At 37.9% G+C, this 144,179-nt stretch overlaps 1 protein-coding gene and 3 long non-coding RNA genes across 9 annotated transcripts; 2 read left to right on the top strand and 2 right to left on the bottom strand.

Moving 5' to 3' along the window:
* Window positions 1-31,373: 31,373 nt before the first annotated feature.
* LOC310895908 lies at window positions 31,374-35,152 on the bottom strand. The gene is made up of 3 exons (XR_014581044.1): window positions 34,912-35,152; window positions 34,050-34,284; window positions 31,374-33,017 (listed from the first exon to the last, which is right to left on the bottom strand). It is a non-coding gene; the product is annotated as an uncharacterized lncRNA (long non-coding RNA).
* A 16,137-nt stretch (window positions 35,153-51,289) lies between these two features.
* On the bottom strand, window positions 51,290-135,287 carry MYOM2 (myomesin 2). Of its 6 annotated transcripts, none has more exons than XM_083831296.1 (39): window positions 134,443-135,287; window positions 126,124-126,203; window positions 123,385-123,518; window positions 122,247-122,366; window positions 120,948-121,086; window positions 120,590-120,747; window positions 119,618-119,710; window positions 110,323-110,411; window positions 110,193-110,243; window positions 109,739-109,903; window positions 105,334-105,495; window positions 102,979-103,120; window positions 101,204-101,403; window positions 99,981-100,034; window positions 97,102-97,229; window positions 93,593-93,776; window positions 90,597-90,771; window positions 89,347-89,468; window positions 88,565-88,585; window positions 87,113-87,300; window positions 84,456-84,582; window positions 79,911-80,089; window positions 79,633-79,747; window positions 78,879-79,035; window positions 78,666-78,772; window positions 76,751-76,795; window positions 76,117-76,253; window positions 71,704-71,848; window positions 71,528-71,587; window positions 70,223-70,290; window positions 65,634-65,747; window positions 64,183-64,270; window positions 62,629-62,667; window positions 61,846-61,951; window positions 59,152-59,315; window positions 58,784-58,820; window positions 58,639-58,661; window positions 57,736-57,791; window positions 51,290-53,780 (listed from the first exon to the last, which is right to left on the bottom strand). In XM_083831296.1, the coding sequence occupies exons 3-39, from the start codon at window positions 123,489-123,491 to the stop codon at window positions 53,469-53,471; spliced, it is 4,377 nt and encodes a 1,458-aa protein (XP_083687422.1). In that variant the 5' UTR covers window positions 123,492-123,518; window positions 126,124-126,203; window positions 134,443-135,287; the 3' UTR covers window positions 51,290-53,468. The 6 variants fall into 6 exon arrangements, with proteins under 6 accessions (XP_083687422.1, XP_083687423.1, XP_083687421.1 ...); XM_083831297.1 differs by lacking the exon at window positions 134,443-135,287 and adding an exon at window positions 133,091-133,223; XM_083831295.1 differs by lacking the exon at window positions 134,443-135,287 and adding an exon at window positions 132,047-133,056.
* Window positions 82,967-87,904, top strand: LOC310897565. Its single transcript, XR_014582385.1, has 3 exons — window positions 82,967-84,339; window positions 86,637-86,722; window positions 87,393-87,904. It is a non-coding gene; the product is annotated as an uncharacterized lncRNA (long non-coding RNA).
* LOC310897564 lies at window positions 133,248-139,261 on the top strand. The gene is made up of 4 exons (XR_014582384.1): window positions 133,248-133,389; window positions 136,737-136,815; window positions 136,995-137,090; window positions 138,154-139,261. It is a non-coding gene; the product is annotated as an uncharacterized lncRNA (long non-coding RNA).
* The last annotated feature ends 4,918 nt before the right edge of the window (window positions 139,262-144,179 follow it).

Here is a 144,179-nt window from a genome sequence, read left to right as displayed (position 1 = left end):
TGCTAAGTACAATCTAGCCTTATTTTGTTCCCTGACTTTCATTAAATTATAATACACCTTTTAAAATAATAGCAATGGGGAAGGAGACATCGCCTGAGGTAAGGCAACCTAAATAAATGCTTTTAGACAACTCAGTGAGAACCTGTGCTTACCTCTGTGCTAGTAAATTGATATGACAAGGGCACAGGCTTGATCACTGGTCCAGAATTATCACAAAATCACATAGTGGTTAATGTTGGAAGGGGCCTCTGGAGATCATCTAGTCCAATGCCTCTTCTCAAAAGTGTCAGCCAGAGCAGGTTGCTCAGGGCTGTGTCACACCACATTGTTGAATAACTCAGAGAATGGAGACTCCAGAATCAGTCCGGCCAATCTGTTCTACTGCTTGGCCACACTCACAGTAAAAAAAAAAAAAGTGTTGCATAACGTTCAGAGGGAACCTTTTGTTTTCCAGTTTCTGCCAATTGCCTCTTGTCCAGCCACTGGGCAACGCTAAAAAGGGCCTGGCTCCATTTCCTTTACACTCTCCCTTCAGCTATTTCTGTACATTGACAAGATTCCCTCTGAGCATTTTCTTCTCTAGGCTCAACAGTCCCAGCTCTCTTAGCCTTTCCTCATAGGAGAGGTGCTCCACTCCTTTAATCATTTTAGCAGCCCTGCAATGTAATCTCTCCATGAGCAACATGTCTCTCTTGCACTGGGGAGCACAGACCTGGACACAGTACTCCAAGTGTGACTTTGCCAGTCCTGAGTAGAGGGGAAAGGTCACCTCCCTTGACCTGCTGGCAACACTTCTCCTAGTGCAGCCCAGGATACTCTTAGTCTTCTTTGCCACAACGGCACATTCCTGGCTCATGTCCAATTTGGTGTCTGCCAGGACTCTCCAGGTCCTCCCCTGAAAAGCTGCTTTCCAGCTGGGTAGCACAGATTTTATTTCTTCTCAGGTGCAGGAGTTTGCATTTCTCCTTGTTGAACTTTATGAGCTTCCTGTCAGCCCAGTTCTCTAGCCTGTCCAGGTAAAAAGCAGTACAACCACCTAATCTATCAGCCACACCTCCCAGTTTTGTATCAGTCACAAACTTGCTCATAGTTCACTCCGTTCTGTTGACCAGATAGTTACCGAAGATGTTAAAAAGGAATGGACCCAGTATTGACCCCTAAGGTCCATCGCTAGTTACCAACCTCCAACTAGACTTTGTTCCACTGATAGATACTCTCTGAGCCTGGCCATTCAGGCAATTTTCAATCCACTTCACCCTCTGCTCATCTAGGCAATAATTAATCAGCTTCTCTAAGCAGGTCTTAGGGCAGACAGTGTCAAAATACTTAGTGAAGTCCAAGGAGGCAATACCCATGGCTCACCCCTAAACTACTAGGCAAGTCATCATAGAAGGTTACCAGACTGGTCGAGCATTGCTTCCCCTTTTTGAAACTATGCTGACTACTCCTTATCATCTTGCTGTCCTTCATGTGCCTAGAAATGGTTTCCAAGATTAGCTGCTCCATCACACTCCCAGAGATGGAGGTGTGGTTGACTAGCCCTTGGTCCCCCTTCTTGTCTTTCTGGAAAATAGAAGCAAATTTGCTTTCCTTTGGTCTTTGGGCACATCTCCCAAATGACATGATTGATCAAAAATAATAGAGAGTGGCCTTACAATTACATCAGCCAGCTCCATCAGCACTCATGGGTGCATCCCATCAAGGCCCCTAGACTTGTGTATGTCCAGCTTGCGTAAGTATTGCCTGACCTGAACCTCTTCCAACAAGGGTACATCTTCCTTGCTCCAGACTTTCCCTCTGGTTTCTGGGACCCGGAGGCCAGTCTTGCTAGTACACACTGGGTCAAAGAAGTCATACAGCCTTTTCCATGTCCTGTGCTGCCAGAGCACTGTCCCATCCACCAATGGGCCCACATTTTCTCTAGTCTTCTTTTTGCCAGTTATGTACTTGCAGAAGTCTTTCTTCTGTTTGTTGACATCCCTTTCTAAATTTAACTCCATGTGGGCTATGGCTTTCATAACTGTCTCTGCATGCTCAGACAGAGTTTATATTTCTTCCAGGTTACCAGTCCTTGCTTCCAGCATTTGTAAACTTTTTATGTTTGAGTTTTGGCAGGAGCTCCTTGTTTATTCAAGCAATCCCCATAGCATTTTTGTCTGATTTCCTGCTCACTGGGATGGACCACTCTTGAACTTGGAGGACATGATCCTTGAATATCAATCAGCTTTCCTGGGCCCTCTTCCCCCACCCCACCCCCCCACGCCCCACCCTGCCCAGGGCTTTCTCCCAGGGGACTCTACCAAGCAGATGCCTGAAGAGGCCAAGGTCTGCCCTCCTGAAGTCCAGTGCTATGATCTTGCTTCTTGCTTTACTCCTTCGTAGATGGTCAAACACTGGAACAGACTTCCTAGAGTTGATGACCCTAGACTTCCTGGTTGATGCCCCAGGCCTGTCAGTGTTCAAGGGGCTTTTGAATAATGCCCTCAGTAATATGCTTTAGCTTTTGGTTAGCCCAGAAGTGGTCAGGCAGTCAGACTTGATGATCTTTGTAGGTCTCTTTGCAGATCCCAAACTGAACTATTCCATTCTATTCAAATCCCTTCACCAAAGGATAACCTTGGTCAGCTCATTCTAACAAAGAAGCCAAAAGTTGCCAAAGAGGCAACTCCCTTTCAAATGAATTATTCTATTCTATTCTATTCTATTCTATTCTATTCTATTCTATTCTATTCTATTCTATTCTATTCTATTCTATTCTATTCTTCCACATAAAAGTAGAGAAGGAGAAATTGCCAGTGTCAAATATGAGGAAAATAAGGAAAGATGGGGAAATAAATAATTTGGCACACATTTGGTTTGTAAATCTTGATACAAAGACCCGAGAATAACAACTTTAATATAAGCCACAAGGTATGATATTGAATTGAACAGGTCATATACTGAAACAATTTGAACAGAGGATGACTCTTTGTTAGTGGACTGCTTTAAATATATATATATATAATAATGTTTTAAAAGTAGAACAGAGCACAAAAAGGCAAGCAAAGGAATGTAAAGCAGAGGAAGAAATATGTTGGGAGAGAGGTTGATAGAGGTTTATAGAAAGATATTACTAAATTGTGCACTGAAGGTACAAATGCACTAAATAGATCACATTTAGATGTATGGAGACTAATAAAGATGGACATAAGGTCATTAATAGAGGATTATTAAAGTCAATGTATCCAAGTACAAGGAACACAGAAAAGAAATGAGGAAATCTTCAGCTGTCTGCATACAGATAAACGTGTGATATTATGAACCTAACTGGAACTTCACTACAAGATAACAATAAAAATATATGAGTATCATGGGACATCAATTGTTTTTAGAATGAACAGCCAGTTTAATGTTGCTCAGGCATTTAAGACAGAGAGTGGGCATTGTAACTGTAATATATAGGTAGGTAAATTTTGATTTTGCTGATATATCTCTTGTGTATTCTTCAGCTAAAAATATTTGAGAAGAGTTGTAGCTGAACAGATCAGCATGCAGGCTATATTCAGAGAGTAAGAACATGTATTCTTTTGGCAACCACAGGTGTATGTTCCAGATTTGGGGGGATCTTAAGATATAGTGAAATTTATTAAAGTGCTTATCCCAGCTGGGAGACAACTTATTATGCTATTTTCTTTTATATTTGCTCATGTATGTGTAGGTCATGTGGGGAATGTCATCCCAACTAAATTCTTAGCTGCAGTTTAACATGCCTCTACAAAACTATATCCTCTGTCTGAAATAATCCTGTGGGTTGTGATTTCCTTCCACATTTTTTTTTGACTATGCTTATTTCTCTTTAGTTCCTAGACATTAACACAATATTTTCAGTGAAGGCAATGGAACATGATTAAACAGTTGTCAGTGCCCATGTGCATGACTTACAAAAAGGCACAACATTAATCGTTCCGGACATATGATCACCTTATCACTTGTTGTATTGGACTTATACAGCAATGCTTTGGTAACAGGGGGGCTGCAGGGGTGGCCTCTGTGAGCAGAGCCCAGCAGCTGCCCTGTGTCAGATCAGAGCCAGCTCCCGCCAGCTCCAAAAGGGTCCCGCCACTGGCCAGAGCCAAGCCAGGGAGCGATGCTGGGTGGGCCTCTGGGAGAGCACACTGAAGAAAGGGAAAAAATGTTGTGCTACAGCAGCTGGGAGAAAGGAGTGAGAAAATATGGAGGGAAGCAGCCCTGCAGCCCCCAAGGTCAGTGCAGCAGGAGGGCAGGAGGTGCTCCAGGCACGCAGCAGCAGTTCCCCTGCGGGCTGTGGAGAGGCCCCTAGTGGAGCAGGCTGTCCCCCTGCAGCCCACGGGTCCCACACGGAGCAGATCTCCACGCTGCAGCCCGTGGAGGAGCCCCCGGTGGAGCAGGTGGATGTGGCCTGGAGGAGGCTGCGGCCCATGGAGAGCCCCCGCAGGAGCAGGCCCCGGGCCGGAGCTGCAGCCCGTGGAGAGGAGCCCACGCAGGAGCAGGGGGTCTGGGGGGAGCTGCCGCCCACATGTGGGGGACCCGTGCTGGAGCAGTTTGCTCCTGGGGGATGGACCCCGTGGTACGGAGCCATGTGGGAGCAGTTCTTGAAGAGCTGCTGCCTGTGGGCAGCCCCCGCAGGCTCAGTTCGGGAAGGACGGCATCCCGTGGGAGGGACCCCACGTGGAGCAGGGGCAGAGAGTGACCGTGAAGGAGTGGCGGAGACAAAGCGTCAGGGACTGACCGCAGCCCCCATTCCCTGTTCCCATGTGTTGCTTGGGGGAAGGAGGTAGAAGAGGGTGGATGGGGAGAAGGTGTTTTTAGTTTGCTCAACCCTTGAGCCCTTTTCATTATATTTTCTCCCCCTTTTCCTTTGAGGAGAGGGAGTGAGGGAGTGGTTGTGGTGGATTTCAGCTGTCCAGCTGGGTAAAACCAACCCACTTGTGGATAAAAGAGCCAGTATTTTAAGGAGACATTTATAAACTCTTTCAGGAACTACGAGGTAATAGATATTATCCTGTGGAATGATTTTAAATAAAATAAAAGGAGAACACATAACTTAATGCAACAGAAGGTCAGATAAGAAAGAAAATTATGTTTTGGTTGCATCACCATTTCTCTGATGGAAAGATACTCTGACTCAAGTTTTTTTTTTACCACGAAAAAATACATACACTCCTTCCACAATATGCTTCTAGTGGAAGACAGAAGTTTGATAGAAAGTTACAAAATGGTTGACATCAACTTGATAAAATACTGTCAGCTTATTATCTGATACTGAAGAATTATACCTTTCAATAAAATTATGCTGTCAGTCTGTGCATTCCAGTGGGGACTTGGCTAACCCACTGGTTACTTTAATATATATATATATAATAAATCAGAGGCTCTTGTTCGATTAAAATGCATAAAAAATGCCAAAGAGGAGAACAGAAAATCCCACATACTTACTTTTTGAATTATGAAAGTTATTTATTAGGAAACTTAAAATAAAAATTTGACGGTACAATCAAAGGCATCATTTGAATTTGTCATCAGTAAATTTACTCATATATTAAATTTATATCCAGATTTGATTCCTGCAGTACTTGAGGAAATATATTTCCATGAAGAAACTAAGGACTGGACCTGCCAGAGGAGAAGCCAGTCTGTCAAGGCAAATGCAGACCTTCATCAAAAGGTGGTGAAGAAAGTTTTTATGCATTTCACGTAAACATTGAAAATAGAAAATAGAATAGGTAAAAATAGAAACAGAAGTAAAGAAATAGAAATAGAAATAGAAATAGAAATAGAAATAGAAATAGAAATAGAAATAGAAATAGAAATAGAAATAGAAATAGAAATAGAAATAAATAGAAATAATGGTGGAGAAAAAAAAAAACAGGTAAAACCTCAACATGTCCAATTTCACAAGTGAATAACATGTTCTTAAAAAAATATTGAAATGTTGTCTACAAGCAAAAATTCCAGAAAAGCTGTCTAAAATAAATGCTAAAGTATCCTGTGTAGGCAGCTGGACTTATCCTACCTTCATGGATTTTGATGCAAGAATAACAAATTGAATCAAATAGTTTATCACAAAGTATTCACTTTTATATTGATTAAATTAAATGTAGTTTAATGATATTACAACAAAAATTTTCCATCACTGTGAACTTATAGGGAGCTTACTGAGACCAAGCCACCTTAATAATACTTATGATATAGAATAACCAGTTTGGTGAGAGACAAACAAAAAAAGGCAGCCCTCCGCAGACATACATGCAGTCACCTTCTTTCAGACCTCCTTGAGCTTCCTTCTCAGCACCTGGTCTATTGAATGGTCAGGCTACTAGAGCAAAGCAAGACATGGCAATCTCTTTTTCCCTTAGGAACTTCACCAACAACTGGAGACAGTGCAGAGGGGAGATGAAAACCAATGCATTAAGGCAGAGCTAAAACATTATATGTTGAGGTTAGTGGAGAGATTCATATTATCCCCAAGGGGGAAGGAATAGAAAGGATTAGTAGCTTCATAAACTCTGAAGGCAAAAACATCCAGCCTAACTTGTTGTATGTAAGCAGAACTACCGATAAAGAACACCCACCTGAAAAACTCACCTCATGATATCTCCAAGAGATTATCACCGTTACAGTAATAACTAACTATAATATGTAGTATGTTTTATCTAACTGAACAAGCTTTCAAAACAAATTTCTCCATTGCCTTTACTTACTATAGTTTCATTCTCGGAGATGTCCTGGTGCATGCAAACTCAATTACTTCTGGATGAAAGTAAACTTAACAATTGCGTATAACATCTAGTTGTTAATTCAGTACACAGGAGCAGTCTTGAGATGCTCCAAAAGAAAACTCTCAAAAGAGAGTTTGGATATCAGATCCTCAGCACCAGTCACTTGATTATATCTGTCCTCTCCAAATGCATCACATAACTTGCTTATGTAGACACAGCTTTCTTCAAATCAGTGCTGGTATCAAGGTCCAAGATCATGAAGGCATTAAAAAAAATATATTCTTAAATCAACAGGTACCTGAGAGCACCTGATTGTGCAGGAGTGATCTGATGTAAAAGATTAAAAGCAGAGGAACATCAGATATGTACAGTCAATGCAAAGTATTAAAAACAACCCAGGTATATTCATCACAAACAGTATACTGCTTCGTTATGTTTCTAATTTGGTGTTTCTTCAGGCTAATGTTTTGACTACCATTAACTGGAAAAAAAAAAAAATGCAATTCTTGTAAATAAAAGCTTGGTCTATTAATTTCAGCTTAATAAGACTATGCTGTTAACCAAACTGGATATGTTATTTGATTTGGATCTATTTTTAATTCCAGTTCAATAGCTTTTAAATCAGGTCACTGACCAGTACATTTACCCATCTTCAGTTAAAGCAAATATATCCACATTATGCTTTGTGGATCATTTCAATATAGTAGCAAGCTCAAAGATTGCATTAGAAAATCTTGGATAAAACTGCACAGAATTTTATATGAACAGCAAAACTATGTCAGTACATACACTTATTATGACTGTTCTTTACTTTTTGTATTTAACACAAAAAAATCCTAATTAGCAGTCAAAACAGTACTAAAATCAACTGAGATCTGACGAGTTGCATAACTGAATAATCAAGGCCAAAGTTTTAAAAAATCTTGAAGAAAGGAAACTGCAATGTTCTGAAGCTTTTTTTCTGTTTGCTATATATGATTATCTTTCAGTTCCTATGAATAGTAATGATACAAGTTGCTATACGTAATCTTAAATAAGTTTATTATTAAAGTTTGTTTTATTTACACTGTGCCACATGGTATTAGGGTGAATTCTACAGTGCTAGACTTTTTAAGATAAAGTTGTGGTTTTTTGTTTTTGTTTTTTTTTTTTTAATTTGTAAAGGTTTCTTTACATTTTATTTATTACTGTTTGTTTATTCACCCACTTATAAGTCCAGCCAGAAACTTTCCTAGTGTTTTATATCCTATGTGAGACCTCAAAGGAGAAAAACATTGAAAGTCAAATTTTAATAACCTTTAAAATTAGATGATAGTTTAAACATAAGCTTCCTACAGTGACTAAAGAAGCACAAATGGAAACATCATTAAATGATTGTCAAAAGAAAAAAAAAATAGGTGTTTTATGGTAATATAAAGTAAGTCTTTGATACCACAGTATAGGAAAAGATATTAAAGTCATGCAAAGGGAAATGTTTCCCTCATAAAATGATGAGAGCAGAATTGAAATTTAGGAGAAGCAATCTTGATGAAAAATTGACTCTGATGAAAAAGTATCTGATCTAGAACGAAAGCTCTCAAGTACTATAAACTGATACTGTAATTCAAAAGTTACTATAAACATGTTAAGCTATACTATAAACTGTACTATAAACTTCAGTTGAATAGCTGAAAGAAAAATCCGAGGGCTTCAATTTAAAAATTTAAGAACATTGTTTCCAGCATCGTAGGTATCAATGAGTACCAGCATGCCAGCTATCTGTTTTAGAAGAATTTGTTGTTAAATATATGCTCTATGAAATAAAATATTTTGCATTTCTTCTCAGTCTACTTTGAATAAAATGAATATTTATTTAGGCTTTTTTGTTTGATTGTTTTAATTCTGCACTGTAGCTTCATTAGGTTTCATATGTTATCTAATCTTTTAACCTTAATCTAAGACATTTGTCAAAAGTTCTGGCCATCATTGGGGTCTTCCACACCAACCTGTTCTCTGTTTTGGTAATCCACAGATCTCAACCTCTTGGTGACATGAAGGATGTCTGCTGCATATACTCTGCCAGATTGTTAAACACCCTCACAACAGGTGAAGGTGCCTTACTGGCAGGACAAAGAACTCCATCCCCACACATGTAGGAGTGTTGGTTTTGATGTACTGGCTCAATATTTGCAATTAAGTATGCCCAAACCAAGACAATAATAAAAGTAAGTTTTTCCCTTTTAGAAGTGTTTGTTCAACTGTTAGAAATCTTTCTAACTAGGAGAATCCAATCCATGAAGGACCACAAGGAACACATGATGAAGTTTTTAAGCCTTCCTTTTTATCCCATCATAGTATGCCACAATAAAAGACCTTGTTAAGAAAAAAAAAAAAAAGAGGGCTCTTATCATAGACATAGTTGATATAAGCAAATTCAGCAGTAGCAGTAGGATGGTGAACACCTATTATAACTCTAATGTGTGAAATCTCTTTCAAAGCATCATGTCTGAGAAAAAAAAAAAAAAGGAGAAGCAAAATTTAAGGTAAAATAATAGAGCAGTAAGTAGGAAGTAACAGTAAGTACAGCATAAAAAGCCTTTTTATCTTTCTAAGCATCCTTAGATTCTGGGGAAAAAAACATAGTATGCACATGTTATGCAATAATATAACAGTTAAAATAACTCATATGCAAAGTGCTTGGTACTTAAAAACAGTCTTCATAATTTACCAATAGAAACACCTTAAGGGGAAAATGAATGCAATTATAAAAATAATATATTTTCTCACATATTAATCTATTTTCTTCTATCACGCTGATAGAGGTGGACAAAGAATAAAGGAATCATCTGGTTGCAAAAGAATATTAAAATTTGAAACTAGTCTTATAGTTCATTAAGGATTTTTTTAAAAGTGTAACCTAATCAAAATTCAACTTTTATATTCTAATTAGGTGATAATCAGTAATCACTATTGTCTCTGACCACATGAGCTAATAAAAATCTCTCCCAAGTGCACAATAAAGTGCCACAACTTTAACTGAATTGCATAGCAAGCAATTTTTGCTTTTAACATCCTTTAGCAGATTTGGTTGTATTGTTCTGATTTTTTTTTTTGGTTGTTGGGTTTGGGGTTTTTTAATTATAGTGAATAGGCAGAAATTAGGCTAGATGAGAGATCCTTTTCAAAATTAAAAACTAATAATCAAACTGATTCACAAATCTCCTATAATGAGCTTTAGTCAGTTTCTATTCTACTGCAGTGTGTTTCAGTACAGTCTCCAGCAGAATTCTGCAGTGGGGTATGGGCTACAGCCTGTACATTGACTTGGAGGAAATTTCCACTTCTCTCTCAGATAGCTTTGATAGCAAGTTTTGAATTGAAATGCTGCTGAATTAGTAAAGTCCCAATCTATCAAATCTGTAGATGATTCATTTCTTTCTCTTCTCTCCTTATTGAATAAGTTATATAGAAATTATTGATGAAATGGTCATATGCTACTACATCATACTGAGCATACCAGCTCACTCTGTAATTTATGATTTCTGCTCAAAAAAAAAAAAATCTATTTCCAGAGAGTGACAAATGTCAACATTCAGTACCTTGTGATCAATTTTAATTTCTGTATGGTATAAACACATACGTTAATTTCCTGTCATTACAGTAATCTTTCAGTAATTATAATTAAAATAAATATGTATCTGCAGTTCCTCTAGAGTTATACCTTGAGCTATTACTGCTATTTCTGCTTCTAACTGTAAACATCACATAGAAATTGAACAGCTAGTTTTTAGTATAGCAAACACTGAAACAACAAACATTAGCTGTTCCTACAGTCTGGGACTGGAACTGAATACACTCATGGATTTAATGAACTGATGAAGTGAGCAGAAAGATTTCAAAAGCAATATATTTTCTTATGAAATCAGATTATTTACATTCTCAATGTCTGCAGGGATTTGTATTACTTTGGTAGATCTTTACTAAAGCTTAGGACAAAATTCAGAAATTGGTTTCTAATAGTTATAAACGTATGCCATATTTAGGAAAATGAACTTTTAAAAATGCATAGCAAAAGCAACAAATGAAACCTTTTTTCTTGGTGAAAAATACATGTTTTCAATTTTTGTCTGAAAAAAGATTTTAACAACAAAATTCACCTATACCTGATTACATTTTACAAAACCCTAAAAATAGTGTAAAACAGTTTTTATTTCAGTTCAGATTAAATTCTTGGGTTTACCTATAATCAGTTTTAGATGTACTTATTCATCATTTTGTTGGAGGAATGAAAACAGCAGTCTATATAAAGTCTACACACTTTATATTCCAGCACATGACCTTGGCTGAGGGAGAGCTGCAAAGCAATGCGGAGGAGATGTAGAATCCTGCTGGCATATTCTGCAGCTTTGCAAAAGTGTTTATCGATCTTGCAGGCTGCAGCTGGACTCCCCAGTAAGGACAGCCTCTGCTGTACTCTAGGACTCTTAATTCCCTGGCTGCCATGTACTTGCCTGCTCTGAAGACTAGCATGGTAGCGTTTCCTCAGCAGGAGAGTCAAACTCAGCAATGCCTATCCTTATACTTGCATACAAACACCTTAAGCAGGAACTGGCCAATATTAATAAGATATCATAGAAAAAATAAACCACACTTCATATGTCTGCAGATCTGTGCACCAGTGTTTATTTGCCTTCATGTATAAGATGCTCAGACCTGGCCCATCTGTTCACAACAAACAGCACCTGATGTCTTGTCAGAAAGGAAGCTGCACGGCTCAAAAATAAAATAAAATAAAATAAAATAAAATAAAATAAATAAAATAAAATTAAAATAAAATAAAATAAAATAAAATAATGTTTTATTTGATGTGGCAGTTTTAAGTGTCTGCTCTGAGTTTTTGCTGGGCAAAACAAATCTTTCTAGCAATGAAACTCCTGGAAGCCACAAGTGGAGAACAAGTTGTGCTGCAAGTACTATACACATGCTAGAGTTCTTTTTGACTTACAGCACTTACTGCACCTGACCATGTCTGATGCGTGCTAGGCACATATCTTTTCCCTGTGTTCAACAGAGGGGTTGCCAGATTCTTTGCCTTTTTCTGTCCTCTGTACTGTCCATTAACAGAGCCCACAAGTCCCAGTCTAACTCTTTTTCAGCCCTTCCACAATCCCCTATCAGCAATGCCAGTCCTACAAAGAGAGGAAAGGCTGCACACAAAACCATGCAACAATAAAAACAGGATTTCAATTCTGCCCTTAGGCCACATTTTGCCTCATCTTGAGAGAGGATGCTCACAGCTTTGGGGAAGATAGGATGGTACCTTCTCAACCTTCTCCCACCTATTTTCAAGTCACTCCCTGGCTCTCCATCAAATGGGGATGGAAGTCATCTACGTGGCTCTCTTTGGGAATCCCAAGCACAGATGCCATCAGGAGTCATCTGCAGTACCTGCAGGTGGAAGAGAAGGAACATGACTTCGCCACTGGCTCTGTGCTGTGCATCTCTCTCTCTTTCACAGTGAGCAGCATGCGCCAGTGAGTGAGCCAGCAAGGACAACCCTGCTGGGCCCACTGGGGACTACACTGAAGGCTGGTGCTCCTGAAAGCATCAGGAGCCTTCTGTTCTGTCATTTCTGCATGGGGATAAGTATCAGCCACTCTCATGGCAACATTGCCAGCCTGGCCAGGACCTCTGGGATTACAGCTATGTTTGTTAAGTATGTGTTGCCAGGGCCACACAGTCGGGCAATTTGTATGCTGGCAAATCTCCTTAAAATAAAATGGCCATATCCAGATTACTTACTGGGGGTAGCCTCTGGCCTGTGCTAAGTCTATGGCATACCCAGCTGACTGGGACAGTACCAGATGGCCCAGGCCAAAACTGTGCCAGGTTGCAAAAATGTCGTGGTAAAAGCAATTCAGTTCAAGAGCCTGGCACTATTTAATTTAATAGAAATAGCCAACTATTCTAGGAGATGATAGTGTACCATAGGCTCTTAGGGAAGCGCTTGTGGATTACCAATGTTTAAGTTAGCTCTCAGTGAAAAGGCACCTGACATCCCCAAGAAACATACTACAAAACAGGTTCTTCTCTTGAGCACTCACAATTAACACACCAGGCAATGCACCTGGAAGCTGCAGGAAGTGGAGGCACAGGGAGAAAAGCACCAAGCCTTATAAATTCTTATGCAGATGATTATCTCTACCCTTCTGGCAATTTTGCTCTTTCTGAGCTTTTCTATGTCCATTCCCCCCGTTCCACAACTTCCTATTTTCATCCTTACAGAGCTTAAACTGCTCACTCACATTCCTCCGAGTATACATTTAGAGGAAATGAAAAATTCACTGAGGACATCCCTCAGTTCTGAATATTTTTCATTTCCCAGTTTCCCTGAATCACAGAATGTTTAAGGTAAGGGACCTCTGGAGGTCATCTGATCCAACTCCCCTCCTCAAACAGGGCTATCCAGAGCAGGGTGCCCAGGACCATGACCAATTGGCTTTTGAAGGTCTCTAAGGAGGGAGACTCCACAGCCTCTCTGGGCAATCAGTGTCAGTGCTCCACCCCTTCACAGTAATGAAGTGCTTCTTGAGAATTAGTTAGAACTTCTTGTGTTCCAGTTTGTGCCCATTCTCTCTTGCCCTCGCACTGGGCACCACTGAAAATAGCATGGTTCCCATAGCTCTCATTTTCTTTTATATGTATATATACTATTTATGGGTTGTGATTTCTAATTTAACATTTGCTGCAATAATCTTTCTCATGTTAGAAAGCCTATACTTAGAAACCAGCACATGTAAGAAGAGTTGTCTTCTTCCAAAGATGATGAAACCCTAATGATGCTGACAGCTGAATCGCTGCAGCCACTTAGGAGACCGGAGGAAAAAAATCCAATTGTTTAAGAACACTTTCAATTAATTGATGCTTTTGCTATTGCATTCAGAAGTCAACATCTTGGGTGTGGTGAAAGAGGAAAATACCTGAAGGAAATTAGAACACTTTCTACAGCAGGTTTTTTTTCCTAGTTTGTACATATTGATAGTCTGCAAAGAATATTTCCCCTGAGTATTGAAGTTGCACGAGGTTAAAAGGCCACAGGACTGGAAGAGATCTCCTGGATAAAATCTAGTCTCCTACTATCACAGATAACCCCACTGATAAATTGACCAAGATCCACCTTTGAGCTAACTCAGATTTCCCATACTATTTGTAGTGGAGCTTCCCAGAATCTCAGTCCTGTGGTGACAAGACTCTTTCCAATTTCTAGCATAAATTTATTCATAGCCCTTTAACACCTCTTTGTTCCTATATCAATATTGTCTAAATACACACACATTTGCTCTTTTACCTTCTTATAAAATATTTTTTCATCTCTTTTACCACCTCAGAATCCTTGGTCCATCCTTACTGAGTACTTATAACCAGAACTATCAGATTTTACCAGTGCCTTAGCTAATAATACTTCTTTATCTTTCCTGGAAAAACACATCATCCGATAGCACCCATGATCACATTTATTTTTTTCAGCTACATCACCATGATTGCTTCCAGTCATCCTGCTATTGATAAATTCACCTTTCTCTTATTGTGTTTTCAGTGGCATGAAACAGATATATGCCCCTATTGTTTAGGACTCATCTGGGTTAAGATTAACTTCAAAAGCAAAAAAAGAAAATCTCTTTGGTAAATTTACCTATTACTGAAAAAGCATTATGTAGCAACCTCAATAGCTAAGACTGCATGATTTTATGTTTGAAAATTATTTGTTTATACTTACATTAAAATTTACTGAATTTTTGACTTTCATTATGGCATTTTGTGCCTCTGCTTTTTGCCTGAGGCATTTTTGCGTGACTTGGGTGAAAGCAGTTCAGCAATTTTTTAGTACAGTGAGCAAAATGAATACTCTGTTGCCATTATTTAAACATATTAAAATAAATTTAATACCTGTGGCTTGCAATAAACCCTTGATATTTGACAAGAAAAGTCCTGGGACAATAAAGGATCATCAGCTCTCTGTAGGAAATCCACGTTTATCTGTAAACTAAGTTGAATTATTTTTAGATCCAAATATTCTACAGTTTTCTTAGCACAGATGTGTGTCTACAACAAGGAACTGAAATATGGAGGAATCCATTAAAAATCCCCTGTGAATATATTTATAGGATAAAACAGAAACCTTACCTCATATCAGCTGAACTGAGCAACCAAAAGGCCAACAGAGAGGCAATGAAGCGCCTTGAGTCTATTCTAGAGGAAAGTAGTGTAAAGATCAACAGTCCAATTTAATATGCTTACAGGAGTCTGCTGTTGTGTCCACTATCTGGACCTTCTAAACAGTTGCTAATTGTCTATCAGTCTCTTTCACTGAATCAGAATTAATCTTAGAAGATTAGATGATTTTTAAGGTCCCTTCCAACCCAACCATTTTGTGATTCTATGATTCTAAGATGAATATTGGATCTTGGAAATTTTCCTGAATATGAGTGGTGTTTGTAGACAACAGAGCTCAATTCATAAACCACACTTAAACCCTGATTTTACTAGTACAGAAGTTGTGCCAAGGAACAACTTTTAATAGAGGCCTGTCTAGGCAAAACAGCTTTCATCCATTCTACTATATCATCCTGTCTTCCAATATAAGATAGCTGACTGCAAGTTCTCTACTGAGAATGATCCATGGCCTATGTTGACCCCTGAACCACGCCAAGAAATCATTTGAGAAGTGATTTGAGAATGATTGAGCTGGTTCAAGTTAAACACATGCCACAAACTGCTCTGACAACTCATATGGTGAACTTTCAGCATGCAGAAATTTTCCTTGGCTTTATCTCATTAACTAATCAATGTGGCAAAAAGATGTCTGACTTGTAGGCCCTACAGCACAATTCAGCTTTGGTTAGATGTCTGCTGTAGACACCTACATATGCCCCTGGGCCACCACTTCTGACTGGCCACCAGCTGGATTTAACTCCATTCACCACAGATCTTTGGGCCCTGACACCCAGCCAATTTTTACCCAGTGAAGTGTATGCCTGTCCAAGCCATAAGCAGTCGTTTCTGCAGAATGGTGTGGGAAACAGTGTCAGAAACTTTACTACAGCCTAGGTAGACAGCATTCACAGCCTTTCCCTCATAGTAAGCACATTGTCTTGTCTTAGAAGCAGATCAAGCATTTGAGAGGCAAGATCAGGACTTGCCTTTCACAAACCCACGCCAACTGGGCCTGATCATGTGTTTGTCCTGTATGTGCCACACTTCTGTTTATACATGCTTTCATCACAGCTTGACAGCATAACCTTTGGCTGGAAAAAGAAAGGAAACAAATTAAAAGAAGTGATTCTTTTTTCTTAAATCCAATTACCAGTCTTACAGATAAATTCCCTTTCTAGGTGCCTGTGCTTTAAAACTCCTCTCCTTTCCCAAAACGGGTTGTATATATGCACAGAGAAGGACGGGATACAAAATAATTTCTTCCACTTACATTTTCTTTTTTTTTCTGTACAGCTTTTGTAATGTGCAAAACCATTCAAGTGAAATAGTTTCTTGGATCAAACTGAGCTGAAAAAGCATTTGTGACTGCCTAAAGCAACATAAATAAAAGAACAAAGTGATGCTTTTTTATTCAGTGTTTGACTTTTGTTCTTGTTTTCTTTTCCATTGCTGAACCACTCTTCTCAATGAAAAAGACACTGAATGTTTGCACTTATATAATTTCACCTGGGGACTGCAAGCTTTAGTTCTCAAAAATCTATTCCAAACCCAGTAGAAAACAAACTAAAAGATCAGGCACTTACAAGCACTGGGAAGTTTCCAATTTGAATTTTCTGTAAAGGAAATACAAATTTCAACACATAGACATCAAGTTAGCACCTTTGTAAATAAGTCTTGAAGACTGCCATATCCTCAGAAAACCTGCACAGAACTGCAGTAAATAGAGAGATTCAGATGCAAGGGCAGTACTGGTGAGGAGGGAGCAACCTTCTGGGAGGAGACACCTCTCAACTAAGATCTTCTTTACATTACCTATGCACGTACGTCATCTCTAGTGCTCATGAAAGACAGGGATTTACAGTTAACTTACAGGTCACCCACTGATAGTATGGTAATGATTATCTGTCACCACTTGCCAAGAAATAAACAGACCACCTTACAAAATTTGATTTTCATTTTCATCACTGTAACCTCAGGCATGCCCTAGACCTGTGTAAACGGACATTCTGTTAGGTATTATGATTCTTATTTACATGAAGCGAAAAAGTAATAATTCCACATATTGCAAAGCAAAGTTAGTGATCTTATTGTCCCATTGTGTTGCATGCGTATTTGTTTATCGGCATGAAGCAGCTTCTTATCTCTTTTCCAAGCCCAAGGCAAACAAAGTTAACATTTAATTAGAAACCTCAGTTTCTAAACTTATAGATGTTGATGCCTTACAGTGATTTCCCTGTTCACAGATGAACACCCAAACAGGGAACTTTCTAAACAATTGCATCCTACTGATGCAGGAAAAATTGTTATTGAGATCACTGATTGCATTTTCTTATGCAAACTCCTTTATTTCAATGCCATTTGAAAAGCCATTGATCAGACATGGGTTGATGGTTAAGCTTAATAAGCTAGCCACTAATGTTTTAATCTTGTGAATACATATGCAAATAGATGATGATGACTTAAATAGAAGTTTTGCTTACACTGCCCTCTAATTGTTGGGGCTTCGAAGAGAAGTGGGAGGGTAGGGGAAGAGCTACTCAGAGTTTGGATCCTGTGGTTCATACCCCTTTTAAAGGAATGGGCCTTATTTTGCTTTTATGTACTACTTCCATCACTTCATAAAATTTTAGGCTTCAGGGATCTTCAGATCATCTAGATTTCCTGGATATCACATGCCATTTATTTTCATCCAGCAACACTTTTATTAGTAGAAAAGAAAAAATAATAATAATAAAAAAAAGAAAATAAAAAATAAAAATAAAAAAATGCTTTACGTTAAAGCCTTTCATCCTCAGAAGCTGGAACTGCTATATAGCACAAGTAGAGAGGCAGGGAACCTTAGGGTACAGCAGCAGAACTTCAGGACCCCAATATAGAAGAGAACTAAATAAATGGCATACATCTTGGTAATCCTGCAGGTGCTCTTTGCTTCATGTTGCCAAGGAGAATAAAAAAAGGAGGAACTCTACAGCTCTGTGAATCTGAATGGCAAGAATATTTCTTCCTGATTCCAACACTGACAGTTGCTCAGGCTGTATTTTTCTGAATATGAATGATTGGTTTATTCCCCAGACAGGCAACCCAATCCGCCTCAGGGCACTGCCTTACACTGTCTTTGTTACCTCTGAGGTGAGAGAGAGGAAAACAAAATCAAATAAAAGATATAAACAAAATACCTGCTTGGTTGTGCCTAGAGGAAAGCCTTCCTTCCAAACCCCAAAGAAAATATTAGAAACAGTATTTTCTTATCCAGTTTGCCCTGATGCTGAATTGAACTTCTTTGGGAAATATGAATGCTCTCATAAAATGGAAAAAAAAAAAAACAACTTTTATTTATTATTATTTTTTAACTATCCAAACTTGTTTATATTTCTCTAAACAATAGTGATTCCATCATCTCCCCATTGTTTAATTACCCACACCACAGATAAAATTAGTCTTACCTGAAGACCCAAAATCATGTCTAAATTTTACTTTCAGACATTGAGTCCTCTTTTGATTTTTTCTAGGAAAGTTATAAAGTTTCTAAATATCAAAGTCATTTGTGTGAAGTGATCTTTCAGCCTGCTTTCCAATAAGTACAATAGGTTGAGTGCCTTAAGTTCCACATTGTTTTCCAACTGTTAGTTCATTTTGGGTGTTTTCCTTCAAATGGTCTCCATACATCCCCCTTATATTACAGAGGCAGATTATCATTCCAGCCTTAGCAGCCAGAGGCAAGCTCATGACTCTATTTCTACTCCTTACCTATAAAAGGACCACATTAGCTCTTCTTGCACCCAACATTATACTGTGGAGAACATGAGGAGCTGGCTATTCTTGGTATCTTGAAGCCCTGTTTTCCAAGATTTATATTCACCTCCTGTAGACCATCTGCATTTTTTACCTAAAGTAACATTTTTCAGCATTGAAGTGTCTTTTGTTGGCATTTGACCATTTAACTTGGCAATTTATATTCCTGTATGAGAACATGCAGTTCTCATTACTTACTCTTCCATCAATAGTCATGTCATGGATAATATTTTCTGTTAAATTGCTTCACTATCATCATCACAAAAATTGCTGTATAAATACATACTAAAATGGTAGTCCAAGGAGACACTTCTGTAACTTGGAACAAATAACAAGTAAATTTAGGCAGTTGCAGTAGACTAGCCTTTAATTCATCTGATACATTTCCTGTTAATTTTATAGGTCAAACTTCTTAATTAGTATGTCATTGGATATCATATTATACCACACAATTTTCAACATAAATAGACATAATCCATCCAAAAGCAGTTCTTACTATGTGTCTATAATTATATTTTAGGCACTAAAATTCTTCAGTAAGCTCTAAATCCCAATCATTTTTCTGAGGATTAATGTCCAGAAACCAGACCACAGCTTAAATTCTTTTAACTCCAAAAATCACAGCCACAGCTATCCATTTCTTCTGAAGTTCAAATATTAATAAATGAATATTTTACTTAATTAGCTAAAGAAATCTCCTTAAATAGTACTTCTAATATTCTCACATGTAATATCTATCCCTATTAATCTCTTGAAAAGAAATGATAATATCTTTTTGTTGTTACAAAATTTTAACATCTCTTTCTCCTTTTGTTGCTAATATATTTATGGAAGTACTTTTTACTGTCTTTAATGGAAGTAGCCAGATTAACTTCCAGTTGGACTTTGGCACTTCTAATTTGCTCCCTGTGTAGCCTTGCAACATCTTTGTAGTCCTGAGTGGCGCGCCTCTTCTTCCAAAATGCCTTTTTTTTCCCTGATCTCTAGTCACAGCTCTCTGTTCAGCCAGGCCAGACTTCCCCACCAGCTCATCTTTCACCACATGGGGACAGCCTGCTCCTGCACCTTTAAGATCTCCTTCTTAAGGAGTGTCCAGCCTTCCCGGACTCCTTTGCGCTTCAGGATTGCCTCCCAAGGTACCATGTCAACCAGAGCACTTTGACACTTTTTATTTAATCAGGGTTGTCTATACCTGACTAAATCATTTTAACTCATTTTAATACAAAACATTCTAAATATATAAAACTGATAACCTTTTCTGCATCAGTTTTATTATTGGCCACCAACTGAAGGTAAGTTTTTAAAAAGATTGTTCCTGAAATGTATCTAAATCCATACAGTCAATATTCAAGGATCACCTTCTACAAGCTCAAGAATGGTCCATCCCAACAAAGAGGAAATCAAGCAGAGGCAGCAGGAGACTTGCATAGATGAACAAGATGCTCCTGACTAAATGCTGATGTAAAAAGGGAGCATAAAGGATGGGGAAGCAGGGACAGCTAACCAAGGAAGACTATAAAGATGCTTTGTGACTGTTTAGGGATGGGGGTAGGAAAGAGAAGGCCCACCTGGACAAATAGACTGCAGAAATATTGAGTCCATGGGGCCTGACCGGTTGTACCCACTAGTGCTGAGGGAGATGGCTATTGCCATTGCAAGGCCACTCTCAATTATCTTTGGACAACTATGGTTCCTGAAGACTGGAAGAGAGCAAATGTCACTCCTGTCTTCAAGAAAGAAAAGAAGAAAGATCTTGGGAACCACAGGTCAGTCAGCCTCACCTCTGTCTCTTGGAAGGTGAGGGTAGAGCTGCTCCTGGAAACCATTTCAGCCACAAGAAGGACAAGTAGGTGATTAGGAGTAGTAAGCGAGGACTTGCAAACAGGAAATCATGCTTAGTCAACCTTAGTCTTTAACAATGAAGTGATTAGCTTGATGAAGCAGTGAGTGTTGTTTACCTTGACTTTAGGACTATTGATACTATCTCCCATAATATCATCATAGACAAGCTACCAAAGTATGGTATAGATAAGTAAACAGTGATGTGGACTGATACTCAGAACCCAGCTGGATATGGTCCTGGATAACCTGCTCTGACTGACCCTGCTTGAGCAGGGTAGTTGGACCAGATGATCTCCAGAGGTCCCTTCCAGTCTTAACTGATTCCATGAACCTGTCAAATAGTCATTTTTATTCTATCAGACCTTAATATTCCATTGAGTCTTTTAGCTTTTCTTTTTAGCCTTTGACAACAATAATACAAAACTCACTTGAGTTGCTATCCACTCTACTTTTTGCAGAAGCTGACACATTCATGCAGACTGACTGAATACTGGCGGGAGGAGGGGCCTGACAGCAGCAGGGTGCAACATCCAATACTCTGAAGTAATGGAAAGAATATTTCCTTAAAAATCCACAGGACACTGATTGTGATTCTTTTTAAGAAACCCACTGATAATAACTAGACTGGAGAGAAGACTAAAGGACTCAATCTGACAAAAAAAAAAAAAAAAAAAGACACAATGGGTAAGAGACATAAGTTTTCACGCTTTTTATTTAATCAGAGTTGTCCATCATATCTGATTTTCCCCTTGTTTAAATTTTTTCTTGTTCCAGTTAATCATGCTTTTAAAGCACTGATTTCAAGCTTGGAAAACACTGATGCCTTTTGATGCATTCATTCTGAAGAACAGCTCCAATCTCACTGTACCCCTATGTACTTTCACCCATAGTTGTATTATGATGATTTCAAGATGACTGGCAAACATCATTATGCAACATTCATGCATTTTTGTTTTTAAAAATGGAGCAGAAGTTCATTCATCCTGTACCCAGTATCCCAATATCCTCAAATGAAATGCAAACAGGATTATTTTACACTAGTTTTAATTTAACCGTGTATAGTGTGTCCATATCACAATGGAGAGGCCAGGGCTGCCCCATTCTGGACACAGCTGGTTCCAGCCAGCTCTAATGGCCCCACCACAGGATTTTGATATGGTGAGACCAGGCAAATTGACTACATGGGACCACTCCCACAAACCCGCCAAGGCAAGTGCTACATAGTCACCATGTTAGAAGCAACTACTGGGAGGCTAGAAACATAGCCAGTAAACCATGCCACTGTCAAAACACCATCTTGGGCCTGGAAAGGCAAGTGCTGTGGCATCACAGTACACCAGAGAGAATTGAATCTGACAATGGGAGTCACTTCCAAAACAATCTTGTAACCTCCTGGGCCAAGCAGCACAGCACTGAATGCGTGTATCACATCTCCATCACAACCCCTATCATCCACAAGCCTCTGGAAAAGTTGAGAGGTACAATGGACTGTTACAGACTATGTTACAAGCATTGGGTGCTGGGACATGGAAACACTGGGACTTCACCAGAATTTACCAGAAGCCACTTGGCTAATTAATACCAGAGGATCTGGCAACCATCCTGGTCCTACTGAAACAAAAACCCTACCCACTGTGGGAGGAGCTAAAGTCTCCTTGATATGTGTAGGGAAGTAGCTGGGGAAGGCAGTGTGGTTTGCTCCTACCTTGGGAAAAGGCAAACCCACTCGTGGGATTGTCTTCGCCCAGGGACTGGGACACACCTGGTAGGTGATGCAAAGAATGGGGATATCAGGTGCATACCTCAAGGAAATCTAAGCTGTGCGTTGTATGAAGACATTTCAGAACAAACAACAGGTCAGCTTCACAAGAAGTGGGCAAGTACAGCAATGACTTGAGCTAAGCTGATGCTGGCATCCAGAAATCCTGCTCCACCAGTCCCGAGTGACAACTTTGGCAGATGAAGCCTAAGTCATCAACAGTTCTTATGGACATTTTGGGAGAAGCGTATAGAATGAAAAGAAGTACCTGAAGATATATCTGTTAAAGGACAGGGAACAGTGGTGATGAGAATACCAATGTACTGAAGTATGTGGAACCTGAGCGTGACACAAAAGTTGTGGAATAAGGAGTGGATGTTATACTGGGTGTGGCAGGGATGGTGTTAACTTTCCCTGCAGCAGCCCATACATGGCTGAACATTGCTTGTTGATAGGAAGTAGAGAATATTTTTTTCTCTCTCTCTCTTTCTTTGTGCTTCTGTGCAGCCTTTGCTTGTTTTGTTTTTTTCCTCTTCCTTTTCCCTTTAATGAAATTATCCCTACCTCAACCCATGAGCCTTTTATTTCTTTCCGGCATACTTTCTTCTTTCCTCTCTCTTCTTTTGGGGGGGGGGGGGGGGGGGGGGGGCGGGGAGAGTGAGAGAGAGGCTGTGGTGGAGTTTGGCTGCCCAGCAGGGTAAAACCACCACAAGTAGTAAGTAAATATTTTTACTAACTGGAAAAAAAAAAAAAAAAAAGTTAATTTCTCCAAATCAAGTCAGTTTTGTTCACAAGAGTAATTGGTAAATAATCTCCCTGTCATTATCTTGACTCGTGTTTTCTCACTCTTTTTTTTTTTTTTTCCTGCTATTTTATCCCCTGCCATTTTATCCCCTGCCCCACTGAGAGGGAAGGGAGAAAAAACGGGTCCTTGGCTGCCAGCCAAAGCCAACACACCACAGACTGGGGGACTTCTGACACGCAACTAGGGCACTTGAAACCTGAAGCCTCCGAGAGGTGCAATAAAGGCACCCTTGATCAGCTATTTGAATTTGTGTAGCCACTGGAATCAGAGTGTTTAGGGGCTAGTATCAGTTATACTGTTAGGAGGGACTCGTATTTTAGGGTGAGTTAATTTTGTTTGTTTTCAGTATAGAAAATTAGCTCTAGAAAATGTAACAATTCCAGCTGATGTTGCCTTTTGGCAGCAGACTGCACATTAGCATATGGGAAAGGACTGGTGGTACATATCTAGCTTCCCCTAAAAGTAGGCACAGTGGTGGAGCACTCAATGTTCCCAGTGTACTTGAAACAGCATCCCCAAGTTACACCTTAATTTGTGGTTATGTTTGATCTATAAGCAAATGTCTTCTTCCCACAATAGCATTCTTAGGGTCAGTCTTCGTTCTACTTTCAGCTAAGCAGATAGTCATGGGAAGGAAGCCAGGAACAAGAGATCGTCTGCTCATCACTTAGTGCTGTAGTGCTTATGTAGTCTTAAGCTGAAGAAAACGAGGAAACCTTGAAGAAAACAGGGAAACTGGTAGCCTTGAGCTAGCAGAAGCAAGGGAGATGAGGGATGAAAGCTAGAAAACACGAAGGAGGAAAACAGCTGAAGGAAGATTCCCAACTGAGGTATGGTAACCTTTTGCTCATTAAGGATCATTAACATATGAAAAAACACCCATCAAAATGCAAATGTATGGAAATACGTGATTTAGTGCTGCATCCTTCTCCCCTTCCCTCCTCCCCTCCCACTAGTCCTCTCTAATGTGCATGTGCATGCTCAACAGAGTTAAGTTGGGCAAGCTAAAACAACATATCAGAAGCAGCCAGATAGATAGTTTCACAAGTTAGCTTTGTATAAATAATGGTAGTTCAAGTCAGAGGTGTGCTTGTTTTGCAAAAGATCACCAAGCACCTGATTGTGCAGAGAAGATTCCTTTCAGGTCCTTTAACTGCAGGCATGGGCCAAGCTTAGAAGTTCTTACTGGAGATTGCCAGTGGGTCTGGAGTTAAAGATGTCCTTTACTTTTAGTTCAAAAATGAGTGCACATTGAAGCTTCACTAATATTCAAGGACTCTCTGAAGAGATTATTTGAAGTATAGTCTACATGAATGGAAAAATTAGTAATTAGCCTTCTTTGTTTTGCAGTGCATTTGCAGGGAAGTCATTGTTGTTACTGTTCTTTGACTGTGTTTCATTGATTTGCAGAAGTGAAATAATCAAGTCCTCAATTTTACACAGTGTTCCTAAGGGACAGAAATATTACTGCAAAACCAGAAAGGTCTCAAAGGTCCCAAGACTTATTGTCTCCAGAAATGTTAAGGCTCCTTGCACAGAAACATTTCTTTCAAGCCTTATTGATAGCTGCTGATTCAGAAACACATTCAGTAAAACAGACAGGCAACTTGAGAAAGTGGCAATAACAAATAATGAACACTCCATTAGGAATAAGAACATCTGACCATCTGAAAATGTGGAGTAAAATCTGCAATACTTAAGGCCAAGTTCCCATTGTCTTCTGAATATTTTATCATAAGAATCCAAACTTACTCAGCTCCTTCTGTAATTAATGTCAAAGAAAGTATTTCAGAGGGCTTTATCACAAAGCAAAAGCACAAAAGTAGTATAGTCCATTAAGAACATAATATATAACTGAAGTAATGACCATCAACTAAAAGTGCTACAATCTCAACTGAGAATAAATTTTTGGTAATCAAAGCTGTCCAACATTCTTAGGTAACCTAAAAAGACAGATGCATGTTCTTTATCCAAAAGGCTTCTATAAGAACAGTACATCTTACCACAAAAATAACATTGTATTTATGACATTGCTAAGAGCAGACAATTTGAAACATAAAACATCTTCATGTATTTGAAAGCATTGTGACAATACTATGTATTTCTTTTTGTTTCTGTGATGTATAGTGACTTGGTTTACCTGTTTAATCTGCTGCAAGGGGCAGTGGTTAAACCCTAATGTAAATAAATGATTTGTTTCAACAGGTATTCCCTGCAAATTTAAGTGGCCAATATTAATGCACATTCTGTGCATTTCATCATATCTGTTTAGACTAACCAGACTGTGAGAATTTACAAACTTTTGAACTATCTACCTGTGTAAAACAAAGATATGCAAGATAAACAAAGCAACTACTGTTCTTGTCTGAACTTGATCAAAAGATTAAAAGCAGATAAGATGTGGTAGAATGAAGCTTAGATATCATTCATTGCACATACAGCATCTGTGTACTAACATACTCCATTTCTCATTTGAGTAAATTAGCCTTCATTTAGCTATGTGTTATGCTGCCAAGTTGATTCCAAGCAGTTTGTTTTATCTCTACTTAATCCTGCAATTTAGACATTCCATAGAAACTAAATATGAGTGCAGTCTTTAAAATCACAGATTTGGGAAAGGAACTGTAGAAACATGCTCTTCTGGTAGAGACATGAATGATCATAAATGGAGAAACAGAAAAAAAGAGAGGGAGTGGTGCTCTATGAGTTTATGACTGAAAGAGAAGGCACATTTAGGAAAGGGCATTCTGGAAGGCCCAGACCATATGCCAGAGGTCATTTCTAGGTATTAGATAAAATAAGCAATCTGTACAGCTGGTTTATTTCTTATGTCTGGACCAGCACATCATTTCTGCCATCAAAATTAAAGAGTAGTTGTCCTATAATCCTTTTGGCAGTCTTCTTGTTTTGTGGTTGTACTACAGATTGATCACGAACAGATTTGTTTGATGACAGACACCCACGCAGCAGCCACAGTGAGCACCGTCCCCAGGCTGTAGGGTAACTGGATCATAAAACCGAAGTGCTGTGAAGATTAAATGAGTACCTACACAGCACAACAACGAGACTGAGGAAAAGGAAAGTTATGGAACCCATTTGGGTCACAGGAATCTCAATAGTCATCCACAGGGATGTTCAAGAACAACAGATTTGTACAAGTCAGAAATCTGGGGCTTGGGACTTTTAAGCAAATCTGCCTGATTCTGTGAAGGATAAGCTCCAAGTACAAGAATGTGCTCTATGTACTAGCGTATAAACACACAGATACATCAGAAAGATCCCTATTTCAGAAATTAAAACCCCAAGAAAATCAGTACTCTGGATATACCTGGCAATTGTGATTTTGGTCCAATGGCATCAAATCCTGAGGAACACGTACAGTGTTCAGCCATGATAAGAGATCACAACCCTAGGAGAACGGAAAGTACAGTACCAAGAGCTTGCAATGACTAGCTTGTAATGACTAGTTAGAATCAGTGCAGAAAAAGATGCTGAAGTCTTCCTCATTGCTTTATTTTCTTCATTCAAGTACTCTTTGCCACAATGGCAACAAGAACATAGACTACACGGTATCTGTTGGCATGCAGGATTAGCACACCTCTCACTGCCTTCTTCCACACGTCTTTTCTTGTTCCTCTCCAGACTCCGAACTGTCAATTCTGTTGGGTAAGGACTATTATCCTGCATCATATTTGCACATAGCTCCTGTTTCATGCATCTGATTCCTTTATATTACAATATATTACAGTACAAAAGTATTGCTTTTTATAACATAGCATATTGCAAAGATTTTATTTTGTAAAAAGACTCACAAAAGTTAGACATTGCTATACTTTATGTTTTATTGTTAACATATATACATATGTTCCTATACCACTGCAAATCAACAAACTTACACTTGATATTGTTGCAATTAAACTCTGGTTTACCACCAGCTACTTTTACTGTGGAACTAGATTTATCAGACTTTGTACCAGAATCCACCCCCATATTAACAACTGAGATGGAACCAAGTTGCTTGTACATTTACTTTACCTCTTCTAATTAGGGACTAGTCTTCTCTTAGCGATTTATAAAGATGCAGAAAACCTGCCACATCAGTTTGAAGAAGTAACCCCCAGCAATGAATTGCCCTAGCCATATCCATGCAGCCAACAAAAATGCATAATCTAGTAAAGAAAAGAGGAATCAGTTTTATTTTAAAAGCAAGTTCTGCTTCACTAAACAATTTTTTTCTGAAAAATCAAAGTTGTATTCATATCTGAACTGAGCCATCGAAGAATGTTCACATACTTTCTTTGGGTTTATTTTAAACATCTTTAATGAAGTGAAGAATTCAAATAATTATAATCATCCTTTAGGAATAAAGAAGTCTGCATGTAACTTATGGTAAATTCCATTAAACTTTTAATATCTTTTGAATATGTTATTAGCTAGATGATTCAAAGACTGAAAGAAAAATAAAGTGAAAAAGCCAGTTTTATTTTTACCACGTTTATGTGCGATTGCCAGCTGTAACCCAAGGCTCTTCATAATATAGGATATTCTTTTAATTTGTCCTTCAGCCAGGCAAATGTGATTAATTGTATATACTTATTTGTGTAGCTGTGGAATTTGTAGCTGTGATAGAAATGCATGTCATGTCTTTTGGCACTTCAGCCTTTTGAGCTTTTCTAAAACCCTAGCAACAACAAGAAACTGAGGTGGTGAATTTTTGTTCAGTAGACTACTGTCACACACTTGTACATTTCTAGTAATTGAATGTGTTATCTGCACACACAGAATCACACAGAATGACTGAGATTTGAAGGGGACAGTGGAGGTCTTGTGCACATGCAGAGTCACGTAGAAGCCAGTTGTCCAGGACCTTGTCCAGGTGGCTTTTGAATATCTCTAAGCATGGAGACTCCATAACCTCTCTGGACAACCTGTGCCAGTGCCCAGTCCAAGCTTACATATAGGCTTCTTCAATAATTTTGATACATCCTCATGCCTTATTCAAACTCAGAAGACCTATAGGAAATGGGAGAGATTAGCCAAGAGATCCAAAATTCTCGAAGATAGTGGGGCACTTCATGGTGTTCCTCCCATCTAGCCTCAGGTGTTGACGTCTACATTACTTTCGAGGACACAAGCCACTTTCTTCCTTCAGAGGAGTAGTCATCAGCTTGACATTATAGTCAAAGTAAAGAAATCAGTGTTGTGTTTTGGTTTATGTACAAGTCATTTAATGCTTTTAAAAACAATGAAAGTTTATGATTAGCACATCACAGCAAAATGATACTTGTAGTAGGACTACTTATTAAATCAAAGGTGTGAGTCATAATTAAAAGGAATACATATAGAAGATTTACACAAGTTTTGTTGTTGTTTTGTTGTTGTTGTTGTGGTTTTTTTTAATATATATAGGAAAGATTTCTTAAACTAGATTGGATCTTAGTATTTTAATTTTGCAAAGCATGGCTGGATATTCTCACTACTTCACTTAAAACATCCATGCTAGAGACATTGGCACAGCCGACCACAAAGAGAAAAAAAAAAGAAAAAAAAAAAAGTTTGCCTTCCTAATGTTATTGCCAAAGAAAACTGTAAACACCTTTCTTCTGTCCCTTCTGTCCCTTTCCTCTGCTTTCACTATTTCATTTCTCATTATCTTCTTTGTCTACTTTTGTTTTTCTTGAAGAGCTCCCTTGGGGTCTCTTTCAGTATCTTTTTGCTGCATATAATTCAGTGACTCCTCTTTTTTCCTCCCTCTAGTTCCTTATGCAATGCTGTCTCTACTCCAGTCCCTAGATTCAGTATAAGAGAATTATTGCACAGTGTTTGTTATGTGTGGTACATGGTGATCCCTGAACTTCCTTGGCACCAGGAAAACAAGTTTTTTGCAACAGAAGTTAGTGTGTGGAAAATGAAGAATTAGTCAGATATAAAAAACATACTCTTAAAAGCTAGGGCAGACCCTCAACCAGAATAAATGACTGTAGTTCCATTCTCCTCAATTTACTGATGTACCTTTGAGAAGCTGCTTATTGTTTTCTGCTTTGGAAGTAAAAATATGTTGTGGTGATTTGCTTGAGCCAATAGCTTCTGAACAGTTTTTCAGTTGTGGAGAGAATTAACTGGATAGAGAAGCACTGCCCCTTTCACCTTACAGTGAGCAAAGCCCTCCTCCTTTGCAAATAGCATCTTGAGTAACATCAGCCAGGCGAGGTTTGTGTGAGTGTGATGACACACATCACTCTCTGGGAATGAAGGGGAACATCAGGAGGCAGCCTAAATGGCAGTGTATTTACTTCGGTGCTATTCATATATTCACACCAGCTGAGGATCTGGCTCCTGAAGATTCTTTTCATTCCAGGGAAGCAAAGTGCCTCATCACAGAGCAACAAACTGTTCACAGTTGGTGCCATTCAAGATGCTTTCTTTACAAAAGAAGTACTTTGGAAATACTGGAAAAATGAAAGGACATTGGTTTCCTATCCAGTTCACTCTTACTGTCACTGAAGTACTCTTCTGCCAGATTCAGGTGAATCACGAAAGCCCTATAAGTGGTCCATAAACCACTGATGAAGCAAAAACCTGAATATGTACTGATGATCATGTTTGAAAATTAGTGACTCTTCTGTTAACATGCATATTGTTCCATAAAAATCCTAGACAGTGGTTTGTGGTTATGAGCTTATCTTGTTTTAATGATTCACAAAACTCCCTTTTTCAAGCAGGCAAGCCACTCAAGTAAATGTATAAATCTAAAAGAGGCAGATCCTGTTCAGATGAGTGTAGTTCAGCAGTGCAGAAAATATGCTTTGTTACAGAAAAATATTCCTCTATCAAGGTATATGAGCAAGTAAAGTAATGATATTGGATTTTCATGTATTTCTTTATCAGGAATTGATTTAATTTACAAGCTAAGGCCAGAAAATGCTTACAGAAGTAGCACTGTTCAATTACATACTGTTCAAATTATGTTGTTTATTGCTTCTCAGGATGAGTGGATTTCTCTTGCCTTATTTTCTGAGCACTTTCAAGTATCACGGGCCTAATTCATTCTACAGAGGAGGCTGAGGTTAGATTTTGTAAAGATGCCACTGAACAGGGGACAACAGATTTGTTGTCTCAAAGAGAAGCTACATCTAAGTACCAGCCTGCCTCTGTGCTCCTTCTACATGTCGTGTACACATGGAAAAGGAAAGCATACAGAATGGGAAAGCACTCTGGCTGTGGTAAATCCACTTCTCAGCAGTCCTCTCCCTTCATAGCAGGCCAGAAGAGCAGCAGTCAGTGAGGAGCACTGCTGTGACTTGTGCCAGGGAACATTTCTGAATCACAGAAATGAAGAAAACCATCGAGGCAGGTGGCCCAGTGCTTGTGGCCCAGTCTGCAGTGGACTAGTGTTCAGTCACACTGGGAGATCTGTCTTCGTCTGCCTCCTTTAGGATATCTGTGTGTATGAATTTGCAATTGATTTCTACACAGTTCTTCAGAAAACAGTCCCCTCTCCCTCTTTCTTTTAATGAAAAAGAAAGAGAAATGGCATAGAGGACACTGATGAAATGTAGACAGCCATAGGCAGAGAGCTTATAGAAATCAACTGAAAATAGGAGGGGATGGTAGATTAAGATCAGCATTCATTCAATTAGCGAACTTGGTTGTGTATCCCTCTTGTCAGAAGTCTGCACTTTATTGCTGGTAAAGGCTCCACCACAGGCTTGAGAAAATCTAGCCCATAATGAAGACAAGAGAGCTTAAAATATGCACCTGTTCAAGCAAATCATATTTAACTTTTTCCAAAGTAATTATCACACAGTTTAGCAAACTCTTTTCCTACATCACCATCCCTCGAATGGGTGGGTTGGGGAGGCTGAAAGAGTGTTAACATTTAAATGGAGAGACTAGTAACTGATCTATGTTCTAGAAACCACAAGCTACAGCTTTTCTCCACAACTGCTTCCAGCACCCTTCCTTCCATTGGCAGGACCTTGGCTCCCAGAGCTTGACCCATTACTCTTCTCCATCATACTGCAAACCATCTTCAGCAAGTGATTTTGCTCCAAATGTTTCACTGTGGGCCTGCTTTCATACAACTGCAGGCAACCTTGCATTGCACTAGCCATGCTGTGCATGCCTGTGTGCAAGCAGTTTCTGTAGAACACATAGAAGCTATTTGAGGAAAGAGGTTGTAGCTTCCTTGGTCAAGACTGTGTCAGGATCTGCCTGTGCGTCAGAGTGGGGATTTGGGCAGGAGGCTTGTAAGAATGGGAAGAGAGCAGGAGCTGAGGGAGAGGGCAGTCTAATAGGACAGGCTGTAGGAAATTAAGACAGGCTAGTTGTGTGTGTGTTTTTGTAAACAACTATCTTGCAAAAGGTCTAGTCTCTGCATCTTACATTAAACCTGTATTTGATGTGTGCCCATTATTGTTATGTCCTCTTCTCCACACTGGAATCACCAGTCTGGATATGCTTTCAAAAGCCATCTGTAGACTGTATATGTGGTCAATATTCTTTCTGCATGGCCAAGACCTGTTGTTTAGCAGGAAAAGCATGGAAATAAAGTGATTAAATATCAAGTACTTATTTCTGCAGCCAAAATAATACACCACTGTCTGAGCATAACCCATATATTCGCACTTTAAGGTACCAGCACAAAAATGAAAGATGAAAACTTTCAATGTTCCTTGTTGCCATATGTTCAAAGGACAAAAATCTAGACAGAATCAATCATCTTCTGTATAACACAAGTATTAATTGGAGTGAGACTAATTAGTTGTCTACCTTTCGTGAGAAATGAGAAATGAGATATCTTCTTCCCCTCTTTTTTTTAAAGTGAAAAATTTACTGCTCAATTTTAATGTCATTTTAAACATTTCCTTCTCTTTTAATCTGTGATACAAATTTAGTATAGATATCTCTGCAGCAGAAAAGCTCTCTGCCAACTGATTCTGATACATAAGGTGAAGCAATATCATTTTTCAATGAAATGTAGGAGTCAACAGCAAGCTGAATATGATGTTCCGCTGTTGAGATCAATTAATAAATTTGGACTATGGATTTAAAATGTCAACAGCTGCTGTAAACTCTAATATATTATATTATAATTAGTACCTCTGACTATAGCATCTCCACTGCAATCTCTCTTAAAAGCAAACAAACTAATATACCTCTTGATTTGGTGTGTTGACCCAAGAAAGCCACACTGATTACCACACAGTAATGAATACATATATCGTGAAGAGTTTCAGTGGATTGAAAAAGATGTACTGTATGTAAACTACATATTAATGTCAAATAATCTTCTTAGATACAGTTTATTAAGATCTGCTGAATGTAAGAAAAAAATCCACTCTTTCCAGTGGCTGAGATTTGATGAATGATATAGCCACCAGGCGTTGAAAGTATAAAACATTTTTTTGGAAAGTATTCTTCTTTGCTAGGTTATTTAAATGAGAAGGCTAAGCCTTCTGAAAACTTTTATATCAATGAAATAAGTATACAAGATTTCTCTCTTAGATCTTGCTGGATTTAGTAGGTTCTAATGTTGCTAGAAGTCTGTTGGTACGTTTATTTTTTCAGTTGATAGCATGACAAGTTCAAGAGAAAAAAGTTTAACAAAAGCTTCATGGATGACCTCAAGTCTCCAGAGACTTATGAAGAATGATTATAATTTTTAATGTCATGGTTCAGTAGACTCCACTAGTTCCATGCATTTCTAGTGCACTATGATTTAACTTAAAAATGGAGCATCATTATTTTAGACAACAATGTGATAGATAGAACATTATTGGCAAAGATTTACAGGGACCCAAGTATATCCTCAGGACCTTAGCCTGAATGTTGATGTTCCGCTGAGGAATTCACTTTCCCATAATAATTCATTCAGAGGTCACCAACCCTGTGGGAGAAAGGTTTTCTTGCACATATTTATATTTACAAACAACAAAAATCAGAGCTTTTCTCAATCTGTGTCTTTTTAGTATTATATGTCTGGATTTTATATAAAAATAAGATTTTCCTTACACATTTTTATTTAATTGGAAAATTGTATAATGTTACGTATGGGATGAAAGTGCTGCACATTAAAAAATACTTTTGAAATAAAAAATGCTTTATGTTCTACAATGGGACCCATGTGCATATAATATGTTATTAGGGATTTACAATAATGATTCTTAGCATGGTAGTTTTGTCCATAATTTCCATTCTGTAATTTCTGAAATACTCCACTTTGTATGTATTATTACTAAGGGAAATATTGCAATGCTGAACTTGGTCAAGAAGTGTGATTTCAATGGAAATATATTGGTCTGTGTTAGCTCTGGATCGGGCTCTAGATTTTTTCAAAGTAGCATCAGAATTAATTCACAATCAATTATCTAGCTACTACTGTGCCACCTTTAAATATTTGTGAAGGTTTTGCAGTACACTAAACTAGTGAAGGTCTGGTTAGTGTCTTAAGTTATTTCACAAATGAGATTAATTTTTAAAGTCTCTGTATGCAGCCTCATGACAAAACATAAACAGAGGTAAAACTGGACAGTGTGAGGGCTTTAATTCTGCTGCTGTTCCTACCTTTGGTTTTCTTCACTAGTAAATCACTTAATTTTTGGTGCCCTATTTCCCCATCTCCAAATTAAAGATGATAAAACGTATCTTGTACACTTTGGAGAAAATGTGGAATTGACTCCTTATATTGACTCCATTTCACCATATGGAGGTTACGTGGCAGAGGGGATCTGTAGATCTCCCGTCTATTCCACTGAAAGCCTGGGGTCTCACGTAAGCGTTATTTTGCCCTTGTGTTATTTTGCAGCTAGAACATACCACCATGCTAAGACGCTGCAAGAAGCAACTCTCCTGCTGACCACCCTGATCATCTCCTGTCTTAAACTCCATCCTCCCCTCTTTGTCCCAAGATCCAAATTACCTGCCTCCATGCTCCGTTAAATGCCTTTCCTAATGGGGAAAAAGCAGGCATTGAGGGGAGGGAAAGGGAAGCCGGGGCAGAGGTTCCCTCAACTGCTCATATTAAGCATTGTCGAAGACACTCGAGCAAAACAAGTCCTGGTTCTCCTGTTAGTGCTTCTTGCCTCTTTGTCTTCATTGGCTTTCTTCCTGAAAGCTATTAATTAAGAGGCACATCCGAGTTCAAACATTTGTTTCTAAGAAAAACAAACAGACAAAAAAGCTTAGATGTTGAAAGAAGAGATGGAGAAAGAAAAAAAACCTGTGTGTGGATGGAAAACCACATGGAAAAAGCTAGTTCATGAACTGCTGAGAAGAAAGCTTTGCATGATTAGTTATTTGCTTAGAAAGAAAAAAAAAAAAGTGTTTTGATGTATCCCTACAAACTGAGTCTAACACGAGGCACAATATTCAACAAATCAAAGATATTTAAAATGCAATTTACACTAAGGTCAAAAACAAAAACAGAAAAGGAGATAATTAATGATGAGATGATTACACTTAACAGAGTTCTGTTTATGGCTTTGAGACAGAAGATATCTACAAATGTCAAGCATTTGCCATCTTTCTGAAATCAGAAGAGTAAGTAAAGCCCTCACATGCTTTTCCTAAAACCTAAAGCAGTGCTTGTTACATCTGTGTATTTTTACCACAGAGAATGTATTCTCAGGGAAATTTCCAACTTCACCCTTTCTTTTATAAGTTCTATTAATTACAACACAAGTGCATGCAAGCTTATGTTTAGCTCTTCATAACCCGTCGTGTACTGACAACAACAACAACAACAAAAAAGCTTTTTTCTTGCCAATAAAAAAATCACATACAGTTCTGTGTGGTGATCCAGTAACATAACTTTCTTCGGTACTGTTGAAATACTAGGCCTTTAAATGTCTATGGAAAGGTAAAGGGATGGATTTTGATCCTCATATTCATGAAGACTCCTGCCCCACACTGTAGGGAGTTGCGCTAAAGCTGACTGCAGGTATCTAAGGTACAACTTATTGAAAGGTGAGTCAGAGCCATATTTACGGTTTAATTTCCATGCAACCATTTTAAGAAAGGATAAACAAGTTCTCATAAGTATCAGATGGTCTCAGAGCTCATCAGGTGCTTTTAAATGTTAGCTGGGAGACTGAAGCAAACCAGAGGGCTGTGGTCAAGCAGACAGATTCAGAGAAAATGTTACACCTGAGTGGGCCTGCTAATACAGCAGGAGCTTAAAGCATTAGAGATGAAAAGAAATGCAGTTTGAAATGGCTGTGATTGGTAACAGAAATCAGGCAACTTCAATTAGACTTGCCCCAAGGAGATGTCTGAAGCTGCAATATGAGTACAAATTGCATTGCATTCAGAAAATACAGAAACTGTCTCTTTCAGAACCACAGAATCTACTTTGAACAGACAATAGGCCTACTAGAATATCAGCTGGAACAAATTAAAACTGTCAACATCACAGCAACTGTTTTAAATCGCTAATTTAGCATGACCCTAAAGCGGAGTAGAAATTAGATGTTCTGATAATGTCAGAAGAGTGAAGGCAGCGATCAGCAGTCTGCCCTAGTAAAGTTATAATATGCAGAGCCCTTCTAAAAAGTGTTGGCTCTCCCACAAAAAAAAAAAAAAACAGCTTTAGAAACTTTTAGTTTGTTCAATAATCTCCAATAGAATAATCATCCAAGGAAAGGAAGTCATTGCCAGTGATTAGTCATCATATGAGTGATTTATCTCTACTTGTCTAAATAATCAGTCATGGTGATTGTGAAAACTTCAACTAATATTTTGAAAAATGTTATGGAATCAATATATAATCTCTGCTCTATTGCAATATGTAATCGGTAAAAGCATGAAAGGTCTGTTAGCATCTACCACTGCTTTCTTCCTTGTGCTGTTGTTTGGTTTAAATAAAAAATAAAGTTTGTGTATGTTAGTAAATTCAAGAAAATTAAGCTCCTGCTCTTGGCATGCTTTTTCAATTTAACAAACTGACAATATGACAAATTCATTAAATAGATTTTTAAAATGTAGCTCCCAAAACACACCCCATACACAAAGCAACCAGGCAGTATAAGAACCTATGTGAACACAGGAATAAAAGTGCTAGGCAGTGCAGTGCCTAACTGTTAGGCACCCTGATGTAGGACAGCTAGATCCACAAATAAATAAGTAAATAAATAAATTAAATAAATAAATAAATAAATGGCATACCATACAGAAAGCAGCCTACAGGCATGTCCAGAAGAGTGGGTTTGTGCTGAATTAGTGCCGTAGCACGACCAGGCAGCACTGGACTTCCATTTGGGATTTGCAGCCTGGAAACTTCCTAGACTCTTTCTTCCCCAACCCACCCCACAAAAAAGAAAGAAGAAATAACTGCTTTCTTTCGGGGTACTGATTTTTGTAGGAGGAGAGGCCTGTACATGCTTTGTAAGTCAAAGACCAAGGTTCACCTCTCTGCAAACACTAGCTCAGGACGCAGGAGGAAGAGGCAGATTCAGACACATAAAAGCTAGTCCCAGGGGCATCCCAGACACATCACAGCTGTAATTTTAATGCTCTGCGCTAGGTATTTAGCAAATGTAAATGGTGAGGATTAGACAGAATAGAAGCTGAGTGAGTTTGAGGATCACAGTTTTGGTGTTAGGTGTTTCTATTCAGTCTAAATGCAGTTGGCTTCTATAGGTACATAAAAAGGAAGTCAAGGAAAACAAAGCATGGGACTGCGGCTCATTTCACGCTGGTCAGATAAATGTAATACTGTATTATTATGCTGAACTGATATGCTTGACTGGTTGCTTGCTGCCTGGCCCAGAATGTGCTGGAACTGCGGTATCTGACCTTTCAGGGGTGATAGTTGCTCCATGGCATTGACATTTACCCAGGCTTTGGGAGTTCCTGTCTCCTACCACAGTGACTGCTTTGAGATGTATTGCCCCACTCTGGTATATCCCATGGGAGGGAAGGGGAGGGGAGGGGAGGGGAGGGGAGGCCTTCAGAAGCCAGGTTACTGGGATAAGAAAACAAGAATGCAAGAAATCTAGACATGCTTTTTGTAGGCTGAACATTACCCCCAGGGAGTGGCAGCTCACTAAAACCCAACTAATTTTACAGCTATGACTAAAACTGCATGGATGTTATTGCACAGATGAATGGTGGCTGTTCCCTGCTAGGTCTGTCCTACTTTCACATGATTCAGCTGCTACCTCCAAACTTCTGTTTGTTGGTGTCCCTGGCTGCAGATGTTGCTCCCTGTTCTTCAACTAGATTAATTTCTGTTATTTTGTCTGTAACAATTATCAGCAGGTGATAAAACCTGAAATTAAGATCTTGAAATAAATTCAGAAAACGGCAAAATATACTAGGCTCTGACTAAAAGCCCCTGCAATATAATAGATAATACTTATCACCAAAAAGCAGGCAGCAGATCAGGCAGGCAGGCAGCTTTAACATGCATTAATGTGATCACACTGTGGAAACTGTAGAGAGGATGCTGTTGCATTTTGTCAATAACATCACTTTTCAGTTACTGTCTCTTACACAGATTAATAGCCTTTTGATACTACTAAAAGCATTTCCTTGGATCTAGGCTTTACAAGTAAAGCAAAATTAGTGTCCACGCTATTATGATAAAATAGGACGTAAAACAGAAACAAGTGCAAATCGAGGAAAAGTAGACTGCCTTAGCTTTTACCCTGTGTTCGAGATGATTTACAGCATTTTACTGGATTAAAAGGGCCAGCAGCAATGGAAAGATTATTCAGGGTGCAGCAATCCTCTAGTGGGGCAGAGAAAAACATAGCAGCTCCTGTGTTGCCTTCAACCCTACAAGAAGGGAAGGGGAAGGGGAAGGGGAAGGGGAAGGGGAAGGGGAAGGGGAAGGGGAAGGGGAAGGGGAAGGGGAAGGGGAAGGGGAAGGGGAAGGGGAAGGGGAAGGGGAAGGGGAAGGGGAAGGGGAAGGGGAAGGGGAAGGGGAAAGCTTCCTTGCAGGGATTCAGCACCGTGCTGGCATTGCAGAGCTGCCATAATGGCCATTCAGGACCACTCACAGCAGCAGTTTGCATACTGTAACTTATGCCACCGGTCTGGTCTGATACACAGCTGGCCCAGGGTCATGGTAACGGCATCCAAAGTAATTTACTGCATCTGTGCACCTCCCCCAAGTTACGTGGTGTGCCTCGCGGCTGCAGTGAAGAATCTGGATCATTAACTTTAGAGTCATTTAACTCATGCTTGCATTATGACTGCTGCCTGATGACATCCTACTCCTCTATCTGCTCCTAGGTTGCCGTGACAAACTAAAAGTCTTGATGCAGTGAGAAGTTAGTAAATCAGATGAATTCCATGAGAATTTAGGTGATAGCAGCTCTGCCTCCAACATCTTACCAGATAATCATTTCCATGGCCACTTGACAGTGGCAATAGTTATGACTTCTGCGCACTGCTTCATTAACATTTCCAGGACTCAGCGGTCTGCAGAGATGCTGCCACTCTGATTCATGAACACTGCAGCAGTGCATAGAGACTACACATGGCCAAATATTCATTAACTTGTACTTAAGCGCTCATGTGCGTGGCCTGCTTTTCAGCATAATCTGGAAACTTTAGCACGTCTTTTTGGCATCATTAGTGTGTTTCTACTCGTATTCTAAAATGAAGTCAGCTCCTCTTCCTCATCTTTGCCTTCACCCTTCATATAAAGTGACGTTTGTTTCATAAAGTGTAGGTAGTCATTTTAAATATTAGCAAACTGTTTATTTTACCAAAGAATGGTTGAATTATGCTTCTTTTAATGAGCCCATCAGGTACTAGGTATCTCCTAGACCTTAATTTTCCCCTCTAAACTGTAAATATTAAAGGTCTTTACCTCCTGCTTTAATGTGAATTGGGTTCAGACTAACCTTTTTACAAAAAGAGTCATAGAAGTTATTTATTTAAAAAGTGTGAAAAATAAGGGTTTGTATTTTTCTTTTAAGGAGCAGAGACAGTTATGTTAATAAGCATAAGCATATAAAAGTTGCTTTAGAGGAGAACAAGAAAATGTTGCAACATTGAAAAGGACAGAACTTTTCATTGGATAAAGATGCTTATTTATGACTTTATGGCTAAAGATAACAGTCTGTCATTAAAGCTGTACATCATATTATTGTATATTGCAGTAAGTAGACTGCAACATGAATGTGATCAAGAAGACTTGCACATTGTTTTCCCTGGAAATCAAACCCATCCATGAGTTAACCTTTGGGTTTAGGTTTTAAGCAGGTTCTTTTCTGATAAGTCTTGATCCTCACACAACTTTAATTTCAGGTGAAGGTAAAATTAATTTAATTGTGTTCATATACCACTAGCTGTCAGCCAAATGCCTTCAAGTTTATGGTGATGTTGTAAGCCAGGAATGCTCACAGCCCACAGCCTGTGGGGCTACACACGGCTCATTAGAACAACTCATTTGGTGTACCACTGCTTCCAGCATCCATCTCTCATCAGGCAGTTCAATAGCCACCAAGGCATGGTTTAAGTCTAATAAATTGATTATCCCGTTGTCATGTCATGAGGGAAGGATTACAAGTAAAAATGGTGATGAGGAGCAGGTTGCTTTGTAACAAACGCAGCTCATGCAGTCTGAGGAGAGCTTTCCCCATTTCATGCGGCCTCCAAGGAAAGAGGCTCCATAACAGCCAGTTCTGCAACATGCTCCAGTGGCACCAGTCTGCTCCTGGATCCTGGATGCTTTTGTTTAGATGTACTGGGGGAGGATACTCTTTATGTGGTTAAAATGGACAAAATAAAACCACCTCTCCTGGGAGATGTAAAATGCACCTTTTTTTTACCTTTTTTTTCATTCCTAAAGGGTACATACTCTTCTAGTTGCTATCATACTGTTTCTATTTCTCATTTTTCTAGTTCATATTCTCAATTTTTTTCTGCACCACTACAAGGTTAAAAATGCATACCTATATTTCAAATTAAAACACAGATTATCACAGCAGCCTGGGACCTGGAGTCTAAATTATGAGGCGGTACAGTAGAAATTGCAACCATTGACAACATTGCATCTCATTGATAGGTCTGGTTTATATTTGTGCAGCTTCTAGCACCATTCAGGTGTGAACTTTTTGAGAAATGTGAGTGTTATTATAATAAAAATAGTGAACTTATATTTTTAGTATGATTTTTGGACAGTTTTTTAATCTGCCCTGTATCACAAACACCGCTTGAAAGGTAAATCATCAGGCTACTGAAATGCAAAATGATTTAATGAGACACACTATTGTAAACTCTCTCTTACTCTCATCAGCCTTTTTCATTATCAGGGGAGCGCAATATCAAATTAGTTTAACTTCTTGACGCGCAAGAGAACACAAAGAGCTCACAAATTAAGATTCTCCTGCAAGAATGTTTTAGTGTCAGGATTAAATGTGAACGACCAGTTGATTGATTAGCAGAATTAGCACGGGTGAGTAAAGTCCTTGGGGGCCAAACCTTCCCTGTGCCCAAGAACATGTCACTTTGTATGACCCCATTTATTTTAATAATATGGCAAGCTTGTGACTCAGAATTTCAGCCTGAAGATATATGAGGAGTTGCACCCAACTCATGATATTTAATGATCCCCATCTCTTGATGCAAATACAGCTGTATCTCATTATGTATCTGACACAGAAAAGCTTCACTTCTCCTCCCCTGTAAGGGAAATCTCTCACAGGAACATCTAGTCAAACTTCCCATTTCGGTTATTTCTCACTGCTATTGAATTGTATATCCTTCATGACGACAGTGCCACTGATTCTTTTGTTCAGGTCTTGTCCCTAAATCCATGAGCTGAAGAAAGGAATTAGGGTTTCACTTAATACCTTAAGATCATCTGGGACTACTGCAATTGCTGTATAGATTTTTAAGGCAGGAAGAAAATAACTGCCTGGGAAAAAAAAAAAAAAAAAAAAACTAAGTTGGCAGGAAATTCTTAAATAACTTGTGATTTAACTAACGTGGAGCTATTCAGAGAGACCCTCTGTCTCCATTGCTATTGAAATCTATGCCCCACATGTTAACTGATCCTCACTGTTGAAAGTGAGCAACTTCCTCCGATGTGAATTCTGCTGGCCTCAAGGAAGGTTATTTCCTCCTAATATCTGATTTTGAATGTTTATCACTTAGTCATGTTGCAAGCAACAGAATGAGGGCTGGACTTTAGTACTGCTAATTTTCACAAAGCACTTTTTTCACCTGCTTCTGTGAATGTGAGAAGCTTTCATGAATGTGAATGTGCTTTTTCATCATACAAGACACAGAATCATCTATTTGTTTCCGGAGTTATGTTCAGTGGCCCCTATGAAGAACCTAGAAAATGGAGAGGGAAGGATACCTTTGGAGAAAAATCCAGCAAGGACTCCTAATGCAGTCTTGTATGTCAGGGCACCGGAGGAGGAGGAATGAATACAGGACAATTTTTTTCTTTTAATTTCTTCTATATTTTGTATTGTATTTTTTGTATTTATATTTTGTATTTGTATTTTAATTTTCTTCTATATATTTTTTCAGCTGGTACCAGCTATAAAATAACTATTTCTATCAGGTTGTTTACAATTGTGTTGTCAGAATATCCTACATTCCGACTTGCTAATCTTACTCCAGCTCACAACTTCAATTTTTCAAGAAAGTCTCGCTTGCCCACTTTCATGACATTTTTTATGCTTGAAGTGCACTACCTTTTCTCTGTTATCCTGTCCAGTTAATTTTTTTCTCTGAAGATTTTAAATGGTGCTTTGTTAAAGCATTTCACTTTAAAATATTCTTACGGTAAATGATAGCTAAGAAGTTGCCATTTTGGCTTGAATACGAATGTTGCAGCAGTTGTTGTCAAGCCTCTCAAATGTGATTCATACTGCAGAAGAGTTAATGCACTCAATCAAATCCTTGTTAAAAAAAAAAAAAAAGGATGTGATACTCATGCCCCATCCGGGATTAGCCACCAAAATAGAATAAAAAGGAAAATTAGATGTACTGAAGGAGCTTCCAGTTTCTCTTCTAAATTAGGTTTAGGTTCATCATTGAGGCAGTTTATTATTATTCAGGAAAATAAAGAAATCTAACAGTGCAGGGCTTAAAAATCAGAAGATTGCCGTTAAAATATATAAAATTGGATTCCTGCAAATGTAATGCTGCAACTATACCTTGAAAACAAAGTGCTTCTACAGATAAGAAAAATATATGCCAGATTCTTGGCAGTTGTTTTGTACCATGCCATAAGAGCAAGAGAAACATTACATACAAGAGAGTCATAACATTAATGCTATGGCCACAATGCATCACTGGAGCTGGGTATAGAGAACCTGGAACACATCGTTGAAACTAGCAGCCACTGTATCTCTTATTATTTTTTCTATTAAAGGTATTGTCTTTATAAAACCGAAGCAGAAAGCTGTATGCAGCTTGACAGATGAAATCACTGCAGAGAAAATAGATGTGCAATTCCTTCTCTGCCCTATCTGAGATCCATCCTATTGCCAGTCAACCAGAAAAGAACATTTAATCGGGTTGTGTAGCCCAGACATGAACTTTCTTTTGTTGGTAGTTCTGTTGTTAGTATTTGGACAGCTGGTGAGGAGAAGAAACTCCTCAAAATAAACAATTCCCTATCAGCAACCCCTCAGGAAGAAGAGAGCATCCCACTGCAAACACCGTCATATAGCCACGAGTATACCCATTATCAATCTCCTCAGCCTGCAAGCTTGTTTGTTTCATTTCTTTCTTTCTTCCCTGCATACTCTGGCTGGTGTTATTGCAAGTCTTGCTTTAGTACCGCAGAGTTAGATCCTTTCCTTATCACTCTGGCTCATGGTCTGACGTGGTCTTCTCCAGTCACAGCAGCATCTTTCTGCCAGGTTCTCACCAGTCTCTCTCTTCTTGTAAGACTTACTGCTTAGATCTTTCCAGTCTCAGACCTCTTACCCCTCTCACATATAATGCTCTGCACCCCTAGAAACTACCACAGGTGATAACACTGGGGAGTCAACAGCAGTTTTTATCAAATGTACTAATTTCAGATACACAAAGATCTCTGTGATCTCAGGCTCTGCAGAGAAATACATGTCACCCAGCCCCTGCTTCTGTGCTGGATGAGCTCCAGTCCTTGCTGCTTTTGCACCTTCCTATCCATCTGCTTTCTGCTCCACTGTTGCCTCTTCCACACACATATCTCAGCCTGACTGCCCTTCCCTTCGCTGCAGTCTCCCTCCCCTCTAGCTAGCATTCCCCATCATGGTTTCAAAACTCTCCTCTCCTCCCTGAAGCTGCCCCGTTCCCTCACTCTGTCAGTCATTTGCCTTGCCTTGGGCCCTCTTCCCCTCTCCTCCCTGGGCTCAAGGCAGTGCTAGCCTTCCCACAGCCATCTCCCGTCGCCCACCCCTCACTGGCAGCAACCAGCTCCCTTTTCCACCCTGCCTGAATCCCATGGGGAAGCAGGAGGAAGAAAAGAGCTGCTCCTCACTGTAGCATCCAGTTAGGAGGAGAGCAAGAGTTGCCTCCAGCATCCCAGAGGAGTCATCTCAGGGAAAGGGCAAGCTGCCTGTCAGCTGGAGCCTGAGCTGTGCACACAGCCATCACAGACTTTTACCTCTGGAAAATCTCTACACATGTGCTAATTACAATTTACTAGCATGGCCAAATTTAGACAGGTTTTCAGGAGGACAACAAGAGGCACATTTCTTCTGCAAACCCTCTTTCCCACTTCTCTCCATTCAATCACCTCAAGCCAGATTTTGAGGTCATGTCCAAAGCTCTGGGAGTTAGAAAAGAAAGAGTTTTGAGGGCTTTAATTTTCATAACATGGGTAATGAACACACTTTGCTGACATAATTTTGTAGATTTTTTATAATATGTAAAATATATGCATGTATGTGTATATGTAATAAACTTAACATAATTCCTCTTTAATTCAGTCACAGAAACAGCTGATAACAGCTGATATATTTACAAACAACGACAACAAAAATATCTGCCCAAAATAAAATAATAGTAAAATAAAAACAACCTGAGGCAGAGACTTGTCATAAAGAACTTCAGAAAAAAAAAAAAAAAGAAAAAAAAAACATAATAGTGAGTCACATGTAAAAGCAAATGTAAACAGGATTTTTAAAAAGGGATCACTAGAGAGCTTTCATACATGCCATCTTCAGTCCGTGGGAATGTTGATTTCAAAGAGAAATAGATTTGATTCGGTTTATTCACAAAAGTAGACCAGAGAGACAGAAATGTTCTCTTGCACAGTGTTGCTACTTAAAATCGCTTCAAAAAGTGTTAGGATTGTTAAACTTGGCTTTTAGAGTGCATTTTCTTGCACTGCACATAGGATTGGGCTGGCAGTGTTTAAACGATGAGCAACAATACTATTATCAGTTAGTACAAAGTCTGAACACACTGTATGCTTTTGTGTTTGTGTGCTTCCACATGTTTTCTAGCTGACTGTCCTTAATAAAACCACATCTTTAGTGGGAAATAAAAAATAAAAACTGCATAAAAGTGCTTTAAGGAATACATTTTAAATTAAAAAAGTTGAAGAACTGACAATAAAAATATCAGGGTTTGGGGGATTTTTTAATTTGCCTTTGCATATATTGTCATAACACCATTGATTATTGTGCATGAATAATTTAAAAAACAGATTTAATTGCCATTTTTACTTTTTTTTGACCTTTCTCTCAGTTCAGGCAATGAATATAGACCAAACAATTAATATTCTGATTGCCTGTGGTTTTAGTGAATTCTAGTTTCTTTGGCACAAACCCAGTGTTGCACTACTTCAGTTGCAAACACTGCAGAGATCTGTTTATTTGTTGATCCAAAATACTTGAATGGATTGGGTATGTTCAGAGAATAAGAATGCTACTAGTAGTCTTAGGTTCTCCAGATTTTCTAAAAATACTATAAAACTCATATTTCAAGCATATTTGATATGAACAGACTTGGAATTTATTCGGTGCTGTTTTAGACTTATTTTTCATTTCCATTTTTTTTTTTTATTAGGACTTTGAAATTAAAATATTCAGCATGTGAATTTTCTGTTTGACAGCTGTTTATACACAATAGCATGCCCTGAATGTTAATAGCACAGAGATGTTTAGGACATGAATGCAGCCACTCCCTCTACTACCCCATCCTTCCGTGTCCTTAAATGAGCAGGGAGAACGGCAAGAATTCTGTGCATATAGTTGACTATATGTAGTCAACTGCATATAGTGGCCATATTCCAGGGAAAGGAAAAAAAAAAAAAAAAAAAAAAACCAGAAAATAAGTTAGTTCTCAGTCCATAGCAAACCAGTAATTTTGTTTTCCTGAGTAGCAGTCAATAAATTGAATAGTCAACTGAAGCTTGGCAATGTATTGTAAAACCTTTCAAAGCTTAGGTGTTGCTAGCACGATGTACGCAACTTCAAGTTAAACATGCAAGAGGAATCAAATCCCTCCCACAAGTACCTATTTTTTTATTGACAATGAAGCCATGTGGTCTTTCTATTCCTTGTTTTCCTTTTTTCAGTTATCTGCTGCATAAAGGGAATAAACACAAAACAACACCCTTGTGCCAGGATTTTTTGCTGTCCCTAATCATTTTGATATACTATGAAGAAAAAAAGACTCCTGGTATAAAGTAATTCCAAAGAAGGTGTTGAGAGCAAGTGTTCTTCCCACTGTCAGCACTTCCTAACTCTACTACATCTCTGAATAGATCCTGAGGAACTGAGAGCCTTCAGGAAATGTCTAGAAAAGTACAGGTGCAGCTAGCAGTTTTTCTACATTTTGCACATTCGTATCAGCCATTCGTGAAGCTTAGGAATAGGTAAGAAGCCATAATGTAACAAGCAGACCATCAGGATACAAGATCATCTGAAAGAAGAGGGATGAATATGAATAAGCTGCCAATCCTATAATGCCTGTGGAGTATCTGTAATTACAGCCCGAGGCCTCAGGAGGAGACTTGGGAGCACAGTTGCTACAAAGTCATTGGCCCATGGCATTTTCAATTAAAGCCTGTCAGGCCCAAAGGGAATGGAAGAGGAATTGCTAGCTGTGCTCCTCAGAATGGAACTGTCCTATCAGTTCACATTTTGGCACAGGATGGACGTGAGTGCTGGCCGCAACCCACCAGGAAGCACCATGGAGGAGAGGCAGCTGAGCTCTCAAACCGATTTAAATTATGTTTCTGAGCCTTTAGTCCTGTGAGGTAAGGAGAAAGTACTGACAATAGAGATCGTGGTTAATTAAATGGGCTCCAATGCAGGTGACTTGATGTTACAGGACACCAGTGTCTGCAAGATACACTCTCTGATGCGCAATGGGACACTTCAGGCAATCGCAACAGGACGGAGCACACACTTCAGATGATTCAGCCTGAAAGGAGTAAGACCCATGGGAATTTACCCACCTGAAACAATTAAAAGGAGAGCTGTGCATGTAAAACAGGATTGTATTTAAAGAGAACACAAAAGCAGGTTTAAGACCCGACGGCAACCTAAAAAGGCTCCACATGTCACGCTTGAAGAATGAAGGCCTGTCTGAGGCAACCTGGGAGACTATTTACCTGCCATAAATGCCAACCAGATGGGAGCAGCTCAGGTAAGCACCAAGATAAGGAGAAATGTCTCATGAGAGCCCAGCCTACTCCTGAAAGGTCAGAACATAACCTTTAGCAACAAAAGCTGCTACCAGTGTTCACTGAATGTAAGTTGGAGGCCTATCCAAATTACGAAAAACAGGAAGCTCTTAGGGTCTAGGCCTGCAAAGTGCGGCGTACAGCATTACAGAGTTCAGGTACTAATATGCCAGTTTATCATAACTTTTGTTTTCCCTCATGTTACCCCAAAATTAGTGTATGACAATCAGTGGATGGTGATAAAAATGCATCATGAAGAGGAACGGGTCAGCATCTAGAAATGATGGGTTCAGGACAGTACAGAAACACAAAGATGACTGAACCAAACATTTCATTAAGGTGGGCTTTCTTGCTGAAAGTGGTTGAGAACAGCAGGCCACGTTGACTCAATTACATACTTACTAACAGGACACCAAGACTCGATGCTATCACCCAAACATTTCATACAGCTGCTGGTACTTGGACACTTCAGTCACAAACTATGCTAGTAAATTAACCAGTGCCAAGGCATCAGCACTGAGCTTAATTAACTAGTACTTTTATTTGTTCAGACTGACCTTAGCAAAGTTTTGGACTTAGGGTGGGTAAGGACTATCCCTATTGGGCAGTTCTGATGAAGTCACACTTTGGGGGCAGGACGCTAGAAGAAGTTAATGTGCACAGGAGGTTGGCCTAAGAACTAGATAATCAAGCTTGGCACTGTTTTATTTTCTGAATTAGATGCTGCCATTAAGGCAGTATCAAAAGACAGCAGACTGAATTACAGAGAAATGCAGATAATATCAAGTAACCATGAAGTCTAGAGAGTAATAGTTGAAAAGAAAGATAACAGGGAACTAACTAGAGACAAACAGAAGACAAGAGCAGACCAGGTCAAAGCCAGGACCAGGAGGATTCAGAGCTTTGACCAGTTGCTTAGCTGCCTTCAGCGCAGGGGAAGATGTTTGGCACACGAGCCCCATGGAATCATGCTTCTCCAGCCAGAAGATGTGCCTGGCCAGCTCGACAGAGAAACTGCACAAGTCACATCTTATAGGCTTAGCAGAAGGGCACTGATTGACCATGAAAGGCTCACAGCCTCTGCTGATTGAGATGTTGCCACAGAATGATGGCACTGAGAGGAACAAGGGCATAAACAAATCCCACACTAACAGCAAGAGCACAGTCACTCTGAACCTGGGTCGAAGACTTACGTATTTAAAAGAATGGAAGGCCTGACACAATGTCTTGATAAAGGCCAAATCATGAGAGCCGATGATGAATTGGGACCAAGTGGCAGCTGGAAGTCTGCAAAGGCTTGCCCAGAGATTTCAAAATAACATGAAAATCAGAGAAGGGAGTAAAGACTGCAAGATACAAGAGTCTGCTGGAGGAAGCCAGCCTGTAAACACATGACAAAAATTCCAGCTATTATGAAGCATCTCTGTAAATAGATTTTTCGACTAAAGAGCCAATTCAATTAGAGAAACATGGTGCAGAATTTATCACACCTAAATTCAAACATCAGCCATGTAGATGTCTCCCATCCAAGCTAGTTATAGTAATCTCCCTTTGCAGTCAGTGGAAATAATAGACATGATTCATCTCAATTATTTGAGACACCTACTTTAGAATTGCATGACTTGTGCCCTACTAGTACTTGTTTCTCTCCATTTTCTAAGAAGGGAGTTTCAGTGATTAGCTCAGATGGAGACATCTGCATGTGGCCTCATAACTCCCAGCCAGGGAGTCGTCTTGTGTTTTACCTCCCATTAAGCACCATGCAGGAGGCTGATTGCCATTTTCATATATGGAAGGCATTTTTTCCCAGACAGCAAAAGTGGCACACAACTATGTGGAGTTCTTTTTCACACATTATCTTGCAATCAGGAGGGCTAGCTTTGGGTTGATTTATGATTGTTGGACTGGCTTTTAGTGCACTTCATTCAAAATGGTCCAGCGGAGGTCACTAAGTCAGCAGACTAAGATTTTGATCATCCTTTTTACCATGACTTAACGTGTTAAAGAGCTACATTGGCCCCGTGTTTAACAGAAGTTGTAGCTCTTTCCATCTGCCTCTCTTCTACATGCTGTGTGCACCACCGTCATCAGATGGATAATGGCCTCCGACAGAGGCTCTTGGCTGGGTGGAGGGCAAATTCCCTGTTGGGGGACACTGGTGACAGGTGAAATCTGCATGGGACAACCCAGCTGGGTAGTTTAGGATACCATGGGAAAGGTTTCAGCTACATCTATTAAGCATATTACTACTAACTGCAGTGGGGTGTCTTTTTTTCTACCAGGTGCTCAGATGTACAATATTAATGGAAGATAGGAGCAACAATAACAGAAAGTGAAGTTACATTAACTTAAAAAATTAGACAAGTTTATTACAATTTAACAGTCCTTTAATGCACCCACACAAAGTTCAAATGTTCGTAAAGGAAATGAGGTGAGGTCAAGTGCGCTATTTTTAAAATGTAACAATCTGATAAACCTTGAGCTAATATCCAAGGACAAAGCCAGTACTGAGTTACTGCACATTCCAATGAAGGAAGAAATATTAATATGGAAGGCTACTAGTAGTTTCTTACAGGTCCTAACATCACTGAATCTTGCAGTGGCAGTGCTGGGCGCCAGATCTTGCACTGTCTGCTCCCAGTCCTTCTGCTAATTTCAAATGGAATCATCCCTCTATAAAGACTGAACAAAAAGTGTAGGGCAAAGGGCCTCACAATATTAGAAACAGTGGAGGTTGCTTTGTCCAAGAGGTTTACCTTTAGAGCTTGAATTCGTATCTCCCCATGTCAATACAGTTGATATGCTATAGTTTTCACATCTTAAGAAGGAACTTGCTGTAATACTGCAATATCTTGCAATATTTTACAAAGGCGTGCTTACCCTCTTAATGTGTATCATGTGCAGATTAAGAGGCAGCATCACCTGCTGTTTCCGGGAAACAGTCATTTGCTGGACCTGTCCTTGTCACTGGCATAAGTGTAATGCTTTTAATAATCTCCCATTCCCTAAGTGATGTATTTGCATCAAAAAGATGGATATGCTATAGCTGGCAGAATTTTTTAAGACCTGTTCATTTTTATCTTGTTCTTCTGGTGCCATCTAGAGGTTTGATTCTCATTTCTACTAAACTGAAAATAAAGTGCTTTATTATATTTCAAAGTTTCCTTTAGAAACTGTCTGTGCGTTAACAGCACTTGGGGTGCTATTATCACTGAACCTCTGTCTCCATACAAGAGCAGATTAATGTAGTATGCATAAATTTTTGAACTTTGGGATGCAAGTGAACATTATGGGCTGGGGAAAGATTTACACTGGAGGCAAATACTGTCATATAAAAAAAAATAAAAAAAATAAAATACACTTTTTCTCATAAAAAGCACCTGTAAATTGGCCTTGGGAGGAATTTTCACAGAACTTGTTTTCAAGCAAATAAACAGTAACATATCAAAGCTGATTCAAAGGAAGCAGGTGCTCAGAGAAAAGGCAGCCTTGCCAGGCTTGTAGCAGAATGCCAACATGACAGACACAGCCACGGTTTTGGGCCCATCAAGACAACTGGCTGACATCTTATCTGCCTCCCGTGACAAGCCAGCGATGCTCCACGCTAGCACTGCCTAGAAGAGTGCAACATGAAACTCAGACAACACAAAACTCACCAGAGTGACAGAAAATCATTCTAACAGAAGCATTTCTTCTTAAGGGTAACAAATAGCTAATTCACTGTAATGGGCCTCTGAATTTGTAAAAATAACAGGAGAGATTCATATTGAGTATAAATGAGATCCCCGTTTGCCTAGGTGGGGGTAGGCTCATTGACGTCAGACCCTCCCCAGAAAATCTTACTTTCTTCTCTTCCTCTTTCAAAGTGTTTATTAACTAAACTAATGCTGACACCAAGTCTGTGATGGGTGTGTGCAAATGCTAATGTGCCTCATCATGAATTCCATCTGACAATTACCAGAGCATCCTCTTTGTCCCTCTGATATCCATCCGGTTATATAGCCCCACTGGGCAGCTAGATGCACAGTCACTCTGAAAAGGTAGTCCCTTTTTTAACAGAGTTAACCTGATTAATTTCCTAGCACCAATAACAAGGTTTTTAAATGTGTACAAGCGAATCAAAGGTACATTGAACACTGGAAAATGTTGCACAGTTTATAAGAAGTCCTTAGCCTTTTGAATACACTGTTTCTGTGAATGATAATTTCTGTACTTCAGCAGAGGATTAAGTGTCATAATAAATTATTTCTTTTTGCCTGAAGGGAAATAAGTGAGGCTTGCTTAACTAAGAAGGCCATCTAAAGGTATAACTGAGATGAGGCTAACCTTGTCTCCTGTGTCCAAGGATACCTCTGAAAATCTGCCATAACATGCAATAATTTGATAGTCTCAGCTAAAATTAACCTGTGTACTGTAGAAGGAGATAAGAATAATATTAAATTCTTGCTGATACTCACTTTGTATGCTACAGAGACTGGCTCTGATGCTTTGTGAGCCTGCAATAGAAAGATTTTGAAAACCTTAAAGGCCTTAACTACTAAATTAGGATGGAAAAGAAAAAGAATTTGAAATATTTTATTGAAAGATTTGCTGAAGTTCTTATGATAGCAGGTTCATACAAAAAAAATTTTCTTGTTTTGATAGATATTTGGAAGATAATTCATCACTTTGCTTCGTGTTCTAAAATCTCTTAATTAAAATACCTTTCAGTAATGCCATGTTTTTGAGTGTTTAACCCTGCCAGACACTTGTCCGAATAAATGACTCATGTAGTGGGAGGTGTCCCTGCCCATGGTAGGGGAGTGGGAATTAAATGATCTTTAAGGTCCCTTCCAACCCAAACCATGATTGTACAACTGGTCATGTTGGTTCCATAAGCACAGTTGTTTTTTTCCACCCAAAATAAGCATATATCAATGTTTAATGTAATTCCTGTTTACCTTAGTTATACAAAGTGACAAAGAATGAATAAGTGGGAGAAGCAGCACTTCCAAATACAGGGAAGAATGGGGATTCATGCACTACCCTTGATGGTCAGAGAGAGAAGTTCAGATCCCCATGGACTGAGAAGAGTTGGAAGGGGAATGACTAAATATTGCTCTCCTGTCTCCCATATGAGTGCTCCAACCTACTAGCTCTGACAGTTTGAAAATTAGCTTCTCATTTCCTCTGCTGTTCAATCTGCCTCAACAATAATATATGTTTGAATCAAGTGAAGTATTTATTTGCCAGACAAAAAATGGAATTTCTATGTCACTCAGATGAGAAAAAAGTGGGGGGAAAAAAAAAGAAAAAAAAAAATCCCTGAGGTTAAATTTACTCTGGAATTGTGTTTTTTTTTCAGCTTGTCTGCTGGAGTAAACAAACAAAAATAAAACAAACAAACCCAGGAGAATTATTTCCATATTTTCATACCTAAGCTCTGGCATTCAGGCATGACCCCAAACAAAATTTACAGACCTAACATTTGCAACAAACACTTTCATCCAGGCTCTCCAGTGCCACTGGGGAATTTGCTGGAAGCTGTTTAGCAAATTACAAAGGTACATCTAAGCAGATAAACACACTTGTACTTAATAGAGAACATGTTCTAAAAACAAAAAACAGTGCTGTAGTCATCTGCTGTGTATGAAAGATATGTGAGTAATCTCACTGAAGCCCATTCTACTTGAAGATTTCATGAAGCGTGTATAGTTAAAGCTTTGCCTGGCAGAACATTACTCCACCAATGGAAGAGTTTTGTTCATTTTGTATAGAGGAGAATCAAAGACATAATTATCCTAAGTGACTGAGTTGTATACATGTCTTTTGGTACCAATTTGATCTTGCATCTTGACCTGTATTGTAAAGAGTGAAATTAATATTGTAAGTGCCACCCAGTGACTGTGATTAACCATAATTTGCATTCTTTATTGAAAGTCGATTGTCTGCACGCTACCAGCTGTGAAATTGTGCAATAAGCAATAATTAAACAATGAAAGAGTAAACAAAACTAGTTAGGTGTGATTTGGAGCAGTGAGTAGCAAAGGTGACTTTTAAAGTTTTATTAGCACAATGCAAGAAAAACAAAATACAACCATGTAACCTATGCTTCAAGGCGTAAACAGTGAACATCTGTAAAACTCTATTAAACTCCACTAAAGATAAATTCACACTATAAAATAACAATTTCATTACTAAATAGGGACTATCCACTAAATTTATGCAATCAGAGACTTCAAAGCCAAGGGGACTGTGTGTGTAGCAAAGCAGGAATCATTTCTGAACATGTGTCTAACTGCAGTTCACTACATTTATTGATGGGACATTTGTTGTCAATGTTCTCAAGAGTGTGCTGGATTGGTTGTTGTTTTTTTGTTGTTTTTTTTTTGGGGCAGGGGGCAGATTGTTTGATTTGTTTACTTTTCAGAGGAGTGGGGAGTGGGGGAGTGGAAATGGAGTTTTACTGTGGGTTTATGCAATCTATCATTGCACATGGAAACTTCTGGCAGGAAATTGACTTTTTGTTACTTGCAAGTCCCACCCTATTACATGGATTTATAATAAGATCATTGCACATTGCACAGCTCTGTAGCACAACTACTTCCCTAAAGCAAAACTCCTAAAAGCTCAGTTTGCCTTTGGAGAGTACCAATTAGTTATGTGGGGGAATACCTCAGCTACAGCTCATGTATGCTATTTTGGTTGTCAAATGTAGTTACGCGTGTTATTTATTGGATTTTGTCTTGCTCTCAGGTTCTAAGAACTAATTTCTGATGGTGGTATTGGTCTAGGTTTTGCAAGCTGGCCAGGTTTAACTTCAGGCATTTTTTCACCATGTCTGTACACACTTACAGTGACATCCACTGTTTCCCCACCATATTTGTTCTTGACATGAATGCTAAATTTGCCTGAGTCTTCTGAGGTCACTCCCTTGATTGTTAAACTGGCATATTTTCCTTGTTCCAGTGAAACCACATAGTGCTCATTAAGTTCAAGGGCCTTGTCATTCTTGAACCAAACCACTTCTGGGTCAGGGTTTCCAAACACAGTACAGGTCAGATTCAGAGTCTGATGGAGGGAAAAAAAAAAAAAAGAGAGAGAGAGAGAAAAAAAGAGAAAAAAAAAAAAGAAGAGAAATATTTTTAAGGATTTGGGAGATTTGTTTAACAGTATTCTCAGTATTGCTTTCAGGCATTTCTTATTCCTAGTTAATTAAAGTAAGACAGATATCATGTTTCTGAGGACTGAAAAGTAGAGTTCCTGGTTTGTTTGTTGCTTTTTTTTTTTTTTTTTTTTTTTTACTTCCTTTCAGTCTTTCTACCATCTTACCAGTGACTGTGAAGCAGTAATAGCCCCAGGGTAACAGATCCTGAAGATGGTAAGTTGGACTGTCAATGCAGTCCTGCCTGCAGGAAACTCCTGGCAACCCATTAGTTTGACATGATGTTCAGGCAATGATAGGTTTAAAAACATCCTTGAAGATTCCTTGTACGCACCAAGGAGAACTGAGCAAATCTTTTCTGACCTAGGCCTCCTGAGGTTATTGCTTGAGATGATAAAAAACATCACTTAAAAAATAGTACATAACATGAATCATTGGTCGTTGATTCCAAATGCTGCTGACTCATAAAATGGAAATATTTTATGAAGACTAAATAATTCATAAAGGTTGTAAAAGTGTTGCATGCATGTACAGTGTATTAATAGAATAGCTGAAAAGACCTAGTAGGCCATCCTGGAAGTTCATGTATTTTCCAAGGACTGAAAAAAGACTGAAGAAGCCCACAAAATTCTGATGGTCGTTCTTCCAAATTTATATGGAGTTACCGCTAAACCTATTTTTATCACTGTATGTATATGTAGGTAAATTTTATGTATTTAGGTAAAATGATGATAGAATAGGTTTAAGAATCATTTGAGAAGGTGCATTGATAACTACCTACTTTGTTCACTTTTGCTTGAATATCATTCTGCCCAGAATTCTAGCCTATATCATTTAAATCAGCATAATTTCCCATATGTGTTAAAAAATAAATACAAAAAAATGTATCAGAATGCTTCTTTATATTCCCTCCCTTCAACATTACCCTTCAGGTTCCACAGAATTCTAATCTAGAGGGAGGAGAGAAAGCCCATCTGTGCACACATGTGCATGTTTCTGTGCATTATTTTTCTTGAATTCTGAAAAGATACGATACATAACTCGGGGGGGGGGGGGGAAGAAAAGAAAAGAAGAGGAAAAAAAAAACAGGCAGAAATTTTAAGTAATCAAAAGTACCGTACATTCCCAAGTAGAAGCAGTTCTACATACTACATGCCTCCAAAATCAGAGAGGACCATTGAAGGAAGATTTACATGCTCTGGGTGCAACCTGGTGACAACCTAAGTGTGCGAGTACCCTTAAAGGAATGCCTTCATGTAGGATCTACAGTTAACTAATGACTATGGGAACTGGCTTTACTATAAAATATTTAAAGGAGTAATGATGCAAAGATGAAAATATAATGTTGGGAAATCAACTAAATCTGATGGCAAACAGCAAGTTTAAATCTTACTGTCCTTTCTGTAACTCAGGCAGCATTTCACAACTATTGCCTTCAAAAGTGATCTCATTTAAGAGCAATTAATAATTAATTCATTAATCAAGTCTTAATATGTTAATATTAAAAGCTTGCCAGAGAACAGATATTTTCCAGTCATTTTAAATCATTTGGGCCTGCTCTAATTTACTAAATTATAGATGTGACCTAAAATCATTTATACCCTCTTAAGAAGCACTAGTAAAGCTTTGTCTTGTGTTCATACATTTGCACAGATAGACCATTCCATTGTATGGGGAAAATTCTCTATTCTCTGTGTGTGTGTGTGTATATACACGGATGTGTGTAGCTACTTCTCTCTTGTACTTACATGAATCTTGCATGGTAGCTGTTCATATTTAATGTAGAGATGATTTTAAAATTTCACTTCCTTCGGGTCCATTTTGTTTTGCTTGATTTCAGGAATCAGAGGTTTTCCCTTCACACATTCAGTTATTTAATCCTCACATGGTTAGGCCTCCTTTGAACCCTTCTACTTCTGGAAACTTGCTATGTGGCATTTCCCTGATTTGAGGTCATGCTTTTTAGGGCATGATTTTGTATGAGGAAACTGCAGCTAGTATGTACATGCAGTTGGGGTGGGATGACGTTGCCAGGCTCTTTCCTAGCAGATTGTTTTAAGATGTTGGTCATCAAGTGGTTTATACCTAACCTCCTAACAGATTATCTCTCTTACTGTGAGGTGCTTTTGTCTACTACAGTAAGAAGGCACCTCATGTGAATACTCAATAGAGACAAAGGAAGGAATAGGCCAAGAAGGAAATCATGTCAGTTTTGTCCAAAGTTGGGTAGCTTTCAGTATCCAGTGCAAGGCTCACTTGATCCTCCAACCACTTTCTCTGGCAATAAGGACAATTTCCACATAGAACAACACAGCTGTAGTCTCTGAAGATGCACATCACACAAGAGACGTAAACACCCTGATCAATATGTTCTCAATAGCCAGCAGATGGTATGAGTCACATTGGCTCACAAGCTAATCTGCTACAGTCAGAATAAAAGTCCATCTAGCTCTTTTAGAAGTCAAAAGAAACTACTTGAGAAAGCATACAAAAATGAGAATGAATACTGCTCCCTTCCTACTTTCCACAATTTGGTGGGTTATAAACTAGTTATAAGCATGAGCTGTATTGAGACAAATGTGTTTAATAGTCCCTGCTAGACTTCTCTTCATGACATTGCCTGTTTTCTTTCTTTGGAACCAAATCTATTTTGACCTAAGGTACTAAGGAACAAATTAACTATGAAACACTTGAAAAACTACTTCCTTTCAATTGTAGTGACCATTAAATTAGGCACACCCTAGTTCTTGTGCTGTGAGAAGTGCTGGATAGTCATTACCTCCTCTGCACCATGCACAATGATGCAGATTTTTGTCCTTTCCCCCCATTCTCTTTCAGAGATTTTTCTGTCTAGGCTGAGGAGACCTAGTTTGTCCCCATAGGGAAGGACAGAACACACAGTAGAAACAGGCTCGTTTCAGGAGAAAGCAGTGTGGAAAGGATGAAATGGATTTTTCTGGACTGAAGACTTGGGTTTCTGAAGCCTAGAATTCACCCCCAAGGATGGAGAGACTAAACCCCAGAGCTTTCTTGTACTTGTAAGTACTGATAGCAGCTCAGACTAATAGTCTTTTCTCATCTTGCTGTCTAGAGAATTTGGGCTCAGGTTGCATGAGATCCCACTCCACCATGACAAAAACCCCAGTGAGGGACACCTCCAGATGTGAAATTTCATCTCCACCAGAAAAGCTGACCTAGGAGGGGACTTTGGGAATATTTACCCATTTTGACTTTGTATCTGGGTGTTTAGTTATTACTGATGTCAAAAAAACACGTGTTCACTGGCCTTCAATCTCATGTAATTATACATTGAAGTGGGGCTATCTGCCAAAATTTATGTAGAGGAAAGAGTTTAATCCATTGGACCAGGTAGGTTCTTTACCCTGCTTTGCTCTTACCACACATAAGGCTCTATGACTGGCCTGCTGGAGAATGGGACCTAGGTTTTCTTTGTTTTACACTGGGTCTCAGAGAGTGGCTGTCTCCTCCTCCGTCAGTTTCTACTACAGGGAAGGAGTGGGCCCTTGAACTGTTCTGATCAGCACACAGAGCTGAAATCCAGCCCAGACTGGAGTATGCAGTTAACTCAGAGTCTCTACATAATCATCACAAAAGCACCAGGAGGCTGACCTTGCCTACCTGAGAACTGAACTAGACTCTGCCTCCCCTGACTATGTAGACAGCTTATGGTACACATTCTCACTTATGACTTGCATGTGCCTCAATTAAATAACCACCATTAGGTGGTTTAAATTCTCCTCCTTTTTCTCTCAGCTTCTGCAAAATCATCTGTATTCCTCCCCTTTCCACCATTAAAGCAAATATCTCACCAGTCAACAAATTGACAAAAACAGTCCTTACCTTCCCGTCCATTATAGTAACAACATCAGGCAAGCCACCAATGACTTTACCACGATCTAGGAGTTAAAGAAAAAATATGTGGATTATGTGACGTTTAGAACTCAAAATTACTTATTTCTTCATGATTTTATAACTTAGTGACATATCAATCACAGCTGTAGTTGGGCTTATCTTAAAAACAAACATCTGTAACGCTTGGTTAATGAAATGTAAAATAATACAATTTTTGCAATATTTTGTGTTATTTCCTATTTATGTATTTTATAATCTTCTCAGATTTTTAGCAGAGGTTGTGCTATGGAGTTCTAAACTGATACACTTGACATCCCTGAAGCTGCTTCCAAGTTTGACAGCTGGAGCTTTGAGCACCAAAGCAAAGAAGATGATTTTAGCAACTTGGTGGTATGTAAGATTAGAGAAAAATCTATTTTGCCACTTTGTTTGTGGGTAGAAACATCTTTTCATTATCAGGGAACTTAATATCAATGTACCAGAATTCATGCAGTCCCTAACAGTAACAAGCTTCCCCACTATCTCTCTCTTAGCATCCATTGTACTCCACAGACATTAGCATGTTATTTTTTGCTCAGTGGGTAGATCCCAATACAATTATTTGGTTTCAGAGCCAACACCTCCTTGTGTGACACCCAGAAGCTCACACCTCACCAAAACTCTGCAGACAAAAACAGACAGAGGAGCATTACAAAATGCGTAAAATGCACATCAAGTGCAAACCCACAAATGGTTACTATTATTGCACTATTCCTCAGTAACAGGAGATTTCTGCAACTTCAGAACTCTGAAAGCTATTCCAACATATAATGATAGATGCCTTAAAGAGAATACTAGACTAGATTGTAGAACATCTTTGATCATCTTTGATAAAATGTAAAATAAACTTACTCTTCTCAGCAAAAGCAGCTGCCCTAAAATTGTTGAGGAGAGGAAGAGACATACATAATGTTATTAATAGCATTATTAATAAATATTTTTTCTGTAAATTAAGATTGTTGCTATAGCATTAAAATGCAAAAATTGTAGCACTTACTTGAGTCTCTGGAATTCTGCATAGGCATCATCAAAAGCTGTAACAAAGCAGTTGACAGAATTATTGTACGTGAACATCACTTGCATATGGGGCTCAGTATAAGCATTTAAACACATACCCATACTAAAGCTGTTTTAAAAACATTGTTACACAGTACCAAAATGGAAAACCAAACCTCTGGAACCCAACAGTGCTAGTGGTAAAAACAGATAAGAGACTAAAAAGATCATACCAGTTATGCAACTAAATTGCATCTGGTTTTGACCAAAGGTTTTCCATTTTTACTACATTGCTCTGTTTACTCCTGATTAATTCTATCTAATCCATGAAGTGGATTTAATCCAAAAATTATGGTCTTATAAATATACCTTGCCCGGACAGATCAAGTGTTCGTTTGAAGGATTCCTTGTCACCGAAGATTTCAAAGGTGTAGTTCCCTTTATCCTTTTCAGTGGGTTCAGTTATCTGCAGCCAGGCAAAATTCTCTCCACCTCCAATCTTCATCTTTTCACCAGAAGAAATCTTAGATTCCCTTGAATGAATAGAAATGGGTTTGAACATTATTTTCATGGATATTCTCTGTAGCAGACCATCTATAAAAAATTACAAAGGATAACACACTGTTTCTAAATTACAAATAAAATGCAACTAATGAGAGCAATTTCACAGGAGATTCTTTTCTTTCTAGCATGGGTATGAAATAGAACAGGAACAAAAGATCTTTGCCTTCCATTAACTTCAAAAACTAATTAAGAAATCCGTGGAAGACTTGCATATAATTTATTATCCTCACATCAAGTCAAAATATACCTTTGTTTGTTCATTTGTTGTTAAGAACAAGACAAGAAGCAAATGTTCTAATTGCAGATAATTAATAAACATGTCTTAAAAAAAAAAAAAAACCACAGTAGCATTCAATTGACTTATCATCACTTCCTAAATTAAGAATATAAGAAATGCTCTGTTGATTCAGATTAGTGGTTCTTCTGGTCCATAATCTGTTCTGAATAATGGAAAAATGGAAATAGAAGAAGCTATCTAGGGAGAGCATGCAAACCAAGCTATTTTCAATGGTTTGCAAAGAAGTTTCTTCTTTCCCTCATAAACTAAAGAAATTTTTCTCTACTATCTTCCTCCCAAGCATCTTTAGCTGGATATTTATTTTCATATATACATATATATCTATATCTATATATGCTCATATATATATATGCTTGAGATTAAAGTAAGCATTTGCTTCTCTTTAATGAGTTAATTTATTTGCATAGACAGGGCTGATGTGGCTTCATAGCTTGTTTGACGAGGAAAAGGAATTTTTACTATTTCCCTTTCTGTAAGAGAACTACATTGAGTTCAATGTACCAGGGTAGATACTTGGATGGAAACTGCTATTTATTACAAAATACTACATTCCCCACCATGCCATGAGTGGATAATGCATACTGGCTTTATGACTTATGTTTCCTGCAAAGCAGTATAGTTAATTCAAAGTTAATTCAAAGCAGTATAATTCAAAGTTAGCTGGAAATTTGCATGCTATGTTTTGGGATATGCAGACAATAGTTAAAAAAATAAAAGGAATTATCTAGCCTTTCTTTTCTCCGGGAGTAATTCTTGACAATTCCATTTGAAAAAGCAAGAAGGTTTGGTGAGTCTGGAGGATGCTGGTTGGTTGGTTGGTTTCAGTCTTTGTTTTTGTTTTAGCTTTTAATAACAACTCTAGCTTCTAATCATAGTATTTAATGAAATAATTGAAATGTTATTTGTTCAAAATCTGTGTTTAATGATCTTCAGGATGATCAACATGTAAGGTTTACCATAAAATCTGGAATATTAGTATGTGGGGGGGGGAGGGAGACAGCAAATACAAATATCTGTGCTGATTGTTTCCCTATTTGCCATGGAACATTCTCTAGTTTTACATTGCTAGGAAGTGGATGGTGGAATGGAACATCCCCTTTAAAATTCAAGCAGATACAGTAGAAGGCAAAGGCAAAAAGATATTTTTCTTCACCTTTCCTTCATACAAATATCACATTTACTGAAAGAAGGAGCAGAACCTGCTGAATACAAAGCTTGAATTATGAGTACAGCTGAGTACCCTTGTGGAAGCCTGCTTGAGCTCCCTGAACCTGATGATCACTGACACTTTTCTTACATTCCTAATTGACTAAGACAATGTGCAGCCAAACCAGCCTCTTCCTGTCCTGGTCAGAACACTTCACTGTGTGTCATCTTTGGAGGTCATCAAGGAATGTGAAAGTTGAAAAAACTTGAAGAGTTTTAAAATCGTTCAAAGCCCTACCTGCAGTTTCACAAAATGAAGGCCTAACATAGCAAAGTATTTGAACATACATTTAACTGTAAATACACAGATATATAAAGAGTACCTCCAAAGGCTAACATTAATGTAACAGAAGAGATTGGAAAAGTATCTGGAATTTCCCAGCTCATTTCTAGTCATATTCTCAGCTCTGAGGGCTATTCTCAAAATATTCGGTACTTCTTGCCCCTCCTCCCTGTGTCATTGAATATATTTTCAAAGAAAATGAATAGAATTAAAATATTTGGGGTTATATAAGACTATATATTGAAAATTGTTGTGTTGTTTGTTATTTTTTTTGAGGGGGAGGTGTTGTTTCATTCAGGATTTGCTTTCTTGGTACAGGCTGGTGAGAGTAGATGTTTGGTGTTCACCTACTCCTGGAAGAGAAATTTCATCTATTTATAGAAAAGGGCAACCCTGAGCAGAAAACTATGCTCCAGTATTTTACTATCTTTGAACTAACTAGATATAGTGGAAGACAAACAGTCTGGTGTTGAATAAGAGGTTGAAATACTGCTGATTCTTCTTTTCTGGACATTACAGAACTGTCTATTAATATTTCATTTACCATATGTACTATGTGAAAAGGGAACATAAGATGCTGGAAAAAAATTCACTAAAGTGCTCCACTTCCTAAATGAATGCCACAGCATAGTATATAGTAAATCTTAAAGACTATAATTTTCTCAGATAAATTTGAATGTACACATGAACTTGAAAAAATATTCTCACCTACCTGTGAGACCAGCTGACTTTCATTTCTTCATTGTAGTACTTCAAGAAACACTGAAGCCTTATTCCTTCTTCAGTGCAGAGTATCTTCAGTGGAGAAGCTGTCTTACCTACATAAAATAGAATATATGCAAATCAAACAGGATAATGGAATAAACAGAAAACAGTCAAATGGACAGTTTGCAATACCAGGACAAAAGGAAATTCAAGATCTGATCCACTGTTCTTGAGTACCACAAAAAGACAGTGATTCATGCTTCTCAAAGATCTGCTGATTTACATCAGCTAAAATTTTAGCATGAGTTTATGGTTTTATTGTCATATACAAACATTATGACTGCTTTGTGAAGTAATAAGCTACTTACGTAATTGCCATGAAATAATAGTATCATGATTTTATTTGCATAAAAATTTTATTCCTGTACAACCTATGTTCTTTCATTGGAATGACTCCCAGTTTCTTACTGTCAATAGGATCAGAATCTAGTTCTCTCTGTATCATAAGGCTTGCTTACTAATGGGAAGTATGAAGAAAATGACTGCTATATCATCGTCACAGTATCTAAACCAAATAAGCCAGGTGGAACAATTCTTTGTTCCCTTTTAATAGTGTCAATTAGCAAGGTTGAATGCCTGTTCAGAACCTTAATAACGTGCCCATAAAGATATAAGCATCATGACTCCCATAGATTTCCCACTTACAATAAAAATTGTCTGCCTCAGGCTCAGATGACTTTAATATAAAAAAAAAAAAAAGACATGAAAATCCAAGAGAGACTTTACTTACCACTGACTCTGCTCAATGCCAGAATTATATCATCATACACTGAGGAGAAAAAAAATAAAAATAAAAAGAAAGCATACAATCAAAATTCAATCAGAATATAGCTTTGTTATGTTTAGTTTAATTAAAATGATATGGGAAATCTTCACATCCTTAGGCAAAGAAAACCATTAAAATTGCAACAGGTACGCAGGACAAATTGGAGACTGCGTACATTATATGAATTCTGTGCTGTGTTAATAAATATCTCTGCTGTATGCGGAGTCAGATGTGCTGTCAAATTTTTTCTCTTTGTATCCTTCGTGCCAGAAACAATAGAAGGTCATTAAAACTTGATAGTTCACATACAAAGAAGAGTTAAGAGAAATAAAAATTACTGCATTTTTGGAGAAAACAGTTTTCACCTGCTCCCTGTAGGATGGCATTTGGCAAATGTAAACTTCTCGACAGCAGGAAGAAAACAGGTATCATATCAAGCTTTTGAAAGATGACAGAGCTGTTGGGTTTGTGGAAGGGGAGAACCTCAGACAAAAGGGCAGAAGACTAGGGCACTTTCTGTAGCACAAGTATCCTATTCAGTGTCACTGTGTAGGATGAAAAAGGGAGAGAATATCTGGTAACACATAAAACCTTGTGTAGATGCCTATCATCAGTGCATTTTCAATTAGATCCTCTTATCTTTGTTTGCATTTATTTTCATTTGAATTCCAATGAATGTTGAGCTCAAACTAACTTGCCTCATAGAATATGCAGTTTCAAGAGCCCAGTTCTTACTAAACATCTCTGTTTATCAGGGTCAAATCAACCATTTAGGGGATGCACTGACTGGTTTAATACTGTAGTTCCTGTGATTTTGCTGGTTAACATTTTCAAAGCCTCCTGGTTCCACAAGTTAGACATCATGTTTTCTCAAAACAGGCATTTCACTGTCTACATTTCCAGCACAGGCTAGTTTTTCTGTAACTGAAGTATACATTCCAGAAGTAGGAGGGGACCTCGATCAAAAGATGGAGAACTATTGTATTTTCTGTTCATTCCAGTGATCAGGATAATTGTTACTTGAAAATCCTACTCTGATGAGTTGCAAATTCAGTTGTGTATGATTTTTATTTCCCTACATTTACAACTGGGTCTGTTCTTTCACACTTTCAAAATTACAGCTTTACCATTTTATAATCAAAATAACAGTCACCGAGACACCCACCTCAACATATTTGGCACTTTGAAGGTCCTGGTACTGTTAGTTTTTTTGTAGACACTAAAACTTACCAAATCTGACAGAGGGAAAGAGCTCTTTAAAAAAAAAAAAAAAAAAACATAAAAAGGGAGTGTCTAATTAAAACTTACTTCTTGCCTGTGAAGGTATTTAAGAGTAACATTACAAAGCCCAATGTCACCCATACTAAACTGGTCATCTGCAGATCAGGCCCCTATAACATAAGAAAAGAACTGAAAAAGGACCCCAAATATGCGTGCTGACTTGCCATTTGCAAAGATAGATCTTGAACACCTCTTCAGAGAATGTACATTATTTCAGTGCAGTAAATGGAATGTTACCTTTTCCTGATAGTTCAAGAGTAGATACATCATGACCTCTATCATCTGATAGTGTTGCCTTATAAACACCTTCATCTTTGCGAGACAACTACAAGGAAAGCACAGGATGTTTACTGAACAACTTAATGAGAATATATTTGCTTAACCACTGCACGCATTCACAAGTTAAACAATACACATTGTACTGTGTTCTGGATAAATAATCTTACTAAACTATAAGTGGCTTGTGCATGCTTTTTTATGCAGCTATAGTTAGTCCCTAAACCTAAAACATAATCTGATTTCAGTTCAATTGTCTTGAGAAGCTTTTTTTTTTTTCCTGTCTCTCTTTTCTCTTGTTCCATAGAGACAAATAGGATCGATTCTGGTCAATAGAAATTATAAGTAGGTTAGTAAGATATAATAGAGGGTAACTTCAACCCACACAAATTTTAGAAATGCATTTTTTCTTCAACTAAAACTATTACTTTTTGGAGTCACTGTGTAGAGCATGACAATTGATATATATCCTTTAACTGTCCAAGTATCAACTAAGTGGCTTTCATTCAAGTAGCAGCTGTAGTCAAATTATATGTATACTAAGTAAATAATGTATTGATTACCCTTGGAGGGCTTACTTTCTAAAATCTAACACAGTGATACTGCTTTAAAGGCAGTAGTTTCTGTTTGGATGATCTTATTTTATTTTATTTAAAAACATGAAGGGAAATATCTAAATACTTACATTCAGGTTAGAGGTTGTTTAATTTAATCTTAGATTTATACAAGCCCACAAACAACTAAATAATGGAAAAAGAGTCATATATTTAAATGATAAGTAATGACAGCAATTCAATTAAGCTGAAACTACCCTCCCACAGAAAAGTCTACTCAAAAAAATGAAGTGACTGGAAATTCAGTATCCTATTGCAAGTGAAACGAAGGGAGTAAATAATAAGAATATGAAGACAATGATTAAATAAAATAATTAAATGGAATGCACATTATTCTGAAAGCAGAAAGACTCGATCCAGGGGAGGTTTTGGCACTTGAGAAAGAAAGCAACTTTTTAAGGTAAAGCTTCATACACAAGTTAGGTTATTTTGTTTGCATAAATATAAATCTTAGGAAGCCATATACCTCAAACCTATTTATTCTGTTAAATAAAACTGAGACAACTGTCAAATATGAGGTGCTTGAATAAATTGAAAAACTAAGAAGCAATAAGAAAAAAAAAAAAGAGTTCAACAAAGGATGCTGAAGCAACTTAAGCATAACCTGGCTGAGCTGATAACAAAAATATATAATTTCTTTCTAGCAGTAACAACTCACTAGCTAATTGAAAGGCAGCGAATACACCTTTTCCTAAAAATGGTTCATAGAAATCATGATAGCTCTTTTAGTGCTCTGCCTGGCAAATCTATAACACATCAAGCAGAACTGTCGTTTCTAATCAGTAGGTGATACTGTACCCTGGGAATACGGAGGTGACATTCTCCCTTCTGCAGATCAGGCACCTCATCGACATCAATCCCAGAACCATCCTTATACCACTTGAAAACAGTCTCCTTCTTTGTGTTTGCAACCTGTACAATATAAAAGGCACATAAGCATGGCTATATCTTGATGAAATACATTGTAGTGTATGTAGTTACACAGGTACTTTCAGCATAAGAAGCCCTTTTTTTTTTTTTAATATAATGTACATCAAATAGCTAAGTAGAAAAAACCAATTCCTACTCAGCAAAATCTTAGTCCTACTTAGTCCTACTCTGTGCTGTATTTTCAGCACAGAACTGGTCAGAAGAAGGCAGCTCAGAGCTTAAGAGCACTATCAAATCCTTAAAGGCAATCCTGACAATCTCCTCCCTTAAAGGATTTTGCATCCTTGCTATACGGTTGTAGTTTGTCTAGAGATATCTATGAGAAGTATATTTGAAATTACAGATGCTGAACTCTCCTTTATTGTTTTATGTTTGCCATGGGTTGTCACAGACCTGCAACACATTCTAGGCCCTATCTTGGAGAACATTCAGCCAATTTGCATTCATCCTGGCCATCTAAGCAATGCCTTTCAGGGCCAAACCACAAAAAGCAACTGAAATTACTATTCTGAAAGCGTTTTACTTTCCTTCAAAAAGACTTCAAAATTGTGAGCTGCACTACAAATTCTTTTTTTACACTACATTGTATCCTATGGGAAATACGAAAACTTGAGGGATTCTACAAATGAAGTCTCTTTCAATACAAAGGAGCTTAACAAAATGTTGCAGATACAGAGAAGGTTCTTGAAAGACCAAATTTTGCTGTAATAGTAGCAGCTGCTCTAAGCAATGCATAAATAAACTACAGCTATACCTAAAGTACTGCTATAATTTTGAAGTATAAATTGTCTAATAGTGACGCTTAAAATATTGCTGGATGAATGGTCTCAAAGTGTGAATTCAAAGAAGTTAAAAGCCCAGATCTCCTTAGAAACTTTGGTAATATATTTTATTTTTCTTCATTTCAGAAGCAGTATGGTTTATTTGACATCACTATCCCCATATCCTTCCAGAAATCACAGAAATACAGTGGTATTTCTGTGCCTAGCCTGAATCCCCATCAACATGGCTTTGGTAGAAGGACAGGGCTGGCAAGATGTTTTATCCCCAGGCAGTCGCTTAAAAAAAAAAAAAAGAAAAAAAAACTCCTTAAAGAACTGGACAAATGGATACTGGGCAGCCCAGAAGTTAATTTAGTTCTGAGTTCTGAAATAGTTTTCAAGTGGCTTGCTAGGAGGAAAATATATGCACTGATTTCTAACCCTTTCACGTTAGAGTGTCTTATTCTGTAGATGAACAGCTCTATGAAAGCTCTCTGTAGAGATGACCAGACAAATAGGAGGAATTTCCCCACCACCACCACCTTTCTCCTGTGCTGATTCCTGGAAGCTCTCTAAATCCTGTTCACATTAATCACATATATTGCTGTTTAATAACTAGCATGGTTGCTATGTATCTCTGACAGAGTATTTGGGATCACAACCTGGCCTAAAGCAATGTCTTGCCTGAAAAAAAAATGAGCAGCATTTTACATTTACCAGTAACTACAAAGTGGCTGTTCCTGTAGTCGTATGACATGAGTGGCAATTTTATTTGAACAAAGCCCGAAGGAACAAGCCTTTAATGCTTTTCAACAATTTTTCATCAAAGACTGTTAGCACTCAATCTGACAATAAATAGACTGAGATTCAGACACATGCAGTTTGCAGTGCCGAAGTTATTTCATGTTGACATTTACTATGAAAAGTTACCTTTTTTACTGTTTAACCACACACCAAAAATCTTGCTTTTAACAAATACAGTACAAATAAAGGTCAAGGCTATGCAAGAGTGGGTAGCTTCTGAACATTCTGAAATTTAGAACTACTTGAAGAAAATGATAGTAGATGCTGGCATGTAAAGAAAAATAAACATGCAATAAAAAGGAAACACCATCAAATTGTTATTGAGATGGACAAACATGTCCCCCTCGCATTCAGGGTCTAAAAAGTTCATCAGTACAGTTCATCAGCCTCAGCTATTATGGAATTAATGATTAAGTCAAACAAAAGTCAGTCAAGTCCAATCCCATAGAATGGAAGTGGTACCTGAGTACATATGCTACATTTTATGTTCTGTGACATAGCACAATCTATATTTGTTCATTATTATTGACAGCACAGGAAGGATATGGACCTATTAGAACAAGTCCAGAGGAGGGCCACGAAGATGGTCAAAGGGCTGTAGCACCTCTCCTGTGAGGCCGGACTGAGAGAGTTGGTGTTGTTCAGCCTGGAAAAGAGAAGGCTCTGCAAAGACCTTATAGTGGCCTTCCAGTACCTAAAGGGGGCCTAAAGAAAATCTGGGGAGGGACTCTTTGTAAGGGAGTGTAGCAATAGGACACAGAGTAATGTCTTTACACTAAAAGAGGGTAGATTTAGATTAGATAAAAGGAAAAGAAATTCTTTACTGTGAGGTTGGTGAGGCACTGGAACACATTGTCCAGAGAAGCAGTGGATGCCCCATCCCTGGAGGTGTTCAAGGCCAGGTTGGATGGGGCTTTGAGCAACCTCATCTGGTGGGAGGTGTCCCTGCCCATGGCAGGGGGGTTGGAGGTAGATGACCTTTAAGGTCCCTTCCAGTGCGAACCATTGTATGTAGAACCATACCTTACATATTTTACATATTTTTTTATATGTAGAACCATATAATTACTGTTATATATCTGGATCGTACCATCAGTTATCTGTCTTACACAAGCTACCAGTTTTTAAAGTCTTCTATTTTATGCCATAGTCTTTGAGAAATTCCTGGTCAAAAGTCCTCTCTTGCATGTCACATCATGTCCTTCACATTATCCCAGGCTCTTTCAAGAGGTAAGAACACCCACAAAGATTATTTTTGCACAAAGGCACTACAAAGAGGTTAGAAGAGACCTGGATCTAGGCAAGCCCAGTCTTCTCTACAGGAAGCCAACTGAGCAGTGTGAATATGAGCCACTCTGAAGGAAATGGTATGGCCTAGGAAGGCAACAATTGCTCCTTGGATATTTTTATTACTGAAGATACCGCCCAGGTCAGCCACACCTCTGACTTGAATGTCAGGTACCTGAAATTAGTCAGACAAATCCAGGTTTTATTGTTCAACTTCTTCCTATGTATAAATAACAGTTAAACGGCCATAAACAACAATGGCCTGAACCTAACAGCCAGTCACACACTAACAGTAACAAACATTATAAGGTCAAAGGCATAGTTAAAAGGATGAATTTGCAGACTGCCCACGTCCTATATTGTATTTACATAAAATGTTCTGACCGAAAAAATAAAAAGTACACTGGTAAAAAGCATATAATCAGCCTTTCAAAATTTCTGTGGTATAAACAGGCTCTACTGTCAAAGACAAGAAGGATAATTTCAGATTAATTTGTAGAGAATTAACACTAGTATAACTGGTTCAGCATCACTTAATTAATGAAAGAATAAGCAGAGTTCATGCCTGAGGCAAATGCACTATGAGATTATAAAAAGCAGCAACTATGCAGTGCAGTACCAGCAAAAGTACTGTGTTAGCTAATGAGTCCTGAGCACTAAAATGGGGGCACGCAGAATGGCAGCTTCACCACCTAGGTCACTTCTGCTGGGAATAAACTGAGGTTAAAGGCCTCCTAATTAGTGAGCAGAGGGGAAAAAAAAAAAAAAAAGGAAGAAAAAAAAATTGCATGTATATTACTCATTATGAATGATTCAAGTTAATCTAATTAAAAGTCAAAAACTTATTCAAAAGAATGAAGTAAATGAATACAGTAAAGTCTGTACAATAGGAAAAGGCAATGAAGAAGAGTTCAATGCTTGTTGAATTCAATTAACTTTGTTATTGAGACCTCTAATTAGTCATTCTAGAAAAGAGCAACAAAAATGAAAATATATCAGTTCAGAATGGCATATAAAGACCTTAATAGCAGAAGTTACTCTGAATTCTATGCACATATGCATTAGTTATGATTCCAAAGTCATTAGCCAAATATAATAAAAATCCTGTTCTATAACTTCAATTCTAAAAACTTTTATTGCATCTTTGGTTACAGTTGATTAAATAATGGACAATTTGTTAGAGGAAGTTCCAAATCAGAAAACTGTAAGGAAAGAGTTTGAACTGTGGCTATTTTTTTAGGAAGGAAGAAGGACCACTTAGGGCTGATTATTTTATTTAAATAATTTTTGTGACTCGCGGTTATTATAAAAGATTAGATTATCTACATATTTCCAAAAATTGTTTGTTTGTTTGTTTTTTTAATTTTTAAGACTGCTCCCGTTCTACATTGAGGATTTGATCTTGTTTTTTTCTTTTTTTTGTTTTTTATTGAAGACTATTGCTGAAGAACAACAAGTCAGAAAGTTTGATTTAAAATTTGTCCAAATAAAAATATTTCAGTAGGAATTTTTCCGTTGTAAAAACATCAAAATCTTTCCACACATTTTCCTACCTCAGCTACTAAGCAACAAATTCTAAAAATTATTTTAAGTATATTTCCTCACCTTACAAGCAAGTAGAACTTCACATTCTTCTGTAACTTCCCAATACAAAAACTCTGAGAAGTGAGGACCTAAGAAACAAAATAGTCTTAAAGCATATTTTGTAAAATGAAGGAAAGGATAACAGAGAGTTCTAGTGAAAGAAACAAAAAGGCTGATAATTACATTCTCACATCCCTACACCAGAATGATCAGAGAGCACTCCTGAACTACCCATGAACAAGAAGGAAAATCCTGCTGTAAGTATTCATTGTATTAACACAGGTTTCTAAAGTATAGATTAGAAACCTGAGGCACGTATCTATCGGTTTATAGGGTAAATCATGTAGCATTCCAAAATGTAAAACAGTGAGAAAAACAAGTAAGTTTACTAAATACATTTATACCCAATTTCTAAGCAAGCATAGGAAAGAAACAGAATAGTTACAAACAAGATGATGTGTTTAATGCAGGTGGAACTTGAGAATAAAAAACTGTATTCAAATGCTCACCAAATTACACTTTCAAAGCAAAAAACCCATGCCAGACAGCTTTTGTCCAAATTAATTGAAGTTAAAAAATATATATTAATCATTACAAGCAGAACAGAAATATCCCTGTTCCCTATTTAGGTTCCAAAGTCAATTATGTATGTCCTTCAGTAAATTTACCTATATACATACTCTTTGAAGTTATTGTGGTTACTCATATCAGTAAATTTTTGAGTATGTTTTAATGTCTGGAGGATCAGGGCCTATAATTGCAATACCCACACATAGGAGGTAGCAAAGTCCTAGACTTTCACTTAAATCATTGATTGTGAGTATATATACAGTATAATTTCTTCCCTAAATCTACTTTTGTCTTAGACTATAAAAAAAATGTATGTACATTTGGTACCTGAAATTTTGCCTGGACAGAAACCACAGGTTCAGGATTTTAGTCTTCCTTTACTGATGTTTTGCTGTCAGCTCTTCTGTCAATTATAATGAATGGACAACTTGTGTGCTTAAAACTAAACGTGCTGAAGTGTTTTGCTGGATTGGAGCCTACAGTAAGCATACTTCTCATGAATATTCAGCAAAAATAACCTCTTGTAGGGATTCCCACTTTATTTCTCTACTTAATGAAAATTCTGTCAAAAGTTGCAATATTATACAACAATGTTAGAAAATAAGATCCACATCCAGCAAGGGTTCAATATCCCTTCCAACTGTATGATATACTTATCTTCTAATGAAGTCGACGGAAGTTAGAAGCACCTAGTATTCACCAGGAATGCATCATTAGTTGCAAAATGGGCCAAAAATCACTAATCTGTTCTCTTACCTTGCTTCCTGAGAAATTCCTTTCGTTGGAGCTCAGACTCAGCCAATACTGCCTTAAATGCTAGATTTCAGAAGAGGTGAATAAAAGATCAGTTAGTCACAAAAGTACTCAAGGAATAATTGAAGTTCATTTCTTCACCTGATTCACTGAAAGTTTCCATGTTTCAATGAACTTACCATCTCCAATGAGAACCAATGAAGACTGGTTCTTGGCCTTTCCATCTTGAATCTGTACTGTGTAGGTACCTTCATTGTCAATTGTAAATCGGTCCATCACCATTTCTATAATACCATTTGGACGGTCACAATTTATTTTATGCCTCTGAAATAAAGAAACAATAACTTTAGTATAGTGTTAATTACTTACGATTCACTACCAAAGTAGGCATGTTTTGGATCCCCCAACTCCACACTTGATTTTTTTCATGTTTTCATTCTTTTTAATCATAAACTATAGGAAGAGGGCTGTGCTTTTATTTGCTATTGTACAACAAGGTCCCAGAGGTGGCAGGAACCTCTGTGTGCATTTGGAATCCTCAAATCATCATAATACAGATGTTTTAGATTTAAAAATAATAGTTTATTGTACTATGCACGTTTGAAGAAGAGCCTGCACATCCAGTCTTTAGCTGCAGTACAGCTTCCAGCTCAACAAAGGGTTTTGCTAGTTTGAAACACTGTTCCTAGCAGAGTACAAAGATAGCTGCAAGTGTTAAGTTTGTAGACACAGACGTGGATCTTCAAATGTGTACCTTGTAAATAAATCTATAACAAATTCAAACCATCATAACTACTAAATACCTCTGAGACATAAGTGGCAGCTTGATACAGGATTTTTTTCCTCACTGAAAAAAAATATATTTAGGAAGGATATAATGATTTGTTCATCTTCTACTACATATTCTTTTTGGGGAATGCTAAAGCGTAAGACCACGACAGAGAACAGTAACTTGTGGCTTCCCTGTTCAAAACCCACAGAGATTCTGGGAACTAAGAAGATCAACAAAGTCCAGCAAAAGAGAATTAGGATTCTGTCAAAACATCTAGCTACCTACTAAAGTCCTTGGAGAATACCCAAAATACCAAATATTGACTTGACTTCTAAGATAAATATGGTTTTCACTGTTTGTGTCCTTTTTGTGTTTGCTTTCTAATAATTATTCTAGAAGGATAAATAATTAGCAGGAATCTTCAAGAAAATAGAAAATTATAAGCAAATATTGGACAATAATTGCAAAATGTGTTTAGAATTTGCAGGTACTATTTTAGATACAACCATATTATCCTAAATAATATCTCTTTCATTCAATGAGTAAACTATGAGGACCGTGTGTCGCACTAACAGTGACATTGTTTGAATCTCAACTAAAAAATTCCTAAAGTAAAGCAAAAAATAATTCACAGAATATACTTGGTGAATGTGTTTGGGTAACTAATGCAGCCAAGGATGTTACACGACAACTGTTCCATTCATGAGGGGACAAAAGTATCACTTTTAAGTGATTACAGAGCCTGTAGTTGTTATAAGGAGACAGGAGGCCTTATAAACAGAATATTTTTATATATATTTTTATATTTTTATATATATTTTTAACCTTCTTCTTGGAGTCCAAAACCAGAAAAAGATAGATAAAGCCACAAGCTTTATCTGCGTGTTTAGGAAAGAATAAGAAAGAGGAAAGGAAAAAAAGGGGGGGGGGGGATAAAAATAACACTTGTTGAACTCTCTGGGACCAATTCCTTAAGTGGAAGGAACTTTAAGTACTTGTCTAAAATTAGAAAGAATGACCCCACATATATTTCTTCTTCACCTTTGAGGGACGCCTCCTGGCCAGCTTCAAGAACAGATTCACTATTACACGGACAGCAAGCCTGGTAGAATAGCTCCCACACGGATGCAGGACTTAATGCAATGTATGCTCACTTAAAGTATGTTCAGTACACCAAAACTACCAACTGGGGAAAACCTGCAAAAGTAGTCAACTGAAGGACAGCTGTAAGGGTAGGGAAATCTGCCACACTTGCAGCTACCTGAGGTGCCTATCTAAGAATAGCATTGACATATTCAAGGTTGTTACCATTCATTACTGGTGCTTTCAAATGTACCAACAGTACAAGTGTAAATTAGGGTATGAATTTGTAAAGTGCTGTCAAGTTTATAACAACGTCAACAACAACAACAAAAGGATAAATGCATAAATACATCCAATGCACATTATAAACCAAATGATATTACAGAATACCTGAAAAAGGAAGAGTCAAAAGTACCTAGGAGAAGACAGAACTGAAAACATGAAAAATATTGTAAATGCCATAAATGAATGAAAATAGAAAGCCATGGTTCAATTTAACAGAGAAAAAAAAATACATGGGCACTAAAAATGAGACATAAATCCTTTAATGAAATGTCTTTTCATTCCCCTTCATCTTAAAACTAAAAGATCATTAAAAGAACATGTATTATGGAATTGTGAAATGACAAAAAATATCTTAAAATGGATGAAGACAGTAGGACCAGATGACCTTCACCCTGTTTTGAATTGAACAGAGGTGGTGCCTGCCCTCTTCTAGAAATCAGAATAAGGAACACTGAGGCTTTGGGAATGAAAAGACTTCAGTGCAATTCATATGGAAATAATGGGCACCTGAAATTCAGAAAGGTGTTAGGAAGATATGGTAATCAATTAGAAAAGAAGGGAAAGTGTAAGCTTCACAAATTATTTATTCTCTTGTATAGGAATCTGTGCAAAGTGAACAGTTCCAAAATAATTAATATAACCAAAAATAAGTATAATTACTTATATAAGAGGTTATATATATGAGTGGAGAAGATAGGCCAGGTAGATTTAAAAGAGAGGGTATAGTTGCAGCAAATTGTCAAACAGCGCAAATTCAAATTCTCACTTATAATTTCTTGCCCACAGAAGTCAAGGACAACACTTGCATGAATTTAATGAGTTCTCAGAGAGAAGGTTAAATTGAGATTTTCCAGAAGCAGAACAAGAAAAGCAAGGTGTATGTTTCAATCTGATCCTTTAGCACACTTCCAAAAATGTTTGTATTTCTTGCTTTAGAGTAAAGAAAAATCATTAAAAGATTAAAATTACAGCTGAGTAAGTGGGGCTCAGTTCATTCCATTCTCAGATTATTTCAAAATGTTATAGAAACTGTTCCCTTTGTAGGACCTAGAAGGAAAAATTTATCACTTTAGCCAGTGTCAAGAAACAGGCTACAATTCTCCAGCATAATGGTCTATTGACCATGTTCAGTGACTGTAGTCCAGTCTCCAAGCAGGTTTTAGAGTGTAATTAGGCTTCTAACTATTGCCATTATGCAGCAAGATGAAGTTCAATGATTTTATTGGCACCATAAATACCAGGCTTTTATGTGATTTTCCACAAAAATATCATCAATCTCCAAAAGTAAATGTCACCTGTGGGTTACTAATTAAAGAGGTGAAATAATGCAGATCCACTTCAAGGCACTCTCTCTCTCTGATGTCAACACTTTCAAAACATATGTGAACTAAAAATAGCTTATTCTGTTCCACTGAGACTGCCAAGACAGAATATTGCAATTTCAATACATCCTAGTCACTAATATTCAGGCTTTCAGTGCCAGAGTTTATTACTTCTTAAATTAAGAAATGCAGAGAAGAGAAGTATTTTGCTGAGGAACACTTCCTCTTCCACCTGTCAATATGTAATTAAAGGAAATGCTCCTTGCTTTTCTATGGTGTAAGAATGCTGACAAGCTTCTCTGGCCAAAAACAGGCTTTGCAACCTCAGGAATAAACTGAAACTTTCAAACAGCTGCACTGTAGGTGGATTCCTCACAGGAAAAGATATTTCCATTACTGTGCTATATGCCCTTTATATGAACCATACTCCAGCTTGGCAAGGACATGACCTTGCTTTCTTCTCAGCCCAGTCTTTTTAGTGTCCCTTAGCATGAATGGTCTTCCTAGACCATAAGACCATGCATTCATCCTAGACCATGCATTTCTTCTGTTCTTTCATCTTAATGTAGCCATTCAGTGTCTATTTACTGTCGAGGCCAAAATTAAAAATAATAATAAAAATAAAGGAAACACCATCTAAAACTTTTGCATCTATGATTACTGTTGCATTGTCAAGTGCCTCCCACATTATACATAGAATTATTAGCAGTGGCCTCAGAGGGCCTCAGGGAAGAGCATCTTGCTGTTTTGCAGTCAAAATCTGTACTTGAAGCAACTTTTTTGGCTTGAGTTCTTTTCCTAAAATATTTGGGTGCTACTTTTAATCAGATGCATTTATTAAGGGTCTAACTTCTTCTCTTTTGCTGTTGGTCATCTCGCTCCCCAAAATTAACATGGACTTCTGAGGGTTGAACTTTGGTCTCTTATTTTTTGGTATGAATAAGATTGCTCTGCAACATGAATTCTACATTATAAAAAAGATTTAGGCTAAAGATTGACACTGCTTTCAAGTATTATCAGACTGATACTAAGTAGTTTTAAACAACTATAAAAATAGAAAAAAAAAACTATTAGTGCATAAACTGTTATTAAGCAAATTCACACATATATAATACTCAATATGCACTTACATCACTGTTTTCAACTTCTTTATCATTAATAACAAATCTGAAGGTAGAAGCTGGTGATAAACTCTCAGCTTGAATCCAGAAACGAACTTCACCTTTCTCAAGAACCTCATAAGCTAATTCTGATTTCAGAGGTATTGCTGCAGGGAGAAAAAAAATAAAATAATAAAAAATAATTTTAAAAAGGTAATCAAGAGTCAATAATGCATGAACCCTTCTTAGAAAAGAGACTATTGTAGTAAAATATTAGTATATCCCCATTATTTTTGGAACGCTGAATATAGAATTAATTTTATGCAGGGAAAATGCATTTAATGTTCATTTTTAAATTACTTTCTCAAAGAGAGAGCAGGGTTTACAATTTATTGTTTGCACAATATTTAAGGAATCTGCTAGTAGCAGCCTATAACACATTGTCAAAGTAAAGTTAAACTCCAAAAAGACTTATAAGTAATGAGAATTTTTATTCAATGCAAACTAATATTCTTCTAAATGAATAGAAAGACAAGGAAAGCAAGTTGTTCCATGAAAAATGAAGCTTCCATTGTCTCAGGAAGAACCTTTTGGGAACTCTAGTCATAACCACATAATTATATTTCTTCTAGAAATATAGAATAGATTCAGATCTTCAACTTACTTGGATTTTTTATTTCATTGCTTATTGCCATCAAACGTTCCAACTCTGAAATTAAGAAAAAGATGCATGTTTTCATTTATTCTGAAAAAGTAGTCAGAATATGAGTGTCAAAGAAGGTAGATAAGAGCATCGGCAAATAATTAATCTCCTTACGTCTTATATGTGAAATACTCAACTATCTTCAGAAGACAATGTCTTAAAAATAAGATTTAAGAAACTTAATTTCTGATGCATGGATTTAGTGAATGTTCCTATTTCAAGCATACTCTCTTATGCGAGAGAATCTAAACAGGGGATGAAACCTATTTTTAACTTCCTGTGGGACTGAAACTAAGGATGGGAGACAATAGCTTCTAAACAGTGCATAAGGCTCTTTTATCTGCTGGCCTCCTTTCTGACAAAGTACCTGAAAATCTTGTTTTACTGTGGCAGGAAACAATATTGAGTGCAAATTTGTCTGAAAAAGGTGCAGAAAGTTCTACTTAATACACTGAATCCTCATGAAGTCTGTGCAAGTCTAGAAATCATATTCTTAGGTTTTCATACTAACCCTATTTATCATATTAATTACTAGTGAAGATCTGGAATATGAACATCACTGCCTATTCCATATTTACAGATAACGTAAAGACAAATGAAAAATAGCGAGTATTTGTGACATAGTTGAGGATTTAGCAAAATTACAGAAGAATTTATAGCATTTGAGGAAGTTGGCTGTGATATAATGGTTTTCAGTACTAAGACAAAAACTGACACTCGTTCAGGGACACAGTACAAATACAAGTGTAATTTTGAGTGACAGATATGACCAGAGAAGACGCGCTAAAAGTGGGTCATGAAACAACTTATCTTGAATAGAAAAACCTGGAAATATAAAACTGAAGGCAACAAGACCTATAAACAGTTTTCGGAGTGATGCTTCAAAACTAAACCAAAAGGAAGTTCTCATAATCAAATGCAGGCCTGATCATCAATAGCAAAAATATTAATCAAAAATATTGCAAGTTTACCTTCCCTAGCAAAAGCAGATATTGGTAATTCTAAGAATATACACAAATGGTCCATGTCCTGGAGAACCATTCTTTTTGTGGCTGCACAATAATTTACTCTCAACTTTGAATGGGATTGATGCGTTTTACACTGTGACAGAAGTCCTGCCTACTATCAGACTTGCACACGGTCTCGTTGCTTCTTCTTGAACGTCAAAAAGAAGGTAAGTGGAGGGATAATCATGCTTAGTTTGGGAACTGGGCATAACAACTACAGCCTGTGGGCTGGGAAAGCAACAGTCATTTTTGTGAAAAAAACAGCAAAGTTCTTCCCTTTGCCTTTCACCTCAGTACCCCTCCATGGAAAACCAAAGTCAGACTGAAGCAAATTTGGTGTAACTCCAATGATATAGCATAGCTAAAATGAAGTAAAGCAAAGCTAATTGAAGTTTCTGTGCATCTCAGCTTTATTATATCATATGTAGAGCCTCAAGTTCTGTCTCTGTCATATTAGATAAGACTCCTTGTTAGTCAGCTAATGAAGAACCAATTATAAGGTGTAAAAGGCTAGAAAGTCAAAGCACAGCGTAAGTGACATACAAGATGAAGAAGTTCACAAAACAACGAAAAAAGAAACATTTTCTAGTGAAAGTGAAAAAGATCTTTGCAAACAGCATTATAGTCCCAGCATAAAGAAAACAAATCTAATTGGATGTATTTTTTTTTTATTGCCTTAATTTATCCCAACTTTCATTATTGTGATAATCAGAAAAATAACTAATCACATGAAGTCAGTTGAGTTGTCTTTTGTTCTTCCTTTATGCACAGGAGAGAATGTGTGGTTTGATTGTTTTTCTTTCTTGGGCAATTTTCAGTGCAGTCAAGGTGATAAAATGAAGAAGCACTTGAGATGGTAAGAACCTTACCTTCATCATCCATAACAAAGCTGGATGAAATTCCATCAGTATCACTAACTGAGATAGAATAGGTTCCCAAGTCTGATTTATCAGGATTCTTGAAGTACAGCTTAGAACTAAAATAATTAATAATGAAGGATATAATTAGTAGGTTTTCTCATGTTATAGAGATTTTTAACAGTACAAGCTTCTGGTACTTCGATACAAACTTGCATGACTTACTGATCTCCTTCTGTTTCAATCTTAAATTTATCAGAGTCTTCAATCTCTTCATATGATTTACCCCACGCAAAATGAGATGCGTCTGTAGCTTCTTTGCACTCAAAAGCCAGGTAAATATTACCCTCGTCATCCACACCTGAAAAGATTTCTTTCGTTCCTGCAAAATGGGAATCAAATCAAATGTCAAAGGTACATTTCTTTTTAGGGTTGCAATTCAGAAGTGATAAAAGCCTATGCAGATTCTGTCCTTCTCCACTTATATATATTGTTTTACTTGCATATATTTTATATTGTTTTACTTGCATATATATAGAAGAATGTTTATGTCATATTCTGATTCAGCATCACATTCTAGCAACATTCTTACTTAAAAGGCATGCTAAAATATTAAAACTTATTGAGAAACAAAGCTATAAAATGAAAATGAATATGAGAATATGTAAACAATTTTATTATCAGTCTTGAAGTTTAAATAGACTTGTAATGTTATCCTTCTTTTCACTCAGAGCAAGTAGCACCTCTGTTTGTGAAAAGAAAAACTAAAATAACTGATTATCAAAATATTTCCTGCAGTAAATAAAGCAACAAGGCTTGGCAGTACCTCTGTACCCACAGCAGTTTTTCAAGTTTTAAGCCTAAGAGCTCCTGAACTCTCAAAATACTTATCTGCACTAAAATATCAAATCAGATTGATCAAATCCACCTCTAAGTATTTCAGTATTTTAGAAGTAGAGGAGATAAAACAGTTCATTACCTGGCCTTGCCTCAACAAGCACTGGTTCAGATACCTCAGACGACTTGCCTACCCCAGCATCATTCACTGCACGAACTTTGAACACATAGGTATGACCCTCATGTAAATCTGTAACCTTGAACATAATAAAGATCATAGTCAATTTAAGAGGACAGTCTTTTAACTATATGAAGATGTTAGCAGAAGCATATATATGTATATATATATCTTTGTTGTACCCAACCATGTGTTCTTAAAACTCAGTTTTGAATTAACACTAACTACAATGTAAATGTTACCTTAAAATAGCGCTGTGCAGTAGGTTTTTCATTAGCAGTGATCCAGTCCTCTTTATCTACTTCCTTATAGTCCACTAAATACCCAGTAATGGGGCTTTTGCCTTCATACACAGGAGCTTTCCACAAAAGAACCAGTGATGTGTTTCTAACTTCACAAACCGTGAGATCATAGGCAGGACCTAAAATATTTCAAATATTGGAATTTCACTTCAATATAATAAACTTTTAAAAAGTAGAGATGGAAATGCACAATTTTGATTTTGTTTTGACTGTTTGCTTTCAAATATCTCCTCCTATACAATAAACTTAGTATATGTGATATTGAGGCACACAGTAATACCTGCTTTTTATGGTGAGTGATATTAGTATTTGAAAGCATGCATTCTTAGCTGGATCTCAGTAACTCCATTCTAAGGGAAAGTAATTCATCTGGAAAATCCATGAAGTTTAAAATTTTCCAACAAGGAACAGAGGTTTCTTGTGTATTATTTAATTTTCTAGTCCCAAATCAAAGTTGCTTCACTGAGCTTAGACTCAGGTTCATAATTTAGCAGCAGGACTTTTTTTTCTTGGTATACAGGAAACATGCTCCTTCAGCCTGGTCCAAAACCCACCAGTACAGTGGACTTGGGATCAGACTTCATGTGCCCTGGCAGAAAAGTATTTTTAATTGTGAGCTGAATAATGATAGCCAAGAAGAACTTCTGAATAGAGTATCTGCTAGGAAACTTATTTACATCTAAAGCATCCCAATGCTGTAGGAACATGTGAGCATTCTTACTTTTGAAGCTATCGGGTAATGTTCTCACTGCAATATTTTCCTCTCCCTTCACTTAACTGTTTTGGTTCCATTCGGTTTAACCTGAAGTACTATTCTTTTTTTTTTTTTTTTTTTTTTTACTACACTCTTGATATTTATTTATATCTTTAGGCTATAAAGGCATAACCATATCCATTTACTACCATACTGACATCACCTGTGACACAATACTGCTTTTCAGCCAAAGAATGTAGATGGCAGCTTTCCTCTTGTAATTTAAATTTAGAGTGAAGGAAGATGAAAGTACCTGAGACTTAAGGACATACCAATGTTGTCAGTTTGGCCTAAATAAAGATAATACTTTTTCCTAGTTATTGTCTCATTATGTAAAACAAAGTAGAAAAAACTTACAAATAAACATGGTTGCCATTGCAGCTTATATGATGTCAACTTGTGAGGAATGAACATGAGATTTCTAAAGGTTGAAATTCAGCACATTACAGCAAAAACAGCAGGAGTTTCTCCATAGTGGATAAACACATTTCAGGAAAAAACATATGGGTACCTGCTGCAGATCTTATGAGGTTAAATATTACATTTCTTGTGGAAAGACTGCAATTTTCAGGGAGCCTAAAGTCTTCTCTCAGGGCTCTGGGAAAATCCCAACTTAAATGTCTATATATCCAAAGATACTTAAATTTCCACCAGCAGATGCATTTACTAGAAATCTAGATAGCAGAAGAAAATGTGTAATGAAGTATGTTCTGTTCTGAGGAGTTTGAGTCCACAGATGTTTCTTTTCTTTTTTTTTTTTTAAAGTCATGTAAAATAATTCATTAGATATCATCTCTAGCTCACAGAGGCTTACAGGTATACCTAAGACTGAAGTTCTGTAGAATGATGAAATAATAATGGGCTCTGGGGAAGGAATACATCACTCACACTTGAAGTCTTGCAAGGGGTTTTGGTCATTCGAAGGAAGCCTCTCTTCCATATCAAAATGTGGAAGAATATTTTGTTGACACTGGGAGTATATTGCAGTCACATTACATTAGTCTTCGATATCTTTAGTCAGCCAGGGAAAAGGATCAGCCTCTTTCTTCCAGTCTTAAATCTCAAATATTTCTTTTTGCTGTTGCTAAGCCACTGTTTAAAAAAGGCTTGGGAAATATTTTAACAGGTTTGGATTTGGGGAGACAAGGGGGTTGTTTCCTTGTGGTGTTTTTTAAGCAGGAAGAATGCAATACTCTGCTCAGCTGTTTCATAATGAGAACAATGTAATCAGCTAAGGTGCACAAAGGTCAGATTGTTCATTATGAAAATGAAAATTTCATTCTCTTCATTTCCTGAAAGTACTTTTTATTTTATTTCTTTATATATCATTTAAAATGAAGGATGAAGGATAGTCTTCATTGGTTTACACTAGGCAATTTCACTGACATTTTCAAAACACTATAAATCACAGATCCATCCTTTCTATAAGGAAAATAATCGTTCCTCTGATGATGTATTTATACTAAATATTACAGAATGATAAGAAAATGTAATTAACACAATGAGAGTTAAGGTCAAAAGATTAAACATGTTGTTATTGACAACTTTGTCACGTCATTAAATCCAGAAGGTAAGATTTATGAACTCAGAGAAGAATTTAGCTAGAAAACATGGAGAACAACTCTCTGACACGTGGTTTTGCAGAAAAGAATCTGGATATTAAAACGAAGTAAACCCTAAACTTAGTATAACAGTGCAATATTTTTTAAAAGACAAATAGAAGAGGATTTATAAACAAGTAAATAATTTTATGATGTGTGGAATTACTCTTTCTCTGCTCAGTATTGATAAATCTTTATTTGAAATAAGGCGTCCAGTTTGTGTGCTGCCATTCAGGACATGAACCAACTAGAAAAAGTTCAAAAGAGGAAAAAAATATATTTATTTAGAGATAGGGAATACATGATCCAGGGGAAAACACTGCACAAACTGTTTTTTGTTAACTGAAGGGGAAAGCTGGGGCTCTGATAAAGTTTTAAACACAGAAAGTCTGTTGCAAAAAGGAAAGGAACAGTATCTTCTTCACATCTTCAGTGGACAGGACAAGGAATAAAAAGGATTAAATTGCAAGAAGAAAGATTCAGGAATATCAGAAAAACTTTTGAATTGTAAGCACAGTAAGATTAGGAATAGATCCTGCCCAGAGAACCTGGACTTCCTTCATGGGTGGAAGTCTTTAAGGATGGATTAAGCAAGCCTCTGTCAACAGCTAGATAAGTATAGCTGATCCTGCATGGGGGCAAGGAGTCAAATTAGATGACATCTGAGGCTCTTCCATAGTAAATGATTCTATTATCTCACTGAATTATTACTTGTTTCTAGTTCTAGGCAATAAATACATTTTACATAAAACAGAAAGGGAAAATGAAATTTTCTCACCTTCTTAAGCTAATTATGCCTTTTTGAAATAACTAAAAATTCCAGTAGTTTTACAAAAATAATTTAAGGCATTTGTTTTTGTTTTATAGAGAAAAAATCTGCATGAACATTTAGGCATGAAGCAGATGTGTAGGTGTCAGACAGATCCTGATTACTTAAACAGGTATTAGAATGGATCCTTAATTGTATTCCGAAGCTCGGTGTCATAAATAGGATACATTTTAACAACACATCTGTGTTTTACAGCATTTGGGGGAAAAGAAGGTAGAAATACATTAAAGTGGTAGATGCCTGTGTTTCATTATGGGCATATATCATTATACATATTGTGACACCCTTTGTTTAGGGAAATCAGTACCAGACATCAGAACTAGTTTCAGCAAAAGTGATGCTCAGCACTAGTGAGAGTGTTATGAAATAAGCATAGTGGCCCTCAAAAGCCCTTTCACAGATTATTTACAGAACTCAAGCATTACTGAGGGGAATCAATTCCCTAGATGTCTAAAATTCAGGAACAAATTTATATGCTCACGAGATCAACTTTTTTTCTGCTGGTGGTCTTGAATTCACAATACTTCTTATTTAACTTTTTTTTTTTTTTTTTTTTTAAGAAGATAGCATTGCAATTAACAGGTTTGGGCTGTATCTGCACTGTTAAACTACAAGCAACCTAAACAGAGGTTTGAGTACCAGTGCACAAGTGTTCCTACTATGTGGTTGTTAGCACATTTTTTCTAACACTTGGCTAATAACAATCTGTCAGGTAACACCTGGGTACAATCTGAGGTAATCACATAAATAAGGGAGCACAGTAGGTGAGGCTGTGAGAATTTAGCTGTAAGTTGTGGGGTATGTTGTGATACTTGCCCATAGGCCATGAAATAGGCCCCTGCTGTGTCTTATTTATGAACAAAACCATAGTTTTGGGGTATGAAGATCCAGAAATAGTCTTAATATACTGAAGTTATTGTCCTGGGTATAACACAGAAGCAAAATATGTTGTACTGGTGAAGAGGGTGAGATGGAGCTTATAGGTCTGGGGATAAAAAAAACTGACAGAAATGAAAACACACAATAAAGGCTGAAGACTTTCTGTTCTGATATGGGCAGTGAAAGAAGGTGATGCTCAGCAAGCTAAGCAAGGGTCACCTACTTCTCAGGACATCCAATGTCATCAGCAGAGATGTGGAGGCAGCTTTTAACAGGGGATCTCAGAAGCACTGGCAAAATCAACCGGTAAGTATGGCAAGAATGGACCAAAAGACTTCCAGCAGTTCGGCTGGAGTATTACAATGTCTGTGTTTTAAGGACTTTATATTAAATTTAAATCCATGAGAAACTAATTAACTTACCAGGTTCTGGCATAGTCCAAGCTTTACACTTAAAATGCTCACTAGGATCTGAAGGTTGACCTATTCCAACTATATTTGCAGCAGCAATTTTGAATTCATAGAAGGCATCTTCTGTCAAATCCTCTACCTTTTTTGAGAAAATAAATTGATATTATCAAAAGCTATGATTTACCATGTTTAAATAAATGAAACACTTAAAAATAAACATTTTGCCATTGTTTAATTCATTATCAGGATTTACTGCTCTGCTTGGAGTACTGACAGGCTCTAATCTAGAGAATTTTACTCTTAAACCAAACACGCTATAGTGGTCTAGGCTATACTTCCACATTTCTGCCACATCATCCTAGGAATAACAGCACTCAATGCATGGGCATGAGAGGCTGTAAAAGATTAGAACAAAGGTCCTGGGAGCCTCACACAATGAATGGCCACCAGCAGGTAATTAGGGAAGAGTGTTCTAAGATGAAATACCTTCTTTCACTACTTATGAATGATTATTCATAAGCCATTCACTTCAGGAAGAGTTCAAATGGTGTTTTGGCCTACAGAGGTTATAGTGGACTGAACAGGAGAGAGGAAAACAGGAAACTAAAGGAAAAGCCGATTCATTCAGTTCAGCAGTGTGCTGGTATAACACTGGGAAAGTCTCTCTTGCCAATTTTTTTCCGGCTTATGTGTCTTTTTCTTTACATTACCTACCATTACAAGATGAGGAAGTAAGTATGGAATCCATGCTATTCCTCTGCCAATGTCCCTAGTAAATGAACCTGGACTTTCCCAGTGAGTCTATCACCGCATCACCATCTCAGATTTTGAGGTCAAGGTATACAAGTTATAAGGCATGAGATTTTTGACACCCTGAGCACCTCATTCCTTTACCACACCACAATAAGCAAGTGTTCTGCAACTCAGTCCTCTGGGTAATTTTCCCAGAGTTCTGCTTAATTATATATCTCAAGAGAAAGATGCATCTGTGGTCAGTACATCTAGTAGCAGTAAATCTAGACTGGTTTAAATTTTCATGAATAAATAAACTATGACTATATTCTCTGGGAAAAGAAAAGAGAAAGGATTTTAGTGTGATATTTTTTATGGGAACAAACATATGATGAGATGGTTATCTGAGGCAAGACCAAAGCAAACAAAGTAAGCTAGGAAAAGCCAGGCAGTGATACAATTTAGATAGAATTTCCTGACAATAGAGAGCTATATAGTATAAATTACAAGAGACAACAACAGCTCAGCTTGTAAATATAGTTTTGAAAACCCAGATTATTACAGAAAGAATGTCTGTGGGTTCCCATAGAATTATTTAATCAGAGAAGGTTACACTTTAGTGATTTCCTGGTGCTGTACTGTGTATCTGAGGGCTTTGTCTGCTTGCAGTATCATAAATATTCTGTGCTACTAAAAACTGTCTTCCTTTTATTTCCCATCAGTATTTCAGATTCCAGTCCATCAAAATAATGTATGAAGACGCACCTTCAGGCACAAATACAGCTACTAGCAGGACTGAGATTTAAATATCATATTAATTAAATTCTGAATGGTTTCCCTTAATTTACATTACTCATTTGTTTACAAATGCATTAAACAATGAAAATATTTGGAAAGCATTGCTTAGCATTGCCTTTTTGAGCCTATCCTATCCACCCTTTTTTTATTTCTCACCATCCATGTTCCATCTGATATGTCAGAGATGCCAGTTATAAACTCAGTCAAAAGCATTCATACACCTGAGTATTGCCAACTGCCTTCTATGCATGAAATATTCTTACTGAGCTCATCTGAAGCATTTTCTACTTTAGCATCAAATTTCTGCTAAAGACCTACTTCTGCCCTGGCATTTATGGAAAAGTTAATGGCTTGCAAAGATAATTTTAAGAAGCATTTGGGGGAAAAAAAATCTGATTAACTTAATGTAGCAAGCATCATATTGATTTTATCATATTGATAATAAGTATCATATTGATATTAATTACTTGCTATATCCTATCTTACTAATCTTTCCTCTTGGAGGTTAACATCAGAAACTTCCTCTGTTAAAAAAACATTCAACACATAAGAGCTACCAGAAGTAATTTATTTCAAAACTAAAATTATTGATCTAGTACTCTGGAAAGGAGGATAGTAGACATAATGGTATGTTTATCTATATACTCCCCTTTCCATTTGCAGGCAAAAGTTGAGAGAAAGAGCAGGGACCGTTACATTCCAGCCCATCTCCATTTCATTTTCATGTCTCCAGTTCTACAGACAACATGGTAATCTGTCCTGCTAAACGCTTCTTCCATCTTTTCTCTGCAAGTTATTACAGTGGTGATACACATAGTATTCATTAATGAATACAGTTTATGAAGCATTCCATAGCTTATCTTGTCCTTTGTAAGAAATGTGCTTCACAACTATTTCTTCAAAAGTTTCCTCATCTAGATGGAAGTATTGGTCTTTGAATTTCATAGCAACAGATGTCACTGATTTATGGTATCTCCAGCCCAGTTTTTAGGCTTGTTGCACTCCAAAATACACTGTGGGAGGGCCTGTTTGTATTGCAGTAAATAAACTTTAAATAATTTATCTGTAAGAAAACAGAACTCTGCCAAAAGCAAAGAAATAGCCCAAGTCCAGAAAGCTAAGGATTAAAAAGTACCAACCGTATAAATTGTCCGGGTAATAAGGGAAGAATTGACTTCGTGCCAGTTTTGATGGTTAGCTTCCCGTTTATCCATATAATAACCAAGGATTGGGGAACCTCCACTGTACTTCGGTGCTTTCCAGCCAAGAGTCATTGAATGACCATCACAGTTCAGAAGCGTAATACCATGAGGATATGATGGGCAAGCTATAAAGAAATAAACATCCTGAGAGTTAGGACAGTCTAAAACACTGCAGTGTAGTTCTAAAATTGCTAACAAACATTAATTTTGTCTCCAGGCATAAATGTGGAAGCTCCTGTATGAAACATCTGCCTAATGTGCTGCCCTCTCAGGAGACAGTAAGAAGGAACAGATGAAGATCTTCAGTATTGGAAACAGTAATGTCAGCAAAAGTGTCTCCAGACCAAATATTATGCTGAAAGATTGAAATGGCTCAGAAGACATCTTCCTGCTAAGAAGCAAATAAACTAATCAAATTTTGGAATGCATTAAGAATTAATCAATAAAAAATGGCTATGAACTTAAATGAAATAAAGTCATATGACTGTCTGATCTATGGCTTTCATGTTTTTCCTCCTATCCCCATGTTACAAGCCTACTATAGACAAAGAGCGCTATCTGCCCTTAAGGAATAGAAAATATTTAGGCTTTCATTAGCTTAATCTATGTTAGACAGAAAAGACATTTCTTTCATGAGTTTACTCCCACCTGTGGCAGAAGCATAAATTCCATGTAGGCAGCTTCCTATAAAGAGAAGTGTTTTCCTGAGCTGCTTTTTAGACCTATCGAACTGGCAAACACCCTTTCTAGCAAGCACCATTTTGTATTTGCTGTCTGTGTATGACAGTTTGCCAGAAGACATGCCTTTCTTGCCCTGTTGTGCTACAGTCAGTACAGCCTAAGGTCCTGCACTTAAAGCTCACCTGATCTTTTCAGTTGAATTGCCAGTATAACTTGAGACAATGTGACTTTCCTTATGTAGAAGAGAGTATGTTAATAGAGACCTTGACACAGACCCTGATCTTCTAGCTGTACTAGTGATTAGCATGAAAACGGATAATAATCAGCAGAAATGGTCTTTTTGTTCTTTTTTTTTCAAGCGTGGTGTGACTTTCAGAGGCCATAAAACATGGCCTTTGCAATTACTAGCACTTTGCAACTAAGAATGAACACAGCAAACTCCATAAACATCCTTAAAATAATACCGCAGAAAGATTCTTTCCATGCAAATGTAAGTCACTTATAAATAGCCGTGCTAAATTCCTGTTAAGGCTACTGAAACGGATTAAAGCCATTCACATCCCATAAGTGTTTATAAGATCCATGTGCTTTGTGTTTGGTGACATACCCCATGCAACTCTCATTTTCAAAACACATAGTGACAAATCAAAAGGTGTGAATGCATTTATGACTGGGTGACAGACATAGAAGTGTTTGTGTCCCACCTACCCATATGAGACACACTTCGTCCTAAAAAAATTGAAGAGTAGGTTTGTCAGTAACATCTCATTCAGAGTTAAGAAGGCATCCTCTAAGAGCTATTCTGAATTATAAATCTTTTAAAGGATTATTTCTGACAAGGATGTTTGTTGGTTATCTTCTGTAAGATATGGCGTCTATTCAGGGTGTGGGAAGTTGTTCCATTTTAAGTTTTTCAGTAAGAAACTGAAACTATGCAGAAATGAAAGTTGGACAACAGAAGCCCAGATCTGTGTTCTAAATATTTTTCAGCCCTCCACTCAGCACATATTATTCCCATTGAAGGTAGAATAGTGGATTGTTCATACGCTGAAATTTTGTTTGCAGGGCACAAGTGCAGGTAGACTGTTCTCTGATCTAGAGCAGCCTAATGCAATTTTCTGTTTGGTCCAGCCACACAGTAATGAAGTTTCCTAGAAGTCTTCTAAATGGAGCAAATGCCATACTAAATTGATTTTCACCACTCCAGGTCACTCAGAATCTACTGTCTTAATCAAGTTTATTTCTTACAGCTGAGGAGCCAAAGGCAGACTGAGCATTAGAGTGAATCTGACCCAATACTTCTAATAGACTTTATGAATAGCATTTTTTTTTACATCATCTTTTCTCTGTAGAACAGTTACATGCCAGAGCATAAACTTCACTGAGGAGATGTGCTCCATGGCTACAAAATAAGACCAAAGGTGCTAGTTGCTGAAAATAGGTCACTCATCAAAGAAACGTGAGACTGAGTTGCGTAGAATCTTACTTACTGAGGGCTGCCTGTACTTTTATAGCCTCTGACTCCTGTGAGTTTTCACTGAATCCTACAGCATTCACAGCTTTCACACGGAAGATGTACTGCTCACCAGTTTCTAAACCATGAACAACAAACCTGGGTTAAACAAAAAAAAAAAAATCGCATCACATATTAGCATGGTTCTGATAAGATATAGTCTGCTATAACATGAAATCTTGGCAACAATAACTCAACTTCATGAATGCTTCACAAAGGGAAATATTTCCAGGAGGAAAACTGAAATACAATCCTATGAGTTAGTACAATATAATTGGATGGGGCACTGGAACAAAAGTTATAGGACTCATATTAAATGGATAGTGCTGATCTACTGGGTAGCATCATGTAAACTATAGTACATTTCATCTGAACTTTGGCTTGAAAAACTCCAATCTATTCCTTTTTCACTTTATTTTCATATTAACCACCCAAAATAGCTTTCAGTTATATTCTGAGGTTCTGGGCAATTACTGTCACATCAGAATAGTCAGAACTATCCTATTGTAGGATGTGTTTACCTATGAATAAATTAAATGTTTTTTCTTATTTTTATGCTGTCCCAATCCCTTTGACCAAGGACTTTTCTGCTTCTTGTGCTGCCCTGCCAGCGAGGGGGCTGGGGGTGCACAAGGAGCTTGGAGGGGACACAGCCAGGACAGCTGGCCCAGGCTTACCAAAGGGATGTCCCACAGCATGTGGCATCATGGTCAGCAATAAAAGCTAGGAGTGTTGGCCAGAGAGGCTGCCATTGCTTTGGGACAGGCTGGGCATTGGTCAGCAGGTGGTGAGCAACTGCATTATGCAACACTTGCTTTGTACATCCTATTATTATTATTATTATTATTACTATCATTATAATTTCTCTTTCTTTTCTGTCCTATTAAACTGTATGTATCCCAACCAACAAGCTTTTAATTTTTTTTCCTCCTGATTCTCTCCCCCATCCCACTTGGGGGGGAAGATGCTTAGCTGCCTGCTGGGTTAAACCAAAACAGTCCCCTCTCCTTCTCATATGCTTTCTCAAGTGCACCAGGTTTGTTCACCCCAATGGGAAGTCTGCCCAGCAGTCTGAAAAAAGTCTAGCTCCAAGAATCTGCAGACTATTTTTCATCTCATTCATTCAACATCCACCTCCCATGATAACACCATTGCTTAACACATAAACTGGATTAAAATTAACTACAGTTTTCAAACCTCCCCAAAATACAGAAGTATTGTCAATACCTGTTATATTTAATAGGTTTATGGTTACTAGGTTCCCAGTGATTTGATCCCACCACAGAATAGTCAATATAGTAGCCATACAAATCCTCTTCATGTTTTGGTTTATCCCATTGAACTACAACTGATGTTTTTGTATTCCTTGTGGCCACTACTCGACCAGGTGCAGATGGAACAACTAAGAAAAAGAGAAAGACATGTACTGTTATGGAACACATCAAAGTAAAAATAAGTAGATACAATGCTGCATGCTGTTACTATGTTTAACCACTTTAGCTATGATTTATCCTACCATGTCAATATTGCTATATGATTTATATTTTAGTGTATTTGTTTTGCTAAGTCACTTTTCTCGATATTTCTATATGAATGCTTATAAATATATTTATTTTTCAATTTCTTTAATTACAGTAAACTTAGTCTAAGCTGCTAGGCTTCCTACAAGTCTGATTTTATACAGGTTTTCTGAAGTGTGAATTATAAGGGAACATATTTTCAAATATCAGTGTGGATAAAGGCATACAGGTATGAAAATGCTCTTTCAAATATTCTTTCTCAAATATGAAGTTTATATATAGTTCCTGTAGCACTACTGCATCAGTAAAAAATGCACTTAAACAGTAAAGGTACAAATATCATGAGAGTTAGGAAATACCACCTGTCAGTCAACTAATGATGATGGCAATTCAGAAAAGGCAACTTTTCAGGACAACTTCAAGCATATGTTTGAATGCTAAGTGGTTAGCTAAACTTAGCAAGATGGATTTCACAGAAGCATAGGAACGTTGGTTAGAAGGGATCTTAGGGGATCACCTAGCCCACCCCGTCACCTGGTGAAACTATCACCAGCACTAAGCCAGATCAGTCATGGCTTTGTCTGAGTCTCACAAACTTACGACAATGGAGATTTCACAGCTTTCCTGCATAACCTGTTCCAGCATTGCACTATTGCACCTTTTTCACCAAGAAAGTACTGTCAAACCTTAATCTTCTAAACTACAGTTTATGGCCGTTGCCTTGTATTTCGTCATCTGGCACTGCTGAGATCAGTGTGGTACCATCATCTTTTTAAGTGACCACCCTAAACAAACCCAGCTACCTTGACCTCTCTACAGGTCACAACCTCTGGGACCCTGGCCATCTTGGTTGCTATCCACTGGAACTCTTGGTCAGTCCCAAAAGAATACTTACATACTCTTATAATGTATAAGTACACAGTACAGCAGTAAGGCTGTAATATCAAGTGGGAAGTGGGTTCAGCTTGAGATAAAGGTACCTATGTTAAGGAGTTTATGTGTCTACAAGCACATGTTCTTAAGCTGGCATTATAGTCAAAGTTCTAGGGCTTAATTCAGTTACCCAAATTCATTTACTACCATTTTAGAGCATCTGAGCCTTCTTCATGGAGTTGGCAATATGACTCAGGAGATACTGAACACCTGCACCCCTCTGAAATGGCAGACTGAAAGCATTTCAAAAGTTACTAATGTCTGCTTGGGCAACTGAACTGAGCCTCGGATCAGTGGTTGGTAGAGTGTTTGAAATGATTCATCTCACCCTGACGTAAATGCCCCATAGCTGGTCAGCCAATTTATTCTCCAGGCTCCACTCACTGCAGTGAAAGGAGACACATCCCAAGCACCTGAAGATGCCTACATGGAGATACTTAAATCTGGATGTCAATCTCAAATTGCATCCACTTTTACCACTCAAGTCAATTGTCTAGTACTAAGTGTCATTTTGGATGGCCTAGCATACCCTTTCTGCCCTCTAGTTTCTGCTCAAGAGAGAGAGCCACCCATAACTCATGTGTAATGTTTGGCAGCCCCATGAAGGTGTCTCAGCTACCCTCAGGAATGTCAAATGGCACTGTGTGCCAGCAACTAAATGAAGCCATGTGTGTCTGATGCATTTTAGCTCAGGTGGTTAACTCCATCTCTGAAAGTACTCCTACAGTTTCTCTTTAAAATAGAATCTTCTCTTTCTGCTTTCAAGTATGACTACAATTTATTCAAAATGTTTTTTTGTGTGTTAACCCCTAAGGGGTAGTCTATTTTCTGTACTAAGTTAAATAAATACAGTATTTTTCTTCCCCACCTTGGGGAATGTTGAACAGTTTAAATAATTTATATGCATTAATGAAACATCAAATCAAGAATACATAAAAGAAAAACATAATTTTGTTTCATTTTGCATAGCTACAGATCAAGCTGAAGGCAGTGGGCTACATTTTTTAAAAATTATGATAAATATTAAGAAGTCTACGTCTAGCAATATTTAGTGAGCTATGGGCATATCAGATACTGTATTCATTTCTTACATTTCTAGCAAGTGCACTAATAAGATGTGCTCTGAAAGTGACAGCTGTCAATACATGAGGCTGTTATCTGTGACCTTTGCTAAATTGCAAAAGTACATTAAATATTTGAACAACGCATTGAATAACCACTCCCTAAATTTTCATTTGTGTACTTGAATGTGGCCCTGAAATAAACACTTCATTTTCATTTGGAATTTTACCACTGAATATGAAGATGTATCTTCCCCCATCACTGAAATCTACTCATCTGCATGCCACAGGAATTCTGCACCAACAGTAACTTGCAACTTAGAATACTAAGGAAGAAAGGAAAGGCTACTTTATCTAGCTAAAAGTGTAGGGAATTAGGTAGTATATAATTACCTGAGCCAGACAATACAATTATCTAAGTTAGCAATTAACACATATTATCTTATTTTTTGAAAAGTCGTATTAGTAGAGCACTCTGAGGAATGACTAACTAAAATTAATTTAACTTTTTAACAATTACTGATCTTAGCAAGGAGATTTATGATCATTATGAAAAATTTTGAATGTTTCCAAAATTTAACATCTTGGTATTTTTGAAATTCAAAATGAAATTGATTACTATTATTGTAATTATGCTAATCTAATTATAAGGAGAGTTCTCTATTTACATTTTGTACAACATCAATTGTATTTATTATTAATGCCTTACCAACAGTATCTTGTGGTTGAATAGGTTCTGTGATTTCAGATGGATCACTGATGCCATGCTTGTTTGCTGACAGAACTCGAAAGACATATGATTTTCCTTCTGCAAGGTCAAACACTGCATAGCGAGGAGATTTTACAGCAACCTGTGCATTGACTCTTTGCCAGCTTCCACTGCCAACCATGGACTAGGAAAAAAAAAAAAAAAAAAAAGCTGCAAATCACTTCTGGGAACTGTCAAAAAGTGAACATATTGCTATATTGCATACTGTCATGAATTTGCTCATGAGCTAAAGGAGAAGGATCATTCTCAAATGCCTCACTTTAGCATATGCAAATTCTCATAGCTCATGCATTCAAATTCTCTACAATAAAGGTCTGAGTGCTTCACTGTCTCCCTGTCTGCCTAGACTTTGGTATATGTATTCTTGTACATACAGCTAACCTTCAGCTAGGGCCATGACTGTCACCCATGACTGGTACCAAAAGAGTTACTCTCATGTCCTGCAAAATTCACTTGAACACTCAAAGGTTGAGTATAAAGCAAAAGTCCTAATCCAGATTCAGCAAAAAGGTAGTGAGGGGGATGTTACTCTACTCACTGACATATCTTTATGTACTCTGTTATGTAAAGCTGTGTCTCTAAAGCATTCATCAAATGAAATAATTACTTCTGAATATTCTCTGTTGCACTGCTTTTGGTATAGTAGCTGAGCTAATTAGCATCATAACAATACATAGAAGAGAGCCAGCAAACCAGCACTCTGGGAGAATTATGTTGTCCATTAGATCCCCTGGATAATCTGTTGGCCCAAAACAAAAATTAGTCATGGTGTATTTCAGTGATTTTAGTAAAACTCAAGTGCCCACTAAACAGCTTAAATAAAATTACCTTCTGACACAGAAAGGTGCATAAAAATTAAATTTTCATAAGTTTTGGAACAGAGAGTCCATGAACAAAACCTGATAGACTGTAAACTTCTTACAGAAGAAGCAATGTTTCATGGGTCCTGTGAAACTACCCTGTATATAATGAGGCTTACTATAGATAAATAATGAAAAGGTAAACAGCTGGAGCCCATATATCAAGATCTTTTCTATAGATACTGAACTCACCTGCTGTTCTCAGTAGCAAAAAGGAAATGTAACATCCATTTTCTTCGTTAAACAGAAGATGGAATATATGAAAACAACATCATTTTGCCATATATTTTACTTTCTAGTATAAAAAACATTAATTTTTGCATTTCAATTTCACAGAGGCATGAATCAACATCACATTTTTCTCTGTAGTTTGATTTGATCTATCTGTTAAAGAATGCTTTAAAGGAACATTGCTATTCAGCATGGAGAACTCAGTTTCAATTTGTGTTTCTTGAGGCCTTTAAAAACTCTTTGTTCCTCAGCACTGAGACTTCTTTGTTTGAAATATATTAATTAGAAATCGTGCTTTCCTAAATTAACAAATGACTGTGAAAAGCAAAAAAATAAAAAGTAAAACAAAAAAAAATAATATTCACCTATGAACTGATTGGGCTATTCATATATATAAGCTATTTATATGCCAAAGGATTTTAGAGTCAGGTATTAATTAGTATAATGAACCTTTTTTTCTAATAATAGCCTTTTACTCCTCATTCTCAGTTTCCCTCAGTAAGTTTGGCATTTAATTAAGATTCATTTGTTCCTCATTGCCACTTCAGTACAGCTTTTCTGAAGATATAAAGCTATTCCTGTAAAACATGCAGATACATAAATTTTCTAGTTCATAGTTAGACTGAAATTCAGCTAAGTGTAAGTATCCACTCAGCAGACATTTACATCTGAACTTTTCATCCTGATGAGATCTGATTCTGAAAACAAGTAGGTATTTTCAGACCACATTTCATCCAACAGTAGTCTTCTAACATAGGATATCCGAATCATGAAAGTTCCAGTTTCTCTTTCATCTCTATAGGAAAGTGTAGGTAACTAGCTCAGATGTACAATTCTAAATTATAGGCAGATAAAGTTAGAATAAATCTTGTACTTGCCGTCAGACTGTGATCGAAAGCATGCTCCTGATGAAGGGCACGTTACTTATATTGCCTTTTTTTTTTCTAAATAGAGTCAGTGACCAAAACTTCCCTTCCAGCTGATGTATAAATACAAGACAAAGAGCTGGTTCAAAATGCTTAATTTCGTTGGCATGAAATTTATAGATAAGAGCAGATGTATACAACTAGGAATAAATACAAAGAAGCAATGACATGATATTGTGTGGCATAGAGAGAAAACAAGATATTTATTTAAATGGAAATTACTATTACCTTTCTTGAATGTGAAAGGCAGAGTGGGAGAAATCATAAACGTGCTTAGCTGAAAATCTAACTAGTGAGTGGACTTCACTTTATCCTTATTATTTCAACACCCGGCAGGTAATGGATGCTGAATACACTAGAGATAGGATATGAAGGGCTTTTGAATTGGGGATTTTGAAGTGACTGAGAATAAAAAGGCAGGATGGTGAGCTGCAAAAAGTGGGGTGATGTGCACAAAATGGTTAGCTAATAAATTAACTTTAAAGGAATGTGCTGAACAGTTGTGAGAAGAAAAAAAAATGCGTGGTAAGGATCTGCTGACACAATATTCAACATGGAAACTGAATGTGTGGCAGTTTTATGGACGGTTTCACTGTCCATGGATCATTAAGAGGGGGCATATGCTAGATCCATCATTCATAAAAACTAAGTATAGCTTGGCATGTAAGAGTTTTAGAGGTCAGGTATGAGGCCCATTTTACTTATTGAAGTAATGGGCAAACTTTGAAGCAAGGAGGAAAGATTACAACCTCTGGCTGTAATTCAACATATTTAATTTACACAGCTGGCACGGGGACAGATTTATCTAAATCTTAGTAGCTTAGATGGGAGAAGAACAAGCTTCTTCTACTGTCATCACCCAAGTTCCCTATCAAGTCTAAGGGCTGCCAGGAAGACTACCAGGGAGCAGTGAACCTGAAAGAGACATCTGCCTCACTACTAGGCTTTTAGGGAATAAACTGGAAATATCAGGTTATAGCACAGGGTGCAGTAAGCCTGCAAAAAGAAAAGTGAGAATCAAGTTACGAGTCACTGCTTATTCCTTGCTCTACTGCAGGACTACCATAACATTCCTTGTAATACAGGCAAACTGCAAGTCTTGCCTGTAGGGATGTGAAATCTAAGATTTTATTTATTTTTTTTCCCATTAAACTGCTACCTTACACACATAGTTTGCTCTCATTTTAGACAGCAGCAAGCAAATTGCACAGGGGTATCCTTTTCCCTGGACCTTGAATTTCAATATTCATTAAATCATGTAATATGACATTTGATTGTCCATGCCTCTCTAACATCTCATTACCTGATCCTGCGAGACCTCAGAAAGTGTTAGTTTTATTGCTCATTCTGCAGTTCTAAAAATGAGTTGAATATAATTGCATGTGGCAATGAAACCCCTCATAGCTGAATGCCTTTGTGCAGTACAATGTACCTTCTCAATGAAGTACGTCAATGGCTCCCTGCCACGGGGAACAGGTGGATCCCAGCTGAGTACAACATATGTTTTGCTGATTTCTGAAGCATGTACATTGGTGGGAGGGCCTGGAATCTGAATATCGCCTGGAAGAGTAATAAATGTAGCGGGCGTTAAACAGCAGATTAACCTCAGGGTCAGCTTTTACACTACAGCTCAACTTTCTGAACACCCACCCTGCAGCACAGTGCTCAGCTAGGACATCATCCATGCAGTCCACTTGCTCACTTCAGCTCCATTTTGAGGAATGAAGTATCAGCATTAAAAGTTAGTTATTTACTTTTTCAGTTAAAGTTAAATATGCCCCTGAAAAGCTGTGCATTTGTCACACATTTTTTTTCCTTTGATCACATTTGAATTACTTTTATCTGCTGGACAGAAAGCCTTGGAAAAAAAAAAAAAAAAAACTCCCCACTATATGCAAATAAATGTATTTTTTGATCAAAGACAGAATTCCAATGTGGCATTACAAGAACTTAGGCTAGAAGATACCTGCAAGCGAAGTACAGTAAGGAGAAGAACAGCAAAGTGGAAAGGAGGAAAGGAAACAGAACCTATTAACAATATAATGTGATGGTATTACCAGCTAGCATAGTCTAAAGCACTGTTAAAAACCATGGATCAGAGGCAGACAAATGTCACCAGCCCTTTGCTGACTCCATCAATTGGAGTGGCCAAGCCAAACCCCCTCTCCTCATTTGCCGTACAGTGTTAACAGCAAGGTGAGGCATGACCTGTGTGCCAGGTTGGAGGCAGTCAGCGTGGCCATTCATGTCCGCAATCACCCACAGCAGCATGAGAAGAAGCCAGTTCCCCTACCAGTGGGATTACAATGGTGTAAAGCAGTACTACATAGGAATGGCTCAGGACAATGAGAGACAGCCTCAGGCAGAGCTACACAGCTCTGAAGAAGCTTCCTCTTGGTAATAGTTCAGAAATAGCAATTCAGCAGACACCTTCAATTTCTTTTTGTCTGTTTGTTTGTTTACAATGGAGAAAGCAAAAAGTTTCATTCTTTTAAGCCAAATTTTGTCACTTCTCATGTTAACAGGGGCCATATGTCCTCTAAATGGTCAGCATTTGACATCAAAAAAGAGAAAAATGATTCTATAATAATATCTAAATATGGAAGTGATGTTTTAACATTTTATAAACATCTCTAGAACAAACAAGGCTCAAAATGCACACTAGTTATTTCATCATATCAATCTCCCAATCAAAACCAGACTTTTTAAAAGTAAATGGTCATATCCAAAGAAAATTGGATACGCACTCTCTCAGTGCTTTCTAATATTTGATTTCCTACAGATAACCTTTTTCTTTAAGAAAGGCACATGAACCAGATGAGTCTAAGACAAATTTTCCAATTTACAGTCAAGAAAATAATGTTAATCATTAAATATAGCTATCTGCAACACAATGCATACAGTCAAATGTCTTCCAATTGGTTTTACATAAGTAAATCTCAAAATACTTTTTTTTACATTATTGAAAAACCTGAAGCTGACAAAGTTTATAATGATATGACATGATAGTACAGCCCACTTGCTCAGAATGAAAGGTCACCTGGCACTAAAAAGGAAATACATTTGTGATCTATGAGATCACTTTTTCAAAAGAAGTATCCAATTTTGTGGATGAAAATAATGATCTATACAAGCAATAGTATGTGGAGCTTCATATTCCTCTATTAAATATGAATAAATGAAACATGAATCTCAATCTTATTATTTATACTTACACCAGATTGGCTGTTTAACCTCCTGATCATTCTCAGGCAATCCTGAGAAGAGGAACATACCCTTTGAAGCCAAACAAGTTAAACAAATGTGTTCTGATCCTATATTGTGATTCTGATCCTACAACATCCCTATCACTTCATTTAGGATACCATCATCAAAATGGAGAAATTTCATCTGTCCCACCCATGCACTGGAGAAACTATTTAACATCTAATTCTTTATTCAATTGCACCTGTTCTCAGGTGGATTTTCTTATATTATGTTATTATTGGAGTTACAGGTTTATAAGCTTACTTCGTTGAAGATAGTATAAAGATTTTTTTTATCTACTATGCCATTATAGTTAACATTTTTGACAGGTTAAGTGAAAAGAAAATCATTATGCAAGCCAAAATAAAAAATAAAAAATCATCACATATAGAAATAAAAACAGATATGGAAGACATTTGGGCTTTACTCAAAATTTGGAAATGATCTCTCCAGTTCTTCTGAGGAAAAACAATGTTTAGTTATATACTAAAGTTATACATATATATATATATATATATATATTTATATATATATTTTAGTTATATAAAATGTTTAGTCTATAACCTTAACAACCTCTCTGTTCAGGGAGAGAGATATTAATTAAAGAATTGGGATGGATTTGCATAAGGTGTTTTTGTTTTGGTGTGGTGTGGTGTTGTGTGGTGTGTGTGTGTGTGAGAAAGCAGAAACAACTTGCTCAGATCATCAAATTCAATCTAAAAAAAAAAAAATAAACTATATTTAGCTCCCAGAAGGATAGCTGAAAAGGAAATTTGGGTGATCAAATATGTTCAGCTGTTCAAACTCAGCCTAGCACTGGCCAAAGGTAAAAGATGAGGAGACTCTGTCAGCACATAATGAAACTGGTATGGTACTGTCTGTCCTTTTAGACCTTTACCTTTCACTTGTGTTCTCTCAGGCTTGCAAGCCAAAATATCTGACTATATATGTTACTATAAAAAGTTTACTCAGTAGGCGGATTTCTTTCAAAGCTATGTTTCAAAACAAATTGCTGAAATCCTGGGATACAAGCAAATGGACTGAAATAATAGAAATACAACATACCTTCAAGGTCATCTTTACTGATTACAATCTTTCTCCCTTCATCCACATGAACAGCTGTTAAGCAAAGCATTCAGTTAGTTTCTTGAACCAGATTACTATATTTACAAATTTTGCAAATTACTGTTCATCATCTATCAAGAACCCTGTATGCCTCTATTTCTGTAAAATTCTGCTTTCAATCTTTCCACAGACGCAATCAACTCAAAGTCATACATTGCTTCTTTAACTTCCATAGGAAACCCAAACAAGACAGTACTATTTAAAGATGTGCTAAAAAGTAAGAATCACAGCCACAATAGATTTATTCAATTGTCTGGCAGATTGGCAAACAATTGTATATTGACTTTTGCCATAGGTATTGGTCATAAAGTCAATGGAAACAGCATATTCAGCTCAGGTTTTACAAGCAGCATTGGGACAGTGCTCTGCAGTCTTCATAATGACTTTAATTCCCTTATGTATAAAAGGAGCACACAAAACAAAAAGTGCACAAGTATACAATATATGGAATAAAAGTACTCCCCAGAGCAAGACAGCTTACTGTACTCATGGAGGAGCTCTCATAAGGCTCGTTTGCAGACTGAAGTGGCCTTTAGCACAAGACCTCAAAAGGAGTTTATTTATTAGATTTACTTTTTCCATCTGCCAGAAAAGTCACAATACCAGATACCCCCAACCTGTAGCAGGGGAGCTTTGTGCCAGTAATGGCACTTCACTGAGGAGAAAAAAAAAAAAAAAGGAAAAGAAAAAGAAGAAAAAAAAAAAAAGTGGATAAATGCAGCAGTCTGTGGGATTGTGATTTTTTTTTTTTTTTTTGCTAAGATAGACATTTCAATTACTTTTTCAAATGTTTCTGCCAGCAAATATAGAAGTTTATGGGACCTCAGTGCCTGTCTCACATTGCAAATGTTACAAGCTTCCAGGGCATACTGAAAGCTTGAAAACATTATTCCTTGAAGTAATTTATATTATTTGTATTTAAAGCTAAGCAAAAACAGCTAAAACTGAGATGAAATCTCCAGGTCCATGAAAAATTGTCCATGTGGACCTTGCCATTCCAGCTATACACCCTCCACCCCACCCCCCACCCTCCCATTGAAATTAGTGAGATATTCATTCAAAGGAAGAAGTAAACACTACTGCTTAGGTTAACTAAGCAAACAGAATCTGAAAAAAATGTAAGATTGCATATTCATCATCTGTTCCAGCCTCGCAGAACCTACTTTGTGTTCTTTCCAGGTCAACAGGGTCAAGAGCTGCAACCGGTTCAGAGACTCGAGAAGGCCTGCTAATGCCAGCATTGTTCACTGCTCTCACGCGGAATATGTAGGACCGTCCCTCATAAAGACCAGTCACAGGATACTTGCAGATTTTTACAGGAGCATCATTGCACTGGACCCAGTTTTCCAAGCCTACTTCACATCTTGGAGTAGCAGAAGACAGCTTTTATCAGTGTCATCCCACAATAAAATACACTGTCCTACATACTAAGGCCAGAATCACAGAAGCCACCCTCATTAAACTGAAGGACTAAACCATGTCAGTCATCAGTGAAACACTCTTTATACACTCTTTCCTCTGATCAGACAACCAATTCTCACCTTGCTCGTATTTATTCATAATGCAGTTGCAAAGGTTATTTTTTTGTCCTTGTCAACTCTCTCTGCTTCCCTTCCATTTAGTTCTCTAACTTGTCATATGATACAAGTTATTCACTTTTATTTTTAATATGCATCTCTCCAGAAGATGCTGAAATTGGAGCTTTCACCTATTTTTTTCCATCTCTTTCTTGTCATCTTTTTAAGCAAGCGCCGTTACGCTTTTCCCTCTGACAATGGTTTGACCACTGAGTCATCATGAAGCACAGTGATGTCCCCATAGTGGCTCCTTTGTGTGTACACATCTGTTTTGTCTCCTATTACTGTAAACTTTCATGGAGAAGACTGCCTCTTGCCCCGACAGTACTGGAAAAAATAGGGTCGTGATCAAAGGCTACTTGGTACTGCAGCAATCCATGCAAAAATGTCAAAAGAACAGCTCGCTAGATTATACACAAAATAGGTGAAATACTCCTGTGATCTATGCACTGCACAAATTAGATATAACTGGTAGAGTCCCCAGGGCTTAAGTTAATTTCCTCATGCTGACTGCTATTCATAAGCCAACATTTTCCAGCAATTCCCAGACAGTTGTCTCTGAACTAGACCAAATTACGGGGTAGCAAATAGCAATGAGCTACAAATGTTGCTTTTGAGTGCAGAGCATTATACACTGTGAAATCATTTCAGTAATGTTTTTGCTGACTGTCAGCTTCAAATACTAAATATCAGATGTTCTGCTCTGGCTGCAAGGGGCAAGCCTGCACTTCAGTGGAAGAGATGCAAAACAGCACTTGGGACCCTGATCCTGGGCTGCCTGCACTGAGCTGAAACCCCAGCAAAGTACAAAGCAGACTAGAAGAGGGAGAGAACTGCCATTCTGATTTAAACAACCAGCTCCCAAAAGCCCATGACTTGAGCCCCTGATATACCACAGTTATGGCTGAAAGAAAAATATATAATAAATCCTAGATTCCAGTGTTTACAGTATACAGATTAAAGAGACTAAATCTAATTCCAGATACCTATGGATTCTGGCTTCTATAAATTAAATAATGCCAGGGCTCATTCACTGATTTGGCCACATACATACTATTAAACATTTTCATGGTCTGATAAAGTGTGGCTGCTTGCAAATGATTACTGGGAATGGCCCCTAGTCCTTACTAATTCCCTGACTGTGCTCAGAATTGCCTGAGAAACAACTAGATTACTAGAACTAAAAGTATGCCAGAAAACATTCCAGTCATTTAACAAAGTAGGCAACCTACAGTGCCTGGGGTCTGCAAAAATATAGCTAAAGAACCTAAGTAGTCAAGGATATAATGGCATTTTTGTTGTTAAGTACATGCATGGTTTGGGCAATAAACAAAATTAAATAAATGCCCATGTTTACATACTTGTCAACAAAATATCCAATGACTGGGCTCTGAGAGGTCGTATTTGGTGGCTTCCAGGTAACAATAACATAGTCTCTGTTAGCATCATGGCACTTCACATCCATCGGTGCCCCTGGTGCTCCCGCAATCAGTGCATCAGCATCTGGATCACAAATAAAAATAAATCAGTTTTGACTGTGACTCCTCTGAAATCTACAACAAAGACAAAAGGGAATATTTTCAGTTCACTCTGCTGGTCTTTTACGTGAATGGGAGCCTGAAGATTTCATTATACACCAATTCACTGCACTAATGAATCAGGCTCATGTGTATCTCTCCCCATGGTTAAAAGTTTTCAGGGATATTTTTTAGGGTGTGGAAACAATTGAAGCATCAAGCCCCCATTACGTCTCACAGGAATTAAAAGCCCTACTACCCCATGTGTTTTTGATCTTTCCCAATGAAAGCTGTAGTTCAGTGGGTTACTGACCAGACCAAGGTACTCAGTAACAGCTATGTAGCTGAGGAAAATAAATCTCTTAGGAAATGAAAAGTTTCCGAACTCCTGGTACATTTCTAAGGCTGCTTTTTACTTAAAGTCTTAAAAGTAATGAATGTACTTTCATTAAGATATTTTTGTGTGGTTTCATTTCTAAGGTATTGATTGATATAGACCCATGACTCCTAGTGGAGTCTCCTAACAGGTTCTCTCCCTTCAAAGAATGATTTCTATAATACAAAAACATCCTGTATAAAGGCCAAATTTATCCTTGTATGGATTTTTTTTTTCTGAAATAACAAAGCAAAAGCTGCAAGTTTAATTTGAACCTTAACCTGGTGTTTTCCCAACTTTTCCTAAGATATCAGCAAAGAACCACTGTGATCCTATAACAATCTACCTCCCGCAAGGATACCCCAGATTTTGCTGTCCTTTATGCACATTTCTTGCAGATGAATTTGAGGTATCATAGAGGAGGAAACCTAGGGACTGAGAAAATCATTTGCCATAATGCAAAGGCAATCAGTTTTGAGGTGGCTGATGCTCAGCATCAGGCCCGTAATCCCTTAAAAGATTTATTTTCTATGGTCCTGACTGTACACATGACAATGACTTTGTAGCATCAGATCACAACCTACATTAAAAAAAGATGAGAAAAAGACCAACAGAGGACACTACAGACTCTGGAGGACATAGCTCAAGTCCTGGGTTCTGTGCATTTGAATGCATTAGACAAACTGCAAAATGGAACATAGAGATACCTAAAATTGACCCACCAATATGCAAAAATCTTCTGGGAAAGTTAGTATACATTAGTGAGCATTTTTCACTTGAGTAGTTCCTTTCTTAGAAGGTAATTGGGAACTAAAAATCTTCAGCAAATTGTTTCCAGTGAGATAAGGGTGGCTTGTTTAGGACATATTGCAAAGCTGATGAAGCCCATGTGCTAGTCCTGTGAGGAAGATGGATCATGACCATTCAAAAAAAACATTCATTGCTCCATGCAAACTGTCTGGAAAACACTTCTGCAAGACAAGCATTTTACAATACATTTCCAAGAACATCCCAGATCTCTGTAGGTTTAAAATTAGTACAGCTCTAATGGCTTCAGTGGGGCTGCTCCAGCTTGCCACTGCCGAACACGCTGTCCAATGTATTTAAGAGAGTGAAAGCATTGCTCAGCTAGAGTTGTTTTCATCCTCCAGTAAAAGAATTTAAAAGGAAAAACTAAGTTTTACCTGGAGGTGCATGTGGGAGCTCATTCTCCCTTCACTGGGAGTTGTACATGCAAATGCAAGGGCAAATTATGACCTTTATTCTATTTTAATACATTTATCTTCCTTTTAACTATGTCTCTTGTGAAAACTGTATTTCTTCAATGAGCTAATTTCTTACTTTGCTTCTTTTCTCTGATTATTAAGCTGACTGTGATTGGTACATTGGTGGGAATATTTCTGTTGCTTTGTCCCGTGCCTCCTCCTAAGGCCAGGCACAGGTTATGAGAATGCCCAACAAGACTCATTCCCACTTAGCAATCTCTAAGTAAAACAGTCACAGTGAGTACTGGTGCCATATGAAGATGTTTAGTTCCTATCAGGAAAGGAGAAAACAAAGGAACAGGTGCTTTCTTCATAAGTATGATTTATCTGGTTCCCCAGGAAGGAAGATAACATCAGAAGCATGTCCTTTTGAAGCTCCCCACTCATGTAAAGTGACTATGTTGTTTCTAGCACAGACTACTGTATACATCTAACAATTATGGAATACCACAATGCCAGCTTTCTTTTCTGCTTCATTATTTACATGTGACTTTTTAATAAAATAGCTCTTTCTACTGCTCTTTTTAATTTCTCCCAAGAAAGGAATGAACACCTTACCTCTGACAAACAGGTATGCACTGCATTCATTCACTCCACCTTTTGTAATCATACGCAGGGTGTATAAACCTTCATCATCCTTGTTCAGATGAGTAAAGGACAGAGCTGCCTGGCCTTCTCCAAAATACAGCTTTGTCCACTTGGAGTCCTTTATCAGCACATCTGGAACAGAAGACCCATCAGACCCATCACCACGCTGGCCAGAACTGCAAATGTCCTGGTGCAGCTGTGCAGCTCTGTGCTAATCAGAGGTACCCACTATGCCAGCTTTATGATAACTTTATTCAGAGTGACAGTACTTTGATGCTATGAAAACTCAAGCTGAGGAAACTTGTTTCCTCAGTGAATTTTACAGAATATGAAGTCTCAGAATACCCTATGTAATGCCAACAGCAGAATTTCCATCACCGACACTTTGCACATGCTGACAGAGAAAAATATTATCCACATTTTGAAACTATTATGTGAAAACCTGTCATACCCTGTAATGAATGCAGGGTGGAACTTCATTTCACTATTAATAAGTTTTGCTACCTGTTCAGGTCAAATGTCAGATTACTCAATTTATTTCTCCAAGTTTAAGAGACAAGATTTCAGTTTAATCTGGACTGCTATAAATACACACTAAATTTAAATCCTCAAGGCATGCCTGTTGAGCAGTGAATGAAATTAAATTTGAATTTCTCACAGGTGAGAGGTGGTGACCCATGATTAATGCAAATTAATCTGATTGCCTAGTGAAACCTGAGCAAAAGAATGGGCAGGATATTTTATGCTAGCCAAGAGACTGTCTTCATATCACCTTTTTAATAATTGATTGGATTATTTTTAATACTTAACTCCCTAAGACCTATTGCATACTAATTTATTCTAATTGATGCAGCAGAATTATATTTAAAGAAGCTGAATATCTATAAATGTTTATTACTCTATTGCTTAAATACAGTCTGGAGCAGGCTCTTGAATGATTGTAAAGGAATCAGGTTTCCCAGCTACCAGCTGAGTTGCATAAGAAAGTATAAAAAATGAAACATGTTCAGATAATAAAGCATCTATAAGACACACTACTAAAACTTACAGCAGTAAATTACATGATCACCTAAACATACAGTTGTTTAGTGAGAAGAGTACAAAGTAAATTCAGTCACATTTGTTCACACGAGATCCTTTATCATGAGATCCTTGCATAGAAAATCTGCGTGTCCCCTTTCTGTCATGTCACAATGGTACAGTTACTAAGTGTAGAGAGACATGAAGTACTTTAAATGAAATCAGAAAATGTCTCCACCTAGAAACTTTAACTAAGTGTGATTTCTGTGGAAAATCTTGAAGAAAAAATGAAGTTGAACAACTAGCAGCTTTGAATAGCAGGTCACTTATTTAGATTCCAGGCTTGAGTGGAATCATAGACATTCTAGATTGAATATATAGAAACGGCAGGAAAACCTGTTTTGTCTATTAAGGCCAGAATCATCCATTCCCACTGCTTATGTGCACCTTAAACCAGAAATTATGGAGCCAGTTGTGTTTGCTAAGAGCAGAAAAACTTCTTTCCTTCACACAAGGTCAAAGAAACACCAAACTCCTTAAGAAAGTAAGAGGACTCTTTTTTAATGCAGTCTGGATGGATGACAAGAGAAGGTAAGAAGAAGATGATAAGCCAAGAAGAAGAGTAAAGGTATTCACAGGTTTTAATAGAGCAGGTATTTATCTACCTGTGATCACAATAATTTTACAATACGAGGGCCTCACTGTGGTGATCAAATCCCCGGTCTACTCACATGTTGTGCTCTGTCACCCCTATCAGAATTTACCAAGGAACTAACCTGGAAGAGACTATCACTCAGATTCAGCGTGACTCAACCCTCACTTGCTGACTTCACTACATGAGATATTTTTCCTAAAACATTGTTCTGCTGAAAAACAACCTGCTGAAAAATCGCATATAGAGTGGGGAATTACTATAAGTTGAAGTTTCTCTTCGTCATGTATTTTGGTCTACTGAAATATAAGCTCAGTTCTGCACTCTGTGATTTTTTTCTCTGAATTAAATTTTTTTATTCTAGATTACAGTATAAATAACTGCAGAATGCTGGTTTGTATAGCTTTATAATGTTTATATTACACTAGAGATCAATAACAGAAAGCTCCATTTACCAGCTGAACTCACATCAAGATTGGATATATATTCCTGAAGTATTATTTTGATTTAGTTCTTTCAGTATCTTAAATTGTTCTAAGTGGGCCATGAATTGTAGACATCATACTCATGTTTGTCAAATCCCAAAACACTTTAGAGGATTTGATTCAGTTGACTTATATGCCCCTAGGAGTCTAGTAGACAACCTCAATAAGCTTCACTCAAGTGAAGCTTATTAATACTGGATAAACACATATTTCTCTTGTGTATAATTATTAAAAGTAAATCATACAGATCCATCTCAGGGCTTTAGTTGTTATTATTTGATTAATAAAAAGTGAAAAATCTTAGGAAAAATACAGATTGTCTTAATACAAGAGTAGAATTAAATATTACCTCTCAAAAGAAAAAAAAATAAAAATAAAAAAGAACATTGAAAGCACATAATGTTGAACAAATTATTAACCTTCTCATCATTTATATTTATGCATTGCCTCCAGCTCTCAAGAGACCCAATACAGGGAATTGTAGCACATAGCAAAGGTTCATAGCTCAAGAATTCCTGCTGTATTTGGAAACAAGTTCTGCCAGTTGATACATCTGTACACCTCTTCAAAATATTGTGATCCATGCAGGATCACAAGGAAAGACAATCTTAAGCTTGTTCATATCATCATATTTTCCTGTAACATAAATAGAATAATGGGATGAAAGTCTATCTGACTCACTAGTAAAATACCATTGCCTTCAAAGAGACCATGTTTTCATCTCAGGTTTTCATGGGGAAGGTAATCTTACGGCAAATAAGGGGAAAAATAGATCATAACTTTTTTACATATCAAGAAGAAATTATCTTGGCATCATAAAGAACTAATTTGAAGGGATAAATTACTGTTCAACTAGTGCAAGAACATTTCACAGTGGATGAAAATTCAAACAACATGGGGCATCCCTTGAAAATTAGTAGTTCTTTATGGCTGTAGTTCCCAAAACCAAAGTTCAGAGATTTGGCACCTAGAGAATCTGGGTCCAGTAGGAGACAAAGTAAAAGTACCATTGAAAATAATGGCTCACCTCAGAGTCTATTGATAGCAATTTACAAACCCCTGTGCACTTCAGTGGGAACAGAATCTGGGTTCAAGGATGAGTCTTGTATTTTAAGTTATTCACCAAACAAAACAGCCATTTTTATTACTTCATAATTTCATTTAATATCAAATTCATGTAAAACTATGTGCATGAAACAAAAGGTATAACTATCAGCAATGACTCCTTTTTTGATTTTCCTAATCTCAAATTTTCTCGACTTCCTTATTAATCTTCTTAATACTTCTTTGTTTATGCACCACATTTTGTTAGCTATGGAATTTTACTACCTTGTCTAGGACCAGTCCAAATACCAGCACTGGGAGTCTGCTACTCCCAAATGTTGTCCCTCTGGGGAAAGGTCTCACCATTCACTTGAATCCCCAGAATATTGACTTTAGGATCCTACACTGAGACTGTAGTTGGTGAAAAGTTGTAAACTGAATACCTATGATAGCCTACTGTCTGTTAAAATTTAATTAGGTAGTTATATGGTTTTTTTGTTTTTTTTTTTTTGGGGGGGGGTGGATGGTGAACAAATACTACTCATACAGGGTTGGTATACCATTAATGAAACACTGCAATATGCTTCAGGGATGCTTTTTTTCAGTACTTCCAGTAAAGACTGTTTCACTTGGCATAGCATAATTTTTCACTGACAAAAGAGACAAAGGCCTACAAATGTGGTACTTACACAGCAGAGCAAAAGCCTGTATTTCAGGCCTGATTCCTCTAAGTATTTCTGAACTATAAATTAAATATGTGTTAACGTAAAATTCACGATAGTGGAGCAAGATGGAAGGAGAGAACCACGCCCACACTTCAGTGCTTCAAACGTTAATTTACTGCTTTGTGAGTACCCTCCAGTTCAGTGGTCACAGCATTCAATTATAAATTATGCTCAAATCTAGGAATTGACTTTGGTTCTCCACCTACTCAGTAAATGTTCTAACCACTGTGTTATTAGTTAATATGAGATTACCTCCTTTGCTGTAAATGTGCACTCAAGAAAAGGTGGACAAAGCAATGTAATTTAGAAAGATATCAAGTCTGTAAATTCTAACTAGAGATATTTATTTGCTCTATTCTGAAATTAGTTCTGTGAATCTCATGTTCCAAGACTGATCAGTGTTTTCTCCAGCATTTTCCAGATAGCTTCTATTCAATGTGCTAACTTACCATCTCTATACCACTCAGCACGGGGCCGTAGTCTTTTCAGCTCTGGGGTGACCAACACAGAACACTTAAGGGTCAGTGTTTCACCTTCAGTTGCAAAGGTAACTCCAAATTTCTCCAAAAACTGGACATCGAAGTGTGTGAAGCAAACATCATATGACAGGGGCACTATGCATGAGAAAATGAAAACATTCTTAAGTAACTTCTAGTTATAACAAACGGATTACTGTCGAATCTGAAGAGGAGATAGAACTCTCTAGTATACTATATACTGATCTAGAGATGCAAATGGGAAAGAAAAAGCATCTGGACAGCTCAGGTTGCTACTGAGTGCTTAAAGAGCAAAATCAGAAGAAAAAAAGCATATTTTATTTTCTCATCTGTAAAACATTATTCTGGCTTTTATTAACGATAAGGGTGTACAAACTATCTAAGCAAAAAAAATATATTTGCTTACAGTGGAAGGGCATTATCCCAGCTGGGTGAGGCTCTTCACCCTCTCTGAACCCTGTAAAATACAGACAATAAAGATTCAATGACAAGAACATAATATTTATTTCTTATTTTAATCATGAAGTAGGACTTACTTCGTACAATCACAGCACAATTGGTTGATGCCTGCCCATGGACATTTGTTGCAACTGCTGAATAAGTAGCAGAATCATCAAAATCAGCTCTGAAAAGGGAAAATGGGAAAATAAATGACTAGGCAAATACAAATGCTCTTAATGATCAATATTACAAACCAAGCTGTGTCAACCCTAAGCAAAGTGTATAAAGTTCTTTGCTCACATCACATTGTGCAAGAAGTTGATGAAAGACAATCAGAAATCTGGTACTGGTTTTGCAGTAGTTTTATCACAGATTAGTGTGCGGGCTGCATTAACTTAAGCAAACTGGAAATGACCTTTAGAGAGTGATCAAAAGGAGATAGCTGGAATATGCCAGTCTGGCTCTTTCCTTTCTCTATGTAACCTTCTTAATTTGTCTTGCTCTTCTGCCACATATTTTAAGAAAGAGACATGGAAGAAAAGGATGTGATGCTTGCAGAAAATTCATCCCTCTGTGGCTATCCCCAGCAGGTAGATACAGGTATTTTTTGCCTCTCTCATACCTCTTTTTAGGCAGTACATGTGAAATGATACAAAACCATGGAATATGACCTAAATTCTTTACGGGCACAAAAATTTTGGTTTTATTTATTTTTAGTGAGAAAATATATTTATTATGTAAGGACAATAAAATAAAAAATAAAATAAAATAAAATAAAATAAAATAAAATAAAATAAAATAATAGTTAATTCATGCAACATAGAGCCCAGTGTTGGAATGTCTTATTTACTGCATCCTCTCTTGAAGGATAATTTATGTTAGTAGATATATGTCTAGTTAAGATACAAGTCCAAACCTTGGTTTCCCAATTCTTTACTTATTTAAAATGGGTTCAGTCAGGAGAAGTATTACATCCATGGATATGACATAAAATTGAGGTAAAAGAAAGGAAACTAATTCCTTACATGCAAATATACTTTTGGTGCAATTACATGAAACTACAGTTAAATAAACTTATGTGATATGTGTCTAATAAATATAAATATAACTCCCTATTGGCTACAAACATTAAAAATACTTTAGATTGTTCTAAATACAGATTTAGGTAGAGTGATATCCACCCCACCCCACCCCCCCAAAAAAGAAAAAAAGGAAGGAAGGAAGGAAGGAAGGAAGGAAGGAAGGGAGGGAGGGAGGGAGGGAGGGAGGGAGGGAGGGAGGGAGGGAGGGAGGGAACTTAGTCTGGAGGAAAAAATTATTTTGAAAAAGTTGAAATATTTCATTTTGACATTTCACAATTAACATTTCAATTCAAAAATATTTCAGAATTTACTTCTGCTTTATTTTTAGAAACATACTAAACACTCTAATATGAAATACTCCAATATTTTGGTTTTAAATAAACAAAATGTTTTATTTGGCCCAATTTGATATCTTTTCTTGAACTTTTTTTCTTTAGCCAAGTATTCAAAAATATGTCTGTGTCAAACAAGATTATTGATTTTTTTCTATTTCTTGGAATTTCTAATAGGTCTAGCCATCAGTTAATCAGAATGCTGAAATACATACAATTAAATCCTGCTTCTGTGTAGTTCCAGTGCATTTAATAGAGACACTCTCAGGAATTTCTGTTGATGAGATATAATGTCTGCATACACTTAGTTTCCTCTAAAAAGAACGAATTTGTATCTTCTTGGCAACTGCCAGATGAAAGGGATGAAATTATGGTTGTACTTGTCTTCTAAGAGGTCGTGTATTCCAGGTGTGAAAGAAGAAAGAATATGTAAAAGTGTTTGATGTAAATTGTATAACAGGATGCCAATTTGGGGCCATGTAGCACTTGTGATAGTCACATCAGACACCTGTTTTCCAGCTCTTGCATATATTCTGGACAATGTCATATCACAAAAATGATACTATCTGTACTGTGATGCCTAAAATACAGCTTGATAAAAGCTCTCTTTTTAGTTACCTCCCTAAACATACAGGAGTAACAGCTCCTCCTAGAGGTAAACCTTCGGCCACAATTTTCACAAAATAAAGCAGCAAAATACCAAGTCTATCATACAATTAACTATTAAAGCCAGAGGAGTAACTCTTAAGATTAACCCACTTAACCAGAAAGCCTGCTGTAGAATATGAAGCCTGTGAGTGCTCCACTACAGTCTGTATAGGAAAAGTCTGAAAAACACTATAGAACAGCTGAAATACTAAGCTAAATATTATTCAATATCTTGGGGTTTTCAGGAAGGATTTAAAAAATGACCATACCTTTTCACAAATCTACATAAAGCTTAACTGATTTCTGGACTTGCTTGAAAGTTGTTGGATTTGGTAACACTAACTTAAAAACAAGAACAATTTTTTCCTATTCCGGTTTCACGGTATTAATGTTTGTATTATAAGATGCCAAAAGCAAGATAAACCTGTGGTACAGGATTTTTTCCTAAGTCACGTTGTAATGTCTCTATATTGACATGTACATAATTCATACACTTTTCACAGCCAAATACAGTGCCTTGCTATAATGAAATAAGCTAACAGCAAATGTGGCATGTCAAAAGTTTTTTTAAAGGGGCATTGCAGAATTGACTGTAGTGGAACAATAAGGTGTACCAGTTACTCTGCACTAAATCCATACTTTAAAGGAGGTATATATAGTATATAGTACATACTATACTGCGTATATAATAAAATATATATTAAACAGTGTTAGGGATTGTCCCCAGAAATTGTATTTTGATTACTCTGGCGTTGATGTGCTAGAACAGCCCTAGACATGCCCTGGTGTGTGACAGGTCCCCAGAAAGATTCCTGGGCACAGCTCAGGAGACAGCAGGATTCATTTCCCAGAAAACATTCTGGATGTAGCTGCCCTGTCCTGAAAGATAAGATGAGCAGCATGGATATAGTGCATCCCATGCCAGGGGGCCACTGTGTCAGAGGATGTTTTTAGGTTACCATGGCAGGCAAAGTCTAGGACAGCAATTCCTAGTCACTGGAGGGAGGTATAGCATACACTGCATGTCCCCAAATGCATGCCCTATAAAGGATTCCTGTCCTCCTGCCCACTGTCCAGCCCCCTCACCATCCTACCTGAAGACTATGGAGGTGCACAAGGTCTTCCTCCAGCCTAGGTGTCCAGGCTTCTCCTGGAGAAGCCATACCCTCCAGGAGCACAGTGCACACTTCCATCCAGCAGCACGTGTGCTGGGGGAGCCATGCTGCAGGTGCAGTGTTGATCCATCCCTGGCTGTACACAAGTTAGGCAGCTTACAGCCCCCAAACTATATCTGAGTGATGGATGACTGCCCCACCATTGCCGTACTGGGCTGTTCCCTTACATAAACAAAGCATTACTTCAGGCTGCTCTGCTTCATCAAATACAGCTTAATTGCTCTTTAACATTTTGTTGTTACAGAGCGTTGGCACAAGAACAAAATAACAGTGTATCTAAAGTGAGCTTAATTCTGATTAACTATCACTTTAAAATAGTTATATTTTGCTCTCAGTGTTGGCTTCATTTTCTAGCAAAACAGCAGCTAAAACAGTCAATAGGAATTAATTACCTTAAGAATTACACAGGATTCAGTATCTGAAACATGATTTATGATTAAACACCGGATGGCATAAAAATAACCCAAAAACTTTAGAAGCATATTCTGAACAAATGTGAGGCCACAGTCTGCTTGACCACTCCAAACCTCAGAAATTTAGAGGTGTAAGAATTGCAAAGCTGTCTCCCTAAAACGAGGAAGCAAAATGCCAAATACCTGATTAATTTTTCAAATGGATGTGTAGCTGTGCTACTCTCAGTCCCCTCCCCATTGTCTTGCCATCTCAGAAGGAACAGCAAAATGCCTCTCATGATTTCCCTGATTGTGAGGGTCTCCAAAGTAGAGGAAACAAAAAATAATCATTAAAGTCTCCAGACAGGAGATTCACAAAAGGATTGTTTTTAACCCAACCAGCTCAGTGTCTGAAAGCAACTATTTGACAGAGGTTGTCTGGATTAGTGATGGAGTGAGAATTAGTTTTATCAGAGGGTAAAAAAGAAAGAAGAATTACTGACCCACTGACTGACCACACTTTTTTTTTTTACAACACTTTTGTTTTATGATGAGAAACAAGGTCCTTTTTTTATGAACATATAAAAATAAGTCCCCAGTCCAGGCACTTTCTTCTACTTAAGAGATCCTAATAATTCTACCTATTTTCTGGAGGTCACTGCTTTGAAAGCATTTTATGGTTCCTTCTTATGATCTCTAACCTAGCTCACCAGGGGATAAATCAAATCATCTTAGATAGCCTAATACTCAGTGGTCTGCCTTCAAACCTGGTGTTGGAAGTGTATGGCATTAGTGGGTAAGGTCTACACAGCACATTGGTGTAATATACACTCTGAAAAAAAGTTGAACAGGATGGCAAGTTACTTCAAGCCCTAATTCTTCTTTGGTGCCAGATAACACTTCGACTGAGGATTATCCTAAAAACTATTTGCTTCCTTTTATGCTGAAAATAAATAAAGAAATAAAGTTTCCTAATAGCACTGCAAAGTGCACTGAGTCAAGACAACTTAGAAATCATATTTGAAGTACCCAGGAGGAAAGGTGTGGTCTCTCCAACAGTTATTCTTGCATCATGATGAAGAACGTGTTTTCCAACCTTTACAAAGGTCAGATAAAATATGCATAGAGTACATTTAGATAGCATGAAGTGTGAGGGCAGAGCTGTATCTGTCCCAAGGTACGAATACTTTTCGTGAAAATTAAATTGCCCTGAATCCACATGAGGTTCTGAAGTGCTAATGTTTGTGCGGGGAATATTCCCCAGGCAGATACATCTGTTTAAAATGCATGTATTCATCCATCTGCCTTGTGTAGATTTAAACACAGGAGTTGAGAGTGAAGTAACATTTTTCCTGAATTAGAACACAATTTGGTGCATGTCAAGAACAGGAAGCACAACGTAGTAAATTACACAGAGTTAAAATTGCCTCCTTTGAATTCAAATGACAAAATTTTCGGTGTAATGTTTAAATGACACCAAAATGTGGAAGTACTCTGCAGGAACACCATCTCATAGAGTGATTCTCCAGTCAGACTGAATTGGACTTGTTCTTTTTGTTTGGTTGGCTTTTGCTTTTATTGAATAGGGGAGCTCTATTTTGTGGCTGCATCTTCCTCAAGCTCATCTCAGTGGCTCCCAGTTATTGCAGCTGATAGGGGACAGTGACTGACAGGCCAGAACATCACAGACCTTTTCATTTGGGGGATGTTGCCTGCGTTTCAGCGAGGAAAGAAGAGAAGTACACCATACATGCTGACTACGCACACACTGACACTGCATATCTGCAAAGCCCTGGGACCTACTGTTTATCACCACACAATCAACCCTACACAGCTCCCAGGATTTGCCTCCTGAACTGGAGGACTGCCTTTGCCGCAGTGCCTGCACTCCGTCCCGCTTCCACCCACCGCAGGAGAAAGGGCAGCCCTCATTCTCTGTATTTCCATTTTAAATCATTTTAAGCCTTTTGTTCCTAATCAAACTAAAATAGCACTGTACTGACTGCATAGTGTCATTTGCTAAATGACAATAGTTAGAAAAGAAGGCTCGTTCCATTTTAAGCTTTTTTTTTTTTTTTTTTTTTTTTTTTAAAGCAATGCTGACAGTGCTTAGGAGCTGAGCGCTTGATTAGGGGGCTAGCTCTGCCTTCTGGCAGCAGGTATTACACTGCACTCTGCTGGCTTTGCCACACATTTTTGCTGATGCAACCACGAACCCTTTCTTGCCGCAATTAGAACATTTAAGCAATGACCTACTGAAACAGGAAAGGAAGAGGGCCTTAATAAAAGATAAAACACTGCCAATCTTTGAGCCTTGTACAAGTGGCAGTGTGCAGCCACATCACACTGACAGAGCTCTGGAAAATCAAGCTTCCTTCTCTGCTTATTCTACCATCCAACTCCCACCAGCTCACCTGCCTGCTCATTGCAGGGAGTCAGGAACAACTGGAGCATACTGCTGTCCCCTCTATGAAACATAATATAGCCTTTCACAGTTGCATAAAGCCTAATGATTCATTTAAGGAACAACTTAACTGTCATACCAGTGAAAAAACTATCCTATGCATCATAGAAAAGCAAACAAAAAACCAAACAAACCCGTGGCTAAACAAGTAGTACCAAATAAGAAATTCAGTATGTTAGGATGTACTGCGATATACACTAACATACAAAATATTTTTCAGCCATGCTATAGAGCAACAGGGTATATTCAACTATCTCCAATACAGAAATCTTTTCTTGGATTATATGCCTATCTCTAGTTTAAATTAGGTGGGATAAGGAAAACATATTAACCAAACCCACACATTTTCAGGCATGTGTCAATCACTTCAGCTACCAGTAGCTTTCCCTGAGAGAATTCCACTTAGTCTTCTCCAAATCACCTATCAGAAGTGAGATGGAAGATGAAATGAACCACTACCTCAGTGCAGGCTCCTATAACTGTGAGATGTGCAAAAATTGTAATAAAAGCTTCAAATCCTTTTTTTTTTTTTTTACTGCACAATGGAGATCTTGAGCCCAGGCTCCCAGCTGAGGAAGCCTAAAAGGAGCAAGAGAGTGGCGCTATATGATGTCGATAGCATTAAATTAATGCAGAAAATGTGGTAAATTGAGCACAAAGCATCATAAAAATATGAGACAGAGAAATGAAAATGATCTGGTTACTGTATAGGCTTATGGGCCCTGGAAGACAGCAAATGGGAGGGATGAAATTGTGTCCAGTTACTACTTTAAGATGACAAAATGACGTTCTGGTTTTGGTGCCTCAAGAATTTTTCCACTGGGATCAAGGAATACTCATAGGAATAAATATCACACTTGCATCAGAAGGAAAAGTTCACTCCCTAAGCTTCACTGAAGCACTAAAAAGGTAGCCAAGAAATTCCAAGGCCGTTCTGAGTGGCTGTGGATCAGATGACATGCAGCTCAGCACTTCGGTATGAACAGCTGAGAAGAGCACAGAAGAAGTGGATAGGTAGAAAATCCTAACTGTTCTACTTCTAGGAAAAAAAATAATACTTCAAATATGCATGTATAGAGATATTTATGGAGGATCCAGAGTTAATTGATACAAGTTTATCCTTAAAACATTAATAATATATACATATATATTAACCAAATACATATCATTTCATTGCCTAATATTAATACCACTGATACTAGTAATGTAAAACACTATCAAAACATTTTTCCATGTCCTGCAAGCTGATTTCCCATCTTTTGGGAAGCACAACACAGTTGATAGTCAAATTTTGAAATAAAATACATTAGTAATAAAGATCTATATTTAAGCTTATATATATATATATAAAATTTAATAAACTGTATAAATCTATGGTAAATAAATCATAGCTCTGGGTCTATAATCCTCCAATGTCCAATGTTTTATGTCCAATGTCCAATGTTTTAAGTGGAGAAGGGAGACCTGTCATAGAGCAGCTGGGCATCTTTAGCTGGCAAAAAGATCACACTACCAAAGAGAATGAAAGAGAAATACAGCAACAGTCTCTGAATATGCCAGCTTGGTTGAACATAAGGGACCGTGTATGAATACATACAGATCTGCACCTAGTAAGCAGTGGATGATGATAAGTGTATGTGGGAATCAGAGTGGGTGCCAATAAATGACTCTAAGGTATGTCTGAACAATCCCAAAGCTGGTTGTGAATGCCATCTACATGACTGATAACCAGTATAAGAAAGAAAAAATCTCCAAGGGGTTATAAGACAATATCACCCTTCAGCCTGATGGTTACTGATGCTTAGAAACCACCATCCACACCGATCCTCATTTCTTCAAAAAGCCATTTATTCCCAGAATGTCACAAAAAGGAACTATGCTACATATCAAGCACCAGGACTCACCAAGCAGCCACTTTTGAACACTAACCAAGGGAGATAAACACAAGCACAATCATTCATTGTCAAGAAGTCACCTAAATTTCATCCATCTCCTCACTGTCACTCACACCCATACAGAGGAGAACATCTTCCTTTTTCCCTGCTGCAAGGAAGACGATTGCAGGAGGACAACCTGCTTTTATCTTTTAACCTCCTGCTCTCACCTACAAAAGTAATACTAGTGGGATAAAAACAGCTGTGCTGAGATATGTCACAGAGAGCAGTCAGCAAGTTACTCATGTCCTGGAAGCTGAAGACTTCGAGTATCTCAGAGGTACCTGTAAGTACTACTAGTTCTTGAGAAGTATCCCTTAAGAAGCAACAACAGAGTATTTCTGGCTGAGAATTTCTGTACAGGCATATGCTATGGAAAGGTGGAGAGTCAAGATGGACTTCATTTCAGGATGACAAAGTTGCATAGTCCTTCCCAAAAGTACAAGGAATGACACATTTATCTTCTGTAGTAATGCCACAAGGCTGTGCTCAGGGCTGCTTCCACTGCTGACACGTGAAGACAAGGTAGAAGATGAATATTTGGCTAGACAAGTGCTAGCCACAAAGATTCCAGCTATGTGAACACAGCTGATACTCATGTTCTGGAGAAATTAAAAATATCTTTTTTGTGTGTCTCTTCTCTAGATGTTAATTTTTCCTTTTGAATACCACTGTTATGTCCTCATTTTAATTTGGGTATTTATATTTTTTAAAAAATCTTGTACTGAGTCATAGGTAACAGGTGATATTTCAGTGTTTAAGACAATCTAGTATTAGTTTTAGGAAGCTGTTGTACACAGGCATTTTCTATACTGCAAGATTAACATCATCGTGAAAAATAAAATGAATTAAATTATATATTTTCTCTTCTTTAACTTAACACTTCTTTTTGGAGAACAAACAAATCTAGATTAAAAGGAAGGAGAACCTACCATATAATAAAACAAAAACTGATGTTTGGGTATCTTTGCCATGACCATCTAAACTTCTGATTACCTTAAATAGTTTCATCATGACAAGATCATAAAATATACAGACAACTTTCCACTTTGACTGCCAAGAAAATAAAATTCTAATATAAAAGGAACTACTTCTTTCGGCTACTTACCTCTATTTTGCTACCTTCTTGTATATCGCTGGAGCTAAATAATAGAAATATCTAATTTTTCTTTTTCATTTCATTTTCATGATCTAATATCCAGCTATTTAGTGAACCTTCTATAGCCTAAATGTGAGTACCAACAGAGAAGACTGTTGAATTTAACAACTCTCTTGCAGCATTCGTATGATTGTTTTATTGTATTTGATATAAAATATTTTGTGTAGAGTATAAAAATCTGTTGAATTCCTCAGAATAACCTACCTGTTTATATGCAACACATGTACTCCATATTTGCTTTCAACTCTGTACTTTGCTGGATCACTTGCAGGTGTAATCAATTCCTCATTTTTGTACCTGACAATCAAGAAAAAAATGAACTAATAAGCAGCTTCTATTCACTGTAATAATTCAGTTGATTTTTACTTAGAGGTATAATTTATTACCGTCTGAGTTATATATTTATAAATTTTCTCTACCTGTGTACTTTCCAGTGTGTATGGATAGATACACATTGGGCCATGAAAGTGAAGGAGAGTCACCCCTGCAGTAAGAATGTGGAAAGAGATGTGGAGCCAAACGAGAAAAGCTAGCAGTAGAGAGAAGACAGGACGTGACTTGAATTTTCCAATCCAGTATCCCTGACATAAGATGGGAAGGAAATTTTGTCTTTGATCGCAATAAAGCACTTAAGCTCAAAAAAGAGAAACAGCAGCAGAATAGTGCCTCGGGTTAGTTATTCACAGTCTGCTCTGTGGATGTCCCATATACAGGACAGTGCTTAGGCAGCTTCAGGGATATTACATGGCTTTCCACCTCAACAGAGGCTGACACAAAGTGAACACACAGGCAGTCTGTGAAAACAATTGTCTATGACAGCAATGGTGCTGTGCAAGTTTACCCAGGCTTAGCAAGTAGCCTGTGAGCTTTGTGTATTGGGACATTTGCTACTTCATCTTCAGGAAAATGAATGGCCAAAAAGACTGGAATGCCTTCCACAGACTGCCTTCTGAAATACCCAGCTCTGCTTCTCACAGTGCACAGGGCCATTCGGCCAGCTTTCCTCCCACTCCTTCCACTGTGGTATCGAGTGCTACAATCCAGCACATATATGAGGATTAAAAAGGGGTTTTAACATAGCCATTATGTATGCAACACTTATCAGTTATGCCATAGCTTCCAAATGGAAAAAGATTAACAACATTTTTAGAGGCCTGGATAAGGCCAGTCTCTTACCATTGTACAACAGGGGTGGGAAATCCTTGTACAGTGAAGCAAAGACTCACAGACATCTTCTCCCAGACAGTGTGAGACCTCAGGCGCACCAGGATTTCAGGAGCTCGACTTATTCTTTCCTCAACAGCATGTCTTTCCATAGCCATATTTTCTTCTACCTATTAAAAAAGGCAAAATGATAAAAGCAGGTGAAGAAAGGAAGAATTCAGCACCAGACTCAAAGGGGATAAAAGATTTAATTTTAAATCCACAGGATTAAAAGATGCTAAATCCCTAACAATACTTGAAACACAGACCTAAATTTTAGTATATCTTATAATTGTGCTTGCATAGGAACAAAAAAACTTCAGTACTGTACCATCCTTTGTATAGCAAGTCTATCCAGTTGTTCCCTAGCACGGTGCCTGGCTGTGTGAATCTCTTTTTCCAAAGCCGACAACTCACTGGCAAACCGGGTCCTTTTCTCTTCGCTGGCATGAGACTTTTGTTCATGAGTCCTGTAGGACAAGAAAAAAGATAAGAGTAATCAATATGAAGCTTTAAGATTATCACTCATACACATTAGGCAGCTGAGGGTTCTGAAATAATATCATCAGGATGTAAAATCTAGTTTAGGAATTATTCTTAGAGTCTATCTGCCTATCCTAATCCAAGAGGAAGCAATGACTCTACAAATTTTTCAAAATTCTTATAAAAAGTTCATCAAAGTTTTTAGGAGGAGCTAGCTCAGGCTCCTTCAATCCTGATGACTCTATAAGCAGCCTATGGTACTCTGTCTTGCCAATAGCAAGAAAGTAAGGAGCTGACTACCAGAAATTTTTAATATGACTGTCATTCTAGACTCTCAAAGTATAACCCAACATGTAGTAAAGCAAATGGGAAGACTTATATGAACTTCACCAATCAAGCCATGATTTCTCTGGTGTTTTTTGAAATATTTATTTTTACTATTTCAGTGTACTTTGAATACCAGCCTTGTTCTGCCATGTATAATTTTATATTGATAAAATTTAAGATTATTTTTAAAATAATATATTATGCAAATGAGTTTGATTTCCTGGAACATTCCACTTCCAGAGTATATCCTTCAAAACAGTCAAAGTACTAGAACCCTATGTATGTGTACGATTCCCTTGACATGTTTTCTACAAAGATGGTAGAATTCATTCTTGTAGCACATATTCTCTACGTCTTTGTTACAGTCACTGTAAAGCATGGCAGAGCAGAAACAGTCAAATTCACTAACTGTAATATTGCTGTCAGCACATTTACTCAAAGACTTCATATCAAGTCTGTAATTGAGACATGATGATAAGTCCTCTGGTATTATGGAAAGAACTCAATGCTTAAATTGATCCAATCCAGAAATGCAATAATAGTGCAGTCGATCTGTTTGAAAATATTTGGGATCCTAGGCAGATACTAATTTCTTTTGGTATTAAAGCTGTTTTCAAGGGTCAGGCTGGGGATTAGAGGGAACAACTCTGGGTTGAAATATAAGACTGAAAGTGACACTCAGTCATTTAGTATTCCAGCCAAAATAGATTAGTGAAGAACAGTGACAGAGAAGACTCCAGTCTTGCCGACTTTGAAAAGAGCCCTGGCAAAAGAGAGATACTAAATGGGACCAGAGCCACTTCACAGGTCAGAGCTTTACCTTTTCCTGGATTCTTGCATTGTTTCATGAGCCAAGGTGCGTGCCCTCCTGGCACAGAGTCTACATGTTGTTTTTCCCAAGCCAGATGATTCATAATAAGCAGCCTGTCTAGAAGCAGCCCTTCAAATATAAAAGACACCGTCATAACCCAGCAGATCTGGTAAAACATGAACTTGCTAAAGTCAAAGAAATTACTTTAAATGAGCTGAATTCCATGACTGAGCACTGTTCAGTAAGAATGCTAGTTTATGCTAGTGCCCTAGTAGCTCTGATTCTCACTTGTCCTTCAGAGGCCTAATGCCCATCATTTGTCATTGGGGATTGTTAGGCATTTTATTTCATTCAGTTCTATTAAATTTATACTTAGTCTCCAATCTTTCAAGTGCTATTCACTGTGCAGCGAATCATGAGGGTACCAGCTCATCTAAGAAACAAGGCACAAAGAATCCTTATAATACTGTCTATTTCTAAATATTCCTGCCTCTCTACACTTCACATAACCTTCCTCATAAACTCTCCTCTTTCAGAAGCGAATCTGGACAAGCTGGACAGTTAGCTAGGCATCTTAATTACTGAGGAGGGAGGACAGTGATTTTTAAGCAACCAAGATTCAATATTCCAGGCTTCAAGATAAAAAAGAACCTGTATCTTGTTACTAAAACTCTGAGATTTCACATAAAAGAAAAATGTTTTGTTTTGTTTCGGAGGGGAAAAAAAGTAGAAATAGCTAACTTCAGGAGTAGGAATAGCCAAACTTAGGAGAAGGAATATCCTCATGTTATATGGAAGAATGGGTATTATGCTTCTGTGATTTCCAATTAATTTCATAGCAATTTTTCTTAAGTCATATTGAGTTCAACCAGAGCTTAAAAAAAGGAAATTCCAAGTTGGAGGTAGTAAACAGAAATGATTCTCAGATAAAGGATCTGTGTAGATGAGTTGCTGCATAGCTAGAAAGTCTAGCTGTGGTGGTGGGAGAATACAGACAAGTAGCATCCCTGTGGAAGGACTTGGAAAACTAACATTCTGAGTAAGTCACAAATGGGGAAGAGGAGAATGTAAATATCTTGATTCTAAGAACTATTTATCCAAAATAGAAGCATCTCTATGCTACATATGTGAAATACACAGTACTCACTTTCTTGCTGCATATTCCTCAAGTACATATCTTGTCTGAATGTTGCGATAGGACTGATCGAAGTGTTTGTGCCTTCTCTGGTAAAATGGCACTGCTAGTGATGACATACTTCAGTTTGTTACAATCAACAATTCCTGTAGTGAAATCACATTTAGCCATATATTTCAGACATTTAGGTTTGATATTTTTACATACGTACATATACGTGTGTACAGGAACAGATGTACAAAATTTCATCACTTTGTAGACAAATAGAGCCATCAATTATATATATGCACATCTCAAACTGTATCTTATTAGCCACACAGTGAGTCATGGAATTACAGATGATAGAGCTAGAAGATAAATTGTTGGATCATTTTTCCCTTCTTCGTAGATGTCATTTAATACCTCCTTAGAAATTTTCAGGGACAGAAATTTGCCAGTTTTGGGGGCATTTTCTAGATATTTCAGTTCTCCATTCTTCAAACCTTTTGCTTTGTTCCTTGCTGCAATTTGCACTCACTGTTTCTAGTCCAGTTCACCATGACAACACAAAATAGACTATATCCACTCACTTTTGTAGCAGCCTGTTGAAGGTTTGAAGATTTTTTTTTAACATCTTTCAGCTCTCTTATTTAAATCAAACAAAGCTAGGTTTTTCAATCATTTCTCATGTGTTTTCTAGACCTCCAGTCATTCTGGTTGTCCTCCTGCACAATTTCTCCGTTACAAAGACACAGTTTGATCAGTATAGAAGGTTCTCAGGAACGTTCAGGGAGCTCCCAGAAGCATGTGGGTGGGAAGCAAGTTTCCCACTCTGTCAGAGAGAAGCAAATTCCCAACTATGGTGTTAAAAGAAGGCAGAGGTGTCCACATCCCTTTATGCTCATTAGGAGTACAATGATAACTTTTCACAAAAGTTGGGAATGCTACCTGCCACGTCCTGAGTAGGTGCCAGGTTATGTAACTACGATCTGCTTCTGTAAGTCTTGTTTGCATTCTCATTTGGATGTGGGGCCACTTGGTCTAAATGGATGTGAGGGACTCCAAAAGGCAAATGAACAGCCAACGCTTTCCCCAAGAAATGGCTGCACTTTGGTGACAACTGAAGCAATTTCCATTCACAACGTCTGTAAAGCAGCTTGGGCCAAGTCCTAAAGTTTTTAGTTAGGCAGATTCACAAAACAACATCTGATTTCTTCCTGAAAGGTAAGGGGAATGCCCCAGTTGTTTTGTGGGATTTTGCCAGGCAGCTCTGCTGGGTCACAGGCAGAGGCATGGCCTGGGACCCACCTCAGAGGTAAAGCACCACTAGCTCACCCAGGGGACGCATCAAGAGGGTTCCAAGGCCCAGGGGCAGTCATGGACCTGACTGTCCCTGCTTAGCCCTCCCAAGGCCTTCCCCATGGCCCCGGATCCCATGTCAACCCCCAGGCCTCAGCCCGTGCCCCAGCTCCCCACAGCACTGCCCTGCCTGGCCACGGGCCCAACTGAGAAGAACTGGCCCGACTGAAAGCCTCAGAACCACACCAAATGTCTGCATTCGTCACAAAAAGCCCCAGAAATAGGCAGGTTTATGACACATATAAAATGAAAGCTCAATGGAATTTGAACAGAAATCTTATAAACTCATTTTAATACAATGTGAACTCCCCTTAATTAATTTCAAAGGTTCTGATACTGACCAATTCAAATCTGTGTTCTGTTTCCTGTTGTATACCTGAAAAGGTATACATGCTTTGAGGAGAAAAATGAGTAGTACACACTTTAAAACTAGAGGAATAACTATTTCATGAAAACATGTTTCTGGTAAAATGAGATCTAATTCAAAATTAAAGAAACTCAGTCACTACTTGATTGTCAACTTTCATATTTCAAGCAATTCTTTTTGTTTCGTTTATCTTTTTACTGTGTGAAAAGTACATGCAAACAATTTAGTTCAGTAAAATACTGCTGAAAATAGTTTTTTTAATATTTATTATTTATGCTGAAAGCAGTAATGTTTTCTGTCAGGCAACAGAATTTTTATTATTATCTCATGTTTTGAAAAATCATTTGCAAAATTTCCATCTAAGAACAGGAAATCAAATATAAAATTGTTGAAAATCATGGATATTATCAATAATTTTGCATTAATTTTAATGTGACTTTTTAATGTTTTTCTTAATTGTACTACTAGCCAGACTGTACATGCAGGAGTAATCATTTTGTACATTTTGTTGCAGCAATTTATTCTTGAAAAATGGGTGCTAGATTTCTTATACATCATATCATGCTTTTAGGAAGAAAAACATAAGATGATTTATTGAAAAACTGTAATTCTCAGTTCCCTAAGTCCCTCCTTTTTGTGTGTTTATTTGGCAATTTTGCCAGAACCCTTCAAAATCACACCCTAATTAATTAAAAGCAAACAAACATGCTTTTAAGTCTAAGAAATTGAAACTTAAAATATGGTAAATTATCTGCAAATACCCTATTTCCAGCATATACAATTATAAATTCAAGCTGTGTTTGATAGTTTGTTTCAGGTATTCAAAAGCTGAGTCAGACGCCCCCATGTCATGACATTCTCACTTCAGGTAGTCTTACTTTTCCAAGAAATATCTCTCTGCAGGTATATTTAGGTATATTTAGGAGGTATAGTTAATTGCAGAAACATCTTAGCAAAAAAAAAAAAAAAGCCGTAAGATTTAGAGGTGAGGTTTTATAATTTACCACCTGACAGCTGCACCTTCTGCACAGCCTATAGTTAGTTACCTTTTCAATCCTTTTTAAAGAGATATGAGAGCTTCAAGTCACGAGTGCAGGAATGAGAACTTTAGGCAAAATACCAGGCACTGCAAGACAAAAATAAAGCAGGTTGGCAACATTAGAAACAGGCATTAAAGTAATATATTACCACATTTCTAGAGAAATAAGAAAATTAACATCATCCGAATTAGTACACCATGGTTCAATACCTTGCAGAGGTGTGCAATGCTGAGCTGACATGATCCTATTTAACTCCTTATATGAGTAACACATTTTCTTGGCTACATAAACAGTTACACAAACAAGTAAGTAGCTCTGACTTCTCCTACTTTTGGTATCTGTACATGACCCAATGCCTGCAGAGATCTAATACTGATTTTCTTCCTGCAGTCTAACTGTGTGACTATTGTGTACATTACTTTTGACTTTCCCCTAAGTTTGTATGTTAACCAGACAGTTAATGGTATAATGTTCCCTCTGTTCTATTTTTAATAAGCCCTTTCACTTAAATGAAGGTGCAAATGGCAAACCCATGGATTCAGCTGACTCAGCTGTTAAGAGCTACTCATGTTTACGTGTGGCCCGGTTAAACAATTCTGTGAATTTATCAAGATGCAATTTATGCATTGCTATGTATATAACTCCCCCTGAGATCTGACGTATAAAGGTTGCAGAGTAATGCCTGTGTGTCTGGATGGATCACAGTCTAAGTTATTTTCATTTCTGAGAAAATATCTTAGCCATTTACAGTTCAGCCTTTTCCACTGAATGTAAAACTTCCATTCTAACTAGTGTATCTTCTTCTATTAATCAGCACCCAGGGTTTCTCAAAATTTGGGTTCAGATGTTCTTCGCATTTACCCAAACATCTATAGAATAGAAACAGGCGTAGCCCTTTGCTCCCAGCCTCCATGCAAGCAATTAACTGAGCTTGTTAGCAGCCAGACTCATTTTGCCTTCTGTTAACACAGAGGGGAGCTGCCTGGCAACAGTTCCAAATGTAATAATCATCATCAGTTAATTACAATGATGCTTGCAGAGTATGTATTTAATACTTAACAGAGCTGCAACAATGAGTATCTGAAGAGAAAAATCACAGCCCCACTGTAAAAACAGCTTTAGCAGAGTCTACGGAGCCCATAGGGTATCTTGAGTTTGGGATAAGAGAAATTTCTATTGTCTTCCTAGGAACAAGATGTTGACTGTTTTTCCAGTTTTCTGTTGATATACATTTATGTGAGATGTTTGAAATATATAACAATATTTATTCAACATGCCAGTAACAGAGTTAGGTAATATGATAACACAGATGACAGCTTAGCCCCACTGAAGTTACTGACTTAGGTAAATCAAGATTTTATTACTGGTAGTGGCTGGAGACATACTTATGCTGGCATGTCACTTGGTGGAACTGACCCAATAGCAAGATGCAGGCAATGCTCTGACAGAGGCATGGGGGGAGAAAAAATCCATTTCCCAATGAGAAATTAAAAATTTCATAAAAAGATTACATAAATAGTCCAAGAGAAAGGCAAATTAAAAGTTTGAATAATTGTAATAAATTAAAAAGCAAATCTCAAGTTTTGGTCACCAAGTTCTACTAGTATGTGACTGCAAGAGTGAACTGGGTGAAATATATGGTCTGTGTGTCACAAACAACCCTTGAAGTCCATCCATGCAGATCCTATTAACTTCCCTGGATTTCAAGAAAAAGATCTAGAGTTACAGGCCAAGGATTTTTTAAGATGTTCCTCAGTTTCTTATCCGACCTTCAGTCTTTTGGTGGAACACAGCGCAGTTGTACACCTACATTTTTATTTTTCATTCCTATTTATTTCTGTGACTGTAAACGGTGGTTCTGACATCAGCAGGACCTAAACTGCACTAATCTGTGTGCTGTATAAACCACTCAGAGGACTATTAAATGCAAACAAAAATATTAGGTCAACCAAAATGCCTTTAAAGATTAATGATATAAAACATGGGTGAATTAGACCAGTTTACTCAAATATACATTTCCTCATGTTTAGTAGCATGTATTTAACAATTTATGTACATGAATAAAAGAGTAAAACTCACGAGTAGAGGGCAGAGTTCCCAGGCCAGGATATGCATAGTTTCAAGCCATAGTAATACTGACCTGAATAGAAAGCAATAATCTAGGACCATGTGACAGGGGGCCACATTCTTGAGCTGGAAGCCAAGGGTCTGATATAGAGACATTGTTAGCTTGATAAGTGAGTTAATTTAAGATTTAAAGGACAGGCAGTAAATTCTAGGATGATCATTCACCTAGCCTCAGAGAGCAGGCACACCACCAAATAAATTGATGGATGGGATTGACAAATGCCATGGGAAATAGAACATGGTTGTGCTCACCATAGATAGACAACTTGCATTCGTACACTCAGGAGGTTCCTGTCATGAGAGATGCACTATACAGCATGTACTTTCTCTGCCTGACCTGCCAATGCTATACCATGCAACTTGCACTTTCTTTGCTCATCTCTGTCCTTGTCCATCTGCAAGTGCCAAAAATGATTCTCAGGTTCTTGCCTGCCCTCACGTAGCCTATCTTCCTTATTCTGGCTGAAAGATCAGTACGTCCTGCTCCTAAACGCATATCCTCATTCTTGAGCTTCCTCTGCATCTCATCTTTCTTAAATGTCTTTGAACACTTGCATTGAATCAAGAGTTTGTCCTGATTTTCCCCATGACACAGGAGCTGGTCCCTCTACCTGTCTGTGGTTCCGCTTGCTGTTCTCCACATCACTCAAAGTTTTTTTGGAAGGTCTGGTTTTCCAATTTATATGCCCATCATACATTAAAGCCCATGATATTTATGTGATAAAATATATTTAATTCCATACTACCTATATGTCACAACAGAAGATTAAATATATATATATATATATAAAAAAACACCTCCCAGTCATCAGTTGCTTTTAATGACCATTTTAAAGAATTATCACTCTGCCTCAGAAAACATACGGTCCTTTCCAGATGGTTATATCAATCCTGTAGAAATTACAACAGATACATAAGAACATTTTCCTCCACGAAATTCACTTTGGTAAAAATCTTGTAAAACCTGCATGAATCATTATGTGGCTCACAGACACTGCAGTCTAAAACAGAATGGTATGTAAAGGGTCTGATAACATCTTCCCCATTTCAGTAATAAACTTATAAAATACTAATATTTCTCTTCAGTCTTTTATCTCTGCGTGTATGTGTGTATTTAGATCTTACACAGGAAATTAAGCTCTGTGTATGAAAAAGGATGAACTAAAAAGAAAAAAATCTACTGTCATTTTCAAACACTTGTCTTTTGCATTGAAGTTTTTTTGTTTCTGCATAATAAAAATTCAGTTTTAATTTTTTGACAACAGAATACAAATGCTTCTGAAATTAAAAAAGCATATGGAATTTCCAGTGCTTAAACCATATGGAATTCCAGACATTAGTCATCAAGCTTTGAGATTCCTTGTCTTTTCTTTCCTTGTCTTGTCTTTAGCTACATCATTGCTGGTCTCACATTTTACTGATCACACCTCCTTTGTCTGAGAACAGTGTTAGCCTAAAAACTGGTTTTAAACAAAAATCTTGTGGACAACAGCTTTGATCTGGTTCAAGTCATCTCCGGAACTAGACACATTACTTGCCTCATTAAACCTAAAAAAAGAATTCTCTCACTGATTTCTAGACAACTGAACGTCCAACAAAGCAACATTTTCACATCACATGTCTATTTTTTGTTAATAAATTAATATGTTTTGAATAAGCAGACATTTAACAACTCATGAAATAAACCTGCTTGCAAAGACATACAGGTATATTAAGCATTTTAATGCAATCAGTTGGCTGTAGCACATGTATGATTACTTAGAATGTGAACATTGACCTTGTAATAGTCCCTGAATGGTTTGCTTCACCTTCTAACCAGTTAGCGTGCAGCCAATTTGGCATATACCATGGGTGCTGATGGTCACAGCTGTAACCATTGATGGAGTTAACCCCTAGCTATGCTCTGCAGCATGTAGGTAGGAGGCAGAGCCATGGCTCTGTCCCGCTCTGTACCCTTCCCTCCAGTGAGGTCATTGCTGTGCAGGGGAGCACCAGTTCTTGCATGCTTGCTAGTCTAAAAAATACATAATTTTGGCTTTTCCACAACTCTCACAATGGAAGGGCGTTGAGATCCCATCCCCATCGTCTAACCAACATATAACCCAGAGAGGGTACTGATGTAGGTGCTTTCTTATGAATTCATAATATTACTTCACTGGGAATTAAATGAGGCTGAATTTGGCCACATTGACCCAAAATTTTGCCATCCTAACACTCCAAATACAGATAGAGTTGCAACAAGTTCCAATAAAGTTTTAGGATTTCATTCACTTGGCTAGTGTACTACATGCCTTCAGCTGGACAACAAGGAGTGTGAGACAGGGAGATGGTGAAAGTCAGTCACTTCCCATCATCCCAAGCTTTATTATCTTTTATTATGATATTTTCATTGGCAGGTATTATCAACCCACAGGCAAAGATTCAAGAGCATGAACATGATTTCCCAAGACACTATCAGTGGTATTTAGCTGGAATTTTCATGTGGCACAGAACACATCACGTAGCCTAAAGCAATACAGACACCAGAAAAGTGTCTTCTGAAGATGTATTGAAAAGTATGATAGACAAAAAGTAGAAGTAGAACTTTCTGTCCCAGCTACATTCTACTCTTCAGCATGCCAAATAGTTTTGCCAGCTACTATAGAATGTATTTTATGCTTAATTATTTGTGCACAGACTTCACAAATATCATGCTTTATCTCTTCATACAGCATAAACCCATAAAAAAGTGACACTGTCAATATATGTGCAATTGTGAAAGCACATTGGCCAATAGAACTGGAGATTGGTATAATGTAGTTCTGTAAAAGCAGGGAGAAGAAAAAAAAAAGAAAAAAAAAAGAACAGGAAATGTAATACGCAGTAAAATCAAACTGACCATGCACAAAATAAAACACTTCCCTTTTTTTTTTTTGTCTTTTCATCAATTAATCTGTGTCCTGCTTATTGCTGGCTCTCCCCAAGGAAGGGTAATAATAATTCATTTTGCACAGAAAAGCACCCAACGCTTTCCCCATAATCCCCATTTGTTCTGAACAAGAACAAGCTAGATGAAGAAGGGACTTACCAAGGATATAGAAATATTGCAAAGCAGAGAGGAAGACCAGCCTTTCCCGGCTTAGCAAACTCTGGCTGAGGAAAACAAAAATAATTCCCCTCTCTGAAGGCTACTGCCCCTTCACTCCCATTTAAGGGCAGATGCAATGCTATATTTAGCACTAACCAAGTGATTCTCCCAAAACTGAGGTCAGCCTAATAGGCAATAAGGGTATGATATAAGGGCGGAAGAAAAGCCCTATCCCATATGCAGTTTCGAACTGTATTTTTATAAAAGGTAGACCTCACTTCTAAATAAAGCAGTTTCTTTAAAGTGGGGTTTGTTTTTTCAGCAACACCAAGCACATGGGAATCTGCTTAATGCAAGAAAACAGTTTAAACATTTTGTTTAGAAATGGTTGAAGTTTTAAAATAATCAGTATCTTTGAAGACCTGTGAGGAGCCATAAACTCCAGAATCTTATTAGAGACATGAGATTCCCTTAGTGCCTCAGGCTGTAAAATGAGCCTCCCCATTGCCTCCTTAAGAGCTCCCTGGATTTTGGAGAGCATGGCTGCAATACATTAAAACATAGCAGCTATATAAAAAGCCTATTAACATAGGTTTAAAGAGAGTCCAATTCCTACTCACTGTTTCCATCTCCATAATGTCACCAGTCAACCCAAGAGAGATTTCTCTGCTTCTTGTAGGTAAAATAGCAGAAATTAATAATCAGAGGCATATACAAACAGAGAAAAAAACGTACCCAAAGCTCACAATTCTGTGAGACTGATGGTCCCTGATTATTGTCAACTAAAATGGAGGTTCAGTGCCTGAAGGGCTCGTAGATTTACATCTGGCAGCTCCAAGGCAGAAGCATGGATGCTATCATCGCACAGCACCACTGTGGTGGCTCAGACACATCCAGAAGAGGCAGGGGAGCAGCATTGCTTGCAGAGCTGGTGAGCATGGGCTCAGTGGTGGTGCCCTGCTCTGGTGGTGAGAAACCCTGTAGGGTTTTGTCTGGTGACATGAACACCTATGGGATGAGGGAAGGGAAGGGAAGGGAAGGGAAGGGAAGGGAAGGGAAGGGAAGGGAAGGGAAGGGAAGGGAAGGGAAGGGAAGGGAAGGGAAGGGAAGGGAAGGGAACTCTGACAAGTCTTTGTGACAAACATAAAGAAACAATCACATCCTCTTATTCTGTATGGAAATAAGGATAACATGTCTGGGAATATATGGCACACCTAATCACACCTCATGATTGGGCTCATAATGACATAAATAGTAAGTCAGCAACATCTAATAAATAAGCAATTAAGTGATGTCCAAAATATTGAAAACAACAAGATCCATTTTCAATTCACTTATACAAGAAGGGAATCAAGACCAAAGTCACTAAGTGGCAATTAAGATCTTTCAGAGCATAAGTTTCATAAGAAACTTTGGTACATGAATGATGCGCTTCTAAGTCATGCTTTTTTCTAATGCATACATGTCAGGGAAGCAGAAAAAGATGTGGAAAATCCTTTAACAAGCTGATTCTAATCACATCTGCAATATTCGTCTGAGGTGCCTAAATAGGTCTGGTTAAAGATCTTTCCCACTCATCATCAGGGACTACCATTTGCTTGACACAGACTTCTGCCTTCCTCCCATCGATCTTAAATTATAACTCAGTCTGACAGAATTAGAACTGCAGAGACAGACGCAGTGGAATGAGCACATATGCACCGAGCATAGATGTTACTTCAGAAACAGCTGTCAAAGTGATTAGTGTGTAATAAACCAGAGCAAACCCACTTTACTTACACAGCTCCCCCTCTCCTGTTTTCCTTTGGGGGTAAGAGGTTGGTTTGCAGGAAAACTTTAAAGTTCTCATTACACTCCCTGCTTTTAATTTCTTGTTCTATATTTATTATCTATAAAGAAACGGAGGAATGTACAGCCTGCTCTGTCTGCCTTTGCACTTGAGCTGTCTTCTATTTTAAGTTGTTTCCTCAGGGTGTGGTTGGATGTCAAAAATGTGAAAGTGCAACCTGAGGGCTGTGGGGAACAGAGCAGAGGCAGGACCCAGTCATGCAGGGGGGCTGGCCCCAGGTTGTCTCCAGGTAAGTCAAAAAATAAATTATCCTTTTCATTATAGACATTCACAAAACAGGGTGGAAGGGGAAACTGCAATATTGTGTTATTGAGTGGTAAGGAAATTTAGGTGGCAAAGCACCTACCATCCAAAAATTATCCAGCATTTTAATCATAAAACAATTTACATTATGGCCTCACACAGGCTTCCTCCTTGATGCTGAAGACATCTTCCCCTGATTCCTGCACTTCCCAAACAGAAATTCTTCCCTAAGAGGTACTTTTTTAAAGCCAAGATTAAGCAGGGTATCAAAAGGATTATTCAAGCACTTAAAACTGAGCATGTGCTAAAATCCTTTAGTGAATGTGGTCTTTTGGAATTACCCCTCAACCTTATACCAGTGCCTTGATGTGGGACGTTTAAATGCATGCAAGCTTAAGTAATGGCTTAGCTATTCCCATTAAGGGGGAGATCATGACCTGAAATGGAGCTTAGGGAAAAAAAAAAAAAAAAAAAAAGATGCATTAGCTTTGTAGCTACTAGAGGAAACATCAAAACAGCGTTGAAATGAAATGTAATGGTATTAAAAGATGTATGTTTTTTGCCTTCAAGAGTGCCTTAGTGGTGGCCTTGTGCTTTCGCCTTTCTCCATTTCCAAGAAAAACTTATGCATCTTTGTAAGGCAGCTTCTGAAGTCTGGCTTTGTTAATATTTTAGCTCTTGATTTCTTCAAATGCTTTTAGTATATTTATAGTTTCATATGAACTAAGAGTTTGGAAACTAGAAATGAAATTCCTCATTTCAGCAGCAGTCCTAATTATTTACAAAGCCCTGTGGTGAGGTTTTTAGAGCCACATCATAAGAATAGATCTTGTACACTGGCAATCGTTTCTTGGATTTTTCTTCACAGTTACCCAGGTCCTAGCATCTCCCTTGGCGTTACGAATGAAAGACAAAACAATAGATAAAAATCCAACCATATAGAAAACAAATCAGGCTCTTTCCTCAGTTACCACCTTCGGTCAGAAGCTCGAGATTATTATAAAGTATGGGATCCAGGTATATGCCAAGTATAATGTACCTTATCCAAAAGGGCAGAATATATGAAGCATCCTAAAATTTTCTTGTGAATCTAAATGATTTAATTCACAAAATGTTGGGGATCAATGCTCTTGTTTATCAAGGTTAGCTAACAAGAGAGCAGTAACAGCCGCACATGACTGCTGACAGCCCTGTAAATGTATTCCTACAGCTGAGCACAGATCCCCAGGGGAAAACACACCTTAACTGCCTCTCACAGGTGGGCAGAGGACAACCCCATCCCAGCTCCTAAGAAGCTTGCACAATTTTTTCTCTACCTCCTTCCTTCTGCTGCTTTTCATTTTTTTGGATGCAATTCCTTTTCCTTCAGTAGAGCCTTTTTGTTTTTTGTTGAGTGCCCAACTCACAAGTATTTTAAGGCTGGCTACATGCAGTTGCACACTGCTGAAAGCTCAGACTAACCCTCCCAGAAACGAGGACAGGCTGCGTCAAGATGAGCCCATGGGAGAGTGAGGATGTTAGCAGGAGAAGGAGACACTTGCAATCAAGGGAAGGCTGTGCATCTCCTGGGAGACAGGACAGCAACAGCTGCAAAAAGCACTTGCTAGAGGCCGTTTTAAGCAGCCAGATGAGGATTTTCTACAGGCAATTCTACAGAGCTAGGCTGAACTGCATCCAGAACATCAGATACTGCCAGTATCAGCCCTCAAACAAATGCTAAAATACCTGAATATACCAAATGTTGCGTTTTTTCCCCTGCAACATAAGATAAAGTGAGCCTCTTGGCAAGTATCCTTATTTATATTTAAGGCAAGCATGCCCATGAGTTACAGTGAGTCAACCTTTTGAAAGATATTTAAGCTGTAATGTGTCACTCTGCTGTCCAAGGACCTACTTTGGAGCACATCAGAGTCAGCGGTAAGGTTTTACTGACTCAGGAAAGCTCTGAATCATATCCTTCTTGATTTAATGCCTCTTTAAAGAGTTGACAGAGGGTTAGGTCAAACACAAACTGAAAATATAGGGTTGCCTCATACAGCAAAATGTTTCAACTTCTTATTTTGTGAGTTACTGGAAGTGGCAACAAAAATATATTTTCCACTGCTTTGGACAGCCTGAAATACTCTAAAGCTGGTAACGGCTGACAGGGATATTTTAATCAAAATCAAGGTTTCACACTGTAGGATTAATTAACTAAACACGTTTTGCTAAATTTTAAGGTAAGCCAAGCAAGTTAGTCTCTTGCCAGTGGCTTGAAGTTACCGCACAGATTGCAAATTATTTATTTTATTCAAATCTTTTGGAAGTGTTTATGATAAAGCTTAATGAAAACAGCAGCACTGACTACAATTAACTAACTGTAGTTAGACAAGCCATACCATGGGAGACCCCACTAGCAGTATATAAGCAGCTCTTTCTTCATTTACCATTACGACCTATTTTTCAACCAGGTACAAAGATAAGATAATGATTTTGTCTTACCCTGGTACCTTTATTCAAGTATCACACAATACCTAGTGAAATGTTCTCCAGGTATGTGCTGTAGCAACCGTAACCTCTATCAACTAATCTGAGCATCCTCCACCCACCTGATACCCAGGGCCCGTTGAGTCCATCTTAGAACTTCTGGCAAATGACAGATGTGCACATCCCACACACACCCAGTTTGGGGAAGATATAGACACTTGGCACCAGGCACCCAGGCTGTCGCACACAGCCCTGCTCCAGGCACCCAGTTGGTTCGCCCAGTAGCTGGTTTGGGGACACACACCATTCCTGGCCTAGTGGCTGGAGGTTAAAGGTCCCCACTGGCTCTGGGGCCTCGCTGGCTCCAGCAGCTGGCACCAAATTCACTCACGCTGGTCCCCCAGTAGCTGGCACTTCGGCACTCACACACACAGGATGGAGAGTGAGGTTGCACAGAGAGACATTTTAAAAGGGGTATAAAGAAAATAGGACAGACAGCCGTGATTAGGCACAGGGCACAGTCAGACAAGTGTGCTTATACACAACAGGCCCCTTTAACATCTATATCTGTTTCTTTCCTCTTTTGTTGCTCCCCCATTCCCTTCCCCTAAAATCCTTCATCAGTTTGCACAGTTCTACCAGATTCTACCCTCCCATCCAGCACTCAGGATCCCCCCACAATTCCCCATATCTCCCCAGTTTACAACAGTATCAGTTGCAAAGTCCAGGTTAGTCTTTCTGGGATAGCCCATCAGTCAGTGTGACTGGCAAGTTTTGTTTCTTCTCACAGTCTCGATCACTGTTTGCCAGGTCTGTGTCTCTGTATGTTTGTTTATTGACCACCTTTTCTTATCATCCTGATTTTAGGAGCTCCTCGATCAGACCATGTCGCTGGCATAAATGTTCTCCACTCCACTACCCTCCTCTAAGTAGTGCCACAAACCAGGTTTGTTACTGCTTATTGACTTTGTCATTGTTAGTCAGCCAGGTTTTTTGTCTCTGGCTCTCCTCTTTTCCTCCTCATCCCATTTGACAAGGTCACATCACCTTACTGAGAAAAAACATTTTCCCATTCCACATACCTTCACGCAGATAACATGGAAATTGTCTGCTCCTGTTTCACAGGGAAAACGGGAGAAGGAAACAAGTACGTAGCAGATCACACGGCAGATCACCTGCACAACGAGTCCAATGCGAGAGCACGTGTGAACACATCTAATGGTATCACATTCAGGCATATCCTGCTATTTAGGGTTACTGAACTTTGTGTGACATGTCCATCAGTTTGTGTCACTGAAAGCATGTAGCTATGCACCGTATGGCCTGTGCCACACATGATACACTATCTGACTTACATATGAATGTAAATGTCTTCTAGAGCTGTAAGCCTTCAGTATATTCCTGGCCGCAGGTAATTCTCATTAGAAAACATGATATTATTTGGTTCCAGGACTAAATTGTTCACATGCACAGCTGCTTAAAAGAATGATACAGTGGAAATCTGACCAGGATTTCACTGTAAACAGGCAAGAACTATTGGAAATGCAGCCCGGGAACAATTTTCTTTAGGAATGATAGCAGTTGTACCCTGTAATTCCCATTCTTTGCTACTGCTGGAATTCTTTGAAGGAATTTGTAAGTTATATAAGTTGTGGAAGTTATAAATGAAAGGATTGAGTTCAACACAAATAGGTACAACAACAAGTACGCTGACATTGTTGGTCCCAGTAAGGCCCCCAATTTACACTATTTTAAAAGAGAGAATTTGGCATTTTTAGTGACAACAAGGGACGAAACCCCTGTTTTGAAGAAATGCCAATGAGTCACGTTGATCCTTTTCCAACTGCCCTGCAGTTTCTTCTCTGGGTCTTTAGGAGCAGTGCCGCAGTCCTGCTAGTGCTTCAAACTAAGATACATTTGGCACTTACCAGCTCTCACCATTACTATTACCACTCCTCAGTCATTACACAACTGCAAGTGTTCCTGATGGGACGTTTTTCTGGATTCTTTGCCCATGCCATTTAGCTGTTAATTTACTCTTCTCACTCTCTGGCATTCAGTTGTCAATAAATCAGTCACCCAGTGTAGTTGACACTAGCATCCTTCATCCTCAAGTTAAAGAATTACTTGACTTCAAAGGGTGTTTTCACCCAAGTAAAGGTAAGTAGGTTTTCCCACATTAACACTCCTCACTTTCAAATGCAATTTATACAAGTTATTCATATTTTATTCTTTTTAATTTTCTCCGTAAGTCATCTAACCTGTGTCTTGTTTTGTGTCCTAGGCTTGCTGACCATTCTTCTGCAACTATATTTTTATCACGAGGCAATATTTACATTGCTGACTAAAGAACTTTTACAGATAGATGTATATATATTTTGGCTCCTACCTTACTGATATCTGAATCAAATCATTTGTGCATTATTGTAGACTTCAGATATACAAATAGCTTAATAGTATCACAGAGATGGCAGTATATTTTATTCTCCACAGGCAGCATAAAACCTGTTTCTTTCTTGAATTTCTATTGCAATAAGGCAGAGTTAGGTACCATTCTGGATTCTACTGTAAAGTATCTAAATAATAGGTAGGCAGATTCAGTGAGCTGCAAGACCAAAAAGGGCCTTCTTCCAGCTTGATAAATATCTTGAGGCCCAGATCACACCAGAGCTGCACAGAATGTAAAGCTTTGAATGCCTAGGACAGCTGTTCTCCCTCCCTGCCTCAGTGGCCTGCTTGGTTATGCTTGTACCTGATCCAATCCACTGGCAGCGTTCCCCAAGTGACACAAATACTACAGCAGAGGAGGAGAGGAAAATATCTCGAGCTGAGTGCAGTCGTCAAGATGTCTGGGCATTTACGAGAGGACAACAACAACAGCAACATCATTGCATGGCAGCAACCATTGGGATTGCTTAGGACACCTCAGGGAGTGACAGATACTTGCCCTCTCTCTGAGAAAGGGACCCAAATTAGCTGCTCAGTCTCCACTGCATGGGAACTCTTGAGTGGAAAGATAAAGTTTGAGGCCAGAGAATCATCATGGCCATCTTATTTGTACCTCACGGTCTATTCAGTTATGTTTGCTACTTTGGTAGAGTGACATCATGAAATTAATAAAATGTGCTGAAGTACATTTTCTAAAAAAGGAAATCTGTCTTAATTTGGATATGTACAGAGATTAATTCTTCCCTGTTCCTTGTACTTTGCTCCAACATTTAATCACACTTGCTGTCAAAAATTGTACTTTTTTTCTTGAATTGGAATTTTACCTAGTATTGCCTTCCATTCAGTAGTACTTGTTGGCTTCTCAGTTTAAACTAAAAAAGGAAAAACAACAACAACAAAAAAAAACAGTATTTTCTTCCTCTGAAGGTGCTCACACACTAATTCTACGGCCACTTATAGTAGATTGGGAATGTCCTATGTATGTCTCAGTAATAGAAAGTATTCACCAAAATGTTTACAGAATAAAACCCACTCTATCAGCACTGGTGAGGCCACACTTGGAGTACTGCTCCCTGTTCTGGGCCCCACAAGTACAAGATAGACATGGACATACTGAAAAGAGTCCAACATAGGGCTACAGAGATGATCAAGAGATTGGAACACCTCTCCTATGAGGAAAGGCTGAGAGAGCTTGGACTTTTTAGCCTAGAGAAGAGGAGGCTCAGGGAGGATCTCATCAATATATATAAATATCTGAAGAGAGGATACAATGAGAGATATACAAAGAGCCAGGCTCTTTTCAGTGGTGCCCAGTGCTAGGACAAGAGGCAATGGACACAAACTGGAACACAAGAGATTCCATTTGAACATCAGGAAGCACTTTTGTGCTGTGCAGGTGATGGAGCACTGGCACAGGTTGCCCAGAGAGGCTGCGGAGTCTCCTCTTTGGAGATCTTCAAAAGCCACCTGGACGTGGTCCTTGGCAACCCTCTCTGGATGTCCCTGCTTAAGCAGGGCCTTTAGTTGAACCAGATGACCTGCAGAGGTTCCTTCCAGCCTCAATCATTCTGTGCTTCTGTGAAATAGAGACTATAGGGATATAGGCAGATAAAGGAGTACCAGACACAGTACTGATCACCAGCGAGGGATTTTCTGAGGATGTGAACAGCACTTCACCTTCCCACTGCAACTGCTGGACAGAATATCTGTTTCTGACTATGACGCTGGTGCAGCCCACTAGCACACAGAAGTCAGGTATTCTATGAAGTGCTAGAAAGGACTGAAGAAGGAAAAGTTTTGCTTTAGGATGTTTATAATTGTCATTTTCCAGACAAAGGAGAAAATACAGCGATTGATTAGACAATATTAGAAGTAGGCAATGAAATAACGAGGAAGTTTGCATTATATGTTGACCTTTGGAAAATCAATCGGAGATGAGGGAGAGACATAGGTCATGATAAACTTTAAGCAATGGAAAAAATAGTTTGCAGTGGTACATTACAAAAAAAAAAAATCTTGAAGAAAGAAGAAACTTGTTGAAAGAGGAACCATGTCAAAAGGACACCTTAGGGTTATGATCTTTTCAGAAGCTTTCCAGGGGATACTAACTGAGCAAGACTGCATTGCATTCCTGTACTGAGATACAAAAGCCCAAACTTGAACTTTAGCTGCGTGCATACAGAAAGATAGTATACTGTGCTTTGTAGGTGTTTTTTTTTCCTGTTTAATCTTAACACAGTGAGTATAAATGTGTAAAGAGTGTAACAATGATTGCGATAGCTGCTGGCTGAAAGTCTGGCTGACAGCTTGGAAGGTCATTTCTTCAGAGGAATCATGAAAAGAGCCAGCAAACAAAGGCATGTGGAAGGGAAAGTAAGAACCGTCTTCTGGACTTGGTGAGTTCAAATGGGCAACAAGTGAGGCCAGTTTTTTTGTGGATCTCTGATCTATTGTGTTTTAAGCTCACACATAACACATCTGGTATAGAAATAATGCCTCCATTCCTGGTTTTTTTTGTTTTGGTTTGGTTTTGTTTGTTTGTTTTTTAATATGGCACTGAAAAGAGAACAAATCACTGCACATATATATCCTTTCTAGCAGAAAGGACATGTGCAGTGTCACACCTTTTCCAATGGAAGTATGGCAGAAATTTCCTAGTGTGTCACATGCCCTGGAAAATAATTATGCATAATGAGAAACACATGGAGATAGTCCATTAAAGCCCCTTTCTCAAGTAATGTAGAGCAGCTCTTTCAACATTTGGACTTCTGCCTCACAGTTTGCCTTGCTCATTATCACTTTTTGCTGTTCCCCCCACATACCCCCAACTCCCTCCCTCCTTAATAATCTTTAAGCAGCAAAAGAAAAAGAAGGTGTTCTATTATTGGTGCCAGCCAAGGAGATGAGAGGAGGACCAGAAAAATGCTACCATCTTTCACCACTCACCAAGACACAGAATCATCAGGGTTACATGGAGCTTACCAGCATAACTAGTTGTGCCATCTCTCAATCTACAGGCAGTCACACATCTGTTGATGGACCTCAGTGGCACCTGGAACACAGCGGGCTGATGCTGGTCCTGAAAATAGCCCTCCACATCCAGCCCTCCTGAACTCACAGCTGCAGAGGTTCCATGATCGTCTCAAGGATCCCTTAACCTGCAATTGGCTAAGAGGAAGAAAACTGGCAAGCAGCACAACACATATATTTGCCCTGGTCTTCAAATTCTTCCTAAGCACCTGCTATTTGCCACAGACAGGGAGAGGACACTAGATGTACCTGTAGGCCTGGTCTAATTTTGGTCATTCTTGTGTTAAGATAACACTTGTAAAATATGCACCGAGGAATCTTGAAGAGGAGAATATCAAAGAATTGGTTTGTATTCCAGAAGCTAATAAACTTTTTTTGGTGAATGTAATCTGTTGAAAGAAACAACTAGGAAACAACAACCAAGTAAGGAGGTAAGATGAATCAGAGTGCATATAAAAGATATCGGAAGAGGAGCCAAGTACAATGACGTCTTTCTAGGTAGATACATTACAGTTAAAGATCAAGACCAAAGATCAACAACTCCCTCCAGGAAAGAATTTTAATAGTAGCTGTCTTATATAAGGTGTTTAAATTTCGTAATATTCAGAATCATCTCAGATTTCTTTAAACACTCAAGGTAGTTTTATGACTTGATAATATTTCCCTCTATTTACAAGACTACCGATTAATATTTCATTTGCCGTCCTTGGATTAATTGTTATGTACATTATTAAAGTTTGCATACATAAACATTTCCAGTGAAACGCCGTGAAGATGATTAAGGGATTGACAAATGAGGAGAGGCTGAGAGAGATGGGACTGTTCAGCCTGCAGAAAAGAAATCTCAGGGGGATCATATGAATTTGTATAAATACCTGAAGGGAAGGTGTAAAAAAGATGGAGCCAGACTCTTTTCAGTGGTGTCTGGTGGCAGAACAAGAGGCAATGAGCACAAACTGAAATGAATGACAGTCTGTTTATACATAAGAAAAAGTTTATTTGTGATAAGGGTGGTCCAGAGATCCTTTCCCACTCAACCATTCTGTCATTTTTTGATTATCTGCCTGGAAATGTGGCTCCCCAGGGCAGCCAGGCAGGGCCTGGCACCAGGCCCTATCTCCATAAGCAGCTGGGGGCACCAGTGCAGCTCCAGCCCTGGGCACTGGGCACCTCCCTGGGGACAGGGACAGGCCGAGGCGGGGTCAGTCAAGACATGGGCCTACTCGTGGACCTGGCTTAGGAATTTTTAGATAAAATTTTGTTTCTATTGCAAAACATCTGTACCAAATTGACTTACCTTTACCTCCAGGGATATGGAATTATTAGAAAAGGCTTCTCAGGTCCAAGGAAGAGTTTCAGGCCACACTGAAGATATATTTCCATTGTTAATGAATTCCTGGGTTACGCTCTTTACTGTTTCCCCTTTCATGCTGGGAAAGCACAAGGCAGCAGATTAGCCCTGGATGTAGGGCCCCACCTGTACTGCCTAGCTGGAGGATGAGGTGAGAGGCCAGGCATGTACCAGCCATGTGGCTAGTTGTGAAGCTGCTCCCAACAGCCTTGTAGCTGTTACTGCTACTGGCTCACCAGGCCTGAGCCCAAGGTCGGAATGACGGAAAGGTATCTTCTGAGACAGCCTGCCCACTGAGCTGTGAGAGGAGAAATCCATGGCACTTGGCCACGAGTCTCAAGGCTTAGCACCCTGCCCTGCATCTGCCCCTCAGCCCCATGCTGTTTGGGAGCATCTCTGTCCCCTCCACTGCCACTCCTCCTCTTTGACATTAATTGCTGCATGGATTTAAAAAGAGACTAAATCTCCCCTCTCCAAATGGCTGGTTTTGACAACATGCCCAGCTTCTCTAAAATTTGAATATTCACACGGCAATCAAATAAGAGAGAGAATACAAAGATTAAGGCCAGGACTTGAGCCTCAGTATGGGCATTGGAAGGAATTCTATTTATCATGAGTATCAGTACGGTCTCAATTTGAATACTTCTTCTGAAACTCAGAAATTACCTTATGGTGAAAAAAAAATATTTTCTGTTTAGTCTAAGAATGGAATATATCTGCAGTACAAAGGCTGTCTCTCAAGTAAGATCTATTCCCTGAAAACATTATCATCATTCACCTCTGTCAGCCCTTCACGCCTTTTCTCGGGAGCTGAACTAGGACAATTGTTGGACAGTGTAATAGCTCTTACGGGACCATTCCAGCTGCTGTAACTCCAGCACTGTGTTTCAGATCATTTATTCTGAAAGTCATTTTTTCCAGGATCATTTATTTCAGAAACTTTTTTAGCCCTTACAGACTGAGAAACACAGAATATGAGAGAGAAAGAGAGAGAGAACTTCTCCACGCCAATGAGCATAGGATTTGCACAACTAAAGTTCTGGCCCAATCGCTACATGACTCCTGAGACAGTGTAAAATGAAACCAGACTATCAAAAGAGAGAAATGTAAGTATTCTGCAAAAAGGATGTCTGTTGTAGAAGGAGGAAAAAAAAAAAAAAGCTAAAAATAGGCTGAAAACTGATGGATAAATGGATATGGTGTCAATAAGAAAAAAGGATAGGTCATCTGTCAATCACTCTTTCACACACACACTCACATGTTTCTCCTTATAAACTCTTTCTCTTTTATAAGCAGTAAACTGAAGAGTTAGATTTTCAATGCGTAGAAAGACTTCCAGACACTAAATCACTTGTCCTTTTTTTCCCCCCACTAAATTAGAAAAAAAATGCACAAAGGGAAAAGTGAAGAGAATAGCAAGATCATGGTTAAACAGTCAAAGTTAAAAAAAGGTTTCTTTCCCAACAATGCTCTTTTTATTT

Source organism: Anser anser (genome assembly GCF_964211835.1).
Source record: "Anser anser genome assembly, chromosome: 3".
NCBI classification, from domain to species: domain Eukaryota; kingdom Metazoa; phylum Chordata; class Aves; order Anseriformes; family Anatidae; genus Anser; species Anser anser.
The sequence above is the reverse complement of the archived record's forward strand: the minus strand, read 5'-3'. Positions and strand labels throughout refer to the sequence as shown.

What these genes read in the sequence shown, in the direction of transcription:
- MYOM2 (XM_083831296.1), bottom strand. Translation starts at nt 123,491, where the DNA reads ATGTCATCACTAGCAGTGCCATTTTACCAGAGAAGGCACAAACACTTC. An exon ending in CAGTAAAGATGACCTTGAAG is followed by an intron (nt 97,230 to 99,980) that starts GTATGTTGTATT and finishes TTACTCTTCCAG; the next exon opens with GCGATATTCAGATTCCAGGC. An exon ending in CAATGAAATAAAAAATCCAA is followed by an intron (nt 76,254 to 76,750) that starts GTAAGTTGAAGA and finishes TTCTCCCTGCAG; the next exon opens with CAATACCTCTGAAATCAGAA.